General features: G+C 39.4%; 1 protein-coding gene, 1 long non-coding RNA gene, 1 other non-coding gene and 2 pseudogenes across 5 annotated transcripts; 2 read left to right on the top strand and 3 right to left on the bottom strand.

The window, feature by feature from the left end:
• Positions 1 to 5068: 5068 nt before the first annotated feature.
• On the bottom strand, positions 5069 to 98091 carry NIM1K (NIM1 serine/threonine protein kinase). Of its 3 annotated transcripts, none has more exons than XM_077117094.1 (4): positions 97926 to 98091; positions 29416 to 30395; positions 8592 to 8860; positions 5069 to 6521 (listed from the first exon to the last, which is right to left on the bottom strand). In XM_077117094.1, exons 2-4 carry the CDS (start codon positions 29708 to 29710, stop codon positions 5772 to 5774), a joined length of 1314 nt encoding a protein of 437 aa, XP_076973209.1. In that variant the 5' UTR covers positions 29711 to 30395; positions 97926 to 98091; the 3' UTR covers positions 5069 to 5771. The 3 variants fall into 3 exon arrangements, with proteins under 3 accessions (XP_076973209.1, XP_076973208.1, XP_076973210.1); XM_077117093.1 differs by lacking the exon at positions 97926 to 98091 and adding an exon at positions 41485 to 41873; XM_077117095.1 differs by lacking the exon at positions 97926 to 98091 and adding an exon at positions 38975 to 39037.
• Positions 19700 to 19806, bottom strand: LOC143647545 (U6 spliceosomal RNA). The gene has a single exon (XR_013158157.1). It is a non-coding gene; the product is annotated as a U6 spliceosomal RNA (small nuclear RNA).
• Positions 22142 to 33726, top strand: LOC143647273 (uncharacterized). The gene is made up of 3 exons (XR_013157951.1): positions 22142 to 23318; positions 30909 to 31009; positions 32997 to 33726. It is a non-coding gene; the product is annotated as an uncharacterized LOC143647273 (long non-coding RNA).
• LOC143645756 (septin-7 pseudogene) lies at positions 46896 to 55355 on the bottom strand (annotated as a pseudogene).
• On the top strand, positions 58966 to 69894 carry LOC143645755 (G protein-coupled receptor kinase 4-like; annotated as a pseudogene).
• Positions 98092 to 106013: the final 7922 nt, after the last annotated feature.

Below are 106013 nucleotides of genomic sequence, written 5' to 3'. Positions count from 1 at the left end.
GGTCAGTGTGTTCCAGGAGGTATGAATGTTAGTGTGGATTCATTATTGTGAAAATGCAGAACCACCTAACTACATTCCCCAGCAGGACATTTGCCTCACTAAAGCAATAAAAAATGCACTGGTGAGGGGTGTGCCAGCATCCATGAAAAGCTCAGTGGTGGCTGCCCTCTGCAGGCCGGGGTTGAAGTAAGAAATGCTGCAATAGAACTAGGCATGCAATTAACAGTGGGGGTGACAGGATTCTAGAATAACAGGTTATGTATTGATACTTAAAGTTATAGGCAAGATGGACATATTATAATGGACAATAGGGCTGGAGTGGAAATCAGCATACTTTAATCAGCAGGGTTTTATGACAATGGTTAATAGTTCAGAGGAACAACGACTAAACTGTTACTTATTTAACCAGAAAACAAAGAAAGAAAGAATACTGAGAGCTGATAAATCTAAGATTGTTGTAACCTGCCACAAGAAAAAATCACGATCCCTTAAACACCTCTGGATCTAAGTTGGTTTACAAATCCAGTGTACATTGATTGAAGGGGAGGCCAGGTCTTCTTGAGAAAGGGCCCTCCTACCACAAGACTATATGACATACACCCAGAATTTTAAAGTACTGTTGGATAAAAGTCTTAACTGGAATGGTTGTCAGGGAACTCTAAATGCCATTAAGGTCCTGTGTACAAATGGGGCCTATGGGTTGTGGCTGTGAATTGCCAAAGTATCTCACAGCAGAGTAAACCTTATGGTTATTTCCCTAATCCCCAAGAATATGTTTGGAATAAATATATTTAGATCACATTTGAACTGTAGAGTGAGAACCATTATGGGAAGAAGGGCCATGTGGAAAACTCTGAAACTATGTCCTCTCCCTAGCCTTGATGGTAAATCATGAGGAATACAGCATCACATGAGAAATTGCAGCCCCAGTATCATCAAAAATGTTAAAGGATGCAACAGTGACGGACTCCATCATAACCTCATTTAACCTCTCAGGCTTCTGAGAAAAAGTAGATGAATAATGGAGGATGATGGTGGATTACTCTCAAGTCTCAATTGTATCTGTCATACTGGATGTGGTATCTTTACTGGAAGCCCCTGGTATTGGTTATGCAGTGTTGATTTGGCAAATGCATTCTTCTCAATCCCCATCTACTCTATTGCCCCAAGGTTATGTTAAATCTGCTCAATGTTACAACATAGTTCAAGAGGACCTTGATCATTTTGACATTCTGCAGAACGTCACGCTGGTCCACTATACTGTTGACAGCGTGCTAAGTGGATTTGGGTAGCAGGAAGTGGCAAGTACTCCAGATGTCCTAGTAAGTTCTGTGTACTCGAGAATGTGAGTGATATGCTCCACGAAGAATCATGACCCAGGAACCGGTAACAATGATTAAATTGTTAAAGGGCCAACATTCCAGCATGCCCTGATATTCCTTCTATAGTAAAGGACAAGTTATTGTACCTTGCATCCCTTAGAACTAAGAGACCTAAGGCTTAATTAGACCTCTTTGGATTCTGGAAGAACATACAGTAAATTCACATTTTTTTTTTATTATTTTTGTGAATTTGCTTACCTGCTAAAAATTAATTTGTTTGTGTCTTGATGAGTGTATAATGATAATAGCTTTCACAATGTGATTGTGTGATTGTGAAAACCTTGTGTCTGATGCTCCTTTTATCTACCTTATCAACAGACGAGTAAAACATACAGAATAAAAAGAAATAATGGGGAAACAAATGTTAAAACAAATTTAGTAGATTGAATGCTAGTGATCAATGAAAGGGAGGGATAAGGGGTATGGTATATATGGATTTTTTTCTGTTGTCTTTTTATTTCTTTTTCTGAATTGATGCAAATGTTCTAAGAAGTGCTCATGATGATGAACATGCAACTATGTGATGATATTGTGAATTACTGATTATATATGTAGAACGGAATGATCATATGTTAAGAATGTTTGTGTTTGTTGTTAATTTTTTTAAAAATTAAAACATTAATAAAAAATAATAATTTGTAAATCCAAAATCAATACTGGTGGCACTTCCGGGGCCACTCATGAGCATATGTGCAGAGTGGCAAAAAATTGGAATCACCCTACATACACATTCCCAGCAGAGGAATAATTCAGTATTTGTTAATTCATTTTACAATGCAAATTTATAGAACATAACTACCATGAATAACATGATCTAACTGTATATTATACTTCAGATATTCCTCCATCTCTTTTATCAAGGCTGCCTGCTTCAAGTGGATCCCATAAAAGAAAGATCTATAGTAGTTTCAGGCTTTAATGCAAACTTCCTTTCTACTTTATATGGCAGTTAAGAGCACTATGCGGGACCTCTGGCAAGCCTCAATAAAAGATTACAGTTCAGACCTGTAGGGTCCTGGAGTAAAAGGCCATGCTTTCTGTGACACAACTATTCAGTTATGTCAATAGCATACACTGTTAGCATGCTACTGAGTCCTTGAAGAGACTGGAACACTAATTGACTAAGCAAATGAAGCTGTCTCATCATGAGCTGGATATTAGCAAATTCATAGAGTCACTCACATGGGCAGAGAAGAAATCCATTGTACGACGGAAATGTTACCACCTACATGTTCTGATTCTCAAGCCTGGGATCAGGCTTGGGAAAGATATAAGTAAGTTGCATGAACTGGTGACTTAGATTCCTATGGCACTCATCCCTGTTATATGTGTATCTCTTCCTCAGTTCACAGCTATTGCCTTATGGGAAAAGGGGTGGTTACAATCAAGATAGAGGAGATAAATCTTTGGGGCTGATTCACAGATGGCATAATATGTTGCTACTAGTCATAAAAGGACTGCTGCCGCCCTATGGTATCTCACAGGAATGACTAAAGGACTGGTGAAAGAAATCCTCTTAGTGGCTTGAGATGTAAACTGTACATTTGGTCATCCACTTTGTATGGAGGAAGAAGAAACCTGAAGAATGAATATATAAACAAAACAAAAACAGAAAGAATGGAGGGGGGTGGGGAGAGGAATGTAAGGGAGAATAAGGGAGGAATGACGGAAGGAAGGAAGAATGGAAGGAAGGAAGAATGGGTATACATATAGACTCCTAGCAGAGGTAAATGCCTTGGTAGATTGGTCAGGAGCCTGGAAATTCAGTGACAAGAAATTGGGACAAGAGTGGGCACAAAGTATGCAGATCCCTGTACTTCATGTTAATGACCCACCAGATAACATCTACTACCGAGAAAGGCACTCAACGAGGAGACTGGATGATGTCAGCTTCTCAGCCGCCCAGGATAATGGGCCCATGTATGGAATGGTCCTGGTGGCAGATATGGAGGCTTTCTATGTGCGCTAATCCCATGGGCTTTCTCTCACCAAGACTGATTTATAAACTGCCACTTCCAAATACTCAACTTGCTAAGCAAAGATTTTGATGCTGACATTTCAATATAGCGTCATCCCTCAGACTGACAGGTTGATTCTTTTGAACTCCATCCCCCCTCGAGGGCCAGAGATTCAAACTTACAGGATTTGACATCTACTCAAGATATGGGTTTACCTTCCCTGCCTGCAGAGTGTCTTCCAATACAATCATGCTAAGACACAGAGAATACAGGGTTCATTGACATGATATCTCACATAACTTTACCCGAAGGGACCAGTTTTTTGCTAAAGGAGGTTGAACAATGGACATATGACCATGGGGTCCACTGGTCTTACCATATACATCAACAGCAGAAGCAGCCAGATAAGTAGAACAATGGAATGGCTTAGAAAGGCACCAGCTATAGGATAGAAGTCTGCAAGGTAAGGGTGCTGTCCTCCAGAATTCGGCATAAAGTGCTTAAACAATGATTGATATATGTCACCTATGGTTAAAAGACAGGTCTGAGAACCAAAATGGATGAAAGCCGGATTGATCCCTATCATCTAAATCAGTGACCCATTTGAAGAATTTATATTTCTCTTTCCTACAACCTGGATGAGAGGTTTTTTTCTCAGGGGGCAACAGAATATTTTTGGAATCTATACCACTGTCATATAGTCACTTTGGACTCTTTATGTCAGTGGACAAGCAGGCAAAGAAAGGAGCTATTGTCCTTGTGGAGATTATTGACTCATTATCATAAGAAGCTAAGGAAGAATATGTCTCCCAAGAGATTCACTGATGTATCACTTTTGTACCTCTTGATAATTTTGAACAGTTACGCATAGCATCACAGCCTGGCGAGGGCAAGAAAACTAAGGGCTTTCCTTTTACACTGAAGGTCTAGGTCACACTATCAGGCAAGCAATCTAGACCAGCTCAGTGCTATCCAAAAGATGAGGGAAATTTAGAAAGGAGGATTTAGAAGGAAAATATGAGTCTCAGTTATGGGCTCAGGACCTGCAGCAATGACTTTAGCTTGATGGTTTTCAAGGGTGAGTCCCTCCACTAGCAGCACCAGCATCACAAGATAACTTGCTATAAATACAAATTCTTGGGCCATACTCCAGATTTAGTGAGGCAAAAACTCTGGGACCAGCACCTTACAGTCAGTGTTTTAATAAGTCCTCCATATTCTAATGCACTAAAGCCTGACAGCCACTGCTGTAGCTTGTTCTACTAATTCTACTGCAGTAAATTCCTTCAGGTCTCACTATCTTGAAAGAGACTGACTCTGTCATGGATTAGACTTAACAGAAGGAGAATACGAATGAAGTAAGAGGTGGACATGTTAGGCAGTTCCTGTGTACCACTTCAGATCCTTTCAGCCATATTGTTTCTTCCAGTCTCTGAGTCAATGACTGTTTCCATGTAGGTTATGACAGGTTCATATGATGCCATCTAATGCCATATGATGCCTTATCACAGACCAATGCTGTGTGCCTCTTACTTCCTGTTTAGGCTTCTCTGACACTAAGGCATGGGAAACATGGGAACCTACTTGGCACTCACAAAGCACAATTGGGAAGTACAGAGCAGGTCACAACCATGAAACCAAAGGTGGACAGGAACTGATGGAAGAATTAAATGCTATCCCATTTCATTCCCTGGTCAGACGCCTGAGATGGGTTCCATGAAAGTCAGAGGATCCTGTAGGAATGAACAGCAGTCACCTGTAGCAGTGGCCAACTTGATAATGTATCTTTGTACTGACTTTTCCTCTTTCCCTATTTCTCACCACCATCTTTCATTCCTGCGCTCTGGGATCATTTTCCAAATAAACTATTCTACATGGAAGCCTCTGTCTCAGACTGTTTTTGGGGAACCCAAACTTCCTCCTGCCTGGAATGCTCTTGGCCTGCTTTTCAAATGACTTACTTCTCATTCAGTTCTCAAACTGTCATTTATTCAAAGTGGCCTTCGCTAATTAATCCAAAGTAGCAAGCCTATTAACTTCAGAGCACCCTAGTTGAATTTCTGCATAGCATTTATACTATCTGATGTGTGTGTATGTACGTATGTCTCTGTGTGTGTATGTATGTCTTTGTCCTGACTAGAACATCTTGCACATGAGGGGAAGGATCTGTCCTATCTTATTCTTTGCCTTTTCTCCAGTAAGAATTGAACAAATATTTGCTGAGTAAATGAATGAATGCCAGATTTTCAGAAAGACAAATTTCCAAATCAAGTTACTACAATTTAATAAACTTTTTGGAAAATAGAAATGTATGTCTCAAAGGCATCCATTTAAGTTTATTTAAAAATTACAAAAACGTCTCCACCAAAGTCTGAAAAATTTTAAAAGTAGCTACAATGATCTTCACTAATTACCAGAAGTCTAATGCAATTTATAAAATTGAACAAAATTTGGATGTGTGTCTTATGCCTCTGTAGACCCGGGACCCTTTCTTTAGGTCCTTTTCTTTAGGGTCTGGTAGTGTCATTACTGGGACACTTTCCGAGGCCTTTTTTCTTTGGACTCTGTGTAAAATGATTCGATAGACCCCTGTGATTGAACTTCGAGCATCTCTTCCTTGGTTATTTCGAATATGCTCTTCTGTAATACCTAAATGTTCTAACGTGCTTTTGACCTCATTTTCTTCTTCTTTGAGGGTGCTGGTCTCTGACAAATGTTTGGGATCCAGTTGGAAGGGTTCCAAAGGGATGGGGTATGGCACCCCTTGCATCCATTCATTGTTCATGATGTAGTCAATCCCATACCTCTCTGAGGGTATCGGCTGAAGCACTCCTCGGATAAGTCGGTGGCAGGGCTCCGACACATGTGGAGGCACGCTGTATGTACCCTCGAGAATGCTCCTCTTGAGTTTGGCCACAGTTTCTGCCCGAAATGGCATTGTGCCAGTCACCATAAAGTACAGAAGCACCCCCAAAGCCCAGATATCCACGTAAACACCAACATAGTGCTCGTCTCGGAAAAGTTCAGGAGCAGCATACGGAGGAGACCCACAAAAAGTGTTCAGCATTTCACCTTTTTTACTTACTGTGCTGAATCCAAAATCACCCACCTTCACACAAGTATTGCTGGTATAGAATACATTTTCTGCCTTCAAATCTCTATGGATAATTTGATTGTCATGCTGTGGAAAAAGACATCGGTGAAAAGTCATCATTTTCAAAGTAAAATGCCAGAGTGAAAAAATCATCAGTTGCTCTGTGACAGTGGGGTGATGATCACGTAATAACAGAAATTCAATGGGAATCAACTTAGATCATGTCAGTAAACTCAATAGTTGCTCTGACATAAACTTTACTCAAATGTAACACCCATAACCCCAAAACAGGGCCAAGGTTCTATTCTTCTGTGGGATGAGGGCTGGATTCTATTCCACACAGGTAGATGCAGGAATCACTGCCAGAAATAAGAATTGGTATTGTGTGAAACCACACATTCTGAAACACAACACGGTAGCCCTTTATGTTTCAGGCCATATATGGTTTTTTCTGGTGGAGCCAAGCCCCCAACATTCCAACTCTGCTCCTTTGGGTGGGTTCCTTTATCGTTATGGGATTCAGTAGAAGGAAGGAGGCTGCATTTGGTAAAGGTCTAGTAACAGCTCCCACTGTGGACTGTGAACTGGATGCCACATCCCCAACTTTACATCTGGATCCAGAGAAACACTCTTCCGAGGATCCTTGATGTGTTCAGTCCCAGAGGCTTTGGAGAAGTGGTTTAATGTTACTTAATGGGCCTTCTGGGGTAAGAATCCAGGCTTTACAGCCTGATAGCTTGGTTAATTCTAGGTTTGACTATACCAGCTATGTGACGTGAGTGTTGGTTTCCTTCGATGTAAAATGAGAATATTGATGCTATTGTGAAAATTGTATATGATGTTGTATTTACAGTGCTAAGCATGACCCTGACATGTAATAAGAAAACTCAATAAAATTTGGGTCTATGTCTATGAGTCAATCCTACTGGTTCAGAGACCAGATTGCTGGGAGAAATGGCAGGTATGGGCCTTCAGAGGACTCACATCTGTACCCTTTACTGCTGTATTCCCTCTGTTCTCCCACCAGATCTCTTTACCACGTAGAATGTGGAAGACTCTGTGCTCATCTGCTCTATTGCTTGGTATGAATCTGGGCTACTCCTGGCTCTGGGAAAGACCATCACAGCACAGGGAAATTTAATGACAACTGGTGATGCTACAAATCCAAAACCCCCACTCCCATCATCATCAGACTCTTCTCTTTTGCTCACTTCTTTTTCCTCCCTATTGCTATTTTGGGTCTTCTAGGTTACTAATTTTCATGCTGATGGTTTTTGATGTTTTTTTTTTTTTTGCCAGGTCACTAATCCAAGTTCTTGTTCCACAACCATTCAGGCAGAAGCATGAACTAGAAATAGCCTCTCAACTAATAAAGTTCCTAGATAAGCATTTATTTCCTACCAGTTGGACTGACCAGTTGGTGTGATATCTGGGTCAAGAAGGTGGCCAAAACTTTTGCACCAACAGGGTAATAAAAGTGTAGTCAGGTCTACAAGTCAAGTTCCTCCTGTGTGCCCAGCAACATGGCCAACAGAGAGGGCATAAAGAATCAGTTCTTGGAAAAACTCAGAAGTGTGCTTTAGGAGTCCAGATTTACCTAAAGAAATAATCAGAGAACTTAAATTTGACATAATCAAGTGCTAATATGATGGACATAGAGGCAGTAAGAACTAGGGGAATTCACTGAGGGCAAGAAAGATCAATGTGAACAGATGTGGGATTTAAGTTTCACAGAAGAGAGAGAACTGAACTGGGTCATGAAGTGTGGGTAGGATTTGGAATGGGGAGGGCCTCCTAGACCCAGAGTTAGGAAGGCATGCCCAGGAAGTAGAGAGGAGCCAGCTGTCAGATAGTGAATGATGAGATTGGAGGAATAGGTGTGGCCAGGGAGTGGGTGATGTTCAGCCTGGCTGCTCAGAATGACTCCTGTCAACATTCACAGAAGACAGGAAGCTGCTGTGTAACTGAAGAACCTTGGATGTTGTTTTAGAGGCAAAGAGCACAACCCTAGCCAGACTTCTGACTCTCAGAGAAGGAACTACTGTCTGCCTTATAGGACTAAAGCCCTCTGGGATGCTTAAATAACGATAAACTAAAGTCCCAAATGTCCAATGGGGGAGAATGGGGGCAGGACTTTCATTCCTCACCCCTGCTCACCATGTGCTTCACGGCAGACACAATCTGGGAGAAGATGAGCTTGCTTTCTGGTTCTGAGAGCTTCCCTTCATTGCTAATTTTCCCAAAGAGTTCCCCACGTCCTGCATACTCCATCACCAAGTGGAGCTTGGATAGGGTTTCCACAACTTCATAAAGTCGGATGATATTGGGATGGTGCAGTTTTTCCATGCTGGAGATTTCACGGGATAGTAGCCTTTGCGTTTTCTGATCTAATTTGGTCTTGTCCAAGATCTTAATGGCCACCTTTTCTGGAAAAAAAAATTCACAGGGTATGCTAAAATTCATTGGAGTGTAGATATGTAGCACTGAAAGGGACCTAGATTATCCCTTTTATTATGCTAGACACAGAGGTTAAATGGCTGCTCCCAACCTTACAGAGCTCATCAGAATAATGACAAACAGCAATTCTTAGTTCAATATCAGTGCTCTTTGATCTATAGGAGTCTTCCACATGCAGATTTTGATGCCAATTCCCACATGCCAAGGGATGTCTCAGTTCATGATCTTTAATGTTCAGGATAGAGTTAAAATTCCTTTGCTTAACCCAGAGAGCTCTTCTTGATTAGACCCAGCTCACCTCTTTAGCCTTGGCTTCAACTGCTCCTGCCTACAATCCCTACCACCTTGCTCGCCCTGTAACAGAATTTTTTCTTATTCTCTAAAAAGGCCCCAAATACTCATGTCTATTGATCTCTCCTCTTTCTGGATCATTGTCCCACCACTCCAGTTTTCACTAAGCCAACTTCTGATGACCCTTGAAGGCTAGCCTCAGAATTAACCTCTTCCTGGCAGCCTTAAATGACACCTGTCCTAGGATGATCAGGATGCCCAAATTCTGTGTATTTAGAGCTTCAATTTACCCAAATCCCAGCACACTGACCTATAAATGTTGACTCCTTCATATTCTCCCTTTCATACTCCTTTTCCTATGTGGACTACATTTTATTTAACTTTTGTCGATATCTGGCACATGATGCATGAGTACATGTCACACCAGCACTCAGCGTTTACGGACTGTTGGTGATAACTTTTGTCAATATCTGGCACGTGATGCATGAGTACATGTCACACCAGCACTCAGCGTTTACGGACTGTTGGTGATAACTTTTGTCAATATCTGGCACGTGATGCATGAGTACATGTCACACCAGCACTCAGCGTTTACGGACTGTTGGTGAAGGCATGCAGAAACTGGCCCTGCAATTTGCTGTTGGTGGAAAGATTAACTGGTACAACCATTCTGGATTGTAGTTTGGTATTACGTATTGAAAGCCTTAAAATGGTCACACCCTTTGACTCAGCCATTTCAGTTTTGGCAATTAATCTTAATGAAATATTCCGATACATGAATAAGGATACATATGTAAGAAGATTACTGTGATCCTGGAAACAGCTCGAGTGTCAACAAGAGAGATTGTTAAAATAGAGTGTGGGGTACATCTCTCTAATAAATAAGTGTGGCACACTATGCAGCTATGAAAAATCATGGCGCTGCTCTTTATTAATTGACATGAGATGCTCAGTATATAACAAGTGAGGAAAATACAAATACGTATTTGCATAGAAAAAAACCTCTGGCAGGATATTCACCAAAATGTTTAGAACACTTGTTTTCTAACTGGGGGATCATAGATGGTTTTCTTTAAATTTTATTTTCCTTCTCTGTATTTTCTAATATTTCCACTGTGAGTATAGTTTAATTATGTAATAAAAATGGTTAATATTGGAAAAGGAATGAACCTCTACTCCAAAGTAAAACTTCATTAATTTTTTTATTTCAGGCTGTGCCAGATGTTCTACTAGAGTAAAGGAATTTACCAGGCAAGTAAATAGGGAGACCAGGACTGCAGGGTGCCTGTTTGACCTACTTTCAAAACAATTGCTTTGAACAACGTGGGCCCAGTGGTTATTCGGGTGAAGGTAGAGACCATTAGTTTAGGAATGTATCTGTATATTAGAGCTGGTGCACTAGGGCTTCTGGAATCAAAAGAGGCAGGATTCACAGGTCTCTGATCTGGCCAGCATTTCCTTTGGTGGAGGCAACCGTGAACAATGAAAAGGAAAATATGGATGATTTGTACAAATTTAATACTGAGCAAAAAAAAACACATAAGAATACAAACTATATGATTCAATTTATATAAGTTTTAAAACAGTCAAAAGTAATCTATGATTTTAGAAATCAGGATATTAGTTGCACTTAAGAGGGAGGTGAAAAAAAGGGGACAGGAAGGGAGCCCTTAGGGTCCTGGAAATGTTTTCTTTCTTGTTCTTGGTGGTGGTTACATGGGTCTTTACAGTTTGGAAAATTGATTGAGCTAAACACTTATAACTTTCATATTTTTTTGTATTGAATTATGTTAAAAATAAAAAAAAAAAGAAGCTCTTAAAGTATCACACACACAAAAAAACTCTTGATCCCACTCCCCTCTTCAGCATCAGATCCCTTTCTCTTGTTCCCTTTACAGCAAAACTCCTTTAAAGGGTTGGTTCTACTCACTTTCTCCAATTCTCCCTTCATTATCTCTTGAGCCCAAAACATAATAACACTAAAAATGTTATTCTCAAGGTCACTAATGACCTCCAAATTACTAAAACCAGTGGTCAGTTTTCAGGCTTCATGCCCCTTCCTTGAAACACTTTTATCACTTGGTTTCTAGGACAAAACATGCTCCTGGTTTTCCTCCTACTTCTCTTGATACCTCTAAGTCTCATTTTTTGTCTTCTTTACATCTCCTTGACCTCTAAATGTTGGATACCTGAGGAATTAGTCCTTGGACCTCTTGTCTACAATGACTTCCTTGGGATTCTGATGCAGAAATATAGCTGCCTACTTGTCATCTCCACTTGGATTTCGTCTTAGTTTGGGTACCTCCAGAAACAGATCCTAAAGCAGGGATTCAAGTGCAAGAAGCTTATGAGGGAGGTCATCTCAGGAAACTCTGGTAGAAGAATGAAGAAGGTGACATGGAAGGAAAGTCAGTCAATAAAGGATATGCTACTGAGCATATTACCATTTAATCCTGCTAAGAGTTGCTATGCCTAAGAGTTTCCATGAGAAGGGCAAGAGAGTTGGAGTATGTATACATCAGCTTCTGTTAGTAACTGGTTTCTGGCTGCTCTTGGGGGACATTAATTTCCTTGTATTTCTGGCCTGTCCTGCATGAGGCAGAGAAAGCTCTAGCATGTAGAGGAAGTCAAGAGGTAAAGAGATAGAGAGATCAGTAGCAGAAGATCAGGTCAGTATGTACTGCAATGGTAAGACCCAAGAAGACATGAGTGAGGCACCAACAGCATCTATTCTGTATGTGCATGCAATAGATGTGTACTAAGGATGTCAAACATGCCATGTTCAATATGAGCTCCTGAGATCACCCCAACTCAAACCTGCCATATATTTCAGTATATGGAAACTCTATTTTTCTAATTCCTGTCCTTTGATAATTGCCTGTTGTCATGGTCAGGTTCATGTGTCAACTTGGCCAAGTGGTGGTACCTGTTGGACCAGTGCTGGCCTATCTGTTGCCATGAGGACATTTCATAGAATTAAATCATGATAACATCAACTGCAGCCACAGCTGATTCCATTTGTAATCAGCCAAAGGGGAGTGTCTTCTGCAATGGGTGATGCTTAATCTAATCCCTGGAAACCTTTTAAGGAGGATTCAGAAGAGACAGGCTCTCATCCTACTTCGTTTGGCGAGCCTCTCCTGTGGCGTTAATCTAGACCCTCCATTGGAATCTTCAGCTTCACAGCCTGCCCTGCAGATTTTGGGCTCTGCATTCCCTCAGTCACATGAGACACTTTTATAAATTTTATATTTACAAGTGTTCCCTGTTGATTCTGTTTCTCTAGAGAACCCTGACTAATACATCTTGGTACCAGGAGTGGTTCTTAAGAAACAGAATCTTAAAAATGGGTTTTTATTAATGGTTTTCTACTCTGACTGGACTCAAAGGCACTAAGGACTCTGATTCCCATAATCAGAAAGACACTCCCAATCCATGGAGTGAGTTGGCAAAAGAGATAGTCAAAATATCACCACTCGATTCTCCTAATGCTTCACTTGTATGAAGCCAGGCTCTGGGGATAATGTTTTTGACACCTTTATAGAGTTTTGTGGAAATAAGAGGTATAGAGATGTTGGCTGGTTGTTGTTAGATACACTGGCTACATTAAGGAGTGAAAGGATGGGTTTAAGGCTTCAAACGAGAAGCTTAAGTGCCATCTGACAGATGTGGACATTTCTATGAGTATCCTGAAGGAAAATCTTATTTCCTGTAGCCTAGACTTGAGATCTCTGAAAATCAGACTCAGAACCTTATTCTTAGAGTAGCAACTTTACAACATAAACTGAAATCTCAATGTTGCATGGTGTCTGTCATTAAAGTGAAAGCATTGATTGGAAAGGAGTGGGACCCCAAAAAATGGGATGGTGACATATGGATTGATAATGATGTCAGGGGTGAGGTTGAAACCCTAGGTCATGCTGAGTTTTCTCTAGATAACCCTGTAATAGTTTTTCCTGAGGGCATAACTGCCCCACCTCCAGCCTGCCTTCAGGAATTGGCCACCCAACCTCCTCCTGAAGGGATTAGCCCTAGAGTGATTAATCCTGTCTCACCAGATAAAACTGCAAATGAAGGCCCTGAAGCAAATGGCTTGGAAGATATTTCTAATTCTCTCATGACCCACCCCCACCACCTCTCATTTCTTCCAGACCTATAACTAGACTAAAGTCCCAACAGGCCCCTAAAGGTGAGGTACAAAGTATCACACATGAGGAGGTACATTATACTCCAAAAGAACTGTATGAGCTTTCCAATTTATATAGATAGAAATCAGGGGAATATGTGTGGCAATGGATTTTAAGGGTGTGGGATAATGGTGGGAGGAATATAAGGCTGGATCAGGCTGAATTTATTGATATGGGCCCACTAAGCAGAGATTCTGCATTCAATGTTATAGTTTGAGGGGTTAGAAAAGGTATTAACAGTTTGTTTGGATGGTTGGTTGAAACATGGGTCAAAAGGTGGCCAACATTACCTGAGGTTGAAATGCCAGAACTGCCCTGGTATAATGTAGATGAGGGGATCCAGAGGCTTAGAGAGATTGGAATGTTAGAGTGGATTTATCATGCAAAGCCTGCTCTTACACCCCAGGAATGTCTGGAGGATGCACCTTTTACCAGAACAGTGAGAAATAAATTTGTGAGACCAGCACCATCACCCCTGAAGAGCTCTGTGGTTGCACTTCTCTGTAGGTCAGATATTATTGTAGGAACTGCTGTCACTGAGCTGGAATCCTTAAACACAATGGGGATGATGGGATCCTGAGTTGGCAGAAGCCAGGTGGCAGCACTTAATTGCCAAAGTCAGGGTAGACGTGGGTATTATAATAGACAGCAAACTCAAAGCAGGCATCAAAATTTTATGACTCGCAGAGATTTGTGGCATTGCTAGTAAATCATGGGGTACCTAGAAATACAATAGAAGGGCAGTCTACTAAATTCTTGTTCAAGCTATATAAACAAAAGAGTTCTAGGTCAAGTGAACAAAAGTCTAACCTGAATTACAATAACACAGAGTCTTGGCTCCTTAATAAATTTCCAGACTTGAGACAGTTTACAGACCCAGAGCCCCTTGAATGAAGGGGAGGCCAGGCCCCTTTGGGAGAGAACCCTGTTACACTGCCACAAATTTATACTGTTACTCTTCCTCCAAGCCTTCCCCAAGGAGACTGATGGCCTTTTCCAGGGTAACTGTGCACTGGGGAAAAGGAAATGATCAGATACTTCAGGGATTATTAGATGCTGGTTCAGAAGTGACATTAATTCCAGGGGACCCAAAACATCACTCTGGTCCACCAGTGAGAGTGGGGGCTTATGGAGGCCAGGTGATCAATGGAGTTTTAGCTCAGGTCCATCTCACAGTGGGTCCAGTGGGCCCCTAGAACCATTCTGTAGTTACTTCCCCAGTTCCAGAGTGTATAATTGGTATAGACATACTGAGCAACTGGCAGAATCCCCACATTGGCTCTTTAACTCATGCAGTGAGGGCTATTATGGTGGGAAAGGCCAAGTGGAAGCCACTAGAACACCCCCTACCTAGCAAAATAGTAAATCAGAAGCAATACTGGGTTCCTGGAGAGATTGCAGAAATTACTGCTACTCTTAAGGACTTGAAGGATGCAGGAGTGGTGATTCCCACCACACCCCATTCAACTCTCCTATTTGGCCTGTGCAGAAAACAGATGGGTCTTGGAGGATGACAGTGGATTATCGTAAGCTCAACCAGGTGGTAACTCCAATTGCAGCTGCTGTTCCAGATGTGGTATCATTGCTTGAGCAAATCAATACATCCCCTGGTACCTGGTATGCAGCTATTGATCTGGCAAATGCTTTTTTCTAAATAGCTATTAGTAAGGACCACCAGAAACAGTTTGCTTTCAGCTGGCAAGGTCAGCAATATACTTTCACTGTCCTACCTTAGGGGTATATCAATTCTCCAGCCCTATATCATAATCTCGTTCACAGAGACCTTGATCGTTTCTGCCTCCCACAAGACATCACACTGGTCCATTATATTGATGATATCATGTTGATTGGACCAAGTGAGCAAGAAGTAGCAACTACTCTAGACTTATTGGTAAGGCATTTGTGTGTCAGAGGATGAGAGATCCAACAAACATACAGTGGCCTTCCACCTCAGTGAAATTTCTAGGTGTCCAGTGAGATGGGGCATGTTGAGTTATCCCTTCTAAGGTGAAGAATATGTTGCTGCATCTGGCCCCTCCTATGACCAAAAAAGAGGCACAATGGCTAGTTGGTCTCTTTGGATTTTGGTGACAACATATTCCTCATTTGGGTGTGCTACTCCAGCCCATTTATTGAGTGACCAGAAAAGCTGCTAATTTTGAGTGGGGACCTGAACAAGAGGAGGCTCTGTGACAGGTCCAGGCTGCTGTACAAGCAGCTCTGCCACTTGGGCCGTATGATCCAGCAGATCCAATGGTGCTGGAAGTGTCAGTGGCAAATAGAGATGCTGTCTGGAGCCTTTGCCAGGCCCCTATAGGAGAATCACAATGCAGACCCGTAGGATTTTGGAGCAAAGCCTTACCATCTACTGCAGGTTAACTCTCCTTTTGATCTGCTCCTGGGCCTTAGTAGAGACTGAACGCTTAACCATGGGCCACCAAGTTACCATGACACCTGAGTTGCCTATCATGAGCTGGGTGTTGTCTGACCCACCAAGCCATAAAGTTGGGCATGCGCAGCAGCACTCTATTGTAAAATGGAAATGGTACATACAAAATAGGGCTGGTTTACATACAGAAATCTGGTTTACAGATGGTTCAGCACGATATGCAGGTACCACCCAAAAGTGGACAGCTGCAGCCCTACAACCCCTTTCTGGGGTGTCCTTGAAGGACAGTGGTGAGGGGAAATCCTCTCAGTGGGCAGAACTTCGAGCAGTGCCCCTGGTTGTTCATTTTGCTTGGAAGGAAAACTCGCCAGAGGTGCGATTGTATACTGACTCATGGGCTGTTGCTAATGGTTTGGATGGATGGTCAGGGACTTGGAAAGACCATAATTGGAAAATTGGTGACAAAGAGGTCTGGGGAGGAAGTATGTGGCTAGACCTTTCTGAGTGGGCTAAAAACATGAATATATTTGTGTTCCATGTGAATGCGCACCAGAGGGTGACTTCAGCAGAGGAAGGTTTTAATAATCAAGTGGATAAGATGGCCCATTCTGTGGATACCAGTCAGCCTGTTTTCCCAGCAACTCCTGTCATTGCCAAATGGGCTCATGAACAAAGTAGTCGTGGTGGTAGGGATGGAGGTTATGCATGGGCTCAGCAACATGGACTTCCACTCACCAAGGCTGACCTGGCTACAGTCAATGCTGAGTGCCCAATCTGCCAGTAGCAGAGACCCACACTCAGCCCCCGATATGGCACCATTCCCAGAGGTGATGGGCCAGCTACATGGTGGCAGGTTGATTACACTGGACCACTCCCTTCATGGAAGGGGCAGCGATTTGTTCTAACTGGAATAGACACGTACTCTGGATATGTGTTTACTTTCCCTGCATGCAATGTTTCTGTCAAAACTACCATCCATGAGCTTACAGAATGCCTTATCCATCATCATGGTATTCCACATAGCATTGCTTCTGATCAAGGAACATACCTCACAGCAAATGAAGTGCAGGAATAGGCACATGCTCATGCAATTCTCTGGTCTTACCATGTTCCCCATCATCCAGAAGCAGCTGGACTGATAGAGCAGTGGAACGGCCTTTTGAAAACTCAATTATGGTGCCAACTAGGTAGCAATACCTTGAAAGCCTGGGGTAATGTTCTCCAGGAAGCTGTATATGCTTTGAATCAGCATCTGCTGTATGGTGCTGTTTCTCCCATAGCCAGGATCCATGGGTCCAGGAACCAAGGGGTGGAAATAGGAGTGGCACCACTCACTACTATCCCTAGTGATCCACTAGGAAATTTTTTGCTTCCTGTCCCTAAGACCCTGAGCTCTGCTGGTCTACAGGTTTCAGTTCCAAAAGGGGGAGTGCTTCCACCAGGAGAAACAACAATGATTCCATTGAATTGGAATCTAAGACTGCCACCTGGTCACTTTGGGCTACTCATGCCCCTGGATCAACAAGCCAAGTAAGGGATTGCACTATTGTCTGGGATGATTGACCCTGACTACCAAGGGGAAATAGGACTGTAACTATACAATGGAGGTAAAGAAGAGTTTTCTTGGAATATAGGAGATCCCTTAGGGTGTCTTTTAATACTACGATGCCCTGTGACTAAAATCAATGGAAAACTGCAACAACCCAATCCCGGCAGGACTACCCATGGGTCTGAAACTTCAGGAATGAAGGTTTGGGCCACCCACCAGGCAAAGAACCATGGCTAGCTGAAGTGCTTGCTGAGGGTAAAGGGAACGTGGAATGGGTAGTGGAAGAAGGTAGTGATAAATATTAGCTTCGACCATGTGATCAGTTACAGAAACGAAGACTGTAATGCTGTTTTGTTCATGTTATACTATTTAAGATATCAAGTTTAAGAATGAATATTACCCAAGGATTTATACCCTATTCTGGAGAGATTTAATGTGTTTCCAGTTATATGCAGGACAGTTGAGTATTGTTAGGCAAAAGAGTAAAATGTGTGTTTTATTGTTTTTTATTTAGAAATTAGGTATGGTTTAAAGTGGTATGTATAGCTGCCAAGTTGACAAGAGGTGGACTGTCATGGTCAGGTTCATGTATCAACTTGGCCAAGTGGTGGTACCTGTTTGTCTGGTTGGGCAAGTGCTGGCCTGTCTGTTGCCATAAGGACATTTGATAGAGTTAAATCATGATCATGTCAGCTGCATCTACAGCTGATTCCATTTGTAATCAGCAAAAGGGGAGTGTCTTCTGCAATGAGTAATGCTTTATCTAATCACTGGAAGCCTTTTAAGGAGGATTCAGAAGAGACAGGCTCTCTTCCTGCTTCTGTTGGCGAGCCTCTCATGTGGAGTTTGTCCAAACCCTCCAACGGAATCGTTGGCTTCACAGCCTGCCCCGCAGATTGTGGACTGTGCGTTCCCGCGGTCATGTGAGAAACCTTAATAAATTTTATATTTGTGAGTGTTTCCTGTTGATTCTGTTTCTCTAGAGAACCCTGACTAATACACCTGTCCTTTGAGTCTTTGATGCTTCTCTTTCATACCCCACTTTCAATCTGTCAGTAAATCCTGTTATCTTTACCTTCCAAATATAGCCAGAATCCAATTATTTCTCAGTATTCCGCTCCTACCTTCCTGTTTCAAGCCACCATTTATCTCTTGCCTGGATCATTCCAATAAACTCCTAACTGATCTTTCCTTTTCTGTATTTGACCCCTTACAGTCTATTTTCAAAAAAGTAGTCAGTGTGATCCTGTTAAAGTATATGGCGAATCGTGTCATCCCTTTGCTCCCTAATCACTCTTAAGAAAGTCTGAGTCCTTACTAGGATCTACGTGCCCTACATGATTTGGCCCCTGCTACTCCCTGCCCTCCCTCCCTCAGCTGATTCTTGAGTACTTCAGGAACACTTTCACCTGGGAGCTCTTCCAAATTCAATGCTTCCAAAAATTTTCCCCCCAATTTTTTTCTTCTCTCATATTCACTATTTATCGCACAGTCGTTAAAGCAGAAATCTGGGAGTCAGCTTCAATTTTACCTTTCCCTTGTCCCTATCTCCCTTGTTCTTTGAACCCATCCAATTGAACACAAAGTTTTCTAAGATTCTAAAATATTTTTTAAATAAATCCCCATCCTTCCATCCTTACTTCTGCTTCCTTAGTTCATGTGATGTCATCATTCACCTGGACCATTATATGAATATTTTTTCCTGGCTTCCCTGACTCTCATCAACTTCAACTTCAAGTCACTATTCTTACTACAAATCCAATAATACTAATCACTTGATTAAAGCTCTTCAATGACTCTCCAATACCTAAATTATAAATTCCAAATATGCAAGATGATTCTTCATGATCTAATTCCTGCCTACCTTGCCCAACTTATCTTCCACTACTCTGCGGATGTACCCCATGCTCCAAACTTACTGAATTACTTTTTTTTTATTATTAATTAAAGAAAAAAAAGAAATTAACACAACATTTAGAAATCATTCCATTCTACATATGCAATCAGTAATTCTTAACATCATCACATAGATGCATGATCATCATTTCTTAGTACATTTGCATCGATTTAGGAAAAGAACTAGTTAAACAACAGAAAAAGATATAGAATGTTAATATAGAGAAAAAAATAAAAATAATAATAATAGTAAAAAAAAAGGAAAAAAAAAAGACACAAACAAACAAACAAAAAAAACACCTATAGCTCAGATGCAGCTTCATTCAGTGTTTTAACATGATTACTTTACAATTAGGTATTATTGTGCTGTCCATTTTTGAGTTTTTGTATCTAGTCCTGTTGCACAGTCTGTATCCCTTCCGCTCCAATTACCCATTATCTTACCCTGTTTCTAACTCCTGCTGGTCTCTGTTACCAATGACATATTCCAAGTTTAAAAAATATGGAACGCTTCACGAATTTGCGTGTCATCCTTGCGCAGGGGCCATGCTAATCTTCTCTGTATCGTTCCAATTTTAGTATATGTGCTGCCGAAGCGAGCACCTGAATTACTTTTAAACCTCCAAATACCTCGCTACACTGGTTCATGCCTTCATGTACGTTGTATCCTGTCCCTCTGCCTGGAGTTCCCTTTTCCCTGTGCCCTATAAATTTCCCCCCATTCCTCCAGACCCAACACAAGCCTTTTCTGCTCCACAGACTCTTTCCTGAGTCCCTCAAACCCAAGTGAACACACCTTTTGTGCCTTACTCTGAAATAGCACATATCAACTGTCTCCTGTCTGTCTCCATTACATGACTGAGAGTCCCTTTAGGGCAACAACTGTATCTTATTCATCTCTATAAGGTCCAGAACAAAGTGTGTTTATTGCATTTTTTTAAAAAAAAGAATGAGTGACCCAATGAATAAATAAGTTGAAAGAGAAGAAAGGGTCATAGAAACATGAGACCAGAGTAAAACTGGATGAAAGACAATGAGAGAAGAGGCCAGGAAGGGCAAGGACAGAGGACAGTTACCTGCTGCCTCTTTTACTTTCGTTTGTGACACAGATGGGACATAAAATATTCAGAAGCCTAGTGCATCATCTCTTTTGAGAAATTTCTGGTCAGCCTAAAAGGGGATGCCTGTTGGCTCTCAGCCTGCCATATAGGCTTGCAAGACCCAAGGGAATCTAAGCTGCTAGCTATAGAAATAAACTCCAGCCATCAGAAGGCTATATTGGAGCCTTCTTTCTAGGAATGCAAAGCACCTAGCACCTTCCTTCCTCTCCCTCTCTCCCTCTCTCCCTCTCTCCCTCTTTCTTCCCTCCCTCCCTCCCCCATCCACCCCTCCCTCTCTCCTTTCCTTCCTTTATTGAGGTCAAATTCACATACAATACAATTAACCATTTTAAAGCCTACAATTCAGTGTCATTCAGCACATTCACAATGTTGTGCAACTATCACTTCTCTATCTCTCAATATTTTTCATCACATCAGAAGAAGACACCATATCCATTAAGTAATTACTTCCCATTTCCCTCCCCTCAGCCTCTGGCAAACACTAATGTGGTTTCTGTCTCTATGGATCTGCCTACTCTCGATATTTCATATAAACTGAATTATACAATTTATCTCTGGTTTCTTTCACTTAGCATAATGTTTTCAAGGTTTATCCATGTTGTAGCATGTACCAGAACTTTATTCATAACTAACTTCACTAATGGACGGTGTCTTTCTTTAAGACTGTCCTCAGAACTGCCTCTGGCATTGAAATGCTCTGCTTTCCTAGGGAACTCCTCCATTAGCTTATCCAGACTGTTCATATTCTTAGAAAACCTAATGAGAATGCAGATAAGTATGGGGACCATTATTCACAGTGCACAATCTGATATGACTAGGCAATGGGTAAGGGTATTTGAAATTCCCAGGAGGGCTTTTAAACCACTCACTGATAAATCTTTTTCTTTTTGGGGTAAAGATTTTAAAGGGTGGTCCTCTTTTTCCTTGATTCAGTCAGCTCAGGATGGCTGAATGTCCTCTCTCCTTTTTGTAAGCCACAGATTTAATGTTTTGATTGCTCTCATTCTTCTCTCAAGCCATTTCCCCAAACCTGAACCTCCATTCTCTTTCTTCCTCTCCTCACATCGATTTGCATCTGGGTTCTCCCTTCCTTCATAGTTCTTATTTCCTTTCATTATCAACTTCCTATTCTTTCTTTGATGTGAAGGCTCAGTGATGGGTAAAACCCCAGAAGAGATGCGAGGCATGGTAGTAGAACTAGGCCATTGAGGGTAAGTCAAGAGGTGAGGTCTGGGATTCATTTTTCTGTTGCATGTTTCATTTTCTGTTTTATGCTCTCAAGTACTTGCTATTCTGTTTCCTGGCTTCTAAAAACTGAGTTGTTGAACTAATTTTTTTTCCACTATTGTGCTTTCAGCTTTCCTTCACGCTTTTGCACATGATATCCATAAACAGAGGTTGACATTGAATCTTTTGACAAGAGAGTTGCTCTATGACAGGTTAGGAGCTGAGAGCATGTCAATGAGGCCATCCAAGGCACCCATCTGCACAGCAGGAAAATGCCACGTTCTCTGAAATTCAAAGGACTAATATTAAGTGAATTTTGTAATACGACAGGCAAGAAGCCTTTGGAACTTGAGGAGAAAGTCACTATACAAATACCAATTTGGTTTTCCTTTTCTTCTGTCTTCCCATGTAATAGCTTGTCTAAAGAATTAGGCACTGTTTTGCTCCTGCTTTGTGGAAGAGATTCCTCTGCTTAGCCAGTTGTGGTGTCTTTTGTGATAGATATGTCCATTGCTTTGCTGCTCCCTCTACCCTCCATTCTCAGAGACATTCTCTGGATCTTGGGCTCTCCTGAGAAGGCAGCAGTCCACATGACTGTCAGGGTCACAGCTGACTTAACAAGGGCATGCTCTTGACTCATAATTAGCCTATCACCAGCTAGCCCATGAGCAATCATGTTCTCCCTCTTTAAAATCTGAACTGAAATAGAATGAAACTAGTGGGGTGTAGTTTTGGGGCTTTAAAGCTGAGAGATTATGTAGATATGGGACTGGCAACAACATTACTTGGCCATGTGCCTTCTGATAGTTAAACAGAGAAAGACACTCTGCAGAAAGAAGTGGAAAGATGAAACAATTTAATCAAAGGAAGTAGAAGAAGAAGCCAGGTGGCCCCAGAGAAAGAGAAAGAGATGGAAAGTGTAACAACTTGAGATCCAGCTCTACTTCCCTACACAATACACCTTTTTTGATGTTAGCTCATTTGCCTAGGCTTCAGCTTCATGAATGGAATCATGTTGACTCAGACAGGTGTATAAGACCTAGACTTCTTTGAAGCAGAATAACAATAATCATTTCATAAATACTTTGTGCTCTCTAAAGGCACATGGTAAATATCCAATATATTGTATATTTTCTACTGCTCAATTTAGTAATCCTATGCAGCTGATAGAGTATTCTCATTTTATAGCCAAGATATCTGAGACATAAAATGGTAAAATAACTTGTTCAGGATCACACTGGTAAAGGAAAGAGAATTGGAATTCTGCTCAGCTCTGGAAGACTCCAAAGTCAGTATCTTCCCACAATGCTGCACTATATTCCACCGCTTAAAGACAGGGCAGCAGATCTCTGACACTGAACCGGGAAAGGGACAGACCAGGAGCAGTCTGGAAGAAGAGCCTGTGCTTCTTCTCTGAGTCCTGGCTATATACATATATACATATCTATACTCTTTAGCTCTCCCTGATGGTTTCCAATTTCCCTCAACTCTTCTATAGGTATGCTGATGGCAAGATCACTCATTGACAATGTTGCTGAAAGGAAGAAAGATGGTCAAAAAGCCAGTTTTGGAATCTAGCTGGGGACTGGTATTGCAGAAGACAGTGGCATTCATGAAACAGTTGCCCCATGCTCTCAACAGAATTTTGAGGTAGACTTGTGGAGTGAAAAGAAACCTGCGTTCTAATCCTGTCTCCACTGTTACCCAGAGACAGCCACTTCTAGGACTTGGATTCCTCATTTGAAAAATACAAGAGAACTAGATGAGGTCAGTGTTGGACAAAGCAGAACCTTTCACACTCATAGGACACTAAGATGGTTTTAGTGCATGGAAAAGCCTTAAGTAGCACTGGATCACTGCATAAAAACATTATTCCCATTTCAGTTCTCCTAATTAAGGCAAGGAGAAAATCTCAAATTAGCTGTTAATATGTTTTTAAAATTAATTTCTACCTTTTTAGTTTATTTACACTGCATTTATTTTTACCATTACCTTCTATTTGCAGCAAGTGATGTTGGTTTTTCATTACTGTAGTAATATTAAATTGTCTTTTGAAATGTTATTTAGGTGAAAAAAAAAGTTGTGCCAATGATAGCTGCTTTTTATTGAGTGGCTACTATGTGCCATGTACTTCACAAGTTATTTTCATTTTTCCTACAATTCTAGGATAAGAATCATTATTTCTGTTTTATAGCTGAGGTGACTGAGGATCAAAGATGTTAAGTAACAGGCATAAATAGAGATGCTGGTAAGTTGATAACAGGGTGTTGAAGCCAGATTTGCCCAATTCCAAAGTTCATGTTCCTTTTACTCTCTCATTTTGCTTCCTCTCTGCTGGAAGTTAACATCTATACCCACATTCTTATGAAATAGCTCAAAGTTGGCCATTTCTAGGAGCCTTCCCTCAGAATTTAGCCATTCTGGTCCCTTTGCAGCAATGGACTCTTCTTTCAAAACCCTTCTCCTAATTTAGCTTTATTCAACTTCCTTGCTCTTCCTAATCATATCTTCTGTCTCAATTTCTGGCCTTTTATCTTCCTATGTGCCCTCTTATCTTTTTGTATTTCATTCTTGCTCTATGTTTTTTAGTTTTAATTATGAACTACAAGCATGGATCAATTTTATTGAGTAAAGATGCAAATGCTGCCCCTTCAGTCTGGTGCTACGTATATACATTTTTAAATGTATGCCCTCCAAAGAGAATCGACTTCTAGGAACATATGCTGGAAACAATCATACAAGTATGCAAAAAAGTATGGAAAAGGGAGTCTCTGTTGCTTTATAAATAATGGCAAAAATTTAGAAAAAAGATAAATATTAATCAATAGGGGTAAATTAAAAAAATTATGCTACAAAAGCTATGTAATGGAATATGATGTGCTCTTTAAAAGATAAGAGTAGCTATATAGCTATTGACATTGAAAAACATCTAAATATACTGATGTTTTAAAGTGCTGATGAAGTTGTGAGGCATACAACTAGGGGAAATGAACTTTGAGGACATTATTTTGAGTGAAATAAGCCAGAACTAAAAGGACAAATATTATAAGGCCTCACTAATATAAACTAACTATAATGTGCAAATGCCGAGAATTGAATTCCAGAGGACAAGTTATTAGGGGATAGAATGTGGGCGGAGATTGGGCAATTGACTATTAAGGAGTACAGAATGTTCAGTAAAGCTTATTGTAAAGGTTCTTATATTATACTCTCTTACAACAACTATTCCTGAGTTTTAACTGTTATTTCTAAATTCTGAGATGCTGAGTTCTTGTGTATAACTGGTAGTTCCCTGAAACTCTGCATATCTGTCTGATACCTGAGACTCAGAGTTAGAATTCTGCAGCTCTGAAAGTCAGCATTACTCCACACAGCAACTGTTAAAGAAGCTGAAAAAGAGATCAGACTTCAATTAGAGATATGTATGAAACAGACTTGGTTAGGAAAAGACAAAGTAGAATGCAGGTAATGGTTGATAGTGACTATAATTTAAAACTTCAACTTCTGTGTGAGATCAAAGAAAGAGATGTTTATTTGGTAAAAAAAAAAAAATATATATATATATATATATATTTTTTTTTTTTTTTCTATAGCACACTATCTAATTTAAACTGTATGGTTAGTTTACTTAAACGGCATAATTACATGGAACTAGAATAAGGAATGAGATCCTGTTATTCTGCACAGGTTAATGTAATACTCTGATACATCCCAGAGTATTCTGGGCAGAAAATTTAAAAAGTATTTGCAAAAGCCCCTTGAGGGACTGAGGGAAAATATGGAAATGTTAAACATCCCCACATTCGGGATTCCTGATATTCTCACAAGCATAGGGACTCCCAGTTTAATAAGTCAAGCCCTTAATTTTGGGGCCTGCCCTTTTGAAACTTATTCTTACAAAAGAGAAGCTAAGCCTACTTATAATTATGCCTAAGTGTCACCCCCAAAGAACCTCTTTTGTTGCTCAGATGTGGCCTCACTCTTTCAGCAAACTCTGAAAATAAACTTACTACTCTCCCCCTCTATATCAGACATGACTCCAAGGGGTGTAAGTCTCCCTGGTAATGTGGGCCATGATTCCTAGAGATGAGTCTGGCCCTGGTATCAAGCAATTGAGAATTACTTCTTGACCAAAAGGGGAAAAAAAATGAAACAAAAAGAAGTTTCAGTGGCTGAGACATTTCAAATAGAGTTGAAAGGTCATTCTCGAGATTATTCTTATGCATTATATAGATATTCCTTTTTAGTTTCTACTGTATTAGAAAAATTAAAAGGAAAGCTCTGAAACTGTTGAACTGTCATCCAATAAACTGGATTCTTAATGATGATTGTATAACTATTTAGCTTTTATCTTGTGACCATGTGATTATGACTGACACCCCCTTTATCCAGTGTATGGCAGATTAATAATAAAATAAAGACTAAATAAATAATAGGGCTATAAGGCATATGGGATGTTTTGGGTGTTCTTTTTTATTTTTATATTTATTTTTTTCTTGTTAATGAAAATGTTCTAAAATTGAGTGTGGTGATGAATGTACAACTCTATGATAATATTATGAGATGTTTTCATATACTTTGAATGGACTATTTGATGTATGAACATATCTCAATAAAATTTCATTTAAAAAAAAATGCACTGACACTGAAAAATCATGTAATGCAGGGAATGAGAATGGATGATTTCATTGGCATTTCTAAACCATTCCAAAAGTACAGATGCTTGGGTATACACAAAAGGTCAGCCAGGAGGTAAACTGGTAGTAACTGTTTAGGAGTTTTGTATTTATGGGAATGATGAATTTTCACTTTCTCCATAATTGCTGAATAGTCTGTTTCAGAAAATATAGGAATCTCACTTTATGTTGTTACTTTCTGAATGCCCAATTTTTAAAATGGTACTTGAAAAGGCCATTTTCAATTTGAATGGAGGAGGAAGTAAAGGAGAAGGAGAAATGTAAGCATTCCTATTTTTACTGAACTGGTACATAAAGGTCATTCACCACTCTTCTCTACATCTCCTTCTGATTTCCACCCACTTCCATGACCACCTCAATGAAATCCCCAGTCTGACCTCACACCCAGGCCCCTGACTTGCACATCCAAACTCCTGGACATCAAAGTTTTCACTCATCATTTTCCTTCTCTTTCTCTTTTCCTTTTCTGTTAAAAGCATTACTATTCTTTCAGTTACATAGTCCAGTCTTAGCTTCACAGTCATTGCCTTTTTTCATCCTCAGTTCCACATTTAATCATCGACCAACCTTACAGACTCCGCTTCCATGTTGCTAGCTCCTCCTTCTTGTCTTGACAGCTTCCATCCTCACTCTCTGCCTCCATGGTTTGGCTATCATATTAGCTTCCTGACATCTTCCAGTCTGCTGCAACTCTCTCTTCCTAATCTTCATTCTCCCTACTATAAGATTTATCTTCAAAAAAATCCTGACTTCATCTCAAAAATATTGATAATTCTTCATTGTTAAACAGAAAAATTCAGGTTCCTTGGGACAATATTCACAGTCTACCATGATTCAGCTTCAACTAGCTTTCCAGACCTTTCCCATACCATCCCCTCAAGTTCATGGAAATTGTACTACAGACAATTTTCACGCTTCCTTGCTTTATTCACATTTCTCCTTCTAACTAACCTCCTAACCCTCCTCTCTTCTAGAATCGCTACCTATCCAAAATCTTATCCCTCTTGGAGGTCCAGCTCAAATTCTATCCCTACTTTGAGCATTCCATAATATTTCTAAAATTGAAGATTCTCTCCCCTTCCTTTAAACTCACAGCACTTCTCTTACATGTTTTTTTTTTCCAAATTATGGCTTGTACTATACTTATTTTTATATGTCTTCTCTTCATTTATTCTTGAAGGTAGGGGCTCTATTTAATTAATCTTTACATCCCCAAAGGCCTAATGTAATTGCTATATTGTTGGATAAATGAATATCATTCCCAGTGAAAAGAAATTTGAAAGCCAAATGTCACATGAAAACCTGCCACAATACCTCATAATTGATTTTAAAATACAAATGATACTTGGCAAACACTGAAAAGATTACTAGTTTTAAAGCTGTCCATAGTAGTACAAGTTGCTATAGACAGTGTTTCTTAACTCTGAGTATCCACAAGAATCACCTGGAAAGTTTTTAAATAATACCCATGCCTAGTGTTAAGTGGTTAAATTAAAAGATCTGGGGATGGGACCTGGGCACTGATGGCTTTTTTAGTTTGTCATATAATTCTAATGTGCAGTCAGAGGTGAAAACCGCTGTTGTTGGGAATGGCAGCCAAACTGATCTTGTTTGGGGGTAAAGTTATGTGCAAATTTCTGTTGACAAAAATACTTTACTTGACCTTTAGTTATACAAAGGAAAAGCCAGGTCTAGTGTAGAATGGAGAGGATTAGACCAAAAGGAGCTAAGCAACTCTGAAAGTTAACACCGCTAACTAACATTTATTGAGAACTTACCTAGGACCAGGCACTGTGCAATGAAGTTAATGAGTATGAACTCATGAAATTCTTATAACAGCGCATGAAATAAGTGCTATTGGTATAAATTCCTTATTTTATAAATAAGGAAACTGAGGCTCAAAGAATTTGTAATTTACTCAGGTCGCCAGTAGGGAGAGAAGCTGAGAAATGAAGATTTGAGCCCAGACATGTGGGTTTCAGAGCTCTTAACTCAAACGCTATACTTGAGAGCAAGAGGGAAGAGGACTTGGAGCACCAAAGATTTGGGGTGTGTGTGTGTGTGTGTGTGTGCGTGTGTGCGCACACGTGGGTGTATGTGTGTATAGTGTTCTTTCTATAGAAGTCAAACACAGAGATTGAACTAGGGGATGGAGAAGAAAACAAAGCAAAAGATGACTTTGACATAAGAAAAGAGGGGCCCTGGCAACAGGGTAGCAGTAGAGAAAATGTCAAGAAGGGGGGAAAAGGTCAGTAAGGGACTTTCAAGGCTTTAAGAAATCAAAGAGGTTATGGTGAGTCGCAGGTTCTCCTTTCCTGTGTTGAAAGTCCCTTGTGATAATCCCCAGGCTTCAGTTAAGTTAGAGGTACCTTGAGGAAGTTCTCACATTGGGGTTGGGGCAGCAAAGGGGTGCTGGGCTCTGCACACAGTTCCTCCCTGGGGCCAGAGTGGTGGGCATTGCTAGTTCAGAATCCCAGACTAACTGGAAATCAAGAAAATGTGGGTTTTGGGTGGAAGGCCAAGGAGACAAACAATGATGAGCACAGTTCAGAGTAGACTGCAGCAGAAAAGGACCTGAGGCGAAATTCCTTTTCTCCAAAAATAACAGAAGTAGCAGCCTCTGGTAAGGAGGGGAAGCTATCCAAGGATAGTGGTGGAAGAGGTTTCAGGTCCATTCTGTGGCACTGTTACTGACACACAAATACAAATACATTTCAAGTATGGGCTTTGGATATGAGCTGCCTTGAAACCCAAGCCAAACAATGCTATTTCTCTAAGACCTAGCTGGAAAGGATAAATTCCTCTTGATGTTTTGAGTGTGTTTACCTGTACGGTGTGGTGTGAGAGTCTTTGAAGTAAAAGTCAAATGACTAAGATTGGACTTCTGACTTTGCCACTTACTAGCTCTGTAGCTTTGGGCCAATTTACTTGGGTCTCAGTTTCCTTATTTGCAGAATGGTAATAAAAATGTTGCCCTCACACTGTCACTGTGAAAATAAACTGAGATAATGATGGAAGGATCAGGCAGAGGTTCCCTGCTAGGCAGATGATGCACAGCAGGGGCTCAGCCAGGGCACTTTACTGGCATCCTTGGCCCTGGTTCTAACCTCACTCCCCAACTAGGTCACAATACCATGGAGGATGAGCCTTGGGAAGTGAGATCCTACCTTTGGTAAGGGAGTGAATCCCGAGCTTTACTTGGGAAAAGTTTCCACTTCCGATTTCCCCTCGGATTCGGTAGAAGCCAATCCGCTTCCCTAGTGTGATCTCTCTTACCACCTTCTCATCTTGGGACATGTCCTGTGTCAGCTTCTCAAAGGGTGTCAGCTGTTGGGGCTGTCCCTCCTCATCCTCTTTGCTGCACTCTGTCAGACAGATACTTTCCACACTATCCCGCCGATCCCACCTGGCATAGTGGGGGTTCACCAGGCTGCCTCCATTCACATACACTGCAGTCATCATCCAGGCTCATGCCTCCATCTCAGCAAAGAGTCACCAATCAAGGGCGGGCTGAGGTGGAGCAGAAGAGGCCCAGTAGGTAGGAGATGGGGGCTGAAGACAGTCAGAGTCTGGTATCTTTTGAGGACTGGCCTGCAGCACTGGGCTTATTCTCTCCTTAAGAGCAGCCTCAGTCTCAGGCTTTGTTCAGAGGAGGACAGAGGCAAACAGTGCAGCAGAGTGTGCCCACCCAAGCAAAAAGCTGCATTTCACAACTTCCCTCATGTTGAACGTCTAGATTTTAATCAACTGCACAGTCAGGCGTGCAGCCACTTTCCTCATTAGACTCCAGGAACTTTCTGGATGGACATGGGTTCTGACACTCTGTAGTTAGAGGCTGCTTCCCAAGACAAAACTCCAGTTTGCTATTTCCTTTGCTGGCCAGGTAAATCTTCACTCAGGTGTGTAAAAGCCCTTTGAGGTCCCCTAGTCCCTGCTGCTGGTACTTATCTCTGACCTTCTTCATTTTGTGCTTCTCTTGCTGTCAAGTCACAGGGCTCTGGAGAGAAGAAACTTGCAAATCAGCCTTCTGGTCACATGGGCAGGTAGAGAAGGATTAAGTCCCTGCAATGTCACTTTAGCCAGTCTTTATTTAGATGAGCCTTCCTCTAAGTGTTGAGCTGTCTCAAAAACTTGACGCTGGTTCATCCTAAAAACAAAGAGTAAGAAAATTACTAATTCACGTTAATGTGCTATAAAGGATTTATAAAGAACATAAAACTACTTTGTAAGCATTGATCTAAAAGCACCATCAAGTTTAAACTATGATTGATATCAGTGGTATCAGTGGTAGATGCCCGATTATAAGACTTAGGAGGAAGAAAAACACACATACACACAAACACACCTCAATCTACATTTTAGAAAAGCCCTCACAGCCTATAAATATTTCTGGCAAAGCAACTTGTCAATTTCTTGAAGTTTAGGAAAATATGCCTATTGCCTTGAATTGCTTTAAAGCCAGATTTTAAAAACAGTAATGCGATAGCAATGGTAATAAAGATTCCCTATCGATACCAAAATTTCAAAAGTTCTTATACTTATTCAAAGAACATGTTACATTTCCTTTATTATTTTATGTTTTGATGCAACTTATCTTTATACTAGTTGTTTCTACTCTTTCTTTCTGTCATTCTATGACAAATGTTAATTTTTCTTCTAGGTTTATTTTCTGGATATTCTGATCAGGTGTCAGCCTCCAGGCGCAGCAGCTGTGTTGAAGACACGGAAATGGAGGGTAAACAAGTCTACAGCAACTTCATTGTAAGAATGTCTTAAGAATAGCCATCTAGAGAGTGATGCCAAAGCTCTAAGAAATGATCATGGTGATGAATAGACAACTATGTGATGATATTGTGAGTCATTGATTATATACCAAGAATGGAATGTTCATATGTTAAGAATGTTTGTGTTTGTGTGCTGTTAAGTTTTGGTATTGAAAAAAAAAAGGCCATCTAGAATATTTTCGTGATTTTTCCCCCTGGACCCTCTAGTTGGAAATAATTGCTTCCTCTCTCGATAAACATTTATTGAAGAAGGAATGAGCTACTTAGCAATTTGTTGATGGTTACATTTAGATATGATTTAGCGTGGAAAATTGTTTCTGATTGGCAATATCCAGCACTTACTTGAATTAACTCAGAAAACTTACGTTCACTCCACATTTCTAAGGCTGTGGCTAATCTCTACTGGCTGCTAGGGTTCCCACTGCAGGTGAAAGCTTAGTCCAAAGTCCATCACCAAACTGAGAATTGCTGTAGGACTCCCCTCCCATCTCTTCCCCTCTGAAGGGATCAGTTCAGCCCAAGAACCGTGGCCAGGCCTCACTCCATACCTGCTCTCAGAGATGGCCCTGGACAGTATGCAGCCATGACCTGTTCTCTGCTTCTCTGGTTCCCTAACTCTTTCTGATTTGGGCTCTGTGACTTGAAATTCATTCAGACCTTGGGATTTACAATCGGTTTTTAGACTTGCTACCCTGACTGAAACATCTGATGCTCCCGAGAATTTGACATGGAGGGAGGAATCAGACAAAATTGTCAAGTGAGGCCGGCCTCTATCTTGGATTACATACCCAGCACCCACAAATTGAATTTCTTGCACAAAGGCCCTGAACCAGTTGTCTGGCCTTAATGACCAGGGAGACAGTTTATCTGATTAGATCAGATAAAGAAGTTTTACAGTCTTGCAAATGTTGATATAGGTTTGTGCTGAGGATGACTTGCAACTTGCTTGTTAGGCAGCTAACAAACCAGTTGGGAAAAAAGTTGACCCCCTACCTCACTCTTATGCCCAAATAAACTCCAAATAGATTATTTAATTAAATGCAAAATAAATGAAACCATAAAATACTAGAAAAAACATTGAAAACTTTTTTATGACCTCAGAGTAGGGAAGGCTTTAAAGGAAAACATTAAATTTGACTGCATAAAAATTATAACTCTCTGTTAGCCAAAAAGTATCACAAAACATAACCCCCAAAATAAAATGATAAACTGGTATGGAAAACTTTCCAACATATATGATAGACAAAGGGCTAATTTTCTAAATATATAAAGAATTTTGAAAATTGATTTAAAAAATCCTAAAAGAAAAATTGTAAAGATCATGAACAGACATTTTACAGAAAAGAAAATACAAATGTCTGTATAATATATGAAAAGATGCTCAACTTCGGACTCACAACCAAGGAAATGCGCATAAAAATGACACTGAAATTAAAAAAAAAAAGACACTGAAATTATAGTTTTCACATATTAAGTTGGAAAATATAAACAATTTTGATAATTCACTGGTTAAGAGAGGTGTGAGAAACAGGCTCTACATTTATTGCTACTGAAAGTGTAAATTGGCATAGTTGCTTGGAAAACATTTCAGCTGGAGCTATTAAATTACAAGTGTAAATATCCTTTAATTTAGCAATTCCTCTTCTAGAACTTGTCCAGGGATTGGAGTAAGAGAAAGCTGTACTTTTCATTATTTACTCTATGTGATTCACATTTTTTCAATGGACATATATTACTTTACAAAAGAAAACAATTTAAAATATGTAGTGTGTTGCCATCTTGTACAGTTGGCATGCAATAAATTTGCTTTACTTTTGGTTATACAGAGAAATTACCATTCTTGATTCTCTTATATCTAATGGGTTCCTTTTAAAGTCGAATAAAACTAGGGACCTCTGGTTAAATACACAGAATTTAATACTCTTCTTTATCTCCATTTCCTTCCAAAATCCCACAAAATAAAGGAAGGAGGGAAAAGGCATAAATCAACATGGACAAAAAGTAAGAGATGTCAACACATTTCGAGGAGAAGGAATGAAAACTGAGGAGGAGTGAACATAGCAAAGATGGCATGCCAACATGAGGGCATGCCAATGAAATTCACTTTTCTGAACTCTCAAGAGACTTTAAATAATGAGAGACCAAGACCTCAAGATTGGAGGGGTGAGACAAGACCAAAAACAAGCTGTTTGAAAGTGGTACAAAAACAGCCCCAGGCTCTTCTCTCCACAAAGCCAGGTTGTTACTTTCACTGCCTTAACACCCAGTCCGATTCTATTACACTTGGCACAGGAGAGGGTATTATGTAAAACTCTGAATTATGGAATGAATCCCCGGTTCCCTTCTCCCTTCATTCGGAGTTTCCAGAATGGAGGGAAACAAACATATAACTCTCCAGCAGGGGATTCTTTTATTGCATAAACTAAATAGCTCAAGAGCAAAGACCTTCTGAAACTTACATTTGGAAGTTCTCTAAAAACAAGAAAAGCTGCTTGACCACCTATAGTGCTGTCGTCCAGATGCCAGCTCCCAGCCCATGCAGAGAGCTCTCAGCCAGATTTTAAGGCTGTCTTCTTCAAAGTGGAGGGACAGCCAAGAAGCACCAGACACCTGATAAAAAGCTCCAAAATGAAGAAAGACACCAAACCTAACCAAAACAGTATCAACCGAAAGGAATTTGAAAGAAACAGAAAGGAGAAGACAAAAGATGAGATATTGTACCCGTAAAACAAAAACAAAATGAAAAGAAAATTAAAGAGTTCAAGTGAAGTTATTTTAAAAATCTAGTAGAACAAAAAGACAAAGATATATATTAAAAAACAAACAAATAAAAAAAGCAAAAAAAAAAAAAACGGAGAAGAAAAGACAGGACTGGGTAATTTTTTTAAATTAATTTTTAAATACCAAAAAACACCAAACAAATGCAAACATTCTTAACTTTTGATCATTCCATTCTACATATATAATCAGTAATTCACAATATCATCACATAGTTGCATATTTATCATCATGATCATTTCTTGGAACATTTGCATCTATTCAGAAAAAGAAATAAAAAGATAGCAGAATAAAATTCATAAATACCATACCCCTTGCCCCACCCTTTCATTGATCACTAGTATTTCAAACTAAATTTATTTTAACATTTGTTTCCCCTATTATTTATTTTTATTCCATATGTCTTACTCATCTGTCGATGAGGAAGATAAAAGGAGCATCAGATACAAGGTTTTCACAATCACACAGTCACATTGTGAAAGCTATATCATTATACAATCATCTTCAAGAAACATGGCTACTGGAACACAGCTCTACATTTTCAGGCATTTCCCTCCAACCTCTCCATTACTTCTTGAACAACAAGGTGATAACTACTTAATGTGTAAGAATAACCTCCAGGATAACCTCTTGACTCTGTTTGGAATCTCTCAGCCATTGGCACTTTATGTTGTCTCATTTCCCTCTTCCCCCTTTTGGTCGAGAAGGTTTTCTCAATCCCTTGAGGTTGAGTCCCAGCTCATCCTAGGATTTCTGTCCCACATTGCCAGGAAGGTCCACACCCCTGGGAGTCATGTTCCATGCAGACAGGGGGAGGGTGGTGAGACTGCTCATCATGTTGACTGGAGAGAGAGGCCACATCTGAGTGACAAAAGAGGTTCTCTTGGGGGTGACTCTTAGGCCTAATTTTAAGTAGGCTTGACCTATCCTTTGTGGGGTTAAGTTTCATATGAATGAACCCCAAGATTGGGGGCTCAGCCTATAGCTTTGGTTGTTCACACTGCTTGTGAGAATATCAAGAATTCAACTTGGAGAAGTGGAATTTTCCCTCTTTCTCACCTTTCCCCGAAGGGGACTTTGCAAACACTTTTTTATTCACTGTTCAAATCACTCCAGGATTCATTGGGGCATCACCCTGGACAAACCAGCAAAATCTCATGTCCTACTCAAGGTTCCGTGTACTTATAGTGTTCAACTAAGCTGTCTACATAAGTTATATTAGGAAATGCACTAGTCAAAATATAAATTTTGTACCAAATAAACATTTTTTGCTTTAGTTTCACACACAAGTCAAAATTTTAAAATATTAATTACTGTCTATCTTCAGCACCCTGCAATAATGACATTCCTTTGTTCTTCCCCATGCAAAAACATTTTTTAAATTTGTACATTTAGTCACTATCATTATATACTCTAGGCATTCCTAGACTACACCATCTCAGTCCCTATAGTCCATCTTTCTTTCTGATTTCACCTGTGCCCCCAGCCCTCCTCAAGACTGGGTAATTGATTCTAAAAGTTCAACATCTAATTATTAAAATTTCCACAGCCACACAATTAGACTCCCAATGAAGTAAAATACATGATATCTATTGCACTTGAATTGCCAGCACAGTCTCAAAATAATAAAAACAGCAATGAGTGAGGAAAAATTCTGGATTCTCACATATTCTAATAGAATTTTTAAAAAGTAGAAGAAATAATCTAACAGGAGAGGTAAATCTTGTTTGTGCTTGTGTCTGTGAATGTATGAAATCTCATTTTTATTTTGCAGAAATTTTTCTAAAGACTTTTATTAGATATCTAAAAATAGAAATTCTGACTACACTTTCTGAGACAACTATAAATAGTATATATTTTGATTACTTTTCTAGTGTTTCCCGAAGCATCAAGCTACATCATATTGAAAAAACAATAGAGATTCTGACACAACTAATTGCAGAGGAGATAAACTGCCCTGAAACTCTCTTTTCTTAGAGACACAGTTTTTGGATTTGTTTTCACTTTCTGCTTTTTGCTCTTTTGATTCTGACTGATTTTATGAGCATTAATGAGAGTTTAGAAAACAAACAAATCAAAAATATGAAGTCATATCATGGTAGATCACAGCCCTGGAGGAGGCGGAATGGTCCTTAATTATTAGCTTGCTGCTGCTGCATGGCAGTGCATTAAATAAGATTAAGGAAAACAGAGCTTACTTGGTAATTTGTTTTCTTGAACCCACTGTGAAAATAACATCAAAGAAAACCATTTCACCTTTGTTCTCTTTGTCTGTAATTTAAATTACAAAACTTCTGGGCAAGGCTCTCAGACAACCTCTGCACAGGCTGACAGCCCAGAAGCTAATTTGCTTAGAGGAAAAGCCGGGTTTTCTGTTTGTGTGGCAACAAGATGCAATGACAGCCAAACCTTGATTGTAATCTGCCTCAGGCACGGTACCCCCTCAGGGGGACTCACTGCAGACAGCAGGGAAATTTCGAAGCCAATGGAAAACCAGTGTGAACTGGGTCAGACCTGACAACAAATAAGCCGTGATAGTATCACTACCTCTTGCCCCACTTTCTCTCACAGGCTACTTTTCCCAGCCACCAGGCACAGATATCCCCCAGCACCCATGTGGCCATGTACTCACCACCCATGGCAGTCCGCCCCGTCTAATGGGCTTAGCTCAGCCCTTCCCATACTGTGTTCTACCGCCCTGGAGTTGCCCTGGACACCCGAGTCGCAGGCTCTGATGCCTCTGAGAGCTGTGCTTGTGTTGAATGTCAGGGAAGTGGGCCCACTGCATGGTCCGAGCTGCTCAGACTCAGCTCCAGCCAGAGTAACTGTGCCGGAATACAGGTCTAGTTTTACCAGAACTTTGAATTCTTTAAAAGGTGCTGGAAGTCAAGAATTATTTTGGTGAACGCTCTCAAAATTTTTTTGGGCGGGGGTGCGTGGTCCCAGAATCGAACCCGGGTCTCCACATGGAAGGAGAGCATTCTACCACTGAAGGCTCTACCACTGAGAGCTCTTGCACCCCAAGGCTCTCAATTTTTAAGTAGTGGATCAAATGTTTAACTCTGTCCCCCAAGTTTATTGAACCATCGTAGTCATTCTCACGGGGTGAGTCTTTCTGACACCGGCATTTTTCTTACCACTCTGACCTCAAAGTTAGACAAAGCTATAAAATAAATTTAGAATTTAGGTTCTACCGGGAAGATTATGAAAACAATTAAGTGTAGAATGAAATAAAAAAATAGACTGGTTGAATTTAATATACAAATGTGGCAGACTGAGTGGGGCTACCACATCCTTGGGGTCTGGGGTGGTATAATGGTTTTTTTGGTGGTGAAATACCTTTCAACAGTGGGAGAATTTAGAGTTAGAAACAGAAATGTTGAAAAGTGTTAATATTTTTGTTTCAATAAGTCTGTGTAAAACTAGTGTTTTATATATGCGTAGTGTGAAGAGAATTTGGCAAATAAAGTAATGAAAATTTGTTTCTGATTTTAATTTAAAATGAAGACTACAATAATTGGTTTAGACTCATAATTCCCCCCCCGTGGGAGCTAATGTGTTTTTTAAAAATTTATTTATTAATAATTTATTAATTAATTAAAAAAATTTAACAAATGAACTAAAACATTAACATATATAATCAGTAATTCACAATATCATCACTTAGTTGCATATTCATCATTTCTTAGGACATTTTCATCAATTCAGAAAAAGAAATAAAAAGACAACAGAAAAAGAAAGAAAATGAAAACAGAAAAAAGAAAGATTATACATACCATACCCCTTACCCTTTGCTTTCATTAGCATTTCAAACTAAATTTATTTTAACATTTGTTTCCCCTATTATTTATTTTTATTCCATATGTTCTACTCGTCTGTTGACAAGGTAGATAAAAGGAGCATCAGACACAAGGTTTTCACAATCACACAGTCATGTTGTGAAAGCTGTATCATTATACAATCATCATCAAGAAACACAGCTCCTGGAACACAACTCTACATTTTCAGGCAGTTCCCTCCAGCCTCTCCATTACATCTTGAATAACAAGGTGATATCTACTTAATGCATAAGAATAACCTCCAGGATAATCTCTCGACTCTGTTTGGAATCTCTCAGCCATTGCCACTTTGTCTCATTTCACTCTTTCCCCTTTTGGTCGAGAAGGTTTTCTCAGTCCCTTGATGCTAAGTCTCAACTCATTCTAGGGTTTTTCTCAATCCCTTGATGCTGAGTCTCAGCTCATTCTAGGATTTCTGTCCCATGTTGCCAGGAAGGTCCACACCCCTGGGAGTCATGTCCCACTTAGACAGGGGGAGGGTGGTGAGATTGCTTGTTGTGTTGGCTGGAGAGAGAGGCCACATCTGAGCAACAAAAGAGGTTCTCCTGGGGGTGATGCTTAGGCCTAAATTTTAAGTAGACTTGACCTATCCTTTGTGGGGTTAAGCTTCATATGAACGAACCCCAAGACTGGGGGCTCAGCCTATAGCTTTGGTTGTCCACACTGCTTGTGAGAATATCAAGAATTCAACCTGGGGAAGTTGAATTTCTCCCCATTCTCACCATTCCCCGAAGGGGGCTTTGCAAATACTTTTCCACTCACTGATCGAATCACTCCAGGATTCATCGGGGCACCACCCTGGACCAACAAAACCAACAAAATCTCATGTCCTACCTGAGATTCCAAGTACTTATGGTGTTCAACTAAACTATCTACATAAGTTATATTAGGAAATGCACTATAGACTCATAATTTTAAGATAAAATTTTATTATTTATAAATAGCATTGGAGTGTAAGAGAGCTTAGAGTTTACACTATTTATGTTTAAGTTGTTATATTTATAAGAATTATTAAGTTTCTTGGAAGTCTTTTTGTTAATCAAAAGAAGTACTTCTCAATATTCTTTTTTTTTTTTTTTTTTTTTTTTTTTAAAGAGAGAGGGAGGAAGGGAAGGAAAGACAGAGAAGGAAGGAAGGATGGAAGGAAGGGAAACATCTTTAAACATTTTCTTGTTTTATTATATTTTGTTTGTTTGTTTGTTTTTTACATGGGCTGGGGCCGGGAATCGAACCGGGGTCCTCCGGCATGGCAGGCAAGCACTCCTGCCCGCTGAGCCACCGCGGCCCGCCCTCAATATTCTTATATCGCATGAAAGAAGTCTTACCCAACAGAGTTCATAAAGTGTGGTCTGATGGACATGAACTCCTAGAACAGGAAAAGCTTACCTGTGATGGAAAATGAAATCAGAACACTGGTTATATTTGTAGGGACAGAGGTTAGCTTGACTAGCTGGGAATTGACATGAGAGAATTTATGGGGTGAAGGTTAATGGCTAATCACTCGGTAGGGATGTGGTTACATAGGTATATATGAATATTTCTGAGATATGTGTATTTCATTGTATGTAAATATTAAGTAAAAATGAATAAACTAAAGAAAAGTACTTTAAAGGAAACTAAATAAGTTAAATTGCAAATACAGCTTAAAAGGTTTTAATTAACTAAGTTTTAAAATGGAATCCAACATTAATCTTTAAAAATGATTGTTAGACAAAATGATATGTGTGGAATTTGCTTCAAAATAATCAGGGGTAAATGGAGTGGAAGGAGATTGAAATGAAACAAGATTAGCTGTGAATTAATAATTCTGAAGCTGGATGATGAGCACATGTTTTCTTTGCACATGTTTAACATTTTCTGTAACACCACTTTAAAAAATGGTTGTTGAAAATTGCTAGATCAATAAATATAATGCTTATAATTTTAAAATGCTAGGTATTTGACAACAGCTAAATTCATTAGACAACAGGCAAATTCATTCATTAAATGAATGAATGAATGATTTATCATAACAATATTGTCAGGTGAGATCTTGCCATTCTTTTTTCAAAAGTTTGAAAAAAAAAAAAACTAAGGGTGGCTGAAATTAAGAAAGTTGTCCAAGAGATTTTTTTTTAGTTTTTTAATTTTTTAAAAGCATAACAACATACAAACACGAACATTCTTACCGTATGAGCATTCCATTCTTGGTATATAATCAATAACTCACAATATCATCACATAGTTGTATGTTCATCACCATGATCATTTCTTAGGACATTTGCATCAATTCAGAAAAAGAAATAAAAAGAAAAAAACTCATACATACCATACCCTTTGCCCTCCCTTTCATAGACTGCTAGTATTTCTATCTACCCAATATATTTCAGTCTTGGTTTCCCCTATTTTTTTCTAGACTCCTTACCACTTGATCACTAGCATTTCAATCTACTAAATTTATTTTAACATTTGTTCCCCCTATTATTTGTTTATTTTTTATCCATATGTTTTACTCATCTGTCCATACCATAGATAAAAGGAGCATCAGACACAAGGTTTTCACAATCACGCAGTCACACTGAAAAAGCTATATCATTATACAATCATCTTCAAGAAATGTGGTTACTGGAACACAGCTCTACATTTTCAGGCACTTCCCTCCAGCCTCTCCAATGCATCTAAACTAAAAAGGTGATATCTGCTTAATGCGTAAGAATAACCTCCAGGATAACCTCTCGACTCTGAATCTCTCAGCCATTTGCACTTTATTTTGTCTCATTCCTCTATCCAAGAGTTTTTTTTACTCCATGAGGCAGAGGATTGTGTATTTAAGTAGACCCTACACAGGAATTTCAAACATATGAGGAGGAGAATGAAATCATCTTTCAACAGAGAATGGGAGAAACTCAGGCTCTTCCCCTATAAAGTTTTAAATTTCATTTACAATTCATTTCCAAAACACAAATCTTCCTTCTTCGCTGAGGAAATATACCTTCCTCAAACCAAAGAATGGCATTAAAATACAGAATGGAATCATTGTATTGAATCACAAGCAGATGGCCCTCCCATTACCCCAAATTCTCCATCAGGTGCTCCCACTCTTTGTTACAGATAATCATTTTCTTAAGTTAACGTAAAGTGCAATGCAAACACAGAAGCTCACCTCTCTTTTAGTATATGATCGCCAAACAGACCTATATATAGAAATTCTGGAGTCACTATTTGGTGTTGGGACAAACCACAATCATGTGTATGTGTGTCTTTATTTGTGCATGCATAGAAGAAGTTCTAGTAGAATACATGTTGAAGTAGTGGTTGACAACTCACCACGGGCAGCAGGTGGTACAGAATTGAGTAATAGTAAGAGGGGATGTGATAGAGGCTTTAGTTATGCCCTATCTGTTCTTTCTTCCAGTGGTTCTCAGTCTTGACCAACATCAAAATCACCTAGGAGCTTTTTAAAAATATAGAAGTCCTTGTCCTACCCCCAAAGATTCATTTAATTGCTGGAAGGTAGAAGTGATAAATGCACCATTGGGGTCTTGCCCTTAAAAGGAAAGAAGCATGCTCTCCCCTTCCTTCCCATATTTTTGCTGGTTGGAATATAGATGTGGTGGTATGAATGTTGATACTCATCTTAGATCGAGATGGAAGCCATGTATTGAGAATTGCAGAGTTGTAAAAGAAAAGAGGCCTGGTTCTCCATCACAACATACTCGTTGTGTTAGTTTGCAAGCTGCCAGAATGCGCTATATCAGAATTGGACTGGTTTTTAAAACGGGGAGTTTAGTAAGTCACAAGTTTACAATTCTAAGGAAGTGAAATTGTCCAAATTAAAGCACCAACAAGAAGTTACCTTCACTCAAGAAAGGCTGATACTGTTTGGGACAGCTCTGTCAGCTGGAAAGTCTGGTGGCATCTGCTGGTCCCTTGCTCCCAGGCTCTGTTGCCTCCAGCCTCTGTTCCTGTGGGGATTCCTCATTTTGCTTCTCCAGGGCTGGCTTTCATCTCTTGGCTTCCCTTGGCTCTCTCCAGATTCTGGCTTGCTTAATATCTCATTGTGACATCCGTTGGGCTCCAAGTATCTCTAAACAAACATCCGCGTCTCTGTTCTCTGCCTGTCAGCTCTGCTCTGAAGTTTCTGTATGCTCTGTTATTTCTCTGTAGGCTCTGTTGCTTCTGTCATTTCTTAGTCTCTCCAAAATGTTTCCTCTTTAAAAGGATTCTACTAAATTAATCAAGACCCACCTGGAATGGGTAGAGTCACATCTCTATCTAATCATAGGTCACATCCACAATTGGATGTGTCACATCTCTGTGGAGGTAATCTAATAAAAAATTTCCCAACCAACAGTATAGAATCAAGATTAAAAGAAAGGGCTGCTCCCAGAAGATTGGATTAGGATTAAACCATGGCTTTTCTAGGGTACAGAATACTTTCAAACCAGCATACTCATCATTTCCACCTTGGATTGCTTACTTGTAGGCTATGATGTGAGAGAATGAGATTCTATCTTCTTTAAAAAGTCTCTGTTTTGGCCTTTGTTATAGAAGGCTAATAGTTATACAAAGGGACTTTCATTTCTTATTTCATATGTGTCTGTTTGTTTTATAACAAGTATAGTTACTTTTATAATTTGACAATTAAATATATGTATATGAAGATATATGTCTGTATATAGCTATTTAGCTCAAGAGATACCAACTATAGAATTTCAGATTTTGGTTTTCTGGCTCCTTAAAGTATCTCAAACTATTTATACTTTCATGCAAATCAAATTCACAAATATTTTTTGAGGACTGGTAATAAGAGAGAAAATAAAGTGATACAAATAAGCACGTCATTGTTTTGAAAAGTACCATATTCACTTGTAACAAATTAATTTCAACAACATAACACCATCTATACTTTTCAAGTAATACTGTTCATCTAAATTTCATTGGTCTGGAACTTTGTAGTTAACTTGGTGTGATGGTGAAATTCATGTGACCACTTGGCTATGCTATGGCATCCATTTGTTTGGTCATTCAGGCACTGGCCTGATTGTTACTGTGAGGATATTTCATGAACTTAAATCATGGCGCAGTTGATTGCATCTATGACTAATTACATCTTCAATCAAAAAAGAGATTGTCTTCAGCAGTGAAGGATGTCTCATCCAACCTTATGACTTCAGTAGTCAGAAGGAAGAATTCCATCTCCAGTTCAGCTAGCCTGTTTCTCCTGACGAGTTCATCAAAATCTTCATTAGAGATCCCAAATTGTACCTGCCCAATGGTATTCAGACTTGACAATCCCCACAGTCATATGGGCCAACTCCTATAATAAACTTTATAATACACACACATACACATATCCTGTCAGTTCTGTTTCCTTGGGGAACACTGAGTAACACACTTAGTAAAATTTTATTTTACCTTATAATTGTATACAAATTATAACGAAAAGGAATTTAGATGTAATTTTATATTTTCACAGTTTTAAAAATCTAATGTAAGAATTTTATTTATAAATAAAATAATTTAAATCACAACCTGAGAGATGTGAGATTTTTATTTCTTTAAAAGTTATCAGTACTTTACAAATTTGAAAAACTGCTTTTGAGGGAGATACTTCCAAATCCCTGGAAGAGAAAGTCTATGGATCTTTCCAGCCCTGGCCTTGGGATTCTAGCTTTGACGGTGAGGGGTTAATTCTGAAACATCTGTGAAAAAACTTCCTGAAGTCACTTTACCCCCTCTGGATTTAGCAGTACTCATGTGAATAAGATTATTAAAAACCCATAAGCCCAAGTGGGCATTCTGAAATATCATGGCCAAATTTCCTTTCTTCCTCACAATCAATTTACAAAATCAGATTTGAAGGTCTTCTTATAGAAGTAATAGATGACAACCTCAGGAAAGGTGAAAGGGCAAAGGGCATTAAAGGATTAAGTGTTAACAACGATGGTGGGGCTGGATTTAGGAGAGACTTGCAGTTTTATCTCCATCTATTCTTCCAATAAGTATTTTTAATGGATTTTTAGCAAGGGCCTACTATGTGTCAGGAGGCAATTCTTTTTTTCCAAAAAACCCACTTTCTCCCAGGCTTGGAATCTCTGCATCCCTAAAGCCCCCTACTTATCCCACAATTTTGCCCTTTTTCTTCTTTCTAAATCTTCTCCATCTTGTAAAGATAAATTCTGCCCCATTTTCTTGTAGAAGCTTGCTTTAACTACTCCAGATCACATTCATGTTTCCCTCTGCTACTTTCCTTCAGCTCTTGAGATCTGTACCCTATAATCTGGTCTTTGACTTGATATTTTTTCTATTTCATTTATGTGTCAATTCTCCTGACAAGCTCTTCAAGAGCAGGACTAATAGACTGGGCACTATATCCATTCCCATACATTCTGCCATCACCTAGCACAGCCGCAGTAAATTGTGCTCAACAACTGAGAAAATGACCTGAACTTCACTCTTGTCCTATACTCACTTCCTCTTTTGGGGAAATCTCCTATACTTTGGGAAGTAATAGCTAATATTTACTTTAAAATAGGAGAATGAAGCTTTTTTCTCCAGACTTACTACTCTCTCACCTAAATGGCAAATTTTAGCAAATGGCAACACATCCTTTCAGTTCAAGCCAAAAATTTTGACTCTTCTTTTTCTCTCATACCTCATATTCAATCTGTCAGCAAATCCTGATGACTCTAGCTGCAAAAAATATCCAGAATATAATCACTTCTCATTCCATCATTATCATCACGCCACCATCATGTGTTTTGTGTGTGTGTGTGTGTGTTTGGTTTCTTTTTCGCATGGGCAGGCTCCGGGAATTGAGCCTGGGTCTCTGGCATGGCAGGTGAGCACTCTGCCACTGAGCCACCGTCGCACCACCCACCACCATCATGTTTTAAAAATCTCTATAACTGGTCTCAGAGCTTCTGTCCTTGCCTCCCTCCTAGTCCTCAGGATCTATTACAAAACAGAGCAATCAGGGAGATCCTTCTAAACAATGTCCTATGATGTCATGACTCAAACTCTTTTGATAGCTTCCCATGTCACTGGGATATAACCTAAAACTCTTAAAATGGCCTTCAATGTACAGAAATACATTTTCTTCTCTGATGTCTTCTTCCACCACTCTTCTCCACTCACTATACTCTTATCATACTGGTCTCCTTACCCTTCCTTCAAGGCATACAGGCATGCTCCTACCTTCATCTGCACACTCCTATTCATCCTGTAAGGATCAGTTCAGGTGTTACCTCTTCTAAGAAGCTTCCTCCACCCACCCACCATATGCTAAGTGGGGTCCTCTTCTGTATTTCCAACATCTGCAGCTAGAGATGTGATTTTCTTCACCACTTCGTACAGTTATGACATATGTTAGGCTTTCTTATCAGATTGTAAGCTCCTTAAGGGTGGTGATCATGTTTGGTTTATTTAGATTATATCTCCAGGAGCTACAGAAAGAAACTTACATATACAGCCAACTGATTTTCTACCAACACACCAAGCCAATTCAGTGAAGAAAGGAATTGGTGCTGGATCAACTGTAAATCTGTGAAAATAAACACTTAACCTCAACCCTTATTTAACACTATTCATAAAAATAAATGTGAGATGGATCATTGACTCAAATATGAAACCTAGGACCATGAAGTTTCTAGAAGAGTAGATATAAGAAATCTCCAGGACTTTGGAGTGAGTGAAGTTTTTTGGACTAGGTTCAAAAAGCACAACTCATAAAAGGGAAAAAATTGATGTCTGACTTCACCAAAATTAAAATTGTCTGCCTATCAAAAGACATTATTAAGAAAACCAATAGGCAAATCACAGACTAGATTATATACCCAGAGCACTAGAAAGTATTGGGCACACAATAAATACTCAATTAAATATTTGTTGAACAAATTTATAGATGACATGGGTGTTTTACACCATAACACACTACTATTCTAACGGGCACAGCCAGCAGAGATGTCAACAGTATGTGATTACTTAGTGAACAGAGGGGAAATCTATTATGTTGGAGGAAGGACAAGCATCAACGTTAATCAACAGAAATAAAATGTATTAAGCCAGCAAATTCAGCAGGCTATGTATAGGTCACCAGGACCTATAGAGAATTAAACAAAATAAAGTGGGTAACTGTAGAACATTCACATAAGTGAATTAGCTAAAAACACAGTTGGAATTTTTCCAAATCGAATATACTACATACATCTTATTTTTAGTTGCCTCAGTAATGCTAATGAAAGTAAGAAACACATGTAAATGTAACTAGCAAACAAAAGTGGAGTGACGGCTGGTCTACGGCTGGTCTACGGAGCACTCTCAAGGAAGTGGGAGGAAGTTTATTATAGATAATTACATGGGGTCATGAAGGGAAGAATTTTAGCTAGCTAAAAAGGTTAAACTGAGCCTGCAAACTTAAAACAGCTTCTGAGTGTGGCATATACCCAGGCTGATCGCCTGTCCTGGCTTGCCTAAGACAATCCAAGTATTTCACAAAGTAGCTTTCAGTACTTCCCAAAGTACTCTCAAAAGTGTCCCTGTTTGGATAGCTTATGATGTGATCACCCTGCTTATATGGGTTGTTTTCTTCCTCTTACTTTGGATAGTCAGTGCGTATAAATAATCATATAGTTGCATATCCATTTGTGCTATTTGTTTTATGTGACAACATTACTCTCTGGAAGAAACTTCAGACCTAGTAAAAGCAAGTGTTCATTCTCCTAATGACCAGTTTAATTTAAGACTGGTTTGAAATTGGAACAATTGTACAGCCTGGTGTTTTGATTGCTTTCCCTGCTCCTCACTATAACCAGGCAAGTGGAAGTAGACTCGTGAGCCTTCAATGCAATTATTTTGAACTAACATGGTTTTTCTATTCCTAAAGCAACTAAATATATTTTCAGCAATATTTTCTTCTAAAGACATGGAAACTGAGGCATGAAATAATCCAGTTAAATAACTTGCCGGGGATTATTTAGGGTAGAGTTTAGATTAAACTCTTATTTATGATCAATATAGATTCAGTTCACCATTAATACCATCACCATCGCCATCATTCATTAACATATTTGTTAAATGCTATTATGTGTTATCACATCTGTCTCCCATTGATAAGATTATTGAGGACCCAATGTCCTGGGCACCAAGTGTGTGTGTGTGTGTGTGTGTGACTTTAATGGCTGCTTCCTCATCTTCAAACTGACGACGTGTTTCCTCTAATTCTTTGCGCTGTACTTCCAAATTCTTTTTCCTTTGCTCATGACATCACTGAGGCTCAGGTTCAGAATCTTTCCATTTTTGAACTTTTTCTTTGACCTTCCTCTCAAACACATGCTTCATCTCCAGCTCCATCTGCATCTTGGCTACATGTTCTTTCTTCCTCCATCGGTGCCAGAGGATGCTTAGTAAGCATCCTAGAATGTTAACGAGAATGCCCTTTATTCTAGTTATCAACTCCATTATAAGTCACAGCTACCAGCTCCCTGCTTCTGTGTTCTCATAGTGTACATTATCAGTGACATCTTTCAAGCTCTGCATGTGTGTCCTTATCAACATATTTCTTAGAATTGGGAAATCACAGTGTTCGCCATTTTCAACTTCAGCAATACTCCAAGGCTACTGCCTTCTTCTGACCCTTTTGCCATTAACTTCAATGATAGCACTGTAACCAAGAAATTAGGATTTAAGGAATGTTTATGTTTGTTAACTCATTATATAGTGTTCCTTTTTGCTTTCTAGTATATTGAAGCAGACAGAAGGAAATACCTGAAATCTGTGAACTTTCATGTCATCCAACTGCCATGATCTTTGATAACGATTGTATAGCTTTTATCTTGTGTCTTTGTGACTGTAAAAATCTTGTGACTGATCCTCATTTATACCAATTTTAGCTGGTTTTTCAACACTGGAATCTTGTGATACTAAAGACAGTCCCTCATGTTTATCAATGAAGGGCCTTGGGTCAGTCCAGAACTAACCCACCCCAAGTCCAAAGTTATTTTGATAACTGAAGCTGGATCTAACTACAATGGGCCTGACATGCACAGTTGCTTAGATGTTAACCTGTACTTCACCTGTACCTCATTATAATACTAAAAGTCACACTCATATCATATTACAGGCCCCATTTTCTTACATACCTTCTATGACAAAGCATGTCATCAATCTGTGCATGCTCAATAATTAAATCACCTCTAATTACACCATCTGGAGCCACTGTGCTCATTATCCTAAAACTTGCTCATCTTTTGATACTATACAACTATTAGAATTAATGTAGTTTGAGGAGACAGATTTTTGGGCGATATTCCATCTAATCTCCTGCTTCTTGCCTAGCAATAAACTTTCTGTCTTTGAAACCTACCTGTCTCAGGGATGGGTCATTAAGAGTACTGGGTAAAAGAATCCACCGCCTTTGTCTGGCAACAGTATTACTACCCACCACAGTAAGACATAAACAGTCCTTTATCTTTTTTTTTTAAATAGTTTTATTGACAAATCTTCATAAACATACAGTCCATACATGGTATACAATCAATGGCTCAAAATATCATCACATAGTTGTGTCTTGTCACTGCGATCATTTTTTAGAACACTTGCCCCTTTATCTACTTTTATTTGGCATTGAGACAGGTGATTTTTACCCCTTGTCTTTTTTTTTTTTTTAGGTGAATTTTTTTTTAATTTTTTTATTTTTAATTTTTTTTTATTAACGGAAAGAAAAAAAAAGAAATTAACACAACATTTAGAAATCATACTGTTCTACATATGCACTCAGTAATTCTTAACATCATCACATAGATGCATGATCATTGTTTCTTAGTACATTTGCATCGGTTTAGAGGAACTAGCAACACAACAGAAAAAGATATAAAATGTTAATATAAAGAAAAGAAATAAAAGTAGTAATAATAGTAAAAAACAACAACAACAAACAAACCAACAAGCAAACAAAAACAAAAAAAACCCTATAGCTCAGATGCAGCTTCATTCAGTGTTTTAACATGATTACTTTACAATTAGGTATTATTGTGCTGTCCATTTTTGAGTTTTTGTATCTAGTCCTGTTGCACAGTCTGTATCCCTTCAGCTTCAATTACCCATTGTCTTACCCTGTTTCTAACTCCTGCTGAACTCTGTTACCAATGACATATTTCAAGTTTATTCTCGAATGTCCGTTCACATCAGTGGGACCATACAGTATTTGTCCTTTAGTTTTTGGCTGGATTCACTCAGCATAATATTCTCTAGGTCCATCCATGTTATTACATGGTTCATAAGTTTATCTTGTCTTAAAGCTGCATAATATTCCATTGTATGTATATACCACAGTTTGTTTAGCCACTCTTCTGTTGATGGAGATTTTGGCTGTTTCCATCTCTTTGCAATTGTAAATAACGCTGCTATAAACATTGGTGTGCAAATGTCCGTTTGTGTCTTTGCCCTTAAGTCCTTTGAGTAGATACCTAGCAATGGTATTGCTGGGTCGTATGGCAATTCTATATTCAGCTTTTTGAGGAACCGCCAAACTGCCTTCCACAGTGGTTGCACCCTTTGACATTCCCACCAACAGTGGATAAGTGTGCCTCTTTCTCCGCATCCTCTCCAGCACTTGTCATTTTCTGTTTTGTTGATAATGGCCATTCTGGTGGGTGTGAGATGATATCTCATTGTGGTTTTGATTTGCATTTCTCTAATGGCCAGGGACATTGAGCATCTCTTCATGTGCCTCTTGGCCATCCATATTTCTTCTTCTGGTAGGTGTCTGTTCAAGTCTTTTTCCCATTTTGTAATTGGGTTGGCTGTCTTTTTGTTGTTGAGTTGAACAATCTCTTTATAAATTCTGGATACTAGACCTTTATCTGATATGTCGTTTCCAAATATTGTCTCCCATTGTGTAGGCTGTCTTTCTACTTTCTTGATGAAGTTCTTTGATGCACAAAAGTGTTTAATTTTGAGGAGATCCCATTTATTTCTTTCTTTCTTCAGTGCTCTTGCTTTAGGTTTAAGGTCCATAAAACTGCCTCCAGTTGTAAGATCCATAAGATATCTCCCAACATTTTCCTCTAACTGTTCTATGGTCTTAGACCTAATGTTTAGATCTTTGATCCATTTTGAGTTAATTTTTGTATAAGGTGTGAGATACGGGTCTTCTTTCATTCTTTTACTTATGGATATCCAGTTCTCTAGGCACCATTTATTGAAGAGACTGTTCTGTCCCAGGTGAGTTGGTTTGACTGCCTTATCAAAGATCAAATGTCCATAGATGAGAGGGTCTATATCTGAGCACTCTATTCGATTCCATTGGTCGATATATCTATCTTTATGCCAATACCATGCTGTTTTGACCACTGTGGCTTCATAATATGCCTTAAAATCCGGCATCGCTAGACCTCCAGCTTCGTTTTTTTTCCTCAAGATGTTTTTAGCAATTCGGGGCACCCTGCCCTTCCAGATAAATTTGCTTATTGGTTTTTCTAATTCTGAAAAATAAGTTGTTGGGATTTTGATTGGTATTGCATTGAATCTGTAGATGAGTTTAGGTAGGATTGACATCTTAATTATATTTAGTCTTCCAATCCATGAACACGGTATGCCCTTCCATCTATTTAGGTCTTCTGTGATTTCTTTTAGCAGTTTTTTGTAGTTTTCTTTATATAGGTTTTTTTTCTCTTTGGTTAAATTTATTCCTAGGTATTTTATTCTTTTAGTTGCAATTGTAAATGGGATTCGTTTCTTGATTTCCGCCTCAGCTTGTTCATTACTAGTGTATAGAAAAGCTACAGATTTTTGAATGTTGATCTTGTAGGCTGCTACTCTGCTGTACTCATTTATTAGCTCTAGTAATTTTGTTGTGGATTTTTCTGGGTTTTCTATGTATAGTATCATATCGTCTGCAAACAGTGATAGTTTTACTTCTTCCTTTCCAATTTTGATGCCTTGTATTTCTTTTTCTTGCCTAATTGCTCTGGCTAGAACTTCCAACACAATGTTGAATAATAGTGGTGATAGTGGACATCCTTGTCTTGTTCCTGATCTTAGGGGGAAAGTTTTCAATTTTTCCCCATTGAGGATGATATTAGCTGTGGGTTTTTCATATATTCCCTCTATCATTTTAAGGAAGTTCCCTTGTATTCCTATCTTTTGAAGTGTTTTCAGCAGGAAAGGATGTTGAATCTTGTCAAATGCCTTCTCTGCATCAATTGAGATGATCGTGTGATTTTTCTGCTTTGATTTGTTGATATGGTGTATTACATTAATTGATTTTCTTATGTTGAACCATCCTTGCATACCTGGGATGAATCCTACTTGGTCATGATGTATAATTCTTTTAATGTGTTGTTGGATACGATTTGCTAGAATTTTATTGAGGATTTTTGCATCTGTATTCATTAGAGAGATTGGTCTGTAGTTTTCTTTTTTTGTAATATCTTTGCCTGGTTTTGGTATGAGGGTGATGTTGGCTTCATAGAATGAATTAGGTAGTTTTCCCTCCACTTCGATTATGTTGAAGAGTTTGAGGAGAGTAGGTACTAATTCTTTCTGGAATGTTTGATAGAATTCACATGTGAAGCCGTCTGGTCCTGGACTTTTCTTTTTAGGAAGCTTTTGAATGACTAATTCAATTTCTTTACTTGTGATTGGTTTGTTGAGGTCATCTATGTCTTCTTGAGTCAAAGTTGGTTGTTCATGTCTTTCCAGGAACCCGTCCATTTCCTCTAAATTGTTGTATTTATTAGCGTAAAGTTGTTCATAGTATCCTGTTATTACCTCCTTTATTTCTGTGAGGTCAGTAGTTATGTCTCCTCTTCCATTTCTGATCTTATTTATTTGCATCCTCTCTCTTCTTCTTTTTGTCAATCTTGCTAAGGGCCCATCAATCTTGTTGATTTTCTCATAGAACCAACTTCTGGTCTTATTGATTTTCTCTATTGTTTTCATGTTTTCAATTTCATTTATTTGTGCTCTAATCTTTGTTATTTCTTTCCTTTTGCTTGCTTTGGGGTTAGCTTGCTGTTCTTTCTCCAGTTCTTCCAAATGGATAGTTAATTCCTGAATTTTTGCCTTTTCTTCTTTTCTGATATAGGCATTTAGAGCAATAAATTTCCCTCTTAGCACTGCCTTTGCTGCGTCCCATAAGTTTTGATATGTTGTGTCTTCATTTTCATTTGCCTCTAGGTATTTACTAATTTCTCTTGCAATTTCTTCTTTGACCCACTTGTTTTTAAGAGTGTGTTGTTGAGCCTCCATGTATTTATGAATTTTCTGGCACTCCGCCTATTATTGATTTCCAACTTCATTCCTTTATGATCCGAGAAAGTGTTGTGTATGATTTCAATCTTTTTAAATTTGTTAAGACTTGCTTTGTGACCCAGCATATGGTCTATCTTTGAGAATGATCCATGAGCACTTGAAAAAAAGGTGTATCCTGCTGTTGTGGGATGTAATGTCCTATAAATGTCTGTTAAGTCAAGCTCATTTATAGTAATATTCAGGTTCTCTATTTCTTTATTGATCCTCTGTCTAGATGTTCTGTCCATTGATGAGAGTGGTGAATTGAAGTCTCCAACTATTATGGTATATGTGTCTATTTCCCTTTTCAGTGTTTGCAGTGTATTCCTCACGTATTTTGGGGCATTCTGGTTCGGTACATAAATATTTATGATTGTTATGTCTTCTTGCTTAATTGTTCCTTTTAATAGTATATAGTGTCCTTCTTTGTCTCTTTTAACTGTTTTACATTTGAAGTCTAATTTGTTGGATATTAGTATAGCCACTCCTGCTCTTTTCTGGTTGTTATTTGCATGAAATATCTTTTCCCAACCTTTCACTTTCAACCTATGTTTATCTTTGGGTCTAAGATGTGTTTCCTGTAGACAGCATATAGAAGGATCCTGTTTTTTAATCCATTCTGCCAGTCTATGTCTTTTGATTGGGGAATTCAGTCCATTAACATTTAGAGTTATTACTGTTTGGATAATATTTTCCTCTACCATTTTGCCTTTTGTATTATATATATCATATCTGACTTTCCTTCTTTCTACACTTTTCTCCATGCCTCTCTCTTCTGTCTTTTTGTATCTGACTCTAGTGCTTCCTTTAGTATTTCTTGCAGAGCTGGTCTCTTTGTCACAAATTCTCTCAGTGACTTTTTGTCTGAGAATGTTTTAATTTCTCCCTCATTTTTGAAGGACAATTTTGCTGGATATAGGAGTCTTGGCTGGCAGTTTTTCTCTTTTAGTAACTTAAATATATCATCCCACTGTCTTCTAGCTTCCATGGTTTCTGCTGAGAAATCTACACATAGTCTTATTGGGTTTCCCTTGTATGTGACAGATTGTTTTTCTCTCGCTGCTTTCAAGATCCTCTCTTTCTCTTTGACCTCTGACATTCTAACTAGTAAGTGTCTTGGGGAACGCCTATTTGGTTCTAATCTCTTTGGGGTGTGCTGCACTTCTTGGATCTGTAATTTTAGGTCTTTCATAAGAGTTGGGAAATTTTCAGTGATAATTTCTTCCATTAGTTTTTCTCCTCCTTTTCCCTTCTCTTCTCCTTCTGGGACACCCACTACACGTATATTTGTACGGTTCACATTGTCCTTGAGTTCCCTGATACCTTGTTCAAATTTTTCCATTCTTTTCTGGATAGTTTCTGTTTCTTTTTGGAATTCAGATGTTTCATCCTCCAAATCACTAATTCTATCTTCTGTCTCTTTAAATCTGTCATTGTAGGTATCCATTGTTTTTTCCATCTTTTCTACTTTATCTTTCACTTCCATAAGTTCTGTGATTTGTTTTTTCAGTTTTTCTATTTCTTCTTTATGTTCAGCCCATGTCTTCTTCATGTCCTCCCTCAATTTATCGATTTCATTTTTGAAGAGGTTTTCCATTTCTGTTCGTATATTCAGCATTAGTTGTTTCAGCTCCTGTATCTCATTTGAACTATTGGTTTCTTCGTTTGACTGGGCCATATGTTCAATTTTCTGAGCGTGATCCATTATCTTCTGCTGGCGTCTGGGCATTTAGTCAGATTTCCCTGGGTGTTCGACCCCACAGGTTGAAAGATTTTTCTGTGCAATCTCTGGGTTCTGTTTTTCTTATCCTGCCCAGTAGGTGGCGCTCGTGGCACACGTTTGTCTACGGGTTCCACCAGTGAAAGTTGCTGTGGGTCTTTTAACTCTGGAAAATTCTCGCTGTAGGGGAGGTTCGGCAGCCGAAGCGTCTTGGAAGAATGCCAGCCGGCCTGGGGTTCCGAATGCGGGGAGGGTCGCCGGCCGCCGCAGCACGGGAGAGCGTCCGGCCGAATTAGCTAGTCGGCCCGGGGCGCCAAGCGTGGTGGGAGGGCGCCAGCTGTCGCAGCCCAGGAGAGTGCACTGTTCCCAGCCGGACGGGGGAGTCACGTGTTTGGAAGGGATCCCCCAGTCACTGTTCTCCGCAGTCTGGGGATTTCCGACCCAACTATCTCAGTTGGTCCGGGGGGCCTCGCGTGGTGGGGGCACCAGCCGCCATGGCCTAAGGGGACCGCCTGTCCAATTCTACCAGCTGGCCTGGGAAGGTGGAAGGGAGGGACTCCGGTCGCTTGCCGTCCCACCCAGGAAAGCCCGTGCCCCTTGGTGATCTCACCGGAGCTGGTTCTCCCAGATAGTCAGCCGTTCCAGGATGGGGTACGCCGTCCCTTTGATCTCCCTTGTGGCTCCGGGAGCTGCTTTGTATTATCTCCACTCCCCCAGTAGCTGTTCTGGAGGAGGAAAGGTGAGGGCGGCAAGGCTGTCGAGGCTGGTAGCGGAGGAGCCGGTGAAGGCGGGGGAAGAGGGCACCATGGTGATTGGAGATCTGCCGGAGCAGGAGGGGAAAGAGGGGGGAGAAGGAGGGCGGGCGGGTTGGCTGCTGCGGGACGTGGGCGCCGCGCGGCGGCCGGCGGAGAAAAAGAGGGGAGAAGGAGGGCGGGCGGGTCGGCTGCTGCGGGGCGTGGGCGCCGCGCGGCGGGCCGGCGGAGAAAGAGCTACCCCTTGTCTTTTTAACAAGTTTATTTTCTTCTTCATCATATATTTCTGGAAATTCTGGAAATATTTTAACTTTATGTTCTTGGATTTCTTTCATTATCTACTTTTTAAACTGTTGGCACTCTTCTAGTGTGAGAATGTATGGCAATAAGTGGAATGATATTTGCTCTTTCATATAAGTGCTTCAGAAACTCAATATCCAAGATTTAAGGCCATCTCCTGAAGGAGCAATGAAATGTAAACAGCAAAGCACCCTGTGGTCAGGCATCTGTCATCTGTTCACTAGAGATTCTACATTTAGATAGACCTCAGATCTATTATCAGTGTAGTTGATGACAAGCTGCCAATAATTACTATTATTTACCACATCTCCAAATCCTGGGGTATCAGCTATTGTAAGCAACAACTGTACACCGCCTTCTTTGATTAACATTTTGGATTGTTCCCCCGAAACAGTCTTTTTAATTCTATGGGAAGGACCTGATACCCTGGAGAATACAAATCTATGAGGAATAATGAGTTGATTAATGCTGACTTTCCCAATCCAGTTTTACCTACTACCATAAGTGTGAATTCAAACCCTCTTTTCACAGATGCTCTGACTATTTGATTTGGGAGATTTGAAAATCCCATGTAGCCTTCAAGGCTCTTCTGTTGAGCTACCACGTGCTGCTGTTGACACTCCTCTGGTCAGTAGGAACAGGTCTCGCACTGACCCACATCCCCTCCCTCTTATAGAAAGACAAATCTTTATTGCACAAGAGAATTGAACTTCAGGGGCCCAATACAATGCAAGTAGGTTATGGAACATTCAAAGCAGGGTGGAGCTGGAGGTAGGGGTGGGGTGACAATACTTTCATTCAATGATGGAAATAACAGTAATACATTTAATTTTTCTACTAAATCTTCTTAATCTATAGATTTTTCAAGCCTCAAAAAGAATCTTTCATATGCTGCTATTTTACATGATAAAACCAAACAAGAACAGTCTTTAATTAGTGTTTTGAATGGCTCATACATTTACTTTGGAATCATCACCTTTGGATCCTTAGATTCCCAAGCCCATTTATCTGCCAAAGCTTTGAAATCTCAGGAAGGAATTCATTCCTATCAATCTAATTTGAAAGAAAAGCACCTCCTTCCTGCCCTCTGAATAATCCATCAAGACAAACAGTGCAATTAAAATTGATTAAAGGACTTGAACAGACATTTTTTCATAAAAGACATTCAAATGGTTAATAAACACATGAAGGATGCTCAACATCATTACCCATTAGGGAAATGCAAATCACCACTGTGAGATACCACTTCACACTCTCTAGGATGCCTATTATTTAGAAAAGTGAAAGTAACAAGTGTTGGACAGGATGTGGAGAAATAGGAACACTGGTGTGGCTGCTGGGAATGTTAAATGGTGCAGCTGCTGTGGTAAACAGTTTGGCGGTTCCTCAGAAAGCTGAGCATAGGATTACCAAATAACCTGGAGATTCCACTTCTAGGTGTATCTTAGCCTACCAGAGCAGCTATGATAAATACTACACAATGGATTGGCTTAAACAACAACTATTTATTGTCTCTGTCTTTGAAGGCTAGAAGTCCAAAATCCAGACACTGGCTAGGCTGTGCTTTTCCCTGCGGTTGGTGGCAGACCCCATCACGTGATGATCTCTCTCTGGCTGCTTTGACTTCTGACTTGTATTGGTTTCTTCTTATTCTGATTTTTGGCTTCTACTGATTGCCTATATCTGAATTTCCTCTCTTGTATAAGGTTTTTTATATGAATTAAGACCCACCCTGATTCAGTTTGGTCATACCTTAGCTAATAATATTTTCAAAAGATCCTATCTATAAATGGGTTCACATCCACAGCAATATGGTTTAAGATTGGAACATCTTTTGTGGGATATATGATTCAGTCCCCAACATGTCACATACCTAAAAGAATTGCAAACAGAGATTCAAACAGACATTTGTACACCAATGTTTATAGCAACATGATTCACAATAGCCAATAAATGGAAGTAATTCAAGTATCCATCAACAAATGAGTGGGTAAACAAAATGTCACTCATAGCACATTGGAGTATTATTCAGCTGTAAAAAGGAATGAAGTTCTAATATATGCTACAACATAGATGAAACTTGAAAATATTATACTGTGTGAAATAAATAAGGCACATAAGAGAAAATATTATATGATTTCACTTATATGAAATATCTAGAAATAGAAAATTCATAGAGATAGAAAGTAAACTAGAGGTTACCAGGGGCAGGGAGAAAGGGGAAAGGGGTTGTTGTTGCTTGAGTACGGAGTGTTTGTTAACTGCCACCCCCCTCCTCCCCCAATTATAAAACACCACAGAAGAGAAAGAGCAGAATATTAGGGCCTTGAAAACTAGAAATGATGGTACAGTTGTAATGAGCACATAAAATTAGCATTTTAACTAATCAAAGAGATAAAAGAACAATTGGAAACCTTAACAAAAGGACACACTATGAAAAAAAGGAGAGCCAGAATTGAAAGGAAGTAAATAAAACATCTAGAAATGAAAAGTATAGTCATTAAATTAACACTCACTGAAAGGAATAAAAAGCATCTTAGACACAACTAAAGGGAGATTTAGCGAATTTGGAAAAAAGTCCTGAGAAACTATCAAGAATGCAATCTAGAGAGATAAGATGATGGAAAATGTAAAGGGGAGATGGGTAGATAAAGAACAGAATCAAAGTCCAGAAGTCTAATGAGTACTAGATAGAGTGACTGGGAAAGAAGAAATATTAAGCATAATAATAGATGACAGTTTCCCAGTATTAAAGAAATAATAAGCTCTCTGAAAGAAAATGTACTACATTTCCATAATAACAAGTGTTTGTGGCATTTGGACCACAATCTGCTCCCATCTTCTCCCTGCTTAGTGTAAGGGAGTTCTAATCCAGATAAGTGCAGCCAAGAAGATGTGCCCCTTCCCTCCCCAGCTCTCGGTCTAGAACTACGTTTCAGGCCACTGGCATCTCTCATCTTCCACCCCCAGCTCCCTTTTCCAGCAGCTCTATTCCAGACAGAGGCAACCAAGAGGAGTGGGAGTGCTTTCTCTCACCTAGTCTCCACTAGTTGAATGGAAGCTCTACCCCAGGTGCAGCAGGCCGAAAATATAGGGCTCCAATCATGCCAGCAGGGACAAGCTGAAAGATCAAGGTCTACTAGTCCTGCCCAGTGCATCCCTCATACAGTAGGGGTATCGCTCTGGGAGAAGTAGAAGTGGACTGCTGTTCCCACTATCATTTCCAGTGCAGTATTGCAGATGTTTTTCCCAGAGGGAGAGGCAAGCCATAAGAACTGAAAATCCCACAGCTCTCCCTAAGAGGACTGATTTTATTTGGAACAGAGTGTGGGGAAGTTCATGCCAGAGCATTGTTGAAAACAATGTGTACGCCAGTGATGAACAATTAAGAGATGACTGATAGTTGTATGATTCAAGTAGCAACAAATGAAATGCTGGAGCAATTATGAGTTTAACAAGACCAGCAGAAGCAACAGCTTATGTGCTGGTTTGAAGCTATTATGTACCTCAGGAAAGCCATGTCCTTTAATCCTCATTCAATATTGTTGGGTGGGATCTTCTTTATTGTTTCAATGGAAACGTGATCCTCCCAACTGTGGGCCATAAATTCTGATTAAATGGTTTTCATGGAGATGTGTCTCCAACCTTTCAAGGTGGGATTGTTTACTGGAGCCTTTTAAAAGTGAACCATTTTGGAAAAAGCTTTAGAGCCAACAGAGCCCATAAAGCCAGAGGCCTTTGGAGATGCAAAAGGAAAATACTCCTGGGGAAGCCTTATGAAGTGAAAAGAGGTGTTCTGGACACATCAGCCTTTCTTGAATCAAGGTATCTTTCCCTGGATACCTTAGACTGGACATTTTCAAAGCCTTAGAACTGTAAACTTGCAACGTAATAACTTTTTTTTTAAAGGGGGAACCCTTTTTTAAAAGCCGTTCCATTTCTGGTATATTGCATTCTAGCAGCTTTTACAAACTAAAACAGCTTAGAACCCTCCTGAGGTCAGAGGTCAGAGCAAGCTTCAAAGACTGGCAACACCCTATCCCTGCAAAAGGGCCAGGCCTTAATTATATCATACTGTACAGCAATTTATGCTCTCAGAGTGTTGTAGAAAACAAGAGAGTAGGGCAATTTGGGAGTGCGGCTGAGCTGGGAGAGCCTTCTGGCACCACACGCCACAGCACTGGTTGCAGAGGCCGAGGAACTGAGAGGCAGAAAGCTGGAGCCTGGAGCCTGGCGCAGAGGAGCAGAGCCATGGAGTCCTCGGGAGTGCATGGACTGTAAACGCACGACTGGGAAGTAAGCCAGGCTGCGTTCCTTGGGTGCACTACCCTCACCAGTGCAGCCCCGTGACCGGCGACTTGCCCCACACCCTACAACATGAACCCCATCACCATCTCCCATTCTCTGTGCTCCAGGCAACCCCACCCCACCAGCCCCCAGTGCACATACCTGCCCCACACTCCCACTCCAAGTGCAGCCCAACCCATTCCTCCTGTACACCTCCTGAGCACTACCTCCCTGTTTCCTGCAGGCTGTTGCCAGTGCAGGAGGGTTGCGGGGACAAGCCTGCATACATAGGCTCCCCCCGACCCCAGCCCATAGTGTCGCACAGCCTCACTCTGCCCTCCCTGAGCTTAGCACATCCCTTCACGGTACTACCAGACCCACGCATGTGCATGGGCCCCCAATCATGTCATTCAGCTCAGGGAACTGCACTTTATGGCAGTCTTAGAACTGCGCATGTGCACAGCCCTCAGCTTCACTTTCCCAGCTCCGAGAAAGTGCTGACCTGCACAGCCAGGTCACATCTGCCCCCAATCCACGAAGGCGTAACGCCAACCTCTTGCCACAGTTCTATGTATGCACACAAAGGGCCCCATGCCTTAGACCAGTGCACACCAGGGTTATGCCCTCCAGACAAGGGCACCCACACAGCTATATCCTCCTAGGCTGCTGGGCGCCCCATTCACAAGCATCAGTGTAACATCCCCAACCTGCGCCATACTTGCCCTGAAACAAATCACCATACTGAGTGCTCTACCCTGTGCCCTGCTCCTTGCTTTACAACCATCCCACAAACACAAGGCCTTAGACTCCTGAAAGAAATCAATTCCCAAAGTAAATCAATCCAGAGATTTACATGAGACGAAGACAGCAGAAGATCACTAAGCATATCACAATGCAGTCGATATAGCTCTGCCTAATGACCAAATTAAAACACCAGAGGAGACACAGACATTGGAACAACTAATCAAAGATGTTCTTACAACTCTTCTTAATAAAATAAGTGGGATAACAAATGACATAAAGGACATCAAGAAGACAGTAGGAGAGCACAAAGAGGAATTTGAAAGAATAAATAGAAAAATAGTGGAAATCACAGAGATTAAGACTCTGTTGACCAAATAAAAAACATACTAGAGGCACACAACACCAGATTTGAAGAGACAGAAGAAAAAATAAGTGATAAAGAGGACATGATAATTGACTTTGAAGACTCCAAACAGTAAATGGCAAAAAAGATGGAAAAAATTGAATGGGAACTCAGGGAAATGATAGACAAAGCAAAGCACTCAAATATAAGAATCATTGGCTCCCCAGAAGGAGAAGAGAGGTATAAAGGGCTAGGAAGAGTAGTTGAGGATATAATGGGGGAAAACTTCCCAACCCTCATAAAGGACATAAATATACAAGTCAAAGAAGCCCAAAGAACTCCAAACAAAATAAATTCAAATAGGCCTTCCCCAAGGCACATACTAATCAGTCTGTTAAATGCTGAAGAGCAGCAGAAAATCCTGAAAGCAGCAAGAGAAAAACAAACTACTACGTACAAGGGAAATTAAATAAGACTGAGTTCACATTACTTACCTAGCACCCTGGAGGCCAGAAGGCAGTGGTATGATATATTAAGATCCTGAAGGAGAAAGACTTCCAGCCAAGAATTCTGTACTCAGCCAAATTGTCCTTCAAAATTGAGGGAGAGGTTAAAGTTTCACAGACAAAGAAGTCCTGAAAGAATTTGTCAACAAGAGACCAGCCCTATAAGAAATACTAAAAGGAGTTCTGCCAGCTGAAAAAAAAAAAAGGCAGGAGAGGGAGGTCTGGACAAAAGCACAGAATTGAAGACTACCACTAAGGGCAATTTAAAGAATACAAAGAGAAAGCAGGAAAAGAATGTATAGATCTGACAAATAAAATTTAAAAAATAAGATGGTGGAATCAAGAAACGCCTTTTCAGTAATAACTTTGAATGTTAAAGGACTACTTACCAATTAAAAGATACAGATTGGCAGAATGGATTAAGAAACATAATCTAGCTATATGCTGCTTACAAGAGACTCATCTTAGACACAAGGGTACAAATAGATTGAAAGTGAAAGGATGGAAAAAGATTTTCCACGCAAGTTGTAACCAAAAGACTGGATAGCTGTACTAATATCAGAATAAAATAGACTTTAAATGTAAAGACATCATAAGAGACAAAGAAGGACATTATATACTAATTAAAGAGTCAATTCACCAAGAAGATATAAAAATCATAAGTGTTTATGCTCCCAACTAAGGAGTTTCAAAGTACATGAGAAAGTCATTGGCAAAACTGAAGAGAATGACAGATGTTTCAACAATAATATTAGGAGACTTCAATACACCACTCTCCTCTATAGATAGAACAGCAAGATAGAAGATCAACAAGGAAATAGAGAAGTTAAATAACTTGCTAAATGAATTAGACCTAACAGACATATATAGGTCATTGCACCCCAAAGCACAAGGTTATACATTCTTCTCTAGGGCTCATGGAACATTCTCCAGGATAGATCATATGCTGGGGCACAAAACAGGTCTTTATGAATTTAAAAACATTGAATTATTCAAAGCGCTTTCTCTGATCACAATGGGATGAAGCTGGATCTCAATAACCACCAAAGAACAAGAACATTCACAAATATATGGAGATTAAACAACACACTCTTAAACAACCAGTGAGTGAAAGAAGAAATTGCTAGAGAAATCAGTAGCTATCTGGAGATGAATGAAAATGAGAGTACAACTTATCAGAACTTATGAGATGTGGCAAAGACTGTAGTGAGAGGGAAATTTATTGGTCTAAATGCCTGTATTAAAAAGCAAGAAAGAGCAGTCTTCGAGAACCTAACAGCACATCTGGAGGAACTTGAGAAAGAACAGCAAACTAATCCCAAAGAAAATAAGAGAAGAGAAATAGCAAAGATTAAAGCATAGATAAATGAATGGGAAAACAAAAGAACAGTATAAAGAATCCATAAAACCAAAAGTTGGTTCTTTGAGAAAATCAATAAAATTGATGGGCCACTAGCAAGACTGACAAAGAAAAAAAGAGAAGAGGATGCAAATAAACAAAATCATAAATGAGAAGGGGTGCATTACCATAGACCCTGGGGAAATAAAGGAAATCATAAGAGGATACTATGAACAACTATACGCCAACAAACTAGGCAACTTAGATGAAATGGACAAATTCCTGGAGACACACAAACAAGCAACATTAACTCAGGAAGAAACAGAAGATTTCAACAAACCAACCACAAGTAAGAAGACTCAATCAGTCACCAAAAATCTTCCTACAAAGAAAAGCCCAGGGTCAGATGGCTTCACATCCATAAGAACTAACACCAATCCTGTCAAACTTTACCAAAAAGTTGAGGAAAAAGGAACTCTGCCTAACTCATTTTATGAAGCTAATATCATTTTAATACCAAAACCAGATAAAGATGTTATAAGAAAGGAAAACTACATGCCGATCTACCTAATGAACATAAGTGCAAAACTTCTCAGTAAAGTATTAGCAAATAGAATCTAACAGTGTTTTAAAGGAATTATGCACTACGACCAAGTGAGGTTTATACCAGGAATGCAAGGATGATTCAACACAAGAAAATCAATTAATATAATACAGCACATTAACAAATCAAAAGGGGAAAATCACACGATCATCTTGATTGATGCTGAAAAAGCATTTGACAAAATTCAGCATCCTTTTCTGATAAAAACACTCCAAAAGATAAGAATCAAAGGTAACTACCTCAATATGATAAAGGGAATATATGAAAAACCTATAGACAGCATTGTATCAATGGAGAGGGACTGAAAGCTCTCCTCCTAAGATCCTAAGTGACAAGGATGCCCACTGTCAACACTATCATTCAACATCATGCTAGAAGTTCTAACTAGAGCAATCAGGCAGGACAAAGAAATAAAAGGCACCTAAATTGGAAAGGAAGAAGTAAAACTCTCATTGTTTGCAGATGATATGATTCTATACTTGGAAGATCCTGAGAAATCTTTAGCAAAGTTACTTGAGCTAATAAACAAATTGAGCAAGGTGGCGGGATATAAAATTAATGTGCAAAAGTCAGTAACATTTCTATGCACAAGCAATGACCTAGCTCAGGAGTCAGTCAAGGAAAAAATTCCATTCAAAATAGTAACTAAAAGAATCAAATACTTAAGAATGAACTTAACTAGGGACGTAAAGCACATGTACATAGAAAACTACATAACACTGCTAAAAGAAATCAAAAGAGATCTAAGGAGGTGAAAGATATTCCCTGCTCATGGATTGGAAGGCTAAATAGAGTTAAGAGGTCAATTCTCTCCAAATTAATCTACAGATTCGACACAATCAAAATTCCAACAACCTTCTTTGAAGATTTGGAAAAGCTAACTACCAAATTCACCTGGAAGGGAAAGAGGCCCTGAACAGCTAAAAGCTTCCTAGAAAAGAGGAACAAAGCGGGAGGATTAACACTCCCTGACTTTAAACCTACTATAAAGTCACAGTGGTCAAACAATATGGTACTGACACAAAGACAGAAGTACTGAACAATGGAATTGAATCGAGAGTGCAGAAATAGACCACCAAATCTATGTTCATCTGATTTGTGACAAGGCTCCCAATTCTTCTGGACTAGGACAAAATGTTTTCAATAATTGGGCATGGAAGAACTGGATATCGATAGCCAAGAGAATGAAAGAGGACCCCTATCTTACACCCTACACAAAAATTAACTCAAAGTGGCTCAAACACATAAATATAAAAACTAGCACCATAAAGCTTCTAGAAGAAAATGTAGGGAAACTTCTTTAAGACCTAGTAATAGGAGGTAGCTTCCTAAACTTTACACTCAAAGCCACAAAAGAAAGAATAGATAAATGGGAACTCCTCAAAATCAAATGCTTCAGCACCTCAAAAGACTTTGTTAAAAAGGTGGAGAGGCAGCCAACTCAGTGGGAGAAAATATTTGGAAATCACACATCAGACAAAGCTTTGATTTCCTGTATATATAAAGAAATCATACAGCTCAACAACAAAAGAACAAACAACTCAATTATAAAATAGGCTAAAGATATGAATAGGCATTTTTCTGAAGAGCGAATACAGACGGTTCAAAAGCACATGAAGAGATGCTCATTTTCACTGGCTACAAGGGAAATGCAGATCAAGACTACAATGAGATACCACCTCACACCTATAAGAATGGCTGTTATTAAACAAACAGGAAACTATAAATGTTGGAGAGGATATGGAGAAGCTGGGACACTTATACACTGCTGGTGGGAATGTATAATGGTGCAGCCACTATGGAAGACTGATTGGCGGTTCCTTAGGAAACTAAATATCAAGCTGCCCTGTGACCCAGCCATACCAGTACTTGGTATATACCCAGAAGAGCCAAAAGTAACAACACAAACAGACATTTGCACACCAATGTTCATAGCATTATTCACGATTGCCAAAAGATGGAAATAAACCAAATGCCCATCAACAGACAAGTGGGTCAACAAAATATGGTAAATACATATGATGAAATATTATGCAGCAGTAAGACAAAATGACGTCCTAAAGCCCATGACAAGATGGATGAGCCTTGAGGACTTAATGCTGAGTGAAATTAGTCAGACACAAAAGGATAGATACAGTATGATTTCACTTTTATGACCAGCATAAAGGTATAATCAGAGGTTTATAATACAGAATATAGGGGACTTAGAGATACATAGAAACTAGAAATGAGTGAACCATTAGCTAACGAGGTTGAACTCCAATGTAATGGAATAGATATGAGCGAAGGTGATTCTCTAGTGGGCCTAGAAGTAATATTACCATATTGAAGGTGAAAAAGATTGAAAGGGGTTGTATAGACTTACATGTCCCACTGATTCACACTAGAAATATGAATGAGTTCTAGTAAGAATTACTTCAAAGATATGATTCTTGTATAAAGAGTGTTTAAGTCCAGGGTACAGGGAGAAAACTGCTATTGCATGCTATGAGCTATGTTCCAAAGGAAACCATCAGCACCACCACAGCAAAAGCAGAGGTTAATAATGGGGGGAGGGACTACAGTTAAGAGGAGGTTTAGATTTCCTATTTGGCGAGGGTGTGCTTATTGGTTTTCTTTTTCTTGGGAACAATGAAATTATCTAAAATTGAGAATGTTGATGGACTGTGGACTTTGGGCCCTCTACATGATGCCCGATGAATGCAGTGGCTGAAGGATGCACTAAAGTATATTGGCGAACAATGGTGCATATTCATGAACAAAGGCTGTGCTGCTGTGCAAAGGAACAAAGTCGTGAGGCATGTGTGTGCTGGATTGAAATGATGTATGTGCCCTAGAAAAGCCATATTTTAATCCTAATCCCATTTTGTAAAGGCAGCCGTTTCTTCTAATCCTTTTTCAGTATTGTATGTTTGAAACTAATCAGATCATCCCCCTGGAGATGTGATTTAATCAAGAGTGGTTGTAAAACTGGATTAGGTGGACGTGTGTCTCCACCCATTTGGGTGAGTCTTGATTAGTTTACTGGAATCCTATAAAAGAGGAAACATTTTGGAGAAAGGAGATTATCAGAGAGCAGTGCAGGACTACATAGCCATGAGAAGAGGAGTCCACCAGCCAGCGATCTTTGGAGATGAAGAAGGAAAATGCCTCCTGGGGAGCTTCACGAAACAGGAAGCCAGGAGAAGAAGCTAGCAGATGATGCCTTGTTCACCATGTGCCCTTCCAGATGAGAGAGGAACCATGATTGTGTTCACTGGGTGCCTTTCCACATGAGAGAGAAACTCTTTGAACTTCATTAGCCTTCTTGAATCAAGGTATCTTTCCCTGGATGCCTGTGATGGGACATTTCTATAGACCATTTAATTGGGACATTTTCTCAGACGTACAACTGTACACTAGCAACTTATTAAATTTCCCTTTTTAAAAGCCATTCTCTTTCTGGTATATTGCATTCCAGCAGCTAGCAAACTAGAACTGCATGCAATGATGTGAATGAACTTGTGGGACATTTGGTGAAACAAAATAAGCCAGAAATAAAAAAACAAGAATGGTATGGTCACCTTTAGAAAATGCTTATAAAAAAACAGGGGCCTAGATTGCAAGCTTTTAGAGCAGACACATTAAGCCTGGAGTGATAATTAATATTTCTGGATTTTGAGAGGCTGTTTTATATATATAACCTGATATTTAGAGATAAGAACAAGGACAAATAGGTTGGGGTTAAAGTAAATTCAGAACATAGGGGTGAGGAAGACAGTGTTTGTATTTTAGAACCACACATACTCTTTGAGACCAATGGAAGAAAGGTTTATTTGATCTGAAACTGAAATTTTATGTAATGCATAATCTAATTCAACCTATCTGTATAGCTCATTTGAACAACTGAAACACAGGGAGCACAGAATAAGAAAGAGGTCCTTTAATCCTGTGTAGATTATTGTAATGCTTGGAAACATCTTAGAGTATATTACGAAGAGAATCAAAAAGTATTGGCAAGGTCCCCTGAAGGAGGGGAGAAAGAATATGGAACTATTAAATCTTATTAAACTTTAGGGATACCCAAATCAATAGGCCATGCCCTCGATCATGAGGCTTACTCTTGTGAAGGTTATGTAGTAGCAGAGAAGCTTAGACTACCCATAGGCATGCCTACGAGTTACTTCTGGAGGACCTCTGCTGCTCAGATGTGGCCTCAGTCTCTCTAAGCCCAACTCTGCAAGTGAAATCTTTGCCCTCCCCATTATGTGGGACACGACATCCAGGGGTGAAAGTCTCCCTGGTGATGTGGAAGAGCACTCCCAGGGATGAATCCAGACCTGGCACCATGGGATTAACAATTACATCCTGACCAAATAGGGGGAAAAACGTGTAATTAATAAAGTATCAGCAGCACAGAGAGTTCAAATACAGTTGAGAGGCTGCTCTGGAGGTTGCTCTTACATAAGCTTCAGGTAGACCTTGCTACCTATTATAACCTGCTAGCCCCTAACCAGGACCATTCCAGCCAATCCTAAAGAACACCTAGGCAATTTTTAAGATTCTATAAGGGCTCCAGACACTAGAGCAACTTTCCAGAAACCTACAACCTTCAGGTGGATCCCTGGTCCAGATAAATCCTGAAACCTAGCCTAGCCTCTCCAGAACATCAGATAGTTTCATCTCCCTACCCCATATTAGTGACAGACCCTGCCAATATAAACAATTTAGAATTTCCATAGCCCAAACAACCTTAAAGAGAAGTATGGTAAGATCGAAGGTGATGGTGGAGTCATACAGAGACGATAGGATTTAACAAATGAATATGAATGCTGAATCATAAAACTGATATCTCTTTTAGTCTCCACTATTTTGGAACAGCTAGAAGTAAAAACTTAAAATTCTGAAATTGTAGCCCATGTCAAAGTCTGAAATATGTTCTAAAACTAATTGTGGTGCTGTGCTTGGAAATTTATCGGTTTTTTTGTACATATGCTATTGTTCACCAAAAAAAAAAAGAAAGAAGGAAAAAAAGTCAATTGTGATGATAAAAAAGTATATAAGCCCTCTAGCCTCCTATATTCTGGAGCAGCTTAGAAGGAAAAATATGAGAGGATTTTATGGTAGCTCAAGACAAACTCTGGGATCTGTCCTATAACCATTTGTTGAAGACTGCTTTGTAAACTATTGCTTTTTTATGTCTTTGTTTTGTATATTTGTTATACTACACAATAAAAAAGTAAAAAAAAAAAAATTGAGGGAGATACTGAAGCTTTCCCTGTGAGTCAGTGCAGTGAACTTAGACATGCTAATGCTGCTGCTCTTCTCCAAATGTCTAGAGATCTGAACTTGTCCATTCAAATTCATAGGAAGGACCACGTTTGTTAATTCAGGCAGCCCTGTGGCTTTGCTCCGTGCCTGCATTGTCTGTTGTCCTGGGAGCCCTCTATCTCATCCGGGTGCTGGTGGGTGAGTGCCAATGCCAAGGAGTCCAAACTGTGGAACTGTTTTATAAGTGCAGTTTACTTCTCTCAGCCGGCCTCTGCCATTCTCTCTCTCTCTCTCTCTCTCTCTCTCTCTCTCTCTCTCTCTCAAATCGCAGTGTTTGGGGCTTCCACCTGAAGAAAGGCTTATTGGCCAACCACACTTATCAGGAGTTGGGAAGTTCTGATCTCCAGAGGGTTGAGCTGATGGTTCCTTCAACAATCCAACTCCATCAACTTTCTAGAAAAAGATTATAACGCTCTTTGTGAAAGTCAGCCTGTAGGAAGACTTCTCTTCAGGCAATTTTAGGATGCAAAACTTGATCTAAGGCAGTGCGTGGAATTTTTGAGTGCAATGAGTTCTGAAGACCACAAGTACCTCAGGATGTTTTTATCTTTGCGTGTTCTAGTTTACTAGCTGCCAGAATGCAATATACCAGAAATGGAATGGCTTTTAACAAGGGGAATTTAATAAATTGCTAGTTTACAGTTCTAAGGCTGAGAAAATGTCCCAATTAAAACAAGTCTATAGAAATGTTCAATCAAAGGCATCTGGGAAAAGATACCTTGGTTCAAGAAGGCCGATGAAGTTCAGGGTTTCTCTCTCAAGTGAGAAGGCACATGGAGAACACAGTCTGGGCTTCTCTTCCAGCTGGAAGGGCACATGGCTAATACAGTGTCATCTGCTAGCTTTCTCTCCTGGCTTCCAGTTTCATGACGCTCCCTGGGAGGCGTCTTCCTTCTTCATCTCCAAAGGCCGCTGGCTGGTGGACTCTCTGCTTCGTGGTGCTGCAGAATTCTCTGCTCTCTCTGAATCTCTCATTCTCCAAAATGTTTCCTCTTTTATAGGACTTCACAAACTAATCAAGACCACTCAAATGGGTGGAGACATGTCATCCCCAATCCAGTTTAACAACCATTCTTAACTAAATCACATCATCCAGGGAGATGATCTCATCACAGTTGCAAATACACAGCATTGAATAGAGATTATGCTACCTTCATGAAATGGGATTTATATTAAAACATGGCTTTTCTTAGGGGGCATACTTCCTTTCAAACCAGCACATTAAACAATGCACTAGAATTGTCCATAACTATTTAAGTGAGGAATCATTTCAAGAATACCAAGAAACTTCATAGTTTTCTCGTTTTTCACAGTGGAAATGACTGGAAAGACAACCAGGAACAAAAAACATTTTTAAATATTAACAGAGTTCTAAGAAAGGAGGATTTGGAGAAGTGTGTGCCTGCAAAGCATGAGCTATGGGAGAAAGCATGAGCCTGCAAAATACTATGAGGAAAAAAAGAAGAAAGCAGATGAAATATGAAGCTGTGGATCTAAATGTAAGAAAGATTTTTAGGAAAAGTGCATAGCAGATTTGTAATCAGTTTATCCTACATGTATGAAAACAAAGATTTCTTATGCTTGTTAACCATTATGAATAGAGGGATTTGAAGTTTCACATTTGCAATCAAGGCAGTCCTGGCTTTGATGAGCAGAGAGCTGTTTTCTATGCTGCAGAGCTGTTCTGTGGCTTCAAAGATTTACAGAGGGAAAAAATTGTATACAGAGACTTAAAGCCTGAGAATATTTTCCTTGATGACTGTGGACATGTTTGGATTTCAGATCTTGATTTAGCTTTGGAGATCTTAGAAGGGGGAACAGTTCAAGGAAGATTTGGGACAGTGGCTACATGGCTCCAGAAGTTCTCAATAATGAATGCTATGCATTTAGTCCTGATTGGTGATGACTTTTCTGTCTGACATATAAAATAATTCAGAGACATGCTCCATTCAGATAATTCAGAGAAAGTCAAACAGGAGAAGGTTGACTGGAGAGTAAATAAAGACTCTGAGGAGTACTCTGAGAATTTTTCCAAGGTTGTATCTGCACCTGGCAGAAGGAAATGATTGATCCCACTGTTTCCACGACATCAATAAAGTGAGACTAAAGATTTCCTATTAGAGAAAATGTATCTACAACCAGTTCCGAGACCAAAGAAAATCCTCTACCATAGGAGCTTAAGAAGAGGGAGTGTGACCCCAGTGATGGCCACCTTGTAGGGCTGTCAGACTATCACGGTGAGCACATTTCTCAGAGTTGGTCAGTGGGTGCTCAGAGCACAAGCCTTCCTGAGGAGGCTGGAGCAGGAGAAAGGGTGGTGGCAGCAGCGGGGCATGGGGCTGGGCAGATGCCTAAGACTGGGGGGCACAGCAGGGGCTGAGCCCAAGGAACAGGACTAAGGGCAGTCAATGGGAGCCAGAGGCAAAAGAAGAAATTAGTAACAGTACTACTGAGCCTGCCTTAATTAAACTTTGGATATTTTGTTTATCGTGGAAATTTTTCTTTTGGGGGGAAGTTGTGGATTTACAGAAGAGTCATACAGGGAATGCAAACTTCCCATATAGCTCCCTATTATTAGTGTCTCGTATTGGTGTGATAACGTTTTTTGCAATTGATGAAAGAATATTATTACGAGTGTATTTTTAACTGTAGTCCATGGCTTACAATGGGGTTCCTTTTTTGTGTTGTAGAGTCCTATTTTTTTTAAATAATTTTTGTTCTGGTAACATATGTGCAGCCTAGGGTTTCCCCTTTTAACCAGGTTCAAATATGTAGTCCAGGGCTGTTGACTGTGCTCACGGTGTTGTGCTACCATCCTTACTCATCAAGGAATTTTTGCTTTAATTTTTATTTTCTTATATATTGCATTACAATATTATTGCATGTAAAAAAAGCAATTCCAATATATATATATGTATTTATATTTTGGGACATATAACATAAAGAAATGTAATGTATTTGATGGCAATAGCACAAAAGAGGTGAGAAAACAAAAAACTGGGGGGAAACAATCCCAAAAAAATTGGACCAAAGAAATGACATCGGGTGGTAACATGAATCCACAGAAAGAAATGAAGAGAACAAGAAATGGTAAATTAAAAAAGTTAATTTTTACTAAAAATTTAATTTATAAAATTTATTATTTTATTAAATTATTAAAAGGTCTACAAATAAATACTTGTATCCTTTCTTCTCAATTTCTTTAAGAGATATAAAATTATATAAAGTTCTAATTCTAATAATGCCTTCTTGGGTTTGTAATATATTCACATGTAATACATCTAACAATAATAGTACAGAAAAGAAGAGGAGAGTATAGAGCTCTATAGGAGTAAAGTTTCAATATTTTATTGGAATTACATTAGTATAAATATGAAGTAAATTCTGATAAGTTAATATGCCTATCATAAGCCCTAGAACAACCAACAAGAAAATAACCAAAAAATTATGGTTAAAAAATAATTCAAAGGCTATTCAAAAGAATGAACTTGGACACGTATCTCCTACCATATGCAAAAGTTAACTCAAAATGGATCACAGGCCTAAGAAAACATAGGTGCAAATCTTCATGGCCTTGGATTATGCATTTTTATATGACACCAAAAGCACAAATAAAAAAGAAAGAATAGATAAACAGGACATCATCAAAATTAAAAACTGTTGTTCTACAAAGGGCACCATTAAGAAAGTAAAAAGGCAACTCATAGAATGGTAAAAAAATTTTGTAAATCATATATCTGATAAAGGACTGTGTCTAGAATATTTAAAGTATTATTGCAACTCAAAAATGAAGTGACAAATAATGGGCAAAGAATTTGAATAGCTATTTCTCAAAAAAAGAAATATATGAATGACCAATAAATACACGAAATGATATTCAACAGCATGAGCCATCAGGGAAATGTAAATCAAAACCACAATGAGATAGCACCTCACACCCACTAGGATGGTTATAATAAAAAAGACAGATAATAACAAATGTTGACCAGGATGTGGAAAAATCAGAATCTTCATCTGCTGCTGTGGGAATGCAAAATGGTACAGCCACTTTGGAAAACAGTCTGACGGTTGCTGAAGGGGTTAAACCTAGAGTTTCTGTATGATCCAGGATTTCACTTCTAGGTATATATCCAATAGAAATGAAAGCCTATGTCCACACAAAAACTTGTACATGAATGTTCATAGTAAAATTATTCATATTAGCCAAGATGTGAAACCAAACAAGATGTCCACCAACTGATGAATGAATAAACAATATGTGGCATATCCATACAATGGAATATTATTCAGCCATCCAAAGAATGAAGTATTGATTCATGATACAACGTGGATGAACCTTAAAAACATTATGCTAAGTGAAAGAAGCCAATCACAACACCATATATTGTATGATCCCATTTACATTAATTGTTCAGAATAGGCAAATCTATATAGACAAAAAGTAGATTGCCTTGGCCTGGGGGATGGGGAGATTGGAAGTGCTAGTTAAAGGGAGTGGAGTTTCTATTTTAGGGTAATGAAGGTGTTCTAAAAAATTAATTCTGGTAGACATAATAAATTATGGTGGTTTGAAGTTATATGTACCGCAGAAAAACATGTTCTTAAATCTAATCTATTCTTATGGGTGTAAACCCGTTGTAAGTAGGACCCTTTGATGAGGCTACTTCAGTTAACACGTGACCCTCTTCATTCAGGGTGGGCCTTAATCCTCTGATAAACAGAATGAATTCGGACAAAGAGAGAGAAAGCCACAGAAGCAAGAAGCTGAAATCAACAAACCTGGAAGAGAAGAGAGAGACCAGCAGATGTTACCATGTGTCTTTCCATGTGACAGAGGAGCCAAGGATTGCTAGCATTTAGTCTTTGGAAAGAAAGCCTCACTTTGATGATGCCTTGATATGGACATTTTCACAGCCTCAAACTGTAAGCTAATAAACTCCCATTGTTTAAACCAATCCATTTCATGGTATTTGCTTGGAGCAGCCTAGGAAACTAAAACACATATGCACAACTCTGAACATGCCAAAAGCCACTGAATTGTATATTTTCATTGGTCAAATTGTATGATATTTGAGTTATGTCTCAATAAGGCTGTTAAAATACATTAAAAAACAATTCAAGGAATTAAAATGTTATACTAGAATATACTAGAATACTTGAAGCAAACCACCCAGCCTGCTGCCCCAAACCCTTTTCCATACCACCTTGATCATGTTTTGGGATTAAATATAACCTTCGGACCCCAACCACTCGTGCTCCCTTGCTGCCATTCACATCTCTGCCCACATCTTCCACTCCAGCTTACATTGTGGACTATAAAGCGATCTCCACTTTTACATTTTTATTTAGTTCCTGCCGATTGATCATTCCCCAAACTGTTCAAAAGTGCTGGAACAAAGAATTGTATAACCGTGAGATATTAGAAATGGAAGACACCTCAGAGCGCCTCTTTTTTCCACCCCCCCCGCTCTCCCCCGCTGCCCCAATTTATGGATTAGGAGACAAAGGCCAGGAGAGGTTACCTCACTTGTCCCTGGCTACTTTGTTTTTGCTCCATTTCATTTATTTAGTGCCAATATTTCTTTATCTTTCAACCCAATCTCGGATACCTTTCTCTTATTGCGTTACTGAAAAGTGTCAGATGCATTGATTTTAAGAGATCACATTAAAACTCAAATCCTGCATCCCAGAGGGAAAAAGCAGACTTTATATCTCTATGGCCACTGAATCTGATGCCTCAGCAGCTGCAGCTTTCCCTCTTCTGTTGCCATGAACAACAATTCACAATTTGTAGAAGGCTGGCTTAGGGGCAGCCAGGAGCAAATTTAGGGAAAAACTTCTGATTTCCATAAAGGACATTCCTTCAACTACCCTCACAGAAGACTATTTCTGAGTTCTTTGGGAAAAAGCAATTCAGCCCATAAAAATGCAGCATCTCTGCATTTTAAATGTACTCAGGAAAGAAAATGGGAGCAAAGGTTATTTATATAGGTACCAGGATCAAAACAGTAGGTTGCTTTTTTGTAAATAAAATAAATATTCATCTGGATGGGAAACAGAAAACCCTCATGCTAAAGCTGCTGAAATGCAATGTACCAGAAATGGGTTGGCTTTTAACAACAAGGATTTATTAAGTTACAATTTATAATTCTCTTCACTGAAGAAAGGCTGACGCCATCAGGGGTTTCCTCTGTCAATGGAAAGGTATCTGCTGGTTCTTGCTCCCAGGTTCCACTAACTTTAGGTTCCATGTGTCCTTGCTTGCTTCTCTGGGAACACGTCTCTGAGCTCTCTGTGTCCTGCAGGTTTTCTCTTAGTGTCTCTGGGGGTTTCTCTCTCTCACCGCCCTTCACTTGGTTTCATCTCTTTTCTCTCTGTATTTTTTTTGTCTTTATTTTCTCCATAAAAGACTCCAGTAAAAGGATTAAGACCCATCTTGAATGGGTCACATCTCCACAGAAACAATCTAACCAAAAGGTCCCACCCACAACAGGCCTGCCCCCACAGGGATGGGTTAAGGGAATATGCCTTTTTCTGGGGTACAGAACAGCTTCACACCAGCACACCTCAGAAGGCAGAAAATTTATAAATCATCTAGGTACAAGCAGTCATTTTGGACTTAACAAGAATAGAGAATATGTCAAAAACCAAACTGGATTTACTCTTGAAGGGCACCCTGCACGTAATAATGTAAATCCATGAAGAACATGAGTCATGAAGTCAAAGACCAAGCAGGCCCCCCTGGTTCGGGAAGGCGTATACTCAACCACTCTCTGAGAGGAGCAGAAGCACCTTCCTGGGTCTGGAAGAACTTCTGGGCACGGGTGTCTGCTCAGGACCTACGTGACTGATGAAGAGAAAGGCACATGTAATTACAGATGCTTTCTTCCCCAGAGCAGGAACTGATTTGGGGCTGATTGAAGAAGTGATTATACAGTGTTGGAGAGGCAGTGTAAGTGATGCCCACCAGGGAGCTAGAGGGCTTTTGGAGCCAGTTCTGAGAATTACACACTGTTCCATGGTGCTTGCTAATGGACCTGGTATTTCTGGCTGAAAAATTTCCCCAAGGAGGCAAATGGAAATAGATAATGAGGATCTCTCATCTCGCAGGGCAGCTCACAAGAAAGCCTGAGCTCCAGAGACTAGATATTACTTAAGTGCAGAAAACTACAAAAAGATCACAGGCTGAACATCAAAAGACTCAGAAGAATGTATCGAGAAGGCTTCTGCTGTCATTCTCAGCCCTCATCTCTCCTTCCCTACCCCGTACTGCTTCAGTTAGTGTGCAGGGGAACCAATATGAGCTCCAGGAAATAGCTGCATTTCTGAGAGCTCCATGATAGCAGGCATGATTTACTTATGCAGCGATCTAAACATATATTTGGAAAGATATTATTGTAAAATACAGGAAAAGCTCTGGATGCATGAGTATCCAACTATTGATAGGGAGGGGGGAAATGAAATGGGGTGTAGGTACAGAATTCAAGAAGCTCTTTCACATTTTACCCTGTACATGCCTGTTTTAACCATTTGCAGTTACAATGGAGATTTTCATTTTTTAACGGAGAAAAATGTACATTATTCTCCACCTCCCTCTGGAAATATGGCCTGTCTATAAAGACCCAGCCATATAAAAGTGATTCATCCCATATATGCTAAACTGCCTTATCTGCCCAGAGTAGTCTAGTCCAGCACTCTAAAGCCTCAGTTTTCCAAAGTTTTGAATTCTGAACTAGGCTGACATAGAAAGAAATGAAATCAGGTACCATATAAGTCAAGTGGTTGAAATGGTCACATAGTTGTCAATTTACTGTAGACTATAGTCTCACGGAGAGGTAGATGCTCAAACATTGCCACTTCACTTGTACCCTACACTATACCTGGGAGAACCTAAGAGGGAGCTAAAGACATTGAAAATACATCTGGCATGCACTCTGAATTTGTTTTTGTTTCTCCTGAAGTTAGGGCTTTGGGAAAACTATTGAAAATAGTGTAATGAAACTAGGCCCAGGATGGTGATGAAATTCCCCAAATGAGTCCTTAATGCTTCAGAACATGCAGAAACAAACCCAGAGATATATTTAGCTGCTGCCTAGAGCAATGTTCCCAGATGGGTAGAGTTGGGGCCAGTGGGTGATTTAATTATGCATGAAGTAGTAAGCTAACAGCCTCTTGGGATAAAACTGTATCTCCATCAAGCTACATCTGCTCCTTTTGTCACTGAACCAGAGTCCCCTAAGTGTATAAGGGGACAAATTACCTTTGCATGGGGGAAATCACTGAAAAGGGGAGGACAAGAGGTGCGAGAAAGAAATGGGGACCCTGCTGCACTTTTCTATCCTGAACTAAGTTCTGACAGGAGCCTCGTGATAGGGCTGTGCTGAAACTGTGTCAGAAGCTTAATCTGGTCCTGAGGATTTTAAAGTGTGTGGAAAGATTTATTTTGGGCCCTTGGATGAGGGCATTTAAAAATACCCACTAAAGCCTGGACTAAGTACAAAGGATGGAAGGACTTTGCAGCAGAAACAGATGTTGAACATGAGCCTGCCTAGGGAAGGTGGTTCTGCTAAGTGTCAGGAATGATGAGTAGTAAAAATCCAAAAGCAGTGCATGACCCATCAGCCAAGTAAGAAATCTGGGCACCCTCCCAGCTTCTCTCTCTTCCTCACCCAATCCTGTTGATCCTCCTATCTCTGTACCTAATCCTTTTTCCCATCCATTCCAGCACTGTTCTCCATAGGACGCGACACAACAACTAGAGACATATGCTCAGGTGCCAGCAGACCAGAGGCACCAAAAAGAAGATATAATAACAGTCTTAAAGTATTTTGATATGTGATATATTTTAAACACATTTGCATAATCATCATGAGGAAAACCAGAACTTGGGTTCTATTAGACTTATTTTATGGTAAAAGTTTGTTTGCAAATTGAATTACGTATTGATGAGGAATGGTCTCAACGGTCTTAAGTCTACCCTGTACCCAGTTGGCTGGAACAGCCTTCCAACAGACCTTCCTATGTACTGTTTTGTCCAGATTAACTTTATTATCCAGGAAACTAACTGTGTGACATTTTTTAAATGCGGATTTTAGTATGTCACTGCCCTGCCTAAAATCTTTCAGGTGCTACTCCAATCTTTTTTGCATGGTCTAGGAAACTCTTCAAGATCCAGTTTTTGGTTTTCTTTCTGGCTTTGCTTTCCATCTCCCCTGCTCCCACTTGTCCTCCCCCACCCCACCCATATACCCTACGTTTGAGACATATCAAGAGACTTAGGTTCCATAAACATCCGATGCTGCTCCTATGCCTCTGGGCATGACATTCCCTGAGCATAGAGAATGTTCTCAACTCATTCCTCACTGAACCTTCGAAACTCTTATTCCTCTCTGGTGTCTGCCTTGATGCCTTTAAGCAGATGTTCTGTCTGTGGTACTCCTGGGGTATTTTATACACTATTCTTTGCCACTCTGTGCTGTCATTGTTTGCACATCTCTGCCTGTCTAGACGTAGAGGATACTGATGGCAGGAGTGGTGTCTTATTCACCTCTGTATCTCTAAAGCTAAAACAGTGCTTGATACATCAAAGGTACTCAATAAATGTTTCTGAACAAACAAATGAATAAAAACGGATTTATTTTGTTAGTAAGCACAAAAATTATTTTAAATTCTTATTTTTACAAGAAACTTAATTTCTTTCCTTTACTTATCACTACCATTTAATGGTTGAAATCCTGCCTATTATTCAAATCTGGCTTAAATTCTCTTCTCTTCCATTCTTTTTCCTCTCTATACCCCAAGTGGAATTCAACTCTTCCTCTGGAATTTCCCCCATGACACTTTGTGTTTTCTCCCAACATCTTCAAATCCTGACTGGTTTTGAGAGTTACTTGTATACATGTCTGTCCTCTCTACTAGGTTGTGAGTTTCTGAAGGGCAGATCCTCAATCTTATTAATTTTAATGAGTCTGGACACCCAGTATCCAGGAGGAGTTCATAAAAGCTGGCTGAACTTTAACATTATACAGATATTTTAAAACAAGACATAGAAGTCACAAGAATAAATACTTCTCTCATAAACATCTGTATCTGGCAGAAAAAAAAATATGTATGGTAAACAACTGTTCTTTAAGAGGAAGAAGAAGAAAATGCACAAACTAAAAAACAAACAAAGTGCGTTCAAGTATTCTCTCCTGAAACAAGGCAGAAGTGTTACAAGTTCTCCTAGACAGGGCGCCAATGGCTGGAAAATTTCTGAAACATTGAGAATTTGATGAAATGCCCTGTTGCTTTTTTTTTTACAGCATTCTATGGTTCCCAGTAAAGCACACCTCAAACACGGGTGGACGTTCCTAAGAAGGCTATTTGAGTTGGAAGCACAAGGATGTTTACAGCCAGCATTTGTTCCAACCCACAGACAATAAAAACAACCCAATTATGGCTTCCCCTCAGAAGGCTGCTGAGGTTTAAATGACCACACTAAGAGTAAGAAAGGCTCCATTTTCCTTCTGTTTTTATTTTTAGGGTGTGAGATGTTGGTAGCCTCCAGCTGAATTTGCTTTATTTTAAAATAATCCCTGCTCTACTTTCAAAACCTTCTCTGTGCGTCTCAAATCCTCCAAACCGTTCTGCAAATACACACACCCATGTACTTGCCTCTGCCCTTCTCCCCGCTCTTTGCCTTCTTTATGTTAACACTTCCTCAGGAGAGCCAAAACCAACATTAATTAGCAGTGAATTAAATCCCACCTCTAGGACACTAGAGGTCTGTGGGGATCAGTGTTTACCCTGGATTCCCAGACATCCCAAGTCCTTTCCCCAAAAGTTCAGAGTTACAGTGAAATAGCCAGCCCTGAAGGAAAGTTCTGAGAACTGAATCAATTATGCAATTTATTCCTAAAGTTTTACCTTCCCATGGGAAAATGCCCTTTCGTGTCTAGACAGCTTTACATAGCCAGTCTGCCCTAACTGCAGTGCACTTGCCCCTTTTCTTATTCAAACTTCAAGACCTTATTGAAATAACTCTTTGGTGTATTCTTCCCTCCATCACCCCAGACAGAGTTTGTTGCTCTACCTTCAGTAATTTCACTGAACTCTGCTCATATCTTGATGACAGCATTTACCAGTTCATATTCTAATTACGTTTAGATTCTCTAGACTGATCTTCTGCTGCTTATTTATCTCCATATCCTCAATATTTCCCAGCACCTATGCAACCACAGATAAGGTGAGCACTAAATAAATATTTTTAAAAGGGAATTAAAATGTAGCATGTGAAAAGTCTTAGAATGTAAAACCACAAATTAAAAACACCTTTGAAGGATATTTGGAAGTCGTCATTCGTTCAGTTGTTGTTAACATATGTTATTCAATATAGCAGTGAAAGTATAGGAAAAACTACTTTTATCATGTACTTCCTATATGCTAGTCATTGTGCTAAGCACTTGTCTTATTTATATTACCCATTCATTCATTATAATATCTGTAGGACAGATATTAAAATTCCCACTGCCCTGATGAAATAATTAAAGCTTAAAGAGGTCGAGGAATTTGCCCAAACTCAGAAAGCTAGTGAGTGGCAGGGCTGGAATTGAATCCAGGCCTATCTGACTGCACTTAAACTGCCTCCAAACTGAATGAGTGCACACAACGCTACAAAAGAAATCAGCTAGCACCATCAAGTCCAACTTCAGCTTGGGCCTGGCAGGATCAGTGATAGCAGCATGGTTAACCATCAGAATTAGAAAGGAAGACTCTTTAAAGCATTCTGTTTTTAAATAAACCAGCAGGCTTGATAAACATCAGTGTTAATAAATACACAAATTAAAGTATTCTTTAGTCCCAACTTTGTAACAAACTTGTCACCCTCAATACAAGATTCCAAACTGCTTTAATGAAACCCTAAATAAACCCATCCTCCCATTTGACAACTTATACAGCTAAAGTTCAAAATGGTTCATTATTATTATTATAAGCAAATCTACGCACCTCAAAAGCAGATATAAATAAATAAAAATACATTGCAATAATCACTGTATAAGTACACATAGAACAAATAAGATACACCTTTGGCTTAGGTCACAGGGTTGACTAGGGTACCTGTTGAAAGTTTAGCAGACAGTACAATAAAGTGTAATTATAAGTCAATTTCACTCATTAACATAGTACCAAAACTTTAAAATGAAATATTACTAAATAAAATCTGCAGTATATATTTTTAAGTGTAACCAAGTAGAATTTATCCCAAGAATGAGGGCGTAGCTTAAAAATAGAAAATGAGTGAATTTAAAGCAGAACACTTTAAAGGATTAAAAACTAAAGTCATGTCAGCAGATGCAGAGAATTGACTTGATAAAATTGTGTACTCACTCATGATAAAATGGGAACTTATCATGATAAGATGGTGCTGCCAGACTGATATTTTTAAAGTACAAAGGAGTCCCATTCCTGACTATTCTGAAAGTGGTTTGTAATTTTTAATTCCATGTAAGAACTCATTTATACCTCCTCTGATAAAGTATCTTTCCCATTCTTAAATATTGATATACTTTAATGAAATCTTCCTTTGGTAGTTTTGGATTCCCTCAGCTTTTCCCTTGCCAGAGACAGAAGAATCTTCTATTGAGCACTTCCCGCTTTGGCTCACTGATTCCTCCTAGTTTCATTACCAGAACAATCCACTGCCCTGTAGATTTCCTTATATCTCTAGCTTTCTGTGACTGTTTTGAATGACACATACTTAACAGTTTTGTTTATAGTGTATGAGCATATGCATGAAGACATTTATAGTACTGAAATTAAGAGATGAGAACAGGTGTACAAATCCTACAGCTTGAAATTGAAACAGGTCTGTTTGTATGGATGTGTTATGGAATGCAAGAGTAAACACACTATTTTGAACATATCTGCAAATGCACCATCAGTTCTATTTAGATATGAAAAATCTTTTAGGGTAATTAGGAATTGATTAAATGTGAATCCTAATTACCCTAACTGATTAAATGCCCAGAGTATTATGGGCATCTCTCTCATAATAAAGTTAGACAAGAAACTCTTTAAAAGATATGTATTGAATTTCAAGCTCACAGAACTTTATGCTGTTGTTCTACCTTCATGAAAGGTAGAACACAAAGTACTATACCTAATTTCCACTTAAATAAGCGATTTTGTTTAGTTTAGTTTTTTTTTTTTTTTGCTTTTGTTCAACAACAAGTCTTTATAAATCATCTATTATGTGCTTGACACGGTTCTAGGTCCTAGGAATCAGCGGTGAAGAAAGACAAAAATTCCTCCCTTCATCCATTATAGTGGGTTGAGACACACTATAAAATAAGCACACAACAGGTTTCATATGTTTATGTCAAGTGCTGATTAATGCTTTGGAGAAAAATAAAGCAGGGATGGGGCTAAAGAATGCCAACCAGGAGGATAGAGGACAAGAAGTTCTGTTTTAAGTAGGATGGTAAGGAACAGTCTCACTTACCCCTGACCTGAAAGAGTGAGGGACTCATGGAGATCACTGAACGAAGAATGCTGCAGGCAGAATGAGCAGCAAGTGCAGCGTCCCAGAGGCAGAGGCACTCCTGGCATGCAAAGAGGCCAGTGTGGCTGGAGCACAGTGAACAAAAGGGAAACTAGAAGGAGACGAGACCAGAGTAGTAGTTGGGTGAGAGCTGGGGCTTGGGAGCAGACCATGTAGGGTCTTATGGGCCACTGAAAGGACTTTAACTTCAGTATCATAGGTTAGAGGGACAGATAGAATCAACTGAGTGGGCCTATTCAGTTTTTACTTTAGGCAAGATGTCCTCCCAGTTTTCTGAGTGCAAGTAACCAGAAGCCAGTGTATTTATCTCCAGATATGGTCCATCAAGTCTACTTTGAAGCCCCAAATATTGAACAGTAAGACTAATTTTGAAAATGAGGACCCAAAGTATTAGGAAAAATGAAGTTAATTATAAATCAGTGAGTATATGTAAAGCTTTCGGTTCCCTCACAAAGAGTCTGAGAGCAGCATTTCTCAAACTGTGGTTTACACTGGCTTCAGAATCATCTGTCCACTCGCTAAAATGGAATTTCCTACATCCCATCTCAGGCCTTCTGAAACAGAGTCCTCATCTTGTACCCACACGCTAACCGTCAGGTGAGGGGCAAGGAGCAAAAGGCAGCAATCCGCATATTTGACAAGTTCTCTAGGTGAGAACTTGTGGTTTTGCTCCTATATAAGAAGAACTGCCTTAGATAAATGCAAATATTGCCTGAAAATAGAGGATATAAACTAACATCGGTATTATGCTTTAGAATTACCAAAGGATTTTACAGCTTGCAAAGTGTGATGGTTTGAAGCTGTGTGCACCCCCAGAAGATCATGTTCTTAAAGCTTGTCCAGGACAGGCCATGGTGGCTCAGCAGGTAGAGTTCTCGCCTGCCATGCCAGAGACCCGGGTTCCATTCCCAGTGCCTACGCACGCAAAAAAAAAAAAAAACCAATCCATTCTTGTGGGTGTAAACCTATTGTGACTTGTGCTTTTTGCTTAGATTATTTCCATTGTAGCATGCCCTAGGCGGGTCTTAATACTTTTACTGGAGTCCTTTACAAGAGGATGAAATTGATAGAAAGACATGGAAATCGACAGAGAAAAAGATACAGAAGCTGAAAGAGAAAGCCACTGAAACAGAGAAGCCACTGAAGTCAGAAACTGGAAGTAATGAAACCCAGAAGGGAAGGGAGAGACCACAGACATTGCCATATGCTTTTGTCATGGGACAGAAGAGTCCCGGATCACCAGCAGCCTGGTGATCCAAAAGGAGAAAGGTATTATCTTGATGATGTCTAGATTTGGACATTTTCATGGCCCCAGAACTGTAAGCTTGTAAGTTAATAAATCCACATTGTAAAAGTCAGCCCAGCTCTGGTATATCACAATTTGGCAACTTTAGCAAACTAGAGCACAAAGCTGTTAAGATACATCCCTTCATTAAATCCTCACATTCTTTAGAAGTACTAATAACAAAAGCTAACAGTATAGAGGCCTTGCCCTCTGCCAGGGACCATTTTGGTGATTCATATATATTAACTCATTTAATCTCTGTTAACAGGCCTGTACATAGGTATTATTATTTTATTATCTCCATTGAATAAATGAGAAACCTGAGGCAGAAAGCTGTTGAGTAACTAACTGGTCAGTAATGGTGCAGCTGGTAATAAAGCCCAGGTTGCCTCCAGAATCTTCATTCTTATCTAATATCCTAGTTCCCAAGACCATTTCCTTATAATTATTGCCTTTCAAAATGTAGTATTTAATATTTACTGTGATTAATGATTCATGTTTATCGAGCTGGCTCCATCATTTCTCTCTTGTCAATAACTGAGCACATTGCACCATTTTAAAACAGCAATATTTGAAACTCAACTATCCCTTTCTAATAATTAAAGCATGAAGACAGGTAGGAAAGGAACTCTTTAGCTATTTATAATTACTTGGAAAACTGTGCCTTGGGTATTGACATGGTATTAATTAGGCATGCATAGATTCCCAATGCATGAGACCTAGGGAATTCTGTCTGTCTCTATAACAATTAATATCCATAGGAGGTACTCTCTCGTTTCATCTAGCATGCAAGCATAGATAGTCAGGAAGGTAAAATTACAATTTTGATCTTTAGAACTCTTCAGGTTAAAAGCAGACAAATTAGTAGTTTATTACACTCTGTAGTGAGAAGTTGCATGGTTCGTTATTAGTACAAAACTTCTTCAAGTCTGACACATTAAAGCATGAGCAATTACCACCACTACAATCATATGAAAATGACAAAAACATACAAGAACCTTTCTCTTGTAATAGCTTTTGAGAACGGTCTCCAGTATCACGGCAAAAGGACATCTAAAACACCCGCAAATTTAATAGAGCAGGGTGTAAGCTAATACTGCACCCTCAAGGACCAGGTTTGCCTTTGTGAGGCCAGCTTTCATAAATTCAAATCATTAGGCATTCTTGGCTTAGAGTTATGTGGCAATTAGGCAGGCAGAAAGCTTTAGGAGCCCTGGAATAGTATTTAACAAGAAGCTTCTGTAAACTGTTCAATCACTTTCAAACTGTTTTAGTTTGCCAAGCTGCTATGACAAATACCACTTGACAGGTTGTCTTAAACAACAACATTTATTGTCTCAGGATTTTTTTTTTTTTTTGCATGGGCAGTCACCAAGAAATAAATGTCTCATGATTTTTGAGGCTAAAAGTCTGAAATCAAGGCATAAGCAAGGCCACGTTTTCTCCATTTTGTAACATTCTGGTGCTGGCTCACTACAATCCTTGGGGTCCCTTGGCTTGCACCTCTGCTTTCTGTCACATGGAAATCTCTTTCTCCTTAATGTATGCTTTTCCAATTTCCACTGACTTCCTGTTTCTGGCTCCTGTGTGGACTTCTCTGACTTCCGGCTTCCTGTTTCTACTCTTTATAAGGCTTCCAAGAAAATGAACTAAGACTCACCTGGATTTAGTTGGCTATACTTTTAATAACATCTTCATAAGGTCCTGTTTACAAATACATTCACACCCACAGGAATGCAGATTAAGATAAAAAAAAAAAGTGTCTTTCCTTGGGGTATATAATGCAACCTATTAGGTCAAACCAGGTGCAGCTTCCTTATCTTCATGCCTTCAGGAATCTTGAAATCTCTTACAGCAGTTAATGGAACCAAGACTCATGTGTCAGTTATCTATTGCTAGATAACAAACTATCCCAAAATTTAGTGGCTTAAACCTAACAGTGATTTACAGTTTCTTATGATGCTGTTGTGGGTTGGTTGGGTGATCTTTCTAATCCACTTGGTGACCTGCAGTTACTCATACAGCTGAGTAGAGCTGGGAGTTTGCCTGGGGCTGAGTGTCGAGGAGGGTTCATTATCCTCTCGATCTCTCTCCACAAGGCCTCACGAGATCGGTCTGGCCTGAGCCTCTTGGCATCAATATAATGATTCAGCAACTATACTCGTTTGTTAAACCCTACGTTCTCTGTATAACTTCACTATCACCTTTGCTCTTTCTCCCACTCTTTAGGGGTATTTGGGCTATGGCCATTCTAATATTTTCACATTGGAAGGGGCTGTTGATAATATGGGATAGGACTATGGAACTAGTTGATGTTCTTGAGAAGCTGGCCCCTCTGCCCTTCAGGATCTATCTGGGCCAGGGACCCATCTGGAGGTTGTGGTTACTGGAAAGTTGCCCTAGTGCATGGAGCCTTTGTAATCTTATATAATGCTTTAAGTGTTCTTTAGGATTGGGTGCCTGGCTTTTAAGATGAAGGAACTAAAAGCTACCAACCACCAATCTTTTTAAGGCCTAGGCTTGGAAGTCTCAGAACGTTGCTTCCAGTATATTCTGTTGGTCAGAGCAATTTACAAAGCCACCCCAGATTTTAGGGGCATGTACATAGACTCATTCTGAATGTGAAAATGGGATATAAATACAGGATGGGTGGAATTGTTGGTGGATACATTGAAAATGATCTATCACAATGCACATTTAAATTAATTCATGTATCTGTGTACTTATGGGGTACCATAAAGAATTGGGGAGGGAAGGATTTGTGATAGAAATCAGTGACTTAGAGTTCCCCTACACTACGGTATAATAAGGGAAGAGATCATGTTAATTCTCAAAACGCATGAGCTCTGTGGGGGCGTGTGTACATTCCCATGTTGAGAGACGCAAACTGAGGCAAGGCAATTTTTTTTCATATTTCTACCATTAGTCAGTGGGAATTGAATAACACAGGTCTACACAACCCCTTTTAATCTTGTTCATCTTCAATATGGTAATATTACTTACAGACCCAGTAGAGAACCACCTTCACTCCTCTCTATTCCCTTACAATGGAGTTCAACCTCATTAGCTAATGATACACCCATCTCTAGCTTCTATGTATCTCTAAGTCCCCTATATTCTGTATTATAAGCCTCTGATTATACCTAACACTGAGTGAAATTAGCCAGACACAAAAGGATAGATACGTTATGATTTCACTTTTATGGACAGCATAAAGGCAATTTTTATAACAACAATGTTAGCTACCATTTGCTTAATTCTTCCTGGTAATATGTTGTGATTATCCTTAGGTGATTATCATGTCCTAGATACTGTTCCTTGTAATTTACAGGCATCCTCTTATTTAGTCTTACTCAGAGAGGATGCAAACACAGCAGTTTAAAAAATGGGATAAAACCTTTCTAAGTCTTAATTTTGTGTAGATGCCATGTTCATCCTTTCGATTTGTATTATGATGGAAGACTGGAAGTCGTTAGATAGCGCTGCATGATCCCTCTCATTTAACCTATCATGTCTATTTGCTTGAAAGAAAATGACTACTCTGCTGTTTTCCAAATACATCTTGTCAAACCCTTTGGTAATAGCCAAAGACACGATGAAGTTTTTCAACTACTGTGTTAATTTGGGTTGCTATTTTAGGATTTATAAAGTGCTCAAAGTGGGCTAAGAGTAGGATGCTTCTGTGTTTGGGGGTATTTGTTGCTGTCTTTTTCCAGCTTTCTCCTGATGAGAACTTCTGATGCAGTACCATGAGTGTCTTCTAATATCGTATTTAACCAGCAGAAATTTCATTGATCAGAATTTGGGGAATTTGAGCACTCCTAAGTCCTGTGACAGTTGTTAGGCATTCATGCCTAGATGCTTCTAATCCTGACAGCTCCCTGTCCAGAATTTAGGGGAAAATCAACCTATAAAATATGAATGACCATCTTAGTCATTTTGCTAGTTTGTGTCTACAAACCTGTTTCTGGGACCATTAATTACACACATTATGTAAGAGAGAGAAAACGTGTCATTAAATCTTCAACGAGAGTGAAGGAAAACATTTCTGAAGCAGTATTCTAGCCGTCCACCTCAATCTTCCATGATAAGAGATGATGAGCATTAAAGGAACAATAGAAATATGATGGGAAATTATTTTCCCTTTGTTAATCATTACAAAAAACAGAAATGAAAACAAGTAGGCTTTTTTTCACTTTTCCTACAATGATGGGAAATGGAATTGACATAAGCTAGATGGTTTCTGCCCTGAACAGAGTTTGGATTATCCTGATGGAAAAGTGGTTCCCAGTCCCTTATCTTGATTCATGCTCTAAAGAGAAATTCTGCTAAATATTAGTATTTTAAAAATGTGAAATATTTCAATACACAAGAAAATGAACAGAATAATATAACCAACACCCCCTCCCAGCTTTAACCCATGTTAAGATTTAACCATGTTTGTTTCAGACTTTTTTTTATTGCACATGTAGATGAAGCTCTCTTTCTATTTTTTTCCATCTAATTCCTCATGCTCCCTTTCCAGTGATAACCACTATTTCATGGTTGGTAAACAGCCTGCTTTTAAAAGCTTTTTCTTACAAATGTGCTTAAACAAGTTATACAATTGTTCTGTGTATTTTTAGACACTACGTAAATGTGATTTTGCAGCACTTTTCTTTATGCAGCTTACTTTTCTCTATGCAGCTTACTTTTCTCATTCAATTTATCATATTTTTGAAATTTACCCACATTAACCTATATAGATCTAGGTCATTCATTAATACATCACAGTTTGATCTAGTCCCCTGTTGGCGGTGTTATTTTGGTAGTTTCCAATTTCTCAGCACTACAAACAGTGCTGAAACATCCTTGTACATGTTTCTCTGTCTCTCATGGAAAATATCTCTATGGAATATACCTAGGAAAAGCATTACTTGGTCAAAAGTATGTGTATTTCAACTTCACTTGATAGTGCTAAAGTGTTCTCCAAAAGGACTGAATCAGCAATGATGTTTAAGACTTCCCATTTCTCCACCTTCTTGCTGGTATGAAGTTTGTTGGACTTATAATTTTGCTGTTATGACAGATATGAAATGTCATCCCTTTGATGTTTTAATTTACATTTCCCTGCTTACCAATGAAGATGATTATATTGTCTATGTTTTTTGGTCATTAAATTTTCTTGAACTTTGAATTTCTTTGCCCTTTTTTATTGGGATGTTTTTCTCTTGTGAAGAGTCAATTGTCTCATTAAACACTTATTGATTAATCCTTTCCTTTCTGTGATTTGTAATGATACAAGTGAAGGCAGTTCACTAGTGGGTCTTTAACTAATACTGCCATATTGAAGGTGAACATGATTGAAAGGGGTTGTGCAGAGCCATGCATCCCACTGATTAAGACTACAATACAAATAAGTTCTTGCATGAACTACTGCAAAGGTATGAATCTTGTCCAGAGTGTATAATAGTGGGATAGGGAAAAAAACTGCTATTGCATGCTGTGGGCTATTTTTAACAAGAAAATATCAACAGTACCACAGCAACACCAGGGGTAAATAATGGTGAGAGGGACAAGAGTTAAGGGGAGGTTTGGATTTTCTATTTGGTAAGGGTATGGTGTTGGTTATCTTTCTCTTGGGAACAATGAAATTATCTAAAATTGAGAATGTTGATGGACTGTTGACTTTGGGCATTATACATGAGGCCCAATGAATGGAGATAACTGAAGGATGCACTGGCTGAGAAGTAGATTGGCCAACGATATTGTTTACATACGATTGAATATTCTTCAGCTACAAAAGGGAACCAATTTGTGAGGCATGCAACATTGTGAATGAACCTGTGTGACATTTGGTGAGGCAAAATTAGCCAGAAACAAAAGAGCAAATATTGTGTGATCTCATTTAGAAAATACTTATAAGAAAACAGGGGTCGGGCGGGCCGCGGTGGCTCAGCGGGCAAGAGTGCTTGCCTGCTATGCCGGAGGACCCCGGTTCGATTCCCGGCCCCAGCCCATGTGAAAAACAAACAAACAAACAAAATATAATAAAAATAAAGATGTTTCCCTTTAAAAAAAAAAAAACAAAAAAAAAACAGGGGTCTAGATTGTAAACTCTTGTAGTGGTCACATTTAGTCCAGAGTGGTAATTGTTATTTCTGGATTTTGAGAGGCTGTTTTATATATGCATAACCTGGTATTTAGAGATAAAGAATGAAGCTGGTCAGGTTGGGATTAAGGTAATTGAGAAGACAGGGATAAGGAAGATATTGTCTGTATTTTAGAACCTTATCTGCTCTTTGAGACCAAAGGAAGAAAGGCTTATTTTGTCCAGAACCTAAATTTTCTGTAGCACACAATCTAACTCAACCTGTCTGGACAGATCATTTAAACAATCCAATAGCAAGGAGCCCATAATAAGAATGAGGGTCATCCTCCCTCCTACGTGGGGCATGACTCCCAGGGGTGTAAACCTCCCTTGCAACATGGGATAGAAATCCCAGGATGAGCCAGAGCCCAGCATCAAGGGACTGAGGAAACCTTGTTGATGAAAAGGGGGAAGAGAGAAATAAAAATAAAGAGTCAGTGGCTGAGAGATTTCAAACAGAGTTGAGAGGTTATCCTGGAGGTTATTCTTACACATTATATAGATATTCCTTTTTAGTTTATGGTGCAGTGGAGTGGCTAGAGGGAAGTACCTGAAACTATACAGCTGTGTTTCCGTAGCCTTGTTTCTTGAAGATGATCGTATAATGATACAGCTTTTACAACATATGGAAACCTTGTGTCTGATGCTGCATTTATCTAGGGTATGTCCAGATAAGTAAAAAATATGGAAAAAAATAAATAAATAAGAAGGGGGACAAAAGTTGAAATAAATTGGGGAGATGGAAATACTAGTGGTCAATGAGAGAGAGGGTAAGGGTTATGGTAGGTATGACTTTTTTCTTTTTTATTTCTTTGTCTGGAGTGATACAAACGTTCTAAAAAATGATCACAGTGATGAATATACAACTATGTGATGATATTGTTAGCCATTGATTGTATACCATGTATGGAATGTTTGTATGTTAAGAATGTTTATATGCTTGTATATTGTTTTATCAATCAATCAATCAATCAATCAATCAATCAATATATATATATAAAGAATGTGGGCCTTTAATGCTGTATAGCTCAATGTAATGCCTGGTCAGATCTCAGAGTATATTAAGCAGATAATCAAAAAGTATTGGCAAAGTCCCTAGAAGGATGGGAGAGAAAATATGGAACTATTAAACTTCACTACCAGGGAAACCCCTGATACTGTGTCAAAGATTAGGGACACCCAAATCAATAAGCCAAGCTCTTGCTCTTGAGGCTTGCCCTTGTGAAGCTTATGGGAAGGCTTAGCATAACTACAGGTATGCCTAAGAGTTACTTCTGGAGGACCTCTTTTGTTGCTTAGATGTGGTCTCTCTCTCTAAGCCCATCTCTGCCGTGAAATCATTGCCCTTCCTGTTATGTGGGACATGCCATCCAGTGGTGAAAGTCTCCCTGGTGTCGTGGGAGATGATGCCAAGGGATAAGCCTGACCCTGGCACCAAAGCACAGTGCAACAATTAGTTGTAGAACAGATTTCAGAGTTTGGTATGGGTTACAACTTCACAATTTTAGGTTTCTACTTCTAGTTGCTCTAAGATACTGAAGACTAAAGGAAATATCAAATTAATGATTCAGCAATCGTACTCATTTCTTAAACCCTACCTTCTCTGTATAACTCCACCATCAGCTTTGATCTTTCTCTCACGCTTTAGGGGTATCTCAACTATACCCATCTTAACTTTTCACACCATAACCTGTTCTTATGAAGCTATCAAAGCACGTGCTTCATAAACTGAAAGAGTAAACCAAGAAAGAAGAAACAAAAACAAGGAGTCAGCACAACAGGAAAAATTTTAAATGGTTGTTGTGCACCATGGCTAGAAAGGAACTGGTTCAAACAGGAGAACTGAGTGCTTCATGCTGGAGACCTTGTGCTGCAAATACTCAAAAGAGATGTTTTACAGAGCCCTGGAGTGTTTGGAAAGAATTAGCAATAGGTTCCTATGAAATTAAGCAAGTGAATAATAAGTAATTATTTTCTCCAAAAAGTTGTAGAAAGGAAAAAAATACACTCGTCACAATTTAGCACTGCAGTGAACAATGATTAGAAACCTAGAAGAATGTAAACTGAATATTAATTTAAGGTAACATAACCTGTGAGAAGCACTGGAGGACTGAGACTTTTCCAATGTGGTCCTGGCATGGCCTTGTCCCCTGTAGCTATTCCTCTCCACCTTTAACACCTAATTCCTTCTCCAATCCTTCTGTATGAATCCAAATTGCCCAAATCATTATTAGTCTACAAGAACAATTCCTCTCTCTTCCATGAATTATCACTGACCAGGCATTACTGAAACTACTTTAACTCCGGCTCTCCCCTCCTGCTAAAGTCCTTTGAAACATTCAACCCTCCTTCCCCAACCTATATGGCTCTCAGCCTGGCATTTTCAAATAACAGATTACACTAACGTTGGGTCTCGCTGATTTTCTTCCATAAATGATACTGCAAAAATGGATGTTAGTATATAGTTTTTACAGTGTGATGGTGTGACTGAGAAAACCTTGTGTCTGATGCTCCTTTTATCCAGGGTATGAATAGATAAGCCAAAAAAATAAATAAATAAGGAAAAAAATAAATAATAGGCAGGTTAAAGGGTGAAAAACAAATTGGGTAGATTGAAATACTTGTGGTCATCAGTGAGAGGGATGGGCGAGAGGTATGGGATGCTTGAGGTTTTTACATTTTCTTATTTCTTTTTCTGGAGTGATGTAAATGTTCTAAAAATGATCATGGTGAATTGTTGTGCTGTGCTTTGAAATTTATTGCTTTTTTGTATATATGTTATTTTTCACAAAAAGTTGATTGTGATGATAAAAAAAATATTTATTCCTTCTAGCCTCCAATGTTCTAGAGCAGCTAGAAGGAAAAATCTAAGATGATGGTTTGGTAGACCATGACAAACTCTGAGATCTGTCCTGTAACTATTTTTAAAGAGTGCTTTAAAAACTATTGCTTTTTTCTTTCTTTGCTTTGCATATATGTTATATTATACAATAAAAAAAGTTAAGAAAAACTATCATGGTGATGAATACACAACTCTGTGATGACACTGTGAGTCACTGATTGTATACTATGGATGAACTGTATGTGTGTGAAGTTTTCTCAATAAAAATATATTTTAAAAAATCAACAATAAGAAAAAAAACAATCCGACATTTTAAAAATGGGCAAGAGATTTGAACAGACACTTCACAGAAAAATACATGCAGATATCAAATAAGCATATGAAAAGCTGCTCAACATCATCATTGACTAGGGAAGTACAAAGTAAAATCACAATGAAATGCTACTAGCCCATTTATTAGAATGGCTAAAATTTAAAAGACTGACTCTAAGTGGAACAATTGGAACTCACATAGACTGCTGGTGGGAATGCAAAGTGGTAAAGCCACTTTGGAAAAGTTGAGCAGTTTCCCATGAACTTAAGCATACATTCACTATATGACTGAGAAATCCCTCTCTTAAATATTTACTTAAGAGGAATGAACCCTATGTGGAACATGACTCCCAGGGGTGTAGGTCACCCTGGCAATGTGGGACATGACTTCCAGGGATGAGTCTAGCCTTGGCACTGTGGGATTGAGAATGGCCAAAAAGGAGAAAAGAAATGGAACAAAATAAAGTTTCAGTGGCTAAGAGATTTCAAATAGAGTCAAGAGGTCATTTTGGAGATTACTCTTCTGCAAGCTTCAGCCAGATATTTCAAGCTACCACGGTATGCCATGCCCCAACCCACAGTACTCCTGAAAACCCTCGGGTGTGTCCTGGCTCTGTAAGTCTCTATAAAAGTTTTTCTTAGTAAGCTTATTTTTCAGTATCTTGAAGCCTCCAGATTGATTCTAGGCCAGATATGTCCTGAAATCCAGAAGTACCATTCTCTCCAAGAACATCAACCAGGTTCATTCCTTTACCCCAGAGGGTCAACTCCCCTTTTCAGCATGAAGAATTTAAAATGATTGTTGCCCAGATATCCTTGAAGATAGAGAGAAAGATCAAATAACAGGGAGGAGGTGCAACGGAGAAATTAGGATTTAACAAATTACTGTGACTACTGACTCTTTATATAGTTATTTCTTTTTAGTGTCTAGTGTTTTAGAATAGCCAGAAGTAAATACCTGAAGTTGTTGAACTGAAATCCAGTGGCCCTGGTCTTTGATAATGACTATATAACTATATTAAAAAAAAAAGATAGTTGCCCATGTTCGTATGGATTTACTTCTGGATATTCTGTTTTGTTCCACTGTATATATATATATATATATATATATATATATACATATATGCATATATATATCAATAGAGGTAGGTTACATATATATATTTATCTGTCAATACCACACTGTGTTAACCTACCTCTGTTGTAAGTCTTAAAATTAATTACTGACCAATGCTAGTGGTCAATAAGGGGGAGGAGTAAGGGGTATGGGCTGTATGGGTTTTTCTATTTTCTTTTTATTTCTTTTTCTGGAGTCGTGCATTCTAGAAATGAACATGGTGGTGAAATCCTGGTGGTGAATACCCAACTATGTGATGATACTGTGAATCACTGATTGTATACTTTAGATGGATTGTATTGCATATAGAGCTATCTCAATAAAATTACATTAAAACTTTTTTAAAATGGAAGCTAGGAAGTTAAGGGGCATGTAAAAAGAGAATTAAATCCTCACATATCATAAGAGGAAGTCAAGAGATTCTGTCTAAAATTGATAATTAAAAACAAGCCGCAGGTGGTGCGACGGTGACTCAGTGGTGGAATTCTCACCTGCCATGCCGGAGACCAGGGTTCGATTCTTGGTACCTGCCCATGCCAAAAAAAAAAAAAAAAAACAAGCCACACGAGCAAAATATTTGCAAATATGTACTTAGATTATTAAATACCTAAGAGTAACAGTAGTTTGGAGCTGTTATGCACCCCAGAAAAGGCCATGTTCTTTTAATCCATTCTTGTGGGTGCAGACCTGCTTATGGGTGGAAGCTTTTGCTTAGGTGTTTCAGTTGAGATGTAACCGACCCAATCCTTTACTGGAGCCCTTTATGAAAAGATAAAAGGCGGAAACATGGGAAGAGAGAGAGCATGGAGAGAGAAACACCCCAGAGACGCCAAGAGAGGACCTACAGATGCTCAGAGAGAAAGCCACTGACTGAATCAGAAGCGGAAAGCAATGGAATCCAGAAGCAAAGGACCAGCAGAAGCTGGCCATATGCCTTTCCATGTGGCAGAGGAACCCTGGCTGCCAGCAGCCTTTCCTCAGAAAAGACACCTTCCTTTTGAGGCCATAATTTGTACATTTTTTCACAGCCTTAGAACTGTAAGTTTGTAAACTAATAAATTCTTATTGTAAAAGCAACCCATTTCTGATATATTGCATTCCGGCAGCTTTAAAAAACTGAAACAGAGTAGAAAGGGGTTGTCCCTGAGAAGTGCGATTGCTGTAATTCCTAACAAGCTCTAATTCATAAAACTGTGATTATATAATCAAGTGTGTCTATAAATTATTCCAATTGAATGACTCCAACATACAGTGATATAGGGTGCTTTCTTGGTGGCTTTAAAGATTAGGTGTCAGAAGGTCCAGTTAGCTGCTAGCTTAGCAGGATGTGGAGATGGGAAAGTTGGCCCACCCCAGACAATTAAGATATAAGGCAGGGAGCCAGAATGCACTTCTGCCTGCCACTCAGGCTTCCCAGCTATTCTGAGTAGCCAGAGAATTTTACTGCATTGGCTATGTGTGGCTAATTTCATATGTCAATCTGGCTAGGCTATGGTATCCAGTTGTTTGGTCAAACACTAACCTAGGTGTTGCTGTAAAAGTATTTTGCAGATGTGATTAACATCTACAGTGTCCTTGAAGAAAAGAGTACCTTTCATAATGTGGATACATCTCATCCAAACAGTAAGAGGTTGAAGAGCAAAAACTGGGGTTTCCCAGAGAAGAATGGTGACTCAATACAACAATTCCTGTCCAAATTTCCAGCCTGCCAACCCATCCTACAAATTTCAGACTTGCCAGCCCCATAATTGCAGGAACCAATTCCTTAAAAGAAATGTCCTAATATGTGTACACACATCCTATCAGTGTTTTTTTTTCCCCTAGAGAACCCTGACTAATACAGGGTGTACAGGGTACCTGGGGCTTTCAGGACAAATGTCAGTGTTCTCAGTGGAAGATGAAGAAGGGGATTCATTTTAGCTTTCTATTCTCCAACTTGGTTTTTCTTCTGTGGAACTCTCTTTCCACTCTACTTTTCTTAAAAGTACTTAAAAATATTTTTACTACTTTTCGACTCTCTTTCCTTTAATCTGTTTTCTCCTCACTTAAGACACTTTTTCTCTACAGTTTTATTCTCCCTTATCTTTAACTCTTCTCACTATCCCCATTTTGCCTCACTTCTCACTTCGATTTCTCTAAGTTTTGTCTGGTACTCATGTTCATAGATAAGCCTGGTGATTTGGATTTTTGTCTCTAAATTTTTCAATTGGTTAGCTGAAGCCACCTCTACCTTTGAAATGCAATTTGCACACCTGTAAAACTGGCTAATATTCCTCAGGATGCAATAAAATAATGGCGAATACCCTTAAAGTTCCTGAGAGAAAGTAACTTAGGAACTGTGACCTAATTTAATTAACTTGTGTAGACTATTGTCTTCACAAATAATTTGAATAGCTTCTTCTCTTGAAATCTGTAACTTCAATGCAAATTCTAGAAAGGAATTCTGAAAAAAGAACCTTTCTTGGAATAACAATAAGACATGCCAAGACATAGAATAAGACCAATTTTGTAAAGGTTATCCGTTCAAAAAGTGAAAAAAATCAGCCATTTAATTATGGCTCTTTACTCCCTGGGAAAGACTATAATCAGATTCGAAGAATGAAGTTGGATTTTATGCTGTTTTAATTTTTAATTTTCTCAAAATAGAGCTACATTTGGCTGGAAACATTAACCTATTACGGCAAAATCTTTGCTTTCCTCTTTCTAAAACTCTAAGTCTGGGGGCTTTAACATTTTTCAATCATGCAAACATACAAAATTGATTTGTAGGCTTCAAAACTCAGGAATTATGGATGTGTAGAGAATTATGGTTCTTTAAATACACTGACATTTGATGATTAAAGTATTTTAATGCGGTACTATTGGTCCTCCCAAATTAAGTCTGACTGAAAAGTTTCAGTCTAAACTGAGAACATAAAGGGCTCTATGGCTTATCCCTAGCTATTACTGGGGAATTTAGATTTCATACAAACCTGCCTTTATTTTAAATGTAGTTTAGTTATTAGTAAAAAGCACACACCTCAAACTAAATATCCGATCCATATTTTTTCCTAACACAGGAGGAGGCCTCTCTGAAGGTTTTTCCAAGCTTACCACATAACAGTGGTCCAGCCAAAAATAAACTCATGGAGGCTTTAAGAGGCAAATTCAACAGCACACAAGACGCTAGTCCATGCAGAACTGGACACAGCGCTCCCCCTATTTAGCCTCTCACTTCACCCAGGCCCAGATTCTTCCATCTCCTAATTAGAAAGCTAATTAGGATTCCAAAATTAAATGCTAAATGGAGAAGGAGATCTTGTCACAGGCCCTGATTCTTGGAATATCAAACACTCTCCTCTGTCCTCTGTAAGGGCAATGAGCTGTGGGAAGAGAGTTGGGACAGCCTGACTGTTAGGAGTCATTAGACTTGGTGGAGAGCCATGTTTATTCTCATTTGTCTGAGAAGGATCTGTTGCACAAATTGCAAACTCTGAAAAGATAAAAATTTTAAGCCCTCAAAACCTGCCTGTATATTTTTAGGATTTTGAGAGGAAAAAACAAAGCACGCTTTTCATAAGCTCAATTATTATTACCACGGCCACATGAGGGGACTGTGAGGAGATCTCCTTAAGAACAGTTCCTAGTCCAAGCCAGGCAATGCCTCAACAGTGCAGGGCGACTTCTTCAGTCACCATGGCAACCAAAATTAGAAGTGCTTTTGCAATACTAATAGAAACCATCTTTTGAAGGGCTTCTGTGAATCACTTTGAATACTGATGATGCAAGCTTGAGTGATATATTATTTTTCAAACGTTTTTTTAAAAAATAAACATTATGTTATCACAAACAAATGCTCGTTTGGATTCCCATTTGAAATCTTGGTTCAACTTGGAATCAATATTTTGGTTTGGTTTGGTTTGTTTCCCTATGGATTCCCACGGCCTCGGGTGCAACCGCGATTTAATTTCCAACTCGTCTGAAATGCACAGGTGACAGCTCAGAAGGCGATTCATTTACTCTTGTTTTGAAACAGGATGAGGAATTTGGTGGGGGGAGAGTGGATCTGACAGAGAGTTATCTAGTCTACTAAACTCTTGAGGACAAAAACAGTGGGGTGGGGAGAGAGGGGACAGATGGGGCAGGGAGGGGAGGGGAGGGGAGGGGAGGGAAAAATAGAAAAGGAGAGAGGAAATTATTTTGACAAGTGCAGATGGCTGAATCTTCGCTGTCCTTCTTAGAGCTAAGAGCACCTCTATCTATTGCTTGGCCTCTCCAATCGTCCAGATGTGTCAGCCACGCAAAAAGCTTATCAAAAACGACATTTTCAGGCCCCTGTTGATATCATTTCCTGATCCTGTCTCCGAGTTCTAGAGCTCCTAATATTCCTGGAGGAATATTCGGGAAGAGACGAGCTTCTCCCTAACCTCGCACTGTGTTTCAGAAGAAACCCCTTCCTGCGTGGGGTGCGGTGGGAGGTCGCCCTGGGCCGCAGCCTTTAGATGGCAGTTCCCTTCCTGCCAGCCGGGGTGGGCGCCTTCGGGTAAACTATCTAGATTTGGGCTCGCGCCAGCAGGCCTTGGGGGTCTGGACCAGCGCACCTTCCGTGCTGGGGAAACTGCTGTCCTCCGCTCACTTGCACGCGCCGCCAAGGACACGGGTACACCCCGGCGCGCGCGCACTGGCCGAACGGCTGGGGTGGGGTGCGGGGTGGGGGCCGCCCCCGGGGGTGCCTGGCCTTTTCCTCCCTCCAGCCCCTTGCCGGGGGTTGGGTCTCCCTCGCCCTCAGGCCGCGGAGAGGAAGGCTCCCGGCCACGCAGGTATGCAGCCTGGCTGAGGACAGGAGAGCGGGGTCGGGCGCTCTCTGCGAGCCCGGGACCCTCACTTACCTTGGTGGCCCTACCGGCTCCCCTGCTCACCCGCGCGGCAGCCCCCCAGGCACTCGGGTGGTCGGCGGTGGGACTGGCGCGGCAGCGGCGCCGGAGGCTCCCGAAGCTGTCAGGGGCTGCCGACCTGACCGCCGAGCGCCGGGGCCACCCCTCTCGCCGGGCCCCCGCCCAGCTCGGCCGCGGGGACCGAAGTGCCCCGCAGCATTTCCTGAAGGACCAATCCTGAGCGGAGGGACGGCTCGGGGCTCCGGCGGTGGGGGGTGGGGTGAAAGCACAGGGGGAGCGGTAGGGGACCCGGGGAGCCCGCACAGACCTGGTCGGCGGGTTTCTATGGCAGCTGGGAGGGAGGGAGGGTAAGAAGGGAGGGGTGTGCGTGGCGCTGGGACACCCATCGCAGCCACCGAGGAGGGGGTAGTCAGGCCGAAGGCCTGCCTCCTAAAGCGTGGATGGGAAGCGGCGACAGAAGCCGAAAGCTGCTTGACAGAGCTCCTGTCTACTCATACTGAGCGGTTCCAGCCTTTTGAGCAAGGGTTTCCGTGTCCTCTGGAGACCCACTAATCCTCCCAACAGAAAGGAGACTTCTAGAAAACCACTGGGACAGCTCCTCCTGGCGAGTGGGGCAGGGTTTACATTCTGCAGAAAGAAATACATTCTCTCATGCATCAGGCTTGGGGGTGCCATTCAGACAGGGGCTTCCTAATTTCCAGCTATGAGGCGCTGGCTAATGGTAGATGCAAGTATTTTTCCAGTTAACAAACAAGTGAATCAAGTCACTGAACTGAGTGTAGAGCTGGGAATGCAATTTATAGAATACTAAAGCACTGAGGCTATCTAATGAAGCTGAAGCCTCACATTACAGAGGAGAAAACTGAGGTCAGTGAGGTCAGGACATTTAGCAAGGGTGATGGAGCCAGAGCCAGGGCTAGAGCCCTAATTCACAAACTTGAGGGCACTCCTTTCATCTCATGCTCCCTGGTCCTGTATTTGGGCCTTCCAGGGCAGCAGTATTTGCAAGAGCAAAAGAACTGAGGAGAAAGAATGAACCTAAAATTATTTTATGGTACAAAATAGGAAACCCAAAGATTCCTTTTTTGCAGACTGCCAAATTCCACTGAAAATGTTTTACAAATACCAACTGATTAAATCCCTGCAACAATCTTATGTGGAAGGTACTGTCACTATCATTCCTGTTTTGCCAGATGAAGAAACTTAGGCCTTGAGATTTATGTGACTTGCTCAAGGTCACTCAGTTATCCAACAGTGGGGGACCAAGATTCAACCTAGGCAGTCTGACTCCAGAATAGGCGCTCTTCCTTATTTACCATCTGCTGCCTCTTGTGATGCCAGAAGGGGCCAGGAACAGAAGATCAAAATATAAAACTTTGGACAACTCCTGGACTGGCCATTGCAATAGATTGACAAGAAAAACAAAGAAATTGTGATAATTGCTTTTTGGGTTTAGGGGGTTGCTTAGGCTTTTGTATGGGATAAGGGCTCTCCTCAAAAGACAAGAGAAATGTTAAAAAATAATCTTTTACAATAGTACATGACAGCAATCTTTTTTCTTTCTAATGCAGCAGAATACAGGGTAAACAAAGCTTTGCATATTTTTTTAAAGACATAAGACCCTTGAGTAACCCTGCAACATCTAAGACTCAGAGTTTGAGTTCTACAGCTCTGAAAGTCAGCATTTCTACATACAACAACTGTTAAAGAAACTAAAAAAGAGATCAGGTTTTAATTAGAAATAAGAAGCTGTTCTGGTTGGGACTAAGGTAAATCAGAATACAAGGTAAGGGATGACAGTGTCTGTATTTTAGAACTTCACCTAAAGTATGAGACCAAAGGAAGAGAACTTTATTTTGTCCAAAGCCTAAATTTTCTGTGGCACACAATCTAACTCAACCTCTCTAGATAGCTCATTTAAACAACCCAAACACATGGAGCCCAGAATGGGAATGAGAGCTTGTGATTCAGTATATTTTAATGTAATGCTAGGCTATATTCCAGAGTATGTTGGGCAGATAATTAGAAAGCACTGGCAAAATCCCTTGAGTGACAGGAGAAAAATATGGAAATATTAAGCCTTCCCACCTGGAACCCCCCGATACTCTCTCAAACACTAGGGACTCCCAAGTTAATAGGCTGGGCTCTAGAGCCTGAGGCTTGCTCTTATGAAACTTATTTCAGAGAAGCTAAGCCTACCTATAATTATGCCTAAGAGTTACTTTCAGAGAACCTCCATTGTTGCTTAGATGTGGCCTCTCTCTCTCTCTAAGCCCAAATCTGCAAGTAAATTCATTACCCTTCCCGCTACCTGTGACATGACATCCAGGTATATGAAACTCCTTGGCAACATGGGAAATGACTCCCAGGGATAAGCCTGGCTCTGGCACCATGGAATCAACAATGTCTTCTTGACCAAAAGAGGAGAAAGAAATGTACCAAAATAAGGTATCAGTGGCTAACAGTTCAAATAGAGTTGAGAGGCTGTTCTGAAGGCTATTCTTATGCAGGCTTCAGATAGGTATTGCTAATTGCCATGGTTTTGCCAAACCCTATCAACATCATTCCTGTTAACCCTAAAGAACACCCAGGGCGCTACCTGAGATCCTACAAAATTTGCACACACTAAGTTTATTTTTCAGAACCCTAAAACCTTCAGATGGTCGCTAGGTGCCAGTCTCTCCAATAAGATCAACGATTCCTATTCTCTTTCCCCATATTGACACCCCTTTTCAACAAGAAAAATAATTTGGAATGGGCATAACCCAGTATTGCTTAAGATTGGGAGAAGGATCAAAGGGGAAGGAGGAGTCATAATAGAGAAGTTAGGGTTTAACAAATGAATATGACCACTGAATCATTGTATTCGTATTTCTTTTTTGTATCCAGTGTCTTGGGCAGCTAGAAGGAAAAACCTGAAATTGTGGAACTGTAACCCTGTACCAGACTTCGAAATCTGTTCTATAACTACTTGTTAAAATGTACTTTGAGATTTATTACTTTTTTGCATATGTGTTATATTTCACACAAGATGTTTTAAAAGACCCGTTGAATCTGAAATATGGCAATATGCAGGATAAGATTTCATAGGGAAATTGCCCCAAAACCAAGAGCCTCAAAATCCCAACCGGACATAGATTTTCTGTGGCACAGACCCTTCCATAATGCCCTGATAAAGCACCCATATAGCAAAGATGATGCCAGACTCGAATGGATTAAAGATTACTTTCACAGAAAAGGTAAAACTCAGCATAAGAAATCACTCCTCTTAAAGTTCGGTGACCATACTTAAAGCTCCATTTTAGGAGCTTCCTGCCATCCTCACTTCTCCTCAGCCATACTGCTGGGACTTACTTCCTTTCAAATCAGTACCCTTTCTTCATGATTTCCTTTACTTTTGTAGTCCTGGAACCTCTAGCCATATAGAACTGACTTCACATTCAACTTCCTTCTCTTAAATGTGTTTGTTTTTTTCCTAAGAAAGGGCCATTCAGCAGTAGGATGATTACAATGTAACAGTATATAGAGGTTAAAAATTCTTTTTTTGAATAATGTGGGAAAATACTTTTAATATGTGTGGAAAAAGGTCACAAAACAATGATACAAATCTGTGATATTTAAGACTGGAAGGAAATACGCCAAAACATTAGAAATGTTGTCCTTTATCTAGTAGAATCAGAGGTGATTTAAATTATCTTCTTTAAACTTCTAGGGTTTTTTTTTTTTTGCATTTTTTTACAATGGATATATGTGTCAGAAAAATATTATTTTCCAAAAGAGTTGATAAAACTCTAGACCTATTAATGCAATGTAGGTGTAGCTCTATGGTTATTGAGGAGCTCATTAAAATTTAGTTTTCTATCAGAAATGGAAGAGGAGACATAACTACTGACCTCACAGAAATAAAGGAGGTAATAACAGGATACTATGAACAACTTTACGCTAATAAATACAACAATTTAGAGGAAATGGACGGGTTCCTGGAAAGACATGAACAACCAACTTTGACTCAAGAAGAGATAGATGATCTCAACAAACCAATCACAAGTAAAGAAATCGAAGCAGTCATTCAAAAGCTTCCTAAAAAGAAAAGTCCAGGACCAGACGGCTTCACATGTGAATTCTATCAAACATTCCAGAAAGAATTAGTACCAACTCTCCTCAAACTCTTCAAAAAAATCGAAGTGGAGGGAAAACTACCTAACTCATTCTATGAAGCCAACATTACCCTCATACCAAAACCAGGCAAAGATATTACAAGAAAAGAAAACTACAGGTCGATCTCTCTAATGAATATTGATGCAAAAATCCTCAATAAAATTCTAGCAAATCGTATCCAACAACACATTAAAAGAATTATTCATCATGACCAAGTAGGATTCATCCCAGGTATGCAAGGATGGTTCAACATAAGAAAATCAATTAATGTAATACACCATATCAACAAATTAAAGCAGAAAAATCACATGATCATCTCAATTGATGCAGAGAAGGCATTTGACAAGATTCAACATCCTTTCCTGTTGAAAACACTTCAAAGGATAGGAACACAAGGGAACTTCCTTAAAATGATAGAGGGAATATATGAAAAACCCACAGCTAATATCATCCTTAATGGGGAAAAATTGAAAACGTTCCCCCTAAGATCAGGAACAAGACAAGGATGTCCACTATCACCACTATTATTCAACATTGTGTTGGAGGTTCTAGCCAGAGCAATTAGACAAGAAAAAGAAATACAAGGCATCAAAATTGGAAAGGAAGAAGTAAAACTATCACTGTTTGCAGACGATATGATACTATACGTCGAAAACCCGGAAAAATCCACAACAAAACTACTAGAGCTAATAAATGAGTACAGCAAAGTAGCAGGTTACAAGATCAACATTCAAAAATCTGTAGCATTTCTATACACTAGCAATGAACAAGCGGAGGGGGAAATCAAGAAACGAATCCCATTTACAATTGCAACTAAAAGAATAAAATACCTAGGAATAAATTTAACTAAAGAGACAAAAGACCTATACAAAGAAAACTACAAAAAACTGCTAAAAGAAATCACAGAAGACCTAAACAGATGGAAGGGCATACCGTGTTCATGGATTGGAAGACTAAATATAGTTAAGATGTCAATCCTACCTAAATTGATGTACAGATTCAATGCAATACCAATCAAAATCCCAACAACTTATTTTTCAGAAATAGAAAAACCAATAAGCAAATTTATCTGGAAGGGCAGGGTGCCCCGAATTGCTAAAAACATCTTGAGGAAAAAAAACGAAGCTGGAGGTCTTGCGCTGCCAGACTTTAAGGCATATTATGAAGCCACAGTGGTCAAAACAGCATGGTATTGGCATAAAGATAGATATATCGACCAATGGAATCGAATAGAGTGCTCAGATATAGACCCTCTCATCTATGGTCATTTGATCTTTGATAAGGGAGTCAAGCCAACTCACCTGGGACAGAACAGTCTCTTCAATAAATGGTGCCTAGAGAACTGGATATCCATATGCAAAAGAATGAAAGAAGACCCATATCTCACACCCTATACAAAAGTTAACTCAAAATGGATCAAAGATCTAAACATTAGGTCTAAGACCATAGAACAGTTAGAGGAAAATGTAGGGAGATATCTTATGAATCTTACAATTGGAGGCGGTTTTATGGACCTTACACCTAAAGCAAGAGCACTGAAGAAGGAAATAAATAAATGGGAACTCCTCAAAATTAAACACTTTTGTGCATCAAAGAACTTCATCAAGAAAGTAGAAAGACAGCCTACACAATGGGAATCAATATTTGGAAACGACATATCAGATAAAGGTCTAGTATCCAGAATTTATAATGAGATTGTTCAACTCAACAACAAAAAGATAGCCAACCCAATTACAAAATGGGAAAAAGACTTGAATAGACACCTCTCAGAGGAGGAAATACAAATGGCCAAAAGACACATGAAGAGATGCTCAATGTCCCTGGCCATTAGAGAAATGCAAATCAAAACCACAATGAGATATCATCTCACACCCACCAGAATGGCCATTATCAACAAAACAGAAAATGACAAGTGCTGGAGAGGATGCGGAGAAAGAGGCACACTTATCCACTGTTGGTGGGAATGTCAAATGGTGCAACCACTGTGGAAAGCAGTTTGGCGGTTCCTCAAAAAGCTGAATATAGAATTGCCATACGATCCAGCAATACCATTGCTGGGAATCTACTCAAAGGAATTAAGGGCAAAAACTCAAACAGACATTTGCACACCAATGTTTATAGCAGCGTTATTTACAATTGCAAAGAGATGGAAACAGCCAAAATGTCCATCAACAGACGAGTGGCTAAACAAACTGTGGTATATACATACGATGGAATATTATGCAGCGTTAAGACAGGATAAACTTATGAAGCATGTAATAACATGGATGGACCTAGAAAACATTATGCTGAGTGAGTCTAGCCAAAAGCTAAAAGACAAATACTGTATGGTCCCAATGATGTGAATCGACACTCGAGAATAAACTTGGAATATGTCATTGGTAACAGAGTTCAGCAGGAGTTAGAAACAGGGTAAGATAATGGGTAATCGGAGCTGATGGAATACAGACGGTGCAATAGGACTAGATACAAAAACTCAAAAATGGACAGTACAATAATACCTAATTGTAAAGTAATCATGTTAAAATACTGAACGAAGCTGCATCCGAGCTATAGGTTTTTGTTTTGTTTTGTTTGTTTTGTTCTTATTATTATTACTTTTATTTTTTTTCTCTATATTAACATTCTATATCTTTTTCTGTTATAATGCTAGTTCTTCTAAACCGATGCAAATGTACTAAGAAACGATGATCATGCATCTATGTGATGATGTTAAGAATTACTGATTGCATATGTAGAATGGTATGATGTCTAAAAAAAAAAAAAAATGGTCAGCACAATAATGCCTAATTGTAATGTAATTATCTTGGAACGCTGAATGAAGCTGCATCTGATCTATAGTTTTTTTTTGTTTGTTTGTTTTGTTTTTTTTTCTCTTATATATTTTTGTACTTTTTATTTTTATTTGTGTTTTCTCTCTGTGTTATCACTTTATTTCTTTTTCTGTTGTAGTGCTATTTCTTTCTCTAAATCGATGCATATGTACTGAGAAATGATGACCATACACCTATGTGATGATATTAAGAATTACCGATTGCATATGTAGAATGGATTGATTTCTATTGTTGTGTTAGTTAATTTTTTTAATTAATAAAAAAAATAAAAAATAAAAAAAAATAAAAAAAAATTTAGTTTTCTAAGCCCTACTCCCTTTCGGCAGGGAGTCAAATAGATGCTTAGAAACAACACCACATGATTCTAATCATGATTCTAATCATCTACCCTCTGAGAAACCCTAACAGTGGCTAAAAGTGCAGATTTTGAGTCATAGAACTACACTTTGAATGCCAACTCTACTACTTACTAACTGTAATTACTTACATTTTGATTTCAAGTATCTCTTAACCTCAGTTTCATTATATGTGAACTGGGGGTTGTTGTGAGAATTAATGTGAGATAAAGCTTCTGGCAAACAGTAAACTACATTTTCTTAACCTGGAGTCTATGGGCTTGGGTGGTTGGCAAGAGGGTCTCCCACTGAAAGTGTGTTAAAGTATATTACTTTCATCAGAACTTCTAAGTAGCTGTGACCCAAAGGATGTGAGAGTCCCCTCGAATAAATGCTTCATTAGTGGTAGCTATTATTATTACAGGTTGTGGAAGATAATTCAACACTTGGCATTATTCAAGGGCATTTAGGGAAATTACACTTTCACTTTCTGGTGATTAAGTTGCCTTAGGGCAACCCATTTAGGGATGGGTTGACATCCCTAAATGTCAACCAGGGATATTCACTGGGTTCCCTGACCTCTGATGGGATATTTGGCAAAATCTTGGAAAGGGAGCAGAGCAGAAGTTTTCTAAGATTGCACAGTGCTATAGAGTTGAATCTCCAGCTCACAGGGCTTATCCTGTTTGAGGAAAATTTATTTTATTATTCCTGTCTGTGGTGATTTGGAGCCATGTATCCCAGAAAAATATGCT

The sequence above is a fragment of the Tamandua tetradactyla genome, chromosome 9 (genome assembly GCF_023851605.1).
Source record: "Tamandua tetradactyla isolate mTamTet1 chromosome 9, mTamTet1.pri, whole genome shotgun sequence".
Classification (NCBI taxonomy): Eukaryota; Metazoa; Chordata; class Mammalia; order Pilosa; family Myrmecophagidae; genus Tamandua; species Tamandua tetradactyla.
Note: the sequence above shows the minus strand (reverse complement) of the source record. Positions and strands in the feature narration are given on the sequence as shown.

What these genes read in the sequence shown, in the direction of transcription:
- NIM1K (XM_077117094.1), bottom strand. Translation starts at nt 29,710, where the DNA reads ATGATGACTGCAGTGTATGTGAATGGAGGCAGCCTGGTGAACCCCCAC. An exon ending in GATTCACTCCCTTACCAAAG is followed by an intron (nt 8,861 to 29,415) that starts GTAGGATCTCAC and finishes TTTTTTTTCCAG; the next exon opens with AAAAGGTGGCCATTAAGATC. An exon ending in TGTCTGCCGTGAAGCACATG is followed by an intron (nt 6,522 to 8,591) that starts GTGAGCAGGGGT and finishes CTTTTTCCACAG; the next exon opens with CATGACAATCAAATTATCCA.